General features: G+C 38.3%; 1 protein-coding gene across 2 annotated transcripts; it reads left to right on the forward strand.

Annotated features, from left to right (window-relative positions):
- The first annotated feature begins 25,779 nt into the window (after nt 1-25,779).
- Nucleotides 25,780-98,905, forward strand: BASP1 (brain abundant membrane attached signal protein 1). 2 transcript variants are annotated; one of them, XM_034411910.3, is made up of 2 exons: nt 25,780-26,231; nt 97,230-98,905. In XM_034411910.3, exon 2 carries the CDS (start codon nt 97,239-97,241, stop codon nt 97,953-97,955), a length of 717 nt encoding a protein of 238 aa, XP_034267801.1. In that variant the 5' UTR covers nt 25,780-26,231; nt 97,230-97,238; the 3' UTR covers nt 97,956-98,905. The 2 variants fall into 2 exon arrangements, with proteins under 2 accessions (XP_034267801.1, XP_034267802.1); XM_034411911.3 differs by lacking the exon at nt 25,780-26,231 and adding an exon at nt 26,234-26,356.
- The last annotated feature ends 45,274 nt before the right edge of the window (nt 98,906-144,179 follow it).

A 144,179-nucleotide genomic window follows, 5' to 3' on the forward strand; every position in this document is an offset into this window, starting at 1 on the left:
GAGTCTACAGAGTAAATTCTTGGATTGCAAAGCAAAGGCAACTGCCTAGAGATGTGATGATTTATTTTACAGACAAAGAAATAAGAAATAATATTGTGCAAAAATCTTTTAATTCTACTTTACAACAGTATGGAAGAAAGATTTGGATATATAAAGAACTACCGCCTAAGATGTTAGTAGATAGAAAGAAATTTGGATTCCTGGTGACTGAGCTTAAAAAACAAAATATTTTATTTAGGTGGGATGTTCCAGTTGGTATAATATTGAGATATCAAGGAGAAAGATATCAATTAAATACTGTTGAAAAAGCGGAAGAATTTTATCATAAGATTTTGAAAATGAGTTCAACATCTTCATGCACAACACAAGATAAGCAGAAGGAGTTGGAAATAATGGAAAAACATCGAGCTACAGAGGTCTTTGTAGATGAATCGCCTTTGGATCCTTTAGATGTCTCAGTTGGACTACCTATAAATAAGAGAGAAGCGGCGTTGGATTCTAATGTGATGACTCATCAAGTCACAGACAAGCATGGAAATCAATCAGTTGATACACAATTTATAGAAAAGAAACATGAATGGCGATCTAAGCCACAAAAGCAAAACCAACAAGATCAAGTTATAGATCAGAACGAAAACCGAACAGTTGATATACAACTCATAGAAAGGAAATCAGGATGGAGATCAAACCCACAAAAAGTCAAGAAAAAAAGAAATAGGTCTCACAAAAACAAAAATTTTTAAACTAGGCAACAGCGAAGCCAGTTATCTAAAAGATGATTGAATATATGAAAAGACAGTTGAGGCGAAGTATTGGTTAATATTATCCTGAGGAGAGTGACAGACCTCTGCAATGCCGTATTTTTGGGATGTGAAAAGGGCCTTAAACTGTTGGATTGGAATTATCTATTTTGGATTCTTTGATAAATGTATTACATTTATGCTGAGTTATATGGCAAGAGAGCTACGTTGGGGCACGCAGAAGATCTGGTTGTTACCCCATTATGATGGTTGGAATTAATAATCTTGAAGAAAGCCACTATTACAGATGCTATATGGAATACAATTATAATGTCACTCAGGTGGTTGTTTTCTTTTTTTTATATACATGAAGATATTTATTATTGATGGGGGCAGATGATAACTGAAGATTACGAACATTCTGTTGGAATTAGGATGTCATGTTACCCTAATATGGGTGATGGAGTTATCAATCCAGTGGAAAGACATTAAAGAAGATATTATATGGATTACAAGTTTAAAGTCATTGATTTTATCTATATAAGGGAATATTTTTTTTAGTAGGGTGGGCAGAAGAATAAAGATATTAAGAATTGTTATGTATGGAATTTTTGTAGGGAAGTGGGTGGAGACAGGCTAGTTTATTGACTGTTTAGTTTAAGAAAAGGGATGTTTAAGAAATATATTTATGGGAGTGGAGGAAATGGACAGACTATGAGTTGAATAAATGTTAAATTAGGATTTATTATATAGTTTTATAGTGGAAGGTTGCTTTGAAATGTTATATTAATATACACATAAGATTAAACGTTAAATTAGGATTTATCATATAGTCTTAAAGTGGAAGGTTGTTTTGAAATGTTATATTAATATACATAAAACGTTTGATTTAAGAGATATATGTATGGGGAGGAGAAAAAGGGCAGATTATTGTTAAATTGGGAGTTATAATAATATTACTATGCTAAACCAGAAGTTATTACACAATGTTATAGTAGAATGTTATTTTGAAATGTATAGTAAAAGGGGGATATAATAATATTATTAGAAAGAAAGGGTCAGTATTTGGGGGATGGAGTAAGGGGATGGTAAAGTATTATATAATCTGTTATGAATTTGGATCTTACTTTGAAGAAGTCACAGGGGGAGGGGTGGCGAGGGGGGGGTTAGGGAGGAGGGGGGAGAAAAAAGGGGGAAAAAATCTGTATTTGAAAAACTTTTTCAATTAAAAAAAAAAAAGAGAGAGAGAATTATTTTACCACTGCAGCCGCTGCTGGAAATATAGTCATGAATTAGGCACAGTTTAGGGATAGGGCTACAAGGGGAGTCTGGCTTAATTTCATTATCTAAATTCATTTATCCCATTGCATTGCATGTAGTTGTGATTAATTTATCTTTCCCAGATTGTGTTGCTGATTACAGTATTAATTCAGATGGCAATTTAATCAATCCCAAATCAGGAAGCACTTGGTCTCAGCAATGAAACCTGCTTTAGGCTATTATAATACAGATAAATTCTTTCTGAATCTTTATCTGTTTAATTAGATATCATTTACATATACTGTATATACACAAACACATATACACTTACATATTACACTTCAAAAATCAAGATACGTGTCTGTGTATACGTACCTCCTGGCAAGTGTCTGAACGTGTCCCTGCAATTTTTTTAGCAAGATTTTGGAAGTGGTTTGCCATTGCCTATTTTCTAGAGTTGAGAGAGAGTGACTGGCCCAAGGTCACTCAGCTGGCTTTCTGCTTAAAGTGAGACTAAAACTCATTAGTGGGCGTTCCTAGCCTGGTGTCTTAGCCACTGCACCACCCTTGCTCTCCGATATCTTTATTAGGATCAAACAAAATGATGCCAAAGTGCATGCAAGCTTTAAGTTGATTTTAATAAAGAGTATTGTAGAGTATGGATCTTTTAATGGGTGACTATGATCATTTTAAAACAAAGATATTAAAGCAATTCAAGTCGACAGGCTAGAAAAATAAGATGGGGAAAAAATCCTGTATCCAGGGATTTCTTATGATGTAAGGTAACTGGGAAATTCCCTTCAGCAGTAGCTCTCAGAAAGATTATAATCAGTTTTCATAGTCCTCGTCATTTCCATATAAATGTAATATTAAGCAACAATAGTACTGTGACTTTTGAAATAGATGCCTATCAAGACAGCAGTACATGTGATACGACAAGCAAGTGGGGATCATGTTCCATACTGGCATAAGAAAATGAGAGAGAGTTGTGCCAACATATTTAGTAACACAAGATCAGAGCTTGGCTGAGTTATATGTGTCAGGAATCTGTGACTGATCCAGGGATAAACATGGAATCTTTAATAACTGTAGCTTCTCAAAATTAGATGATAAGGTTTATTTCTCTAGGACACACATACATTTGTTAATTTTTTCCTGAGTCAGGGAATGTGGGTGATGGCTGAGAAGTCATTTGCTCATTGATCATCAACATTTCAAAAATGGGTTCCAGATCATGGGACTGCTTAAGTGGAATACCCTAGGCTTCTCATCCAAGCTGACAATGAACCTTGTAGGTAGGGACCTCTTGACATGCCTGCTGTCAATCACCAAGCTTTTTATTCTTTTCTGAACCACTTTCTTTGAAGATTTGAAGTCCCAAAAAAGTTTGTCATGTGGGTTCCTTGGTGCTCTCTGAGCTTGGTTGGTTTCTTGCAGATGTTTCATTATCCAAAATAGGTAACATTATCAATGCTAGTAAGGAGTGGGGTTTGCTCTCATTTTATATTCTAGTGGCTTACCCTGTCAGTGTTGGTGGGAGAGGTCTTGGTAATTCTTTGGTTGGGCTGTTTACTGCTAGCTTGTTTGGCAGTTCCTTGATTGGGGTAGTGTTTGCTTCTTGATTGTTGGTCTAATGTTAATCTTGGTGTGAATCTCTGCTCTTTTGGGTGAGGTTTGCGAGTTTGCAATAAATGATCCTTTCAGTAGTTAAACATCTAGTAGGAAGTGATTTTCAGTTAAGGCAAAATGAGAGCAGCCATGGTACTGACAGGTAGTTTGGTGTTAAGAGATTGGACTGGAAAATGGGAGGCTATGAGTTCTAATTCTGCCTTAGGCACAAAGAATGACCTTGGGCCATTCACTCTATCTCAGTCCAAGGAAGAAAAGCAATGGCAAACAACTTCTGAAATTGCCAGGAGTCAAGATTGACTTGAAGGTTGAAAAATGCAAATTCATTTTTTACTGTCTTTGGTGGATGGAAAATTATAATTATTGTACTCCACCAATATTTTTATTTCTATATCAATATTCTGGAAACTGCTTTGTTTAAAAAAAAATAATAATCAGATTTTAAATATTATGATTGAGATTAAACTAACAAGAGTTTTTCTACATTACAGTGAAACGTACACTGTAGCAGAGCAATATAGAATTCAAAATTTGCCCAATGTTATTTTAGCAAGATAAACTTAGAGGAATGCTGAGAACACAAAATTCAGTTGTGTTCTTCATCACTTGGATTTAAAAGATTGCCTAGTCTGTAAGAATTGCTCCTTGTTCTCTACTTCCTGTTGAAAGGATGCTTTACTAATCCTATAACATTCCTAGATTAAGGGTGTGTAAATACCAGGCTTCTTATAGCGTATTTCCATGTACTGGAATTTAGACATCTAATGTTCCTTTGTCTAATTACAAATAGAAGGGATGGATACTTAAAATAATTGTATTTTACCCTGGATATTGGTCACACATTTTCTTTCTACTCTAATAGCTACAAATTGCAGTGACAACCCACATATTGAATATCTATGGATAATTCTTTTAATAAGAAAAAAAAATTGATTTCTCAGGATGAATAGACAACAAACCTCCAAACAAGAATTACAAGTATTTCCAACTGTGACTCATTGAACCAGGCTTCATATGGTAAAGGTTACAATTTACCCGTAACTAATTAAATTATCATCCAAAGGCTAATGATTGCATACATTCTCCTGCCTTAAGAAAAGTGGTGTTTCCAGTGATGGATGGATAAACCCAATGCCCAATCATTATTGCTCAGCACAGGCCTGCTGCAGATGTCGGTTGGTATTTTAATCACTTTTGGAGTAGTCTTTGTCTAAAGCCACTGTGCAATTCATTTGCTTCCAGCCACACTATCATTATCTACCCCAAAGAATTCTCTTCACTTGGTGGAATTGGTCAAATTGCATAAACATTCAACACACACACACACAAAAACCCAAGTAATTCAAAAGGCCTCTTGACCTGAAATTGTACCCCCTTTAATTTTGCTAATTATCTTAGTTTAGAATGTTTATCATCTTGGAGTTTGTAATGATTTAACAGGCAAAATAAATAAATAAATAAAAATCTTCAGGGTATGTTTCAGCACTCCGGTTTACAAGGGGAATGTTATATTCTTGTCCAAAATCCTAGAAGACTGAAGGAACAATTTTGCCATTTATCTTTTGTTCAGTCAGTGAACAAAATTTCCTTCTTACTCATGGAATCCGATAAGGACTTTTTAACAGTCTAATTAACTCATTGGATACCAATATACTGTATATGAATGGGTCATACTTAAAAAAAAACTTTAATTGAATTGACTTTGGCTCCTTGCTGAGGCCTTCTCAGTTGTGATCCGACTTGAGAAACACTTTACTCATAAAAGTATAGATGGCCCCAACCTTCCTTTTTAATTGAGAATAATTGAGAGTAATTGATACTATTTCAGCAAGCTTTGGCTTATAATTTTGGTTTGGGGATCATCGTGATCAGTTGAGTGACATTATTTAATGTTTTTTTTTAAGACAAAAGTTTCATTTTTTTTATATTCAAACAACCAAACACTACAAAATCAATTATCATGTGTCATTTTATCCCCACCCAACCCCCCCTCCCCAATTCCCCCCCCCGACTTCCCAGAGCAAAAACAGGATATAGCATTTAACGAACATAAGCTAAAATATGCTAACTATTACAGAATTCAAAACTCTCTCACACTTGTTAACTCCCCTTTTAAAAATTATACTTCAACCTTCCTTTTATAAATTCTCTTATCACATTTCACATTTATAAAAAAAAACATAATCTTATTTTAAACATTTTAAAATCTCTTAATACATTAGCAGAACATTCTCCAAAATATAAGTTTCAAAACTTTCAGAAAGTTGTCCATTAAATTTTAAGTTATCCACCTTTAAACTTCAATATTTTAAAACTACAATAAAATTCAAAAAGTTATCCAACTTTAATTAAATCTTTTAACATCATGAGACAATCTCCAAAATATGACTAGTCTTTCTTTCTTTCTATATTTTTTCCAGTCCTTCTTCAATAATACTTTCTTCTTCGGCATTGCTCCTCCCCCTGCTTTTATTTTCAAAAATTTTTGGGTTTGAAATTGTAGTTGGTGTGTCTTTGGAATTTGTTCTCTTCTTGGGGTTGTTTCCTTTAATTTGAAGCCCCCATTTCGACTCTTCCTGCATTTGTAGTCCATCAGTTCATTCCTTAAATATTGATTCTGTCTGTAGAGCCAAAACTTGTCAAAATATTTATCAACCTGCAGTAAAGAGTCTTCTTGCTGTTTCTCAATTAGTTGAATGGAAGCCTCTTCTAGAACCTCTATTTTCAGTATAATAACCTGAATTTTAGCCCCAACCGTGTCTCTTTTATCCTCCAAAGTCACATTATCCTGATTAGTTTCTTCCTCTTTTCCAGCCAGCAAGTCATTATTATTCTCCAATTTAAAACCTTGAATAGTTCTTTTAATTATCTATCTTATCTCAACAGTAAAAGATTTTAAAAAATCTTTTAAGTCCTTCGCAGTCACCACTTGTAAATTTGCTGACTCATATAATCCATCTTTAATTTCAGCCATTTTTCAATTGTCTCTTTATATTTGTATTAATTTGGCTATCAGGTCATTAAATCCAATTATTTGACACACAAATTAAGGATGTAAGTTAGTTAAAATCAATACCACAGTCTTTTCCATTCCACTTCCACTTTAAATCTTTTTCTTGAATAACCTGATAGCTTTAACAATGTTAACAAGGACTTTCACTTATAAGTTTCGTTTTCACGCCCTAAGGCGCCATCTTTCCCTTTTTAAACGGAGTTAACATACAATACTTGCATTTTTAGTCTCCTGGATTAACTCTGCCAGCATCCAAAATCCAAAATCCAAATTCTTTATAATCTTTCTAGTTGCTTTGCTGGATTATTTAATGTTTTTAATGCATCAAATTTTGAGCTGTTGTCTGCCACCCAAAGTCTGCATGGATTGGTGGCTTATAAATATTGCCAAATAAAACAAACAGACACAGCTTTTCAAGCAGTCGAACTTGGCTGCAGCTGTGCAAAGATCTGTTTTCATCTTCTGCTTCCTTGATATTTTTTTTCCTTGCTGTGACTTGACTTTGATTGATCTACCTGCTTTGATCTGTATCAGATGCTCCTTGCTTCTGTGAGATTCAGATATTCACAGGCATAGAGGCAACTAATACCTCAAAAATGATGCTCACTGGAACCTTGGAACTAAATTTGTCATGCTTGTGGCAAGGGTGATTTATATTTTTAAGTGTTCATCTAATGAAGAATCATCAGTCAGGAAAACCTTTACACTTGTGGTTTCTTGCTCTTCTTTTGCTGAAACCTAAAATAGCAAAATTGTTAAAAACAAGTTTGATACTTTTATAACTCAGTCTCCAGCAGTATGTCTATTAGGTCTCACAGGACTTACTTTCAATTAAGCAAGAATAGAATTATAATGGGGGGAGGCATGATGGCTCAGTGGTTAGGGACACCAAGCTTGTCATCTGGAAAGCTGAAAGCCTGGGTTCAAGATCTGAGCATCTCACAGTAGGGTGAGGTGTTACTTGCTCTAGCTTCTGCCCACCTAATAGCTTGAAAGCATGCAAATGTGAGTAGATAAATAGGTACTACTTCAGTGGGAAGGTAACAACATTCTGTGTGCCTTAGCATATAGTCATGCCAGCCACATGACCTCGGAAAGTGTCTTTGGATAACACTCGCTCCCTCAGATGAGCACCACTCCCAAGAATTGGACATGACTGAACAGGGGAAATCTTTACCTTTAGAATTATAATTAATATATCCATATTTTGTGTAGTTTTTTTCTGGAAATTTTTAAAAAAACTTTGGAATATGATAAAATATAAAAAATAAAAATGGCAGGTTAAAAACTTTTTCTAAACATAAACTTGTTCATGAAAGCAAATTTTAATTTATAATTTATGGATGTGGTTTAATCTTATTTTTCTCCAACCTTAAAAAAGAAATGAATTGTGTAATGACATGAATGAATTAGTGTAAATAAGACTAAGTGTTAGCTATTTTCCTATGACACAAATATTTATGTGGCTAAAACATTTCTGCAGTGTCACATAAAAGTGAGATGGGCAGATAATAAATTGAATAAATAAATTTGACAGAGATCTTGCTTTTTCATGAGCATATGAATTCTTAAAACATCTTGATGGATTGTAATCTAAGAATTTCCTTTGGGTATATATATATGTAAAATGCTGACTATTCATGAAAGTGGAGTATAACTCATAAATGCATTTTAGTTGCACGATAACTGAATGTTGGAATTGAGTAGCTGCTTATCTTCTGGAAGGAATTTCCTGTTTAATATATTTTCCAACCTCATTCTTCTCAAGCAAGTAAGAAAGACAACAAGTTTTGTCAATGTTATATGGTCTGATGTTAAAGCTACCGGATCTGGGTTGCAAAAACATAGACTATAACTAACATTTTTTGTATCTCTTTATTGTCATCTTGCAGTTGGCTGGTGTTTTGCAATTCATCTGGTAGTCCTGATCAGGCGGATTTTGCTCCTCAAATAATAGTATTAATTCCTACCTAATTTTCTAAGGAACATAAAGAGTGGTGGGTTGCCCCCGGTTCGCCCAGTGACCCGGACGTCATCATAGGTGATCTGCGCACACTATGCAAACTGGTAGTAAAGGTAAGTAGAACCCACCCCTAGACATAAGCAACATGTATTTATAGAAAATGCACACTTCCAAGCTAAATTTTCTCTCTCTCTCTCTCTCTCTCTCTCTCTCTCTCTCTCTCTCTCTCTCTCTCTCTCTCTCTCTCTCACACACACACACACACACACTTTTAAATTTCTTACAATAACTAAAGTACTGATCTCAACACAGATTAACTAGTTATTATACTTTTCTTCTAAATAAAAAGGGTCTTATACCTTATAAATGGCTATTCAATATACAAATTAACTTTTTATTTATAGTAATAAGTGGGTAATAAGTAATAAGTAGACAGCATACTAAAAAGCAGAGACATCACCCTGCCAACAAAAGTGCATATAGTCAAGGCTATGGTTTTCCCAGTTGCAATGTATGGTTGTGAAAGTTGGACCATAAGAAAGGCTGTCAAAGAATTGAAGCCTTTGAACTATGATGCTGGAGAAGCCTCCTGCAAGTCCCTTGGACTGCCAGGCAATCAAACCAGTCAGTCCTAGAGGAGATCAACCCTGACTGCTCTTTAGAAGGCCAGATCCTGAAGATGAAACTGAAATACTTTGGCCACAATGAGAAGTAAGGACTCACTGGAGCAGAGCTTAATGCTGGGAACGATTGAGGGCAAAAGAAGAAGGGGACGGCAGAGAATGAGGTGGCTGGATGGAGTCACTGAAGCAGTCGGTGTGAGCTTAAATGGTTTCCGGGGGATGGTAGAGGATCGGAAGGCCTGGAGGAAAGTTGTCCATGGGGTCACGATGGGTTCGACACAACTTCACAACTAACAACAACAATAAGTGGGTAGAAGTAACCAGGAGGTACAAATGCAATATGCTTTGTTATAGGAATCAGATAGGGAGAGGAAGAGAACAATACCCAAGTTGTTAGTAAATATCCAGTTCAACAGATAAGTCTTACAATTAACATGCAAGTTCTACGGATAGCATAATTAAATGGACACACCTGAGACAGTTCACAGAGATGAGTTCACTATCTAGGAATCGTTTTCTTTCCTATATTCTACCAAATTCTCAGTTAAGACTTGGGTTTCACTGGAATTTGTTTCCTGTCTCTGCTGCTATCTAGTGATTGCCCAGATTTTTGCAGCCAAGATAGCCTTGATAAAAGTTCTCCCCACCCTTTTAATTCTGAGAACTAGATGTTCTCTGGCACATTTCAGCTGCAATCCTTTGGGCTCACAGTTAAAATTAATGTATTCTTTCAATGAAGAATCCTTTCCAGGCATTTGTGGTGATGCAAATTTTGCAAAACATGTCACTTAAACAAGGGTCTGGCAACATCTTCAATGCGCTTGCAATACATCTTGTTGCAACAGTGAACAGTCACAAGTTGACATCTTGTGACTTCAACTAGCAGGTAGCAAAAGAAAACCTCCTGACTTGTGTATCCCCTTTGATCTATCTGGCTCTAAGTCAACACGAATGACTAAATGAGATCCAAGCGTTTGTAGAGCTCAAAACCTCTTATCCTATTACTGATCTGAACTGGAAGGAATAAGCACACCTATTGGTTTTGCTGGTAGAATGACTGCAAAGGGCTCTTAAAGGAACATTGGCAGTTCTTGATTTTAAGGATAAGCAATTGAAACATTTGGTCAGGGGATGGATTTACGTCTTACGGACTTTGCTGCAACAATAGCAACCAATCAACCTTTGAACTGTTTACTCCATAGAGGGAAAAAAATTAATCCCATCCTGAGCCTTTTTAGGAACCCCGTTCTCTAAGCATCTTTTTTTACTTTTATTTGTACTTAGCACCGTGGCTTCTAAGAAGACAATAGTGGGCAAAGTTATTTATTGATTTGGTTTGAACAGCAGTCTGTGTTATATAAAATAACTGGGCAATAGTAACTAAAAGACGAATAACAAAATTCCTTTTATATTCAAGTAATGCTGTCCCAGTTCCCAGAGTCTGTAAGAACCTGGAGGTGGAGAGGAATGTCATGGTTCCGAGCAATGAACCCAATTGAATCAAGACTCAGAAGCTCCATTCGGGCTTGAAAGACCTTTTATTGAGTACATCGTATCTGCACTTTGATAGGTGAAGCTAGTTGTGGGTAATTCCCATGCTTCAGAGCAATAAAAAGAATAGAAACTTCCCACCCCCCCTCAGGTGTCTTGGGCAGTGGTGAAATGTAAAATTTGTTATTACCGATTCTGTGGGCATGGCTTGGTGTGTGGGGGGTGGTAATTTGACTGGGTGGGCATGGCCAACTTTTTTTTTTTTTACTTTTAAAGGCATTTTTTCTACAAGCTTAAGAGGTTGCAGAAAAAAATGCTTTTAAAAACCTCTGATGATCAGGCAACTCAGCTGGGATCGTCAGAGGCTTTAAAGGCATTTTTTTTTCTACAACCTCTTTGGCCGAAGAGGTTGCAGAAAAAAATGCTTTTAAAAGCCTCTGATGATCCCAGCTGAGCCGCGCGATCGTCAGAGGCTTTTTTTTTACTTTTAAAAGCATTTTTTCGGCCGAAGAGGTTGTAGAAAAAATGCTTTTAAAAGTGAAAAAAAAGCCTCTGATGATCGCATAGCTCAGCTGGGCATGGGGGGGGGGCAGGGATTTTTGCTACCGGTTCTCCGAACCACCCGCCACCATCACTACTGGATCGGGCGATCTGATCCGAACTGGAAGCATTTCACCCCTGGTCTTGGGTCATGTTAACCAATCAATCCAGTGGTAGCTCCCCCTCAGTCTCAGCAGATGTTCGTTGCCATGGCCTTGGTTCACACGCTGCATGTGGTGGATGTTTTGTCTAGTGGACTCAGGCACCGCACTCTAGTCCTTTCTAACTCCCTCCTCCCCCCAAGAGTGGCAATTAAGAAACAAAGCGAAAGTAAATATGGTTTTGGCCGAAGTCCTTTCAAAGCTGACAAGGAAGCAATTTTGACTGGCAAGATGGAATTCTTCGGGGTTTTTGCCCCTCCCCCCTCTTAGTTTTGGTGAGAAGACACCTCTGACTTTGGCTGATGTAGCACTGCAACTGTGGCCAGGGGAGAGGGGCTGTACAGATTCATTTTGTACACCAATTGCATCACTTTTGGACCTGGAGGCCTTGCCCACAATCACTCATGCCCTAGTCACTTCCTGGTAATAAAAAGATCTATGTTCAAATACCAGTGTCTAGACCATGTAACCACTGATGCGCAGCATCGTTTGTATTAAAAAAAGTCAGATACTGGATCAGTAGATGCCCTCAGATTACAACCGATCATGATGTTTGGTTTGGGACCCCACAGTCACACTGAGGGGAATCCTCCCCTCAGTGTGACTGTGGGGTCCCAAACCAAACATCATGATCGGTTGTAATCCTAGGCCCCATTTATATAGAGAGTTCCGGCAGAAGCCATGTGAGGTGTGAATCCTATTCAAGATTGTCCCTTGCTGACATGGTAGTTCAAAGCCTGGAACCATTTTTGTGGGGTCATTTGTATGTCTTCCTATATCTGGGTGTTCAGTGACCCATTTGGCATTCCATTGGGAATTGGTGTTAAAATTATTGGGCAGATGTTGTGCAAGTGTCAATGGGGGCTTCCTGGATTTGAGTCTTCCAGCTGATAAATACAATCTGAAAGCACAATTCTTCCACTATTACTTTTACAGCCCAAACTGCTCAGGGAGGGTCCCTTCTGAGCCTCTTGCTCTGCCCACTATGCAGCTACAGGCTTTTATCTGACTGTTCCCTAGGCAGCATCCCTTCACCCTGTCTCCCAAGGTTTTCCCCACATACCATTACACCATGGGTCTACCTTGTCCAAAAATTGCAGCTGGTCCAGAATGCAGCAGCATGCACAGTTCTGGGCATTCCACAGTTTGCTAGTATTATACCACTGCTGTGTCAGCGGCATTGGTTTCCAGTTTATTTGCAGATGCAATTTAAAGTGGTGGTTATTACCTTTAAAGTCCCATATGCCATATTTGTAGAATGACCTCTCCTTGAGGGAACCTGCCCATTTCACCTGGTCAAATAGGTTGGCATGCTCCAGGTATCTTCCCTGAAATGCTGTTGTGTCATGCTTTGTATGATACAAAGGGAAGTAGATGAGCCAAAAACTAAAAAGGTGAGATATAAATTCATAAAGATACCCTAATAGCTTTGGCCAGCAATATGCTTTCAAGAGGACCAGAACAAGGATAAACAAAGTAAATTCATATATACAGTATGCCTGCCAGCATTAGTCAATGGTGTGTTTCTGTCCATGTTTATGTGTGCATAAAATTTATAGCCCTTGTGTTACCAAGTGGGGCATTTGGAAAATGCAAAATTTAAAATGAAAAGAAATAAATTGCCTAATAGCTTTGAAAAATGAATAGAAAATCCACTCATAAGTTTTAATTTCATACTTCCCTAGATTATTTTATACAACAGCTTGTTTTCTATGTCATGTTACATACAACATAACCCTTTCTAACTGCTAAATTGGTACCAAGCAGTTTTCTTCCGATTTTGCATGCCAAATGAAATGGCTTTTAGAATTGCATGTAACCTGAAGACTGCTTACGCGAGTTTATCAAATATATTCTGGCTATTTCTGTTTCCTTCCTTTCTAATGATGTGTGCATTAACAAACAAAATAAGAAAGTGTAAGAATGCATGCATTTATGTTTATTAATGTAATATTATAAATAGCTTGGTAGTTTGATGTGTTTAAGACCTCTCTGTATGAGTCTTAATTAGTATCAGGTCTGCCCTCTGCCTTATATAGGCATGAGCTGTAGTTATTAGATGTTCCTTTCTTTCATAGAAACAGACAGCTGGTGCCATGCATGACATTCATTGTAAAAGGCTGAGGTACTTTCTCTAGATCCAATTATCAAACTTTGCACCTAAAAATATAGGATGAAAATAAATCTCTCTGGAAAAATGGGATAAGATTTCAAAGCAAGACTTAGGAATTAAGCAGCATCTCCCATTTCAAGAGTCCTCTGGGTAAGAATTTGATCTCATATGTCACTCTGAGTTTATCTTTCCAGGATCTGGCTTTTCAGCTGCTATGCCACTCCCTGACAAATGCATCCACCCATGGAAATTTAAGTATCAATGGGAAAAGTTTCAGATAGCTGTTGCATTATTGCATTGATTGCATGGGCATCTCTACTTGGTTTTCAGTGGGCACGTCTGCTGCTTGGAAGGATCTTGGTGACTTTTCAGCATGACTGGCTGGGGAATTCTGGGAATTGAAATCCACAAGACTTAAAGTTGCCAAGGTTGGACACCCCTGATAATCTAGGGGAAAGATATGAATTAAGGAAACTATATGAAAAAGTCTCCAATAATTTGATTCCAAATTTTACCAGATGGGTATTTAGACTATCGTTAGTTCAGATATTTTAGAATCAACAAATTCAAGAGCCAGAGCTGAGAAAGTGCTGGAACCAGGAATGATGAGACCCAGCTGGGGTTGCTTGGGCCAATCATTCCCTCTCAGCCCAAATTGGTTTCAGAGTCTATGAGAAGCCAGCTGATAAATAAAACCTCCCTTGTCACTTCATACACTGGTAGTTTCTTTTTAAAGATTGGGCAAATACAGTGCAAAATTAACCAAATCCTGAAACCATGGGACAAACACTAAAAGTAAAAACAATGACCAACAACAGAATCCGTATGGATAATAAAAAGGGCTTGTATAACAAATAGCATTTAAATTACTAGAGCTGTGGGATTAGATTGCATGATCAGAATATGCAAATTGTAAAGTGAGAACTCTATTTTGATATTCATGATTGAGGAGAACCCAAGGAAACTGACTTTAAATGGGCTCCTCCCTCATATAATGGTAGTTTAAAATAATTTTGATTACCTGAGAGCTCCACCTTGTGGCTTGTTATTTGCAAAAAAAAAGTAATTCAGAAAGGATGATGTTGCAGGTCTCTTGTTATGTGAAATGAATAGAGGAAAGCATTTATAGATAAAAGTTCATTTATACATTAATAAAACCTGAGTTTGGAAAGTGAACTTGGAGTCATAGTGGACAAGTCAATGGAAATAACTGTAGCTACTATTAAAAAAATAAGCAAATTCTATACCTTGCATTATTTGGAAGGGAATTGAAAATAGAAATAATGCCCTTATTTAAAAAAATCAGTGTAAATTTCTTATATTGATATGAAAGCAATTTATATAGCTTTAAAATGGGATTGGATAGGTTCATGGAGGATCAGGCTACCAATAGGTGCTAATATTGATGGCTATTTGCAAGTTTTTTTGACTGATAAGGCAGCAGACCTCCAGTATAATAGCTGATCTGAAATGTAACCCACAAGGCAACAGTGATATATTTTCATCAGAAATATTCTCTGCTTCCATGGGGGCGGGGGTGGTGGTGTCACAATTACCTGTCTTTTAATGCTTTCCCAGGTCATACTCTGCCAGATGGCATTTTAACCTCCTCCTAATATTGATGTCACAATTAGTAGCTATTTATTTAAAGATTTAAGAAGTATAATATTAGTTTTGGTGAGCTCAAGAATATTTGCTAGGGGGTCAGAAAAGTCATGGTGGTGGATGCCACTGTATTATGAAGTCCCACCCCCTTTTTATATGTAGTGTTAATATATTTATTAAAAAAGGCAAGGGACTGCACTGTTCCCGGATTGCAAAATGTAAGTGCTGATATCATAGGATATGGGGCCTATGTTTTCTGGTAGTCTAAACTGAAAAGATTATTCTTTATACTATTATCACCCTTAATTCTATGAATAGTCTTTTACCCCAATGTTAAGTAACCAAGGCAATATTGTCATTTTCTACATGAAGAAATACCATTTGATTTTTCTACTGGCATATTTTCCCTGGAATGCATAAAAGCTGATTACAGGTAATCCTTGGCTTACTACCCACAATTGAGCCAAAAGTTTCTATTGCTAAGCAAGACAGTTGTTAATTGAGTTTTGCTTAATTTTGCAACCTTTCTTGCCACAGTTGTTAAATGAATTGGTGCAATTGTTGAGTTAGAAACATGGTTATTAAGTCAATCTGGCTTTCCTGTTGACTTTCCTTATCAGAAAGCTGCAAAATGTGGTCACATAACTCTGAGTGCAATTGTCATAAATACATGCCAGTTATTCAAATTTTAATAACGTTGCAAAGGTCGTAAGTGTGAAAAAAGGTCATAAGTCATCTTTTTCAGTGCTGTTGTGACTTTGAATGATTACTAAATGAACTGCCGTAAGTTGAGGACTACCTATATGAGAAAGTTCAAACTGGAGTAAGTATTTCTTCAAAAACCCAGAAAGACTTCATCCAACTATGTGTCTTGTTTGTTTCAGAAAAATCCTTAGATGAGGTGAAGTGAAGCTATTCCAAGATTACAAGTCAGAAAAATCCAACATACAGTAGATGGCTGACTGTATGGAGGCCTGAAAATGATTATAATCACTGAAAAAGATGGCTTGCAGAATGATTATCTGGTAAATTTAGCAACAATTGCTTCCCAGCTTTTTGGTTAAGATCAAGAGTAAGAAAAAAAAAAATCCAAGAAGGCTCCAATGTTGGCATCTAAATATGTTGCTGGCAACTGCAGTTTCTTGTTTGCTGTTAAGTATTTTCACTGATGCTACCACAGTCCGAGTCAGACTGTGTAGTAATTTATCTCTGTGATGTTATTAATTGCTTTTCTTGTTTCCTTGGCTTCTGACCTGGCTTTTGGTTGACAAATATTTTAAGCTTCCATGGTTTCTCTATGGAGTTGTTGCTTATTTCAGACTAAACAGTGTAGTTTTTGAAGGTTTATGTTTATGTTTATTACTTGTCAAGCATATATAAGATAACAGGTAAAAGTATAAACATAATTTGAATACATGAAAATAGTAAGAGTAAAAAATAAAAAGGAAAAAAAGCTCTATCACTCTGAATGGTGCTTGGAAGTGGACCATAAATCAGTGAAGCTCTTTAAGACCCCTCAAGATAATATTTCTTTTCTTGGAGCTGTTTAGCAGTGTGATGCCTGTATTTTGAATTGACTGTAATCTAAAGACACACATAATGCACTTCCTCGGTGTGTCCTGAAAGCTGCAAGTTCAGGTTATCTCTATTCTTGTATTGTCATAAGAGATATTAGTAATAGATCAAGAAGAGAAAATATCTTCTTTAAAACTTTAATGAGATTTGATTTGGAGGGTTAGTTCAGGGAGTAAAGTTGATAGAAACCACAAATGCACATTCACATTTCTTGCTTGGATGTTCCATCTTATTTGAATTTGTATTTCATTTTACAAGAACTTTCAGAAAAGAGTCTCCCACCCTATATAAGAGCCTTTAAGTATCTGATGTCTGAAAGTCATCAGACATCAAATAATTAGGTTTTCACTCCTTGCAAATTTCTATGAGTTTTTATCTTAAGATGGAGCAATAAATGATGCTCATTCTGAGATCTAATATCAATAACTAGACAAATTATTTTGGAACCTTTGATACATATGTCACAAACACCTTTCCCATTCTGGAGAAAATTGTAATATCAGATGTTGCCAAGATTATCACTTAATCTAATGGTAGGTTGGCCTTTACATATAAAACTCTAGATTGTATTTCTGCATACTTTACACCTCACCATTTATGAACATTAAATCTTCATATGCCTTTGAGGCAACTGAGAGAAGGAGTCAGGTATAACAGCAAGCACAAGCAAGGTCACAAAGAGGAAAAAAAGCAATGACACACACTATAGTTGAACTTACTTGATTCAGTAAGTTAATATTTTTGAGCCTGGAAAAAATGGACTGCTTTAATGAATATTAGAGAGATGATACATTCACATGAGATCAGAGCACTTCTTACAAATTTTATGAAATGTAAAACATGTTCAAATATGCCCACATGCACAATATAGGGTAGGATGTTATTCTATCAGCCATAATTCTGCATCCCTGTATGATATGTGGAAATGGCCTTGGGTGACAGGAGGAAGAATGTCTGCTAAGGTCATTCCAACATAAAGTCACAATCCCTGTCCAAGAGGATACCAAGCTAATGTTCATCCTCTTCCATTTTTCACTGTGAAAAAACAATCCCTGCAACAATTAAATTTTTACCCTCAGGTGCTGATAATCTTGCACAAGATAAATGTGAGTGACCATCTTACTGCATGAATAGAACTTCAATTGTTTTTGTGGCAGAGACAGTGAAAATGTGTCTTCTGGTGGTTGTTGTTGTTGCTGACCAAATTCACATACACCTTACTGTCTGGTGAACATCTTGTAAGTGTATGTATGTAGTCATATATATATTCTGTCTCCCTGCTTATACACCACCCCCACCCACTCACATACAGAGAGAGAAAGAGAGAGAGAGATTGCTCATATATAGTATATAGTATTTGTATTTAGTAGATATTTTTAGATAGCACTCTTCCAAGCAAGGAACCAAGTCTCCTTAGAACCCAGAAAATGAGAAGTAATAAGCATATCATTAACTTTCAGAGAAAAAAATGCAGTTGCTCAGTGAAAACAAAGAGCTGCAGTATGTTGTAGACAACTTTTTAAAAATAATAATTTTATAAGCATTATTCATGCTTATATGTTTTTGGAGCACATTTACAAGATGGAGAGCTTAGCTAAATAAGATAAGTTAGCCGTAGGTCAGTGACAAGTAGAAGCAAATAAATCCCAAGAAGCATTAATTTGTTGTTGGCTCAGCTTGCAGCTTACTTGGCACAAAAATCATTCTGAGAGGGAAAACTAAGATTCAACACTTTATTTCTGGGCATAATTAAAGGGAGGCATACTTGGGACCCAAATTCAAATCAGGCAACCCTGATTTGGGCATTCAACAAGCTGTTTATATACCAAAGGCACTGTTTATATACCATAAAGGTAGTGATGAAATTTCCCCTACTGGTTCTGTGGCCGTGGCTTGTTGGGGGGGAAGTCATGTGCCTGGCTGGGCATGGCCAACTCAATATCACTCACATCGAGGGGCTCCTCACTGGCCCCTCCCAGCCACTCCTTGTCGCGAATGGCAGAAAAATGGGGAGGGGAATATTCCTGCCTACCATCCTTCCCTCAGTCTGTGCTGAGATTGAGGAATGGATGACAGGCAGGAAAATCCCCTTCCCCATTTTTCTGCCTTTCACGAAAAAGGCTCCATTCCAGCTGCTCCCCCTCCATCTCTCTCCCTCCTGGGGACTACCTTAAAGGGACAGGCTGCAGCAGCTCCAGTCTGAATGGAGGGAGAAAAGTTAGCATTCTCTCTGCTGCGTTTAACATTGAATTCTGTGGAATACTGAGCGGCCGGAAGAGGTGAGCAGTGACCGGCCACGCGTGGGTGGGGCTGAGGGGTGATTACTACCGGTTTGGCGAACTGATGCCAATAATCCCTAGAGGTTCACCCGAACTGGTCTGAACAGGGATTTCACCCCTGCATAAAGGCCATGTACACATCAGATGACATCAGTGCAGTTTAGGCTAACATCCCATAATAACCATGGAGGACGCACTTATTTAGCTAAGCTCGCCACCTCTGGGTGTGTGGTTTTTTAAAAATTTGATTAAATTCCATTATAAAAATAGTTAGAAAACTAAAAGAAAGAGAGAACTGCAAAGAGAGAAAATGTGGGGACATCCGACTCTTTTTAGTATGATAAAAATATAAATATATATTAAAAAAACCCAACCTCAGCTTTTTGCTTTACATTGCATGACATTTCAAATCATTTTTATAATAACAAAATCATACTACACATCAAAACCTAAGTTATTTTTTAATTTCAAGTAAAAACTCCAGAAGCAGTTTCAAAGTAGAAAGAATAGTAGATAATTTCTTCTCTAATTAAGCCAATCAGTTTTGCCATCTCCGCTAACTCCATCACTTTTATCACCTACTTTTTCATTGTGGGAATTAATGTGTCTTTCCATCTTTGTGCATATAGGATTCTTATCACTGTCAAAATATTTCATAATAAAGTCCCAAATTTTCTTTCACGTTCTTTACCATCAAACCTAATGTCAGCGTTCCAAATTATGATCTCTTTCAGCGCTGACATGAAATCATGAAGGACACAGAAAGACTTGCTTTAATGCTGGGATGAACTTTCACCTAGTTCCTGGCTCTTCAGCAGATAGCGTTACTTGGGAAACAGAGGGAGGGGGGAAATTCCTGTGAAAAGAAAGTGCATGGGATGAAGAGATGGATCTGCATGGTGGCCAATGAGACATTGGGGTTGAAGGACGGAAAGGGAGGGGTTTGGAAGGAGGTGCCAATCTTGGCTGCAACAGAGTTCAGGCATGTCGTTTTTTCTATCCTTAAATAAAAGAGATTCATTACAGACTTTGCGTTTGAGAATGAAGTTTATTTAAGATAGCAACGAAACCTGACACCTAAAAGGAAAACTTCTGGTTTCAGTTTTATTTTTATTTTAAGAATCTTCTATATTAAAATAGAAATCTGATCCCAATATTCCTTTGCTTTATCACAGGGGTGTCAAATTCAATGACGAATCACAGTGGCCGGGTGGGCATGGCTGGGAGGGCATGGCTGGTTCGACACCACTCACTGGTGTGGCTGACTCGGGAGGCTGGGTCGGACTTGACGTAGGGACAATTTGGTATCCCACAAGCTCCTTGCCTCTCCAAAGTGTTAGCAGCCAAATGCATGTGCACACGTGCACGCGCACACACCACACTCCAAGTTTTGGGACTTTTGTCCATAGAGGAAGGAGAGGGCCTTCTCCCCACACCCAGGCATGATTGGCAGTTTGCAAGCTCAGTTATGGATAAGTCTCCAAGCTTGGAATGATGTGTGTGTGTGTGTGTGTGTGTGTGCGCACGCACACAGCATGCTAAAGGAGACATTCTTCCCAGATCAATCCCAGACATCATTGGTGTTTCTCCCTCCCAGCAAAGCAGGGGGCGGAGGACAACGCTGCTGCCTGTGGAAGCAGCTATCTCCTTCGGAGCCTTCCATCGGGGTCAGGAAGTCTCCAAGGGAGCTAGCTGTGGATGGGTGGGTGGGGAGCTGGAGCCTTTCCAGCAAGTGCAGCTAATGCCTACAAACGCGGTGCTGCCCCCTCCACTTTCCAACCCCGAAATTCCAGAGTAAAGTTGGGGCGCCTGACAAAAGCAAGAGGTATGTAATCCAGGCTCACTGGGGGAGGGCAGAGTGTCACCCAATGAACCTCAACTGGTGAGACACAGTTTAGCCTTGGCTGCTGCACCCTTCCTTGGCAAGGCGAGGCTAGAACGCTTGGCCTTTAGTCGGGGCTCCAGGAATGATGGCAGACAAGGGCGCTGGGTGAGCCCTGCTTTGCAGGATAAAGCGGGTGGACGTAATTGCAAGTCCAGCCACGGCTATGGCGAGGAGCAGTGACTGTGTCTGGATTCAGTGGCTGAGAAGGAAAGGGAGGGTCGTAGTGGCTTGGCTGTCTTCTGGCCCACTGGATTCAGATTTATCCTTTAGTTGCGGGTGGGGGTAGGCTGGGGCCAAGGTGGCAGGGGCCGGCCTCTCACCATCTCCAGGGTGGCCCTGCGGGCCAGATCTAAACTCTAGTGGGCCTGATCTGGCCCATGGGCCTTGCATTTGACATATCTGCTTTATCACAAGTCCACCAGAGATGATAAAAAGTATCTTCTTTGCATTTCCAACATACAACTGAAACTTCTTTATACGTTTCTGACAATTTCTCAGGTGTTAAATACCAACAAGTACCTTATAGAATTTTTCTTTCAAAGTATAATTCAGTGTAAATTTCAACTCATTAGTTCATGTGTTTCCTATTTAGAAATCATTATAGCCCATTGGATCATTCAGTTCTTACCATGTTCTTTTTTCAAATTCAATTTCAACAATTTATAAATCTTAGCAATAACATGTTTATCACTGACACACAATGCAATTTCAAACCACATTTTGTATACTCAAAAACATGACCTCATATTTAATTTTTTCTTTTAATTGTTAAATATTTGAACTAATGGCAAATACGCCCAGCCAACTTTAATTCTTCTAATTATATTCATATTAGGTTTACATTGAATAAAACATATCTTACCATAAATCCACCAGATTGGTCTTGCATCATTGCTTTTCTAAAAAAAAGGTTCTTGGGATAACAACCTGAGACATATTTTAGGAAAAAGCTTTGTTTTATTTTTAATCCAAACCTTTGATGGCACGCTTAATAAAACGATTCTTAAAATCTGTGTTCACTTAAGATACAAGTAGACATGACATTCAAATCTCAAATCATAATCTCTTATTTTTCAAGATTATCCACTCCTTTATCCAAAAACAGTTTTAAAAACTGTTTTAGAAAACTAAAATGTAATTTCAAATCTGCTAGCCTCAAACCTCCTCTCGCTTTAGCATCCTGCAATAATTTATATCTAATTATCATTTTTCCTTTCCGTATAAATTTAGAAATATCTTTCCTATTGCTTAAATGGCGTGCCTGTCATCAACATTATTTACATCTGAAAACAAAACAAAACAAAACAAAATCTCAGGTAAAATATTCATCTTGATTACAGAAATTCTTCCCAGCTTGTAATTTATCCCTCCTCAATAAATTCTTTTTAATATTATTCCAGTCATATAGTTGTTCTGAAACAATTTAGAATTTGTATTAATCATTGCAACTCCAAGGTACTTAATCTTAATCATTATGTTTTGTGGGTTTTATAAAAACCAAAACAAAGCCATCAGCAAAAGCTCTCTATACATTTCTTTTTTAATCTTCAAGCCCAATATTTTTTCAACCCGTCTTATGTCTCTAATTAAAACTTCCAAAACTAAAATAAAAAGAAAGGAGTGGATAATCTTGAAAATCCTTGTCTTGTAGCTTTTTAAATCTAACACGGTTTCTGTGTGAGTTTTTTAACATGCTAGTGATGAACTTTTTACCTCTGGACTTTTGCATGGACATTTTTTACCACAACTTAAGCCAAATTCTATGTGTCCTTTCCTTATTCCAGTAATGGGGCCCCTTGCAAAATTCAGCAGTTACGAAGCCACAGCCAGCCAGCTAGAGTAACACTTCCTATAACAGAAGCATTTGTGGTCAGCCTCTTTACGTTCTTATAGTAAATGTTAATGTAGGTTTTAGCTAGCTTGAGCAAAAGTATAGACAAAGATGGACGACTCTGGTTAGAGCTAATTCACGGCTCCCTTAAAAAAGCCTCTTAATAGTTTGCTAATAAATTAGTTAGGCCAGGCCTTCGTTACAATAATTTCAATACCAGATATAATGTTCCATAGAAGTAACCTAAACATATTAGGACTCTTGTAATACAGTAACATAGGCAAGGATAGCTTAATGGGAATGCATGTTTTGTCTCATTTTTTTAACAATTAGTAGATCTATAGTCCAATCCCCCCACCTCCTCTGGGATCCTTGTTGCCAACAGATGAGCCATAATGAAGTACATGTGAATCAGGGGTGGGTTCTAAATTTTTTTACTACTGGTTCTGTGGGCGTGGCTTATTTTGTGGGCATGACTTGGTGGGGGAAAATAATGTGACTGTGTGGGTGTGGCCAATTTTTTTTTTACTTTTAAAAGCATTTTTTCTACAACCTTAAGAGGTTGCAGAAAAAAATTCAGCTTTTAAAAGCCTCTGACGATCAGGCAACTCAGCTGGGATCGCTAGAGGATTTTAAAAGCATTTTTTTTCCTACAACCTCTTCGGCCAATGAGGTCTGATGAGGTGGGTGGTGTAAGCGAGCGGTGACTGGGATGGGGACCGGTTCGGGGGCGTGGCCAGCCAATGTTATTACCGGTTCTCCGAACTACTACAAATTTTTACTACCAGTTCTTGTGAACCAGTGCAAACTGGGAGCAACCCACCGATGTGAATATTAAGGAATTTATGTAACATGATGGATTCAAAAGTAAAAATGATACATTAATCTAAGTGCAAGGTTAGATATGAATGAGAATCTTCCCATTTCACAAACCGTTTCTATTAATTTATTCAGAATAGTGGCTCTTCATCACAGAATAAATTATTAGATATCCACTTAGCCTGAACTGCTGTACTTATCCATCATGCTAATTGTAGATATGAATACTCCACATATTTTTCCCCTAGGAAAACCAAACTGACCTCTCTTGGCTGTAATCTATTTTGCCTTCTCTACAATAGGAACTATTTTCTTTATTGTATTTAGATGCAATTTAAAAGCACTGGAAAAGAGATACCAAAAAATGTTGGTTTCCATGGGAACCAATGCACTGTGGCAGCAGCATTGGATTCTGTACTACTAACCTTTGGAAGGTATTGCAGTCACATGTATTTTAACTTTGTTCTCCATTTTTTCTATTTACCAAAATTTCAGTAAAGGTTTGCAGAACACTTCAAGCTTTTACATGCTTGTGTAGCAAATTGAATACATTTTGAGCAAATTTTTGTTTATGTATGCAAAATGAATGATTTGGTTCAGCTTAGTCTTTTCCCCCCTTTTCCCAGTCCTTTTTGAACCTGCTAAATGACAGGAAAATTGCCACCTTAAACATGTCTTTCAAGTAAACCTACTGAATAAACAAAGCCAGCTTGTGTCTTTCTTGCTATTTGTTTGCACATTGGTAAACAATGTTAACGCAGCACAGAAAAAATTAAAAAAGTGCACAGGAAAATCCAAATCCGAACTCATTTTAACTTTACAGTACATTACAGCAACAGTAAATCCTTGGTATTATCAGGATTACTGGACATAATCCAGTTATTTGCCATCAGCACCCTTAAACCCAATTCATACAAGTGTATCGAGTTTTAATTCAAGAAGTTTGCATATTAACGCTGCATTAGGATTTCATAACTTAAAACATCTTCAGTAGCATAAACTGTACAGGAGCACACGTCAAAGAAACATTTCGACTGTTTATAATTCATATATAAAAGACAAGCTGCTGTTCAGCAGGGTAGCTAACAGAGGGCGCCACAGAACCACAAATAAAACTCCACCAAAGCAGCATCCTCGCCATGCAGTCCCGTGCTAAACACACGCAGCGGCTCGGTCTTAAGATGACTGGCGGTGTCTTGCCTCTTCCGGAAGGAGCCAGGCGGTTGTAGATAACGGAAGCCTTTTACTAGATTGTGAAATAAGGTGAAAAAGAGCGCAGGAGAGTTGTTGTGTCGGACGGGGCTATTCCAAGTCCCATGGAGGGTGCTGCTACCAACGTCCGCGAACCCCTCCACAGAAAGAGACTCAGCGCCCCGTTCGCTCGCCACCTTTTTCCATTGTCTTTGCAAACCCCTTGATATATATATTTTTTACGACGAAGCTCTCTGCGCGCCTTTCAACGCCTCGAAGAAGCTCCGAGACGGAGCACGCCTCCCGTAGCGACGAAAGGTAAAAAAAGGCAAGAGAGGCCAGCCAGCCGGCTTGTGAACCGAGAGCTCGACCGTCCCTTCCAGCGCGAAGACGTCGCCGTCGACCTTTTGGGGGAATCCGTCTTTTCTAACATCTCTCTCTCTATAGATATATATATATATATATAGATCAGTGTCGCGCCTCCAGAGAAAGCAGACAAGACCGCGTGTTGTTGTTCCCTCACGCGCGCGCGCTCTCTCTCTTTCACGCCCATTCCCGTTTCGAGGATGGTGCCGGAATTCGCCCGCGCGCACCTTGAGGGAGGCTCTCAAAAAAAAAAAAGGAGGGGGAGGGAGGGGAAAAAATAAAATAAAAACACGAATTACCTCTGGAGATTAGGGGAAAAAAAATCCTTGTGAGAGATAAAGAAATCCGCCCGAAGAAATGCTGAATTCTATTTTATTCCTTCCCGCCCCCCCCCGAACCGCCTTAAGAGCCCTTTTCGTGGGAAATTGGCAGCTCTGGCTCAAGCTACGTTTTTAGACCTTTCCAAACCACGTCTCCAACCTAATAAACTATACATACACACACACACACACATAGGCTTTGTTTGTCTTAAGTAGAGATGTAGTTGGAAGGTGTCCTAAACGTTAGCTTTGAACCCGAGCTGTCAATATTAGAGATCTATATTGGCAGCTCGGGCTCAACGCTACGTTTAAGACACCTTCCAAACCACGTCTCTTCTTTTATATATATATAAAAACCTGGGCTCAGGACGCCCCCTAAGGGCGAGCCCGAGCGAGCCTCTCTTGAAGCGCAAGAGCTTGCGTGGAGCGGGGGAGGGAGAATAATTAAAAAAAAAAAAAAAGAGGAAGGGGAGAAAAAACCCTCAGTAAACCGGGGGTGGGGTGGGGGGAAGTGAGTGAGTGAGTGAGAGAGAGTGGTGTGCGCGCGCGTGCATGTGTGGCTTTTGAACTGCCCACACAGACTGTCACAGAGAGAAGCGGGCGGGAGAGCGAAATGCAGAGGCAGTAGCGGCGGCGCCGGCGTTGCTCCAATCAGCCAGCTCCAGCCACTCCACTCCCAGCAACCGAGCGAGGGAGATCTCCGGCGTCTCAGTCAGTGGGCGCGGGGTTTAGCCGGGCCTCTCTCTCTCTCTCTCTCTCTCTTTGTGACCCCCCACCCCACCCACCCAATCCGCACAAAAGGGGACAGAGGAGCCGAGGAAAAGAAGGTAAGGCTTGCCGCGCCTCTTCGTCGCCATCTGAGAGCTTGATTTTCCGCGCCTGGCCAATTGATTTTGATTCTTTCCTCCAGGCGGTCGGCTTTGCACGCTTGTCTCGAAACGATTTCGGGCAGGTATTACATGTATGAAGGGTGTGTGTGTTCGCGTGTGTGCATGAGATTGAAGAATCTGCCTGTGGGGGGGGGGAAGAAACCCTACGGTATAGGGGAAGGAATGGATCCATTTTTGGGAGTTGCCTTATGGAGCGCACATGCCTGGACGGCGGCTTTTACTACTACGAAAGAGAACGATCGCGGTGGGGTGGGGTTTTTTTTTTTTTTTTTTGGCGTTACGAGAAGAAGATGTAAAAGAAGTGAAATCTCTGCCATGCACGAAACATCCGCGGGATGGTCGCCCTGATGGAGAACATGCGTGGGAAGATCGGGGCGGAGGGCTTTTCAAGGAAGCTTTTTAGAAAGCCATTCACTCGCCTTGCAGGAGAAAGGCTCGATTCGAAGAACGCGCGCGGGAGGGGTGGGGTGGGGTGACAGTCATCCCTGCTAAGACCCTGCAGAAGATTTGGGTGGGGGGGGGAGAGAAATGGGGGCGGGGGAGGGAAGGCAGGGAGCGCTTATAGAGAGAACGCTGCGAAGGATTCTCGGAGCTTGAGCTTCCGAAGAGGCTTTTCACAGTATTACCTGTGGAACGTTTTGAGAAAACTCCGAACATTTTTGGGAGTGCCCGGTGACCAAACGTTAAAAAGTAACCGTGCAGATTCTTTACCGAAGAACTGACGGGGCGGCGTGGGGAGGAGGGAGGTAATAATACTTCCTTTGTAAATGGACATCTGCCAATTTGAACCATTCGGGCATGTGTTGATTTGGTTTTCTTTTTTCTTTGCTTTGCTTTGACGGCCCTAAAGAAAAGAGCTTATGGTTTTGTTAGTACTCACGGATGTGACTTGAAGGGGAAAAAAAAAAGACGCTGCCACAGTTTTAATCCCCCACCCCGGTTAATACAAAAGCTGCAAGACGAGCTTTTAAAAATCGGCGATCCATCTTTATTAAGATCAGAATTACTGCACAGATGCTCCCCGCTCCATGAATATTCATAGGAAAGACCCTTCCTCCACCTTCCCCCCACCCCCCCAGCAAATCTGTGTATCTTGCAAATCCTAAATCCTGGCGTTTTCCTTCCTTCTCCACCCTTGCGGACTGCCTTTTTAGGATGTGTATTTAAATTGTAACCCTGAAAATGTTAAACCCGGCCACCCCTGTTTAATTAAGGGATGCTTTTAAAGGAGCCGTCAGTGGTGTGCCTGCTTGCACAGAATTTTTGCCACATCATGTACATAGGTGAGAAAACCCTCCAGTTTGGCTTCTCTTTTGCAGTACTGCAGGGGAAATGAATGAAAGTCTTCTGTAATTACCTATTCCTTTGTCTTCTCGTGGCGCATGCGTAGGAGAGCAGGGTGTGGAAGAGAGATGAGACTAGTCGTTCCATCCTTAGACAGGCTCATATCAGAATTATTGGAACAAAGACTGGCATCTTGAGAGAGTAATCACTCAGGATCTGTAGGACAGCATTTTAGGAAATCTGTTCATCAACAGACCCCACTTAAATAATAATTGCATTGGAGAATATTGTATTGGCTTTAAACCCAGTGTTTAAAATCTCAGCATGTGCAATCCCACATGGATGAAATTACTTCTGTTATTAAAGAGGAAAATCCTTGTTCATGATAGAATGGATAAGATTGTCATTAGTGTGATATTACGACTCAATAGTTTTACTTTTATGGCAGGAAAAAAAAGATACCTTCCCTGCCATTTAAATTAATGAAAAATCAAGGTAAATAAATGAAAATGGTGGGTGTAGGCTGTGGTTTTTTTTCCTCTCACTCGCATGTCTTGCAAAATGGCTCTCAAGCAACTGCTGAGAACTGGGGCAACCATTTCATTGCGTTTTTCTACTCCTCAACTAGTATCTGCTAAGCTGGCCATCTTGTCTGCAAACATTAGAAGGGTAGTTGAAATGCACTAATTAGGCTGATCCTTTGGAAGATGACAATTAGGGAACGTCAGTGTGTGTAATGCAATTAAATTCCACATTTCATGATACTTAGAAGAAGCTGTTGCCATAGCAGACACTCAAGCTGCCACCGTTATTCAGATTTTTCCACCTTAGTGGGATGCTTTCTTTTCTGTAATGGTTTCCTGTGAGGACAGAAATGGATGAAGGTATTCAGACTCCCACCTTTTAGTCTGTCTCCTGAAACTCCACTTATTGCTTCTCTTGTTTTTCTCAGTCGTTTATTAAGAGCATGATAACCATTTCCCCACTCCTCTGTATTAACATGTAGCAAAAGCTGGCTACTTGTTAGGAACATAACTGGGTTTATTTTAGTGAAGCTTAGTGACTGCATCAATACACTTTAGTGAAAATGTTGCTATTATAGCAGATTCTGGAAATGAACAAATTCTTTTTTTCAATTGGTAAAATCTAACCAGTAAGATGTGTGCAATTAACATTTGTTTAGATTCAACAATTTAAGACAACTGAAAAATTCTACATTTGTCCAGTAGAGCTGTAAAATTGTAATGTTCCCTTATTTTTAATATGAATGTTATGTTTCTTATTATGTGGGTGGTTGATGCAAATGATCAAACTCATCTCAGAAGATATTGGTTGCCTGGCATATTTATAATAGAGGAAATCACTTAAATTGTCAAGCTTCTCTCAGATAGAGATCTACTGAGAGATTTGTCGTATCAAAAACTGCCACATTAAAAATGAATAACCAGTGGTAGGCCCAAGTGTATGTATTGTCTGTATCTCTGACTATCTTATCTATCAATCTAGCAAAACAATAATAATTCAGCCAATTAAATACTATCTTGAATGCTGATTGGTTATCTTCCATTTACAGGCCTCAAAATCAATTTATTGCTTTACCCACAGATTTTCCAAAATAGTAACATAAGCTGTGTTAATACCACCCAGGTTTAACCTGGGTAAGGAGGATATTTTACCAAAGATGGGCAAGTTTTTCAACAAATTTGAAAAGTCATAATTGGAAGTATTCAATTGCTAAATAAAATAAGATATAAATTGGAAGTATTGGTTGTTAACATTGTAATAACTACAGCAATTGTCTCAATCTGTTGTTCAGCATTCATTTAATTACAAAAAAGACACAAAGCAGACAGATTTTGCCATAATAAATTAACCCAGCAATTGCTTAACTCTTAAGACAAAAGTTGGGCCAATGCCAGACTTTCTGAGAAACAACCACATGGAGGCATGGAAATGAGGCTATTAAAAGTAGCAGCTTTGGTTTAGATATGAGAAGAGAAAACAGAAACTAGAAATTTGGGAGGAGAATAAGGCTTTCTATTAAAGAATCTGTTTATTACTGAGTATTTCCAAATTATGGAATAAATACTCCAATTGTCATTTGTATGATTTTAGTTTATGAGTTATACATCCCAGGGCTATTCTCTATCCTGAAATAATACTTATGGCAAACAACTCCAAAGACTTTTCTGTATCTCTTTGTTGCCCTCTAATGGTCATCCAGATTTTTGCAGCCTACACTGACTCCTTTTCCCCTTCTTTGCTTTGGTGTCTGGTAAGTTGTTAAACATTCTGATTGAGTAATTCAGGAAATTTATTAGTAAACTAACTGTTGAGGAAATCTATCACATGCAGCTGCTCTGCAACTGAGAAAAACTTCTAACTGAATATTCTTAAAATCTTGCTCAAGTGATCTAACATTGCTTAAGTTCTGTTTGAGATAATATTTATAGTCTTGTCTGCTCTCTTTATCCCTTCAAACATATGTTATAATACAAATAGATGGTAAGGAAAAAAAATTAGTGTCAAGTTGTCCTAGAAAACTGCAAATAAAACATATTTTCTAATGTGTCTTTTTATTTTCCTGTCATTGTTGCTGACTAACTAAACATACTATGTAAGTGTAGTTATACTTAGAAAACCATCTTTCATAAGAAAAGCAGAAGTTGTTGAAGTCTTTGCTGAAATTTGCAACATAGAATGGAACTTTGTTCTAACACCCTAAGTTCTTTTTATCTTTTTTTTTGCAAGGTCTCTTGAGTAAATGATTGACATTCATATTTGTAATACAGCAACCAGAGGTACATTTGTTAGAGTTAGTAGGTGTTGCTTCCATGTGACATATTTATAACAAGATTAAATGATCTGATGAAGCTGCTTTGTCATTAATGATCAGCCAGTAACAATTAAATGTTTGTTTAGAAGTATCTTCTAAATTCATTGGAAGACAGTTCCTGGTAAGTATGATACAATGTGTTTTTACTTGGAAGAAAGTATCATTGTGTTTAAAGGAACAAATTTTCAGTATAGCATGTACTTGAGAAGACTATCTGGGCAGTAAGTCCCTTCTCCAAAAAAAAAAATGGAACTTCTTTTTAAATATATTTGACTGGATTTATTGCTTGTTGGTTATGTAACACAACTTTAATTTTGCCTATTATCACTTGCAAAATTTAATCTTTCATGGAAGCTTTTGCTTTTGTTTGAAAATGCCAGTTCACATGTTTTCAAGAAGATTTGTGCAAATGATGTGTCTTGAAAGTGAGAAAATCAAAATCCTGTGAAGTGGGTTTTATTTTAAGTAAAAGAAGCGGAATTTCTATGGTTCCTGTTTCCATCTTTGCTCTTTTTCCTTGTTCTTCTTTGCCCCTCTTTATTCCAGAAAAAACAGTTTGAAATTCTCAAGTTTATAATATGCCACAAACAGAATATAGTATAACTCAAGTGAAGGCCTGTCAGCTGAAAGATGTATAATTTAGATTGAATTTGAGGTTTCTTCTGGAGATCACCACTATGATTATGGCGTAGTACTACCCTTGGTTGCTAGCTAGGGAGTCTTGATTAACTGATATCCTTAATGTATTGTACAACTATTGTTTTGCTAGGTCTTGGCCTAATTAGTGAATTAAATATCTGGAAGTGATGTAGCTTAAAAGGAAACCATTTTCAAAATGATGTGCCCTTCCTCCATCCCCAGTTAGTTTTTGTCTCATCTTTAACAAAAACACACATGCAAACAAAAATTCTTAGGATGCAATGCATTATCTCCCTCGGATTGAGTGACTACTGAAAATGCAAATATTATGTTATTTAATTTACAAACAGACCTCCTTGATCAATATTTCAAACTCTGTAATCATGTATAATAGAATTACTCTGAATTCCATTCTGAAAATATGTCTTAAAATTAAGAAACTGGAACTTTCCTATCCTACCTCAGTTTGCCATTATATACCATTTGTACCCCTTTTTACATTTCCCCCTGCCATCACTGTTCTATCATACTCTGTTGCAAATCTTTTAGTATACGTGTTGGACACACCCGCTTTTCAGAAAAAGCTATTTAATTTTTCCATACAGGTCATAGACTGAATTGGAGTTCCCCCTTATTTTTTTTTCAGTTCAATTTTTAAATTAGATGAACACTTTAAACAGATTAAACAGGTGCTGAATTGAAATTTTTTTTTTTGTCTGCTTGCTGGATACTATAACCAGTCTTCATATATATGAAATTTCAGAAGTGATTGGCCCTTTTAACTTTTAAGTCTGGTCATTAATAGGTTGTGTAACACTCTGAATTTAGTTTAAGGAGCTGTAGACCGGTGCTATTTTGCACACCTGTTATACTCTGAATTACCCTTTTGTTTCAAATTCAAAGGACTGTATAGATCTAGCTTCTTTGTTAAAAAAAAGTACCATACACCATGATTCTACATTACATAATCTCTACCATGATCTTAAGTCAGTCTAAGAACTCCATATAACAGAGCAACCAGTTTGTAGTGGAAAACCTAGGGCCAGAATGCACTGGAGAAAGTGTCCAAATCAATATTCTGTAATGTCTTGTTCTATTCTGTAACATTTATAACAACATATACACAGCACCTTTTGTATGTGGTGTGTGTGAGGGAGAGTAAAACCTTCCAGAAAGTTTCAAATGGTGGGGAAAAAATTGAAACCTACTGATATAGAATCTCTCTCTCTCTCCTTGTATATTTTGTGTGTGTGTGTGTGTGTGTGTGTGTGTGTGTGTGTGTGTGTATATATTTATATATATAGTGTGTATGTGTATATATATATATATATATATATATATATATATATAGTGTATGTATATATATACACACACACTATAGATTAATAAATCAGCCACAGTTAGAGTCTACAGAAATTGCATTGGAAAAGGAGCTAACAGAAAAAGAGTAAAAGAATATCTCCATTAAGGAAAAAATACTGCTTGTCATCTGATAAAACTGAATACTTCAACAGGTTATCTATGTCAGATAATTTAAAAAACCCTCAATACTTCCCCCACACATAGAAACACCTTAAGTATTAGTATTTTTTCTACTTTAATCTCCATTTTATGAGAAAGTAAGTATGTAGAATAGGGCAAGCTTAGAGAAAATGTCTTCCTCCCAAACACCAACCCTTTTGATGGGTTAAAGGATGAATGTTTTAGATTAAATAGCTGAGTTGATTCAGGAAATAACTTGTGGGGAATGGGCTGAAGGGTGTGAACTGGTTGGCCTTTCGCTTGTCAATCAGTTCATATTGCAGCTAAACATCAGTAAATGAAGTCAAGGTACAAATTCCTAAAAGCATCAGAGACTTGAAAATAGAAACCATATGCTGTATAATAGATGGTCCATGCATTAAGCTGTGTACCAAAGAAAACACCTATGGAGAATGGAATATACTGTAAGAATATCCTTTCTGCAGTATTCTTAGTATCATATACTACCATTTTCTTTTTTCTAAATAGTTATAACATCTAAATATACTGTTTCAAAATATTTGAAAATAATAGCTTAATCTGAGTAGGTTTGCAGAATGAATGGCGCTAAGAAAAAAAAAAAAGAAAACTATCCCAGTTCAAACAATGTTTCAGGTTGTAGTTTTGCCATTTTTTAAAAAAAATCTTCCTTTCAGGAAAAGTATATTTGTTTTATTCAATCTTCAAAGACATACAAAAGTGAAAAATTAATCCAATACAGACAATATGTTGCATCTCTCCTATTTTATTTTTCAAAATCTTACAGTAAAATTACAGTATTATACAATAGCAATAGCGCTTAGACTTATCTACCACTTCACAGTGCTTTCCAGCCCTCTCTAAGCAGTTTACAGAGTCAGCATATTGCCCCCAACAGTCTGGGTCCTCATTTTACCCATCTCTCAAGGATGAAAGGCTGAGTCAACCTTGAGCCTGGTGAGATTAGAATTGCCAAATTGCAGTCAGCCGGCAGTCAGCAGAAGTAGCCTGCAGTACTGCATTCTAACCACTGCGCCACCATGGCTCTTATTACAACCAATAATTCAATGCTATTTATTTGTTGTTATATTGTTTATTAAAAGTTTTTGAGATTTGTTTAGCTTCTAAGAAAATATAATTATTGGTGACATGGGCAGCATATAAATTTAATAAATAATAAAAACAACCCTCCTTCCCTTTCTTCCTCCCCTCCCTCCCTTCAATCATTTTCAGGTTTATTATTTTGCCTTTTCTGATTTTGTAAGGGTAAACAAGAAGAGAAATCAAAACTGGAAAAGAAAAAAGATGACATTTTAACAAAAGAAAGATGAAATAACAAACAGCATGATAGTGATAGAACAGTGGAGAAAATAATGCAAAAAAAAAAAAAAGATAAAGTGGCTTAGTGTATATGAGTTAGAAGTGTTGCCTAATGACTGTTTCCCCCCTTTTCATGTAAAACATATGCTGATTTTTAGAGGTCTGTCACCTACTCATTGTTTCCCTTTTATGATAGCTAAACTCTGCTGTTTGAAATAAGTGCCTTACATTGCCTGATGATTAAGCCCACTTTGCTATATTTGTGAAACCAAGTGAAAAATGAAAGATCAGTAGCATTTTTCAGGTCCCTAAGCAACAATTTAGGTGCAGAGGACTGAGGAAATGAGCACTTCCCCAGTTGGTATCTCGACAGTTTGCATAGATATCTTTATGATGGGAGAACATTTCACAAGGATTTGCTTCCTTCTGGTAAACATTATGCAGACTCATATTGTCAAAGATTTTCTAATTTCTTGAGTGGAAACTTTATACAGCCATATAATTAAGTGTCTCCACCCACATAAGTATGTAACCCAAATGGGACCCAAGTTTTAGCTGTCCTTGTTAGAAAACTACAAAAATTCACTCGCTAGTCTCAGTTATTTTTCACCGTCATAGCAAGTGAAAGGAGTAGGAGGTTTGCTGGGAATCTCTGGACTCATGGTTTATGGTCCTATATAATGGTGCAAATTCCCATAATCATTTAAAAATGCACCCTAGAGAAAATTAAAAATTGGGAGGGGGGATAGAGCAGAAGCAAGTCATAACATGATAATTATTTTTTTTAATATAAAGACTCATAACATTTCCTTAATTAGCATTCATTAGAAATATTGCAAGGATCCTTTTTTTTCTTTTTAATAAACATTTAAAGACTTTTCAGAATGTTTCTCTTGACCCTCCAGCAGAGCAAATGCTGTTTATTGTAATTCCCCAGTTTTGCTTTGCCTACTATCCTTTGTTTCAGGCAAACTGACAACTCCTTGATTTTGATTTCTTCTTAAATTTTGTTGACAGAGGTCTCTAATTAAGAGACATGGACCATAGATGGCCCTGAGATAAGACTTAACAGGGAGGAAAGGAGGGGGAGGGAAAGAAACTTGCTGAACAGAGCCCCATTAAGTGATAAACGTGCTACGCCATTTTTAATCATTGATTTGATGACTAAGCCATGGTAGCCTCCTATGCTGTACCAAGCCATCAAAGTTAGTTTGAAGACTGTAGTATTTAATTTGACACAGCATGCCAAATTGTGACTGTAAGAAATTGCTCCTTCAGTATTAACATTGGATTCTAAAATACAAAAGTAGTATCTATTCACGTAAGAGTTATTATTTTCAGGGAATGTTAGTTTTAGCTGTTGCTAAATAGGGCCATCAGCTAACGTTATTTCATTTTCAAGTAATTTGAAAATGAAGCAGTTTTAAGTCATCTGGATTGGCTTTGGGTTGGATGCAAGGATGTGATAAAATTGGAAATATATATAATCTTGGAAATCCAGCTATGTTTAATTTTTTTCTATGAAAAACCCCAACTTGGCCATATTCCAATGGTTCAACTTTGAAACAAAATAACAGTCTGTTTTTCTGAGTATTATTTTTCCTGGGTTTTGTAGCCATACAAAATAATGAGAATAGCCTTTCTTCACCATAGGACCATAAAAATAGGTAATCATCCCTTTAGCCATTTTTTTCCTGCAGGTTGAATGGCAGAAAGCAGCCAATATGGGTTCCCACCCTGACTCATTTAGGAAACAAGTTCATGCCGCAGGATTTTAGAGTTTCGTTTTGTTTTTCTTTTGGGGTCAGCCTGCTCTCAGTAGAGGCCTAATAAAAAAACATCTGCTATGGTTAATATGCACCGGACTTGTCTGCAGCCATTTACTTTTACACAAATAAACAGCATTACTATTCCTATTGTACACACCCTAACAAACACTAATGCACTAAATTTTGCAAACTAGCTCATATGCCCTGAAGACCAAAATCAACAAGGCACATGCACGTAACATGGAATGCGAGCACATGCACACAAAATTCAGTAAATTGATCAAATCAACCCAGAAGCCTTTGCAATTTTAAATACATTTAAAACTAGGCTTCAAACTTACAAAAAAGAACATACACAGAGTGTAAACACAAACATACCAAAGCTTAGCAGACTGACCAAGACATTCAACGCAGTGCTAGGTAATAATCTTTATATTTACATCTTACAATTTCAGCAGTACTAACAATAGTTTTCAGTGAAGCAGAATATATAACACCCCCACCCGTAGCTATTTGCATTTACCTGCTTTATTTAAGGACTCTACAAGGCAGCAAAGGAAAGTAGCACGTGAAGCCCACATGCAGCCCACTCATATGAAGTCAACATTTCCCTCTAATAAAAAATGAAATGCATTAGTGATAACTTACCTGCCAGATAAGCTGTCCTTTCTAGTTTGTGCAAAGGGAATAGCAAAATCCCACAACCTCTTCAAGTCCTGACCTTACTAATTAACTCCTGCTGTACTGCAGAATTCCACTCCATGTATCCTGTCTGAGCTGATAGCAATAGGATCATCATTTATCTCTGTGGCTGTGCTGGCTAAATTGGAAACGAAATTACCAGATTAACCTAATCATAAACTACAAAGGTCCAGTGTAGTGTGTGCACAGTATGTTCAATAGCCACTTTGGAATAAGTTTCAGCTCGAAGCATTTTGTGCATCCATACTTAGATTTCCTGCTTAGAACCACCTATTGGTTTTGCACACCTCTTCTTTTAACTCAGCACAGGCACTGAGCTAAGTGCTCTCCATTGAGCCTCATCTTACATAATGTATCTCCTCAGGCACAAATTATAAATCAATAAAAAAATAACTGATAGCGGTGGTGGGAGAAACAGCAATGCTGCAAGAGTGACTGGAATTAACAGTACAAATGTCATTCCTGGGTACTCTGGAAATGTTATATTTTACATATGAATTTTTGACATTGGGCAGCAAGGGCAAGATACTCATCACTCTTGGGAGAGGTTCAGTGAATCTTTGATAACTACCCTGTTTCCCCCAAAATAAGACATCCCCTGATGGCAATAAGGCCAAGCACTTATTTCAGGGTTCAAAAAAATATAAGACAGGGTCTTATTTTCGGGGAAATACAGTATGCTTGGATGCTAGGTATAGGCCACTAACATTTCTCCCTACACATCCTTTCTAAAAGTAATGCATTTTACTATTACAGTATCCAATAATAGTTAAATAATAGTAGGACTGGGAAGAGAAATATCTGTAAAATTATTGTTGTTGTAATGTTATTGTTTGCTTCTGCTGAGCAAGTAGAAGTGTCTACCAAAGTGAATAAGTGTCTACCAAATAAAAATATTATAGCATTACTTATGTAAATCAAAGATGACACACTTGGTGACTTTACAATCATATGCCCATATGATTTTCTTGGAAATAGTTTGCCACTGTCTTTTTCCGAAATGTAATTTCTACTACAACTCTAATATTCCCTGAGATCTCCCATCCAAGGACTAAGTGGGCCTAACCCTGCTTAGCTTCCAAGCCCAGACAAGTTGAACCAGCTGCTGTTCCTTGCTGAAATGCAGCCTTCTTTAATTTGTTTCTTTTAATTCTAAGGAAGATGTTTCTGCCACTTTAGTACTTTAAGCTTATTTTTTTTGCCTGATTAACTTATTGATTGTTATTTAGAGTCTGAGATGCATGCCAAGAGGTAGGAAATACAAACAATCCTCAATTTAGTTCATTTAGTAACCATTCAAAGTTACAGCAGCACTGAAAGAAGTGGCTTATGACTGTTTTTTCACACTTTATGACCATTGCAGCATCCCGGTGGTCACATGATCAAAATTCAGATGCTTGGCAACTGACTCATATTTATGATGGTTGCAGTATCCCAGGATCATATGATCATCTTTTACGATTTTCTGACAAGCAAAGTCAATGGGGAAGCCAGATTCACTTATCAATAGTGGCAAGAAAGGTTGCAAAACTCACTTAACAAATGTCTCACTTAACAATATAAATTTGGGGCTCAATTGTGGCAGTAAGTCGAGGACTACCTGTACAGCTTGTGGGTATAAGAAAAAGAGGGGAAAAAATTGGCAGGCTGCATTGTTCCCAGGGAAACCTAATAGGTAAGAGCCTTGGTGATGGCCTTTACAGGCTGCGAGGGGGATGTTTAGATGTACATTATGTAACAAATAAATCTAAACTTTTTATTAACAAAAGTGTAGAAAAAAATAAGATTGCAAATTAAGACAATTAGCTTATATCTATGGGCTTACCATATTTTTCGGAATATAAGATGGTCTGGTCTATAAGATGCACCTACCTTTTTTGGGGAGGAAAACAAGAAAAAAAAATCTGCCTCTGCCTCTCAGCAATTTGCCTCCTTGCAGCAAACAGCCTACTTTAGTTTTATTTTAAGCACATCCTGATTAGTACAAGAAAAAAAATCTGCCTCCCAGCAGTTTGCCTCCTTGCAGCAAACAGCGGAGGCCCCTGAAAGAGCTCAGGGTCAGGAGGCTGATCCAACTGGCAATCAACTGCTTGTGCTAATCAGGCTGTGCTGAAGCTGAAACGGGCTGTTTGCTGCTTGCTGCAAGGAGGTAAATTGCTGGGAGGCAGAGGCCAAAGAGTGGGGGCCAGTGGGTGGGCGGGGCTACATTCAGTGTATAAGACACACCCAAATTTTCACCCTCTTTTAGGGGGGAAAACTGTGTCTTATACTCCACTAAGGGGCCTGGTGGCTCAGCAGACTGATAACATTGTGAGTAACACCAGCTGTCTGCAATTACTGTAAGTTCGAATCTCCCCAGGCTCAAGGTTGACTCAGCCTTCCATCCTTTCTAAGATAGGTAAATTGAGGATCCAGTTTGTGGGGGCAATAAACTGACTTTGTATAAATATACAAAAGTATGAAGGCTATTGCTTAACGCATTGTAAGCCGCCCTGAGTCTCCGGAGAAGGGCGGCATATAAATCAAATTAAAAAAAAAAAGATAATTCATTGCAAGATATTTTGACAGCATTGCTCTTGTCACAAATTGCTTGGGGAGGAAATCCCTAATATGGTGGAATGCAAAGAGAAAGCAGTAAGACAAAGAGAAGCAGCAATGGAAAAATCAATGGGTCCTTTTACATTCAACAGGATTCAACCACCTTTCTAGAGTGGTTCTGTGTTGAAAATAAGTATGATGAATTGTCAGGTGAATGCTTACACACAATTTTATGAACACCAGTACAACTATATGACACACACACACAAACACAATGTATGCTGTGACGTTGGATAATGCCATGTCATGCAACAATGTTCTGCCTGAAATATTTGGTGCTTATGGGACCATTTGCCTGTTTTTGTTTCTTTACCTGTTTCAAGAATCAGAAGATCTGAAAACAAGGGGGAAAATGATTCTCCACAATTTTTGTTTTCTTCATCAGATGCCAGATTCCCCTGCTGCCCTCTTGGCTAAACTACATACAAATTCTCAATATGTGTATACACTATAGGTTTTCCCAGGCTTTCATGCAAAAAACGTGGTTATATAAATACACTGAAACCATAGGGCATTTTCATTCCATGCCACTTTTCCCAATTCTTAAGTCTCTCCTGATGTCTAAAAGCAAAATAGATTTTGATAATGAGCCAGGATTGGGGGCGGCAGGGGGGGGGAGTGCTGACCAAATGTACAAGGCAATTTGATGGGTGTGGATTGTGGGTTTAAGCTAAGTGCTGTAAAGTCTCTTCAGATGAATCCTATTTTTGAAGGGAACAACATGTAGTGTCAACGTAATTGAAAGAAGGATGCTTCTTTCGTGTCACAGTAGAACATTTGGTATCTCATCTGCCATGCTTCTTTGTTGAGTGCCAAATAAACAAAAGACACCAAGCCTTGAAACCAAGGCTCAGAGAAATTAGCTTATCTGACTTTATCTAGTAAATCCATAGCCACCATGACATTTTAATTAAGAACTTAAGGCTTCATAACTCTTACTGTCGTGTTTCTAAACATATTTTATTGCTTTAATATAACTACAAAATGAAAAAAAAATGTGAATCCAAATACAGTAGAACAAAACAAGATAAAACTACAAAACAAATTAACAAAAAGAAAAAAAACTACAAAAATATAACAATTATGTTTATTATATAAGAATTGCTACAGCTCACTTTTTAAGAGCAAATTGAATCTTGATCACAGAGAAACATAGTCTGCTGTCTTCTTTACACCAATAAAGTGCAATTACAAACAGTGAGAGTTGTCGTATTTCATAAAAATCAGCTCTTGGTATCTGGTACAAAAGTGTCTTTCCAGGAACTGCTGATCTTTTTTGGGAACGATCAAGTTCTTAATAAACAGATTATTCCAATATTTGTTACGTAATTTAAGATTTTCAGATCTTAACTTTCTTCTAAGAACGTCAATCAGTGTAGTAAATTTGGCTGATTTTAAATAAGGATTATTCAAAATGGTCAGTTTATCACTAGAACGTTGATCAATTGTTAATTTCTAACAAATTATTTAAATCGGTACATTTCAGCTCTCAGTGCAGGAAATATAATGGAGTTTCTACTATATTTAGGACCAAGCAATAAGATTGGTCTTGATAATTGAAAGATGTTTTTGGAAGTGTTTTCATCTTTAATATGTGTAGACCTCAGGTCCCAGAATTCTTTAGCAGTTGGACTCATAGTGGTATATAATCAGTCATTTTCATTACACTTTAATTCAATATAGATGTTAACAAAATATGCCGAAAATATTATTAAAAATCAGAAAATTAAAAAGGCTATTTTCATATTAAAATGTAACCTTGAAGGGGAAAATCTTGGAACTTGACCATTGTTTAAACATTTAATTACTGATGTTTAAAACATCTAATTAGAATTAGAATTAACATGGACATTCTTCTTGGAATATATATCAGTTTTAATTTTCATTTCACAATATTCCCCCCCCCAAACGTATGGATAACTCCATTAATCTGTGCTAAATTATTTGAAATATTCATATTTACCAAATAGGATATTTTCCTAGGTGCAAGTATGTTAATAGAATGTGAACAAAAGACAAAAGCCATTCATATATTTCCATAAAAACCTTATTGCTTTCTGGAAAAATATTTGATCTATTTCAGTTTATTTTATATCCAGAATATTGTTTATATTGCCATAGATTTTTGACAGTTCTTAGACATATGGTAGATACCATCCATATATAATAACAGTTCCTGCCATCTATATACGGTAATTTGAGGATCACAGAATTTTCTAATAAAACAAACGAAAGTAAATTAAATGGAAGAGGAGATAAGGGATATCCTTGACAGGTACTACAATAATAGGGAGGAAAGTAATCTCATTTGTAATTACTCAAGTAGAACTGGAATAATAAATTTTAATCTAAGAAATAAAATTTGATGGAGATCCATTTTAATGACTTGTTCCTGTTCCAGAGCTTAGCTTCTATATTACACTAAGAAGACCCTATCTAATAAGTCTTAAACTGCTTGACTTCTATAATTAACTAAAGCCCTCTTAGCTTATTTTTGACATTATGTCTTCACATCATAATTATATTAAAGCCTGTCCTTAACAGTTGTATTTATCCTGGCTTCATTGGCAGTCAAAATAATTCTGTCTAGGGTAAGTAATTTTCCGGTTCACTACGCCATTTTTCCCCTTTCCCATAGGATTTTTTTAGGGGGAAGGGATGCCTTGTTTCCAAAAGTTGAGCCTGGTGGTCAGGAACTATTTCCCTTTAATTTAATCTTGTAGTCAACTTCCTCTTTTCTTCCTCTTTCTTCAGAACTTTGATGGTATACTATATGCAGTTCCTCCAAGCACTTTGGCCCTTAACAAGTTTTGCTCTGCTGCTTCTGTTTCAACTTCTCAAAATATCTTCCCCTTTGCTTTCTCTGGAGTTGCTAAATTTCTTGCTTAAGACTTGTTGTGCCAATTTCTTCTTTGTTGACACTCCTCAATCTTTATGCAATCTATAATGCCTCTGTTAAATTATGTGTTCAAATCTCTGCACTACTACATTTGCTCCAAATCCTCTTTTTTTGATCAGCTTGTATTGCTTTAATCCTAATTTTTCAATTCAAAGAATTCTGGAAATAGTGGGCTTTATGAATCATTTTTACCTGGGATTTTTATTGTTGTTGAAGGAAATCATAATGAACTGGTATAAAATGAATATTGGAGGGTATCTTCTCAAAAGATTTCATCAGTTTCACTTCAGCTATCTTTTCCCCTTATTCTGAGGTAGGGGTGTCAAACTGGCGGCCTGCAGGCTGGATGCATCACACACAGGCCATGCCCACCCCAGCTCCGCGAAGGGGGAAAAGGTCATGAAACGTCATGTGACAGCAATGTGATGCAGTGAGCTTGACATCCTTGTTCTAAGGAGATCCTGTGCAAAGGCCAGGATGGAATCAAGTGGTTGTTTTCCACTGTAGTTTCAAATGCAGGTGGTCTTTAGTAACAACCACTCGTTTAGTGACTATTTGAACTTGTAATGGCACTGAGTGGGACTTACAACTGACCATTGTGACTGGCCATCACAATGTCCCATGCTGATAAATTCTTTGTTCACGACCTTCCTCCAACACAGGAAGTCAATGAGGAAATTGCATACAGTAGTGAGGTGACATCCTTGCTTAAGTGTCATGAGATTCACTTAATAGTGGCAGCCAGAATTGCTGGAATTGCCATCTATAAGTGGCATGACAACTGACATTGCATTTTATGACCACATCATTTAGTGATAGTCGTCCATCATTAATTGATGACTACCTCTGTCAATCAGTAATTTATATGTAATTAAGTTGACAACTGATTCTTTATATATAATCTACAGTAATGGAATAGGACAGTTATCTACAACAATGGCACCCATCCAGTATAATGGAAAGCTGAAGGCCAAATTGGTGAGGAATTCTGGGGATTGATGTTCCATGAAATCATCAAGTTGGAAAGAGTCATTTTGGCATCAAGCCCAACCTCTTGCTGAATGCAGAAATCCAAATTAAAGTATCTTAGTCAAGTGACTTTCTAGCTGCTGCTTCCACATCTGAAGGGTGCCAGATTGGTGAGGGCAGCTAAAAATCTTATAAAAGTGTCATACATAATCACAGTGGAATTTCCTAGCAAGTCTAAATAATGATATACTGATCACAATTACTAATATTGGGTCTGATGAAGAATGATATAACTTAGTATAATATATTACCTGAAGAACCATCTTTTCCCAGGAATGTTTATCTGTCTAATCTGATCCAACAGAGTGGGCATACTGCAGATCCCATCAGTCAAAGAGTGTTGATTGGCGGGAACTAGAATATAGGCCTTTTTTGTTGTAGCACCTGCCTTATAAAATATTCTCCCCTCCGAGATTACAATGGCCTCAACCCTGTTGGCTTTTTGCAAAGCCTTAAAAACCTGACTATGTACCCAACTTGGGGCTCAGAATGTGTTAAAAGCCCTGTTTCTTGGCTTACTTACTAAAAATAAACCCCTTTTTACAACCCTATTGTCCCTATTTGGGGTATAGTTGGGGGTGACTGGATGGAGCTGAGCATTTACTGGCTGGATGCCCTTCCTGATGTCTACCTGAAGTTTACAGCAGATTTTTTTTCTTTGTGACCCAAGAGGGACATCAACTACTACCTAGGATTGAACTCTCAATCTTCTGAGTGGGAGGCCACCACACTCTTCTTTGTTGCTTTGCTATTAGTTGATTAATCACTATGGCTGTTCTTTATACTTATTTATTTTGTGGGTTTTTATTGTTTTAATGTTTTATAAATTGTTTTAATTGTTCTATAATTTTAGAATTGTAAGATGCCCAGAGTCAGGTGGCTATAGAAATTGAATGAAGGAATGAGTAAATAAATATTATTTTAAATTTTCATCCCTTTGAGAAAGCTACAAAGCTTTGGATATTCTTTCCTTTCATTAGTGGAACAGAGTTCAGATTCATAAAATAAGAATCTTTGAAGTCTCATTGTGTAGAGCCTGGACATTCTCAGCTAAGAGATGATATACTGTATGGAAGGATAAGGGAGGATTCAAGATGAAAATTCCAAAAGGTTAACTATCCCTTAAATAAATGGAGGGATCTCTTCATGTTAAATTCAATAAGTAAAGTATGAGAACAAAATAATGCACAAATCAGTTAAACAGAAGTTATACCTAGGAAGCTTGACGGATTGGCAAGAGCAAATCATATGAATGCCCTACAAGAATCAATTTTGGAATGTAGTAAAAACCTGAATACATGTCAAATCTAGGTGGACCAGAGGCCAGAATAAGCAAACCAGCTTCCAGGAGCAATTTCCCATTAATGGCTGTGGCATTGTCCAGACATGGGTTGCTTCAGTCGGATCTGCTGTTGGCTGAGTCATAGTTTTTTGACAATGCCCCTTGCTCCTCCCTTTCAGGCCCAGTTTCGACACAGTCAGCCTGAGAGAAACATCTCCTGCAGATCTGGCTCTCAGCCCAGGTCTGTTCGATTCCATTTAATAATTGTAAGTTTTTTGACCTTTATTTTTATTTTTATTTTTCTAAATTTATTTTTCCAAGGGTACTGGTCTACCAGGCTATTTAGCTATTGCAGCCTACCAGTCTACCCAGTCTTTTGGAGCGGCTTGGTCTACCAGGCTCCTTCTTCGCTCCTGGCGTCCGCCATTTTGGAAGCTCCCTTCACGCGATTTTTCTTTCTTTTTGGTGAGGCTTTTTGAAGCCCTATACCACCAATGAAGGCGCAGGGGCTGAGATGCTGTGCCACCAACTTTAATCAGCGAAAACCTGGTAACATCTCCAGGATTGCTGTTTTTTTTCGGCCGCCGCCACCCTCAGCTCCTGAAGCCGACAATCAGCTGTAGGGCAGCCCTTTGAAGCACCGCGGCATTTTTACAGTCAAATTTTTGCCGCTTTGCCACCAATGAGCTCAGAGGAGAGGTTTGCAAGTCTTTTTGCCTCAATCCTCCTATACCACCAACAGAGCTTTCTTCAGATGGAGAGTTGCAAGGACACTCATTGCACTCTCCATGTGGCAATTTTTCCAGCCATCGGTTCCTTGAATCGTGGTTGTGGGAGCGCTTGATAGGGACTGTTTCTAGGTGCTACCTGGACAGGATGAACAGAGTTCATCCTGCTCACGTGTGTGCTGGCTGTCATCGGTCTTCTCCGACATAGCCGCCACTGTTTTTTCTTACTCCATGTTGCGAAAGAAACTAATTCTTCTCCAGTCAACATCTTGGTTGCAGTGAGTACAAAAGCAAAATGGCAGATCGCTCTTCCCAAGGGGAGGGAGCTGGCAAGCCAATGGAAAGAAAGCCACATGCAAACGCAAGCACCTTTCTAAAGCGGAGGAGAAGGATTTGGAAAGGAGGCACAACACCTTAGAGAAGCAGATTACCAAGGCTGTTGCAAATGTGCCTGATAAAGTGATTTCTCCTCTTCCCTCTACTCCCTCCCTCCCTCCCTGTTACTGCAGTTAACCAGGCTTGGTCATCAGAAGGGGAGGGAGGGGTTCTTCTTCATGAAGACCAAGGCACAATTCAAAATCCTTTTGCATGCCAATTTACTCCTGCAACTCCTGAATCTGGTAGGATTTTTACCACAACAGCTTCTGCAGGGGAATCTCCCTTACCAGAAAACACTCCAGATGACCCATTTAAAAATTTACCAGAAGGATTAAAAATTCTAATTGATCAGGCCATTGCCTCTCGCATGGCTGCTGCCTTACAGGGTCATCACTCTGGTTCAATAATTTCAGAACGTTCTGCTCAAATAAGAGGTTCTCCTTCAGCTAGCCTTACTGCCTCTCATTCTCCTGCAACTTCCAGAGCAAGTGAGGCATTTGCCTTTGACGAAGAATGTCACTCTGACATATCAGATGATGAAGGGGTGATTCAAGACACACCTGCCTTTACAGGTTTATTTCCCCCAAATAGATTCAAGTCCTTATTGCATAAGGCACGAATCACTGCTGCGTTGAAAGAGGATGATTACCTCTTTCAATGCAGGAAGCTCAACAGGGACAACCACAGGGCCTTTTCTCTGAGCCTCCTCCTGAACAGTGTTTTATTCCAACCCTACAACTGTTCATAGACGTGGTTAAAAAGCAATGGTCTAGTCCTGCAACCCTGTCTTCCGCACATGGTTCAGATAGAAAATATTACACTGTAGCACCTATGTTTGCTCAATTATTACAGGTTCCCCCAGTGGACAGTCCTGTAGCAGCTCTTTCCTCTTCCTATGTGGCAGGGGATACATCTGAAGGTCTACGACCGGAAGATAAGAAATTTGAATTTCTTTTTAAAAAGAACCATCAAGATACTTGAATTCCTGCAGAATGGCTTAGACCGCGGTCTGGTCCATAGCACCCTTCAGAGGCACGTGGCTGCCATATTTACAGCATTGTCCGGTGCCACTGAGGTGCCACTCACTCATTACCCAGTTATTAAAAAATGTCAAAGAGGAGCCAGTCTTTTACGGCCCTCTTCAATTCATAGATACCCCACTTGGGATTTGTCCAAAGTACTTAAGGCATTAACTAGGGTTCCCTTTGAGCCTCCACACTATCCACCTCCGTTTCCTCGCTCTCAAAGTAGCCTTCCTAGTGGCCATAACATCAGCTCACCACATATCTGAGCTGGCAGCCCTTTCTGTTAGAGAAGATCTCTGTTTTCAGACCAGACACTGTTGTCTTGTGCCTGGACCCCTCCTTTATCCCTAAAGTAAATTCCCTCTTTCACAGAGCTCAGGAGGTTGTTCTTCCTAATTTTTGTCCAAGGCCTTCTCATGACTTGGAGCAGAGGTGGCACACTTTAGATGTGTGGAGGAGTCTCAAAATTTACATTAAAGAACTGTCCCTTTCAGAAAATCTGAGGCCTTATTTGTATCATTTTTACCAAATTCTTTAGGGTATAAGGTCTCTTCCGCGACAATTGGTTGCTGGATCAGAGCTTGCATTGCCTTGGCATATCAAGCCCAGGTGTTTCCTGTTCCCAGTCACATTACTGCTCACTTCACGTGGAGTGCTGTTACCTCAGCGGCCTGGGCAACTCAGGCCTCCCTTAAAGAGGTCTGCAGGGCGGCCACCTGGTTCATTCCCTCACCATTTATTCGCCATTATAAATTAGATGTTTTCGCTTCAGCTGAAGCGTCATTTGGCATGAGGGTATTACAACAAGTGCATCAAGCTGGGGTCTCTCCAGCCCTTCAGCATCCCGCCCTTAGGACTGCCAAAACTTTGGTATGTCCCATGTCTGGACGATGCCACAGCCATCAATGGAAAATGGGCATTAGTCTTACCTTGAATGTCAGTTTTCATTGAAGCTGTGGCATTGTCCAGCCCCTCCCTCTGTCTCAGGGCCTGTACCCGACTTTACTAATGTCCAAGGAGCTTTTTTTCCAGTTGCAGTGTTGGACTGGTTCCTATCTCTAATGGTGTTGGTTCCTGTTGGAGATCTTTCTTGTGGCCCTTCTTCACCGAAACTGAGCCTGAAAGGGAGGAGCAAGGGGCGTGGTCAAAAAACTATGACTCAGCCAACAGCCAATCCGACTGAAGCAACCCATGTCTGGACGATCCACAGCTTCAATGAAAACTGGTATTCAAGGTAAGACTAATGTCCATTCTAAGTCAAGTTACTGAGTCTTTTTTCCCCTTTCAGTCCAAGTCTTTTCTACCCTGACAGAAAAACTGTTGGTAAACTGATGATGCTCTCAAAGTTTATTATTTCATATTAATACTGATTGGATAGAAATATTGAGTTTCATTTTGGACACCAGTTTGGGTCTTTATTTGATTTATACATATGTAGTACAGAGTATCCCAAATTGTCCTATTATGGTTGTTTGGTCAATGTTGATAAAAGTTTTTTTCAAAGTAGTAACAAAATATACTCGTTAGTTACACTATCCTTCTCACTTTTTATATAGCATGTATAGGGAAAAAGAAAAAGACATGTGGGCCAAATAATCAGTGCTGGCCAGTGCTGAAAGTAGAACACTACTTTCAAAACACCCTATCAGATTAGTTTATATAATAGAAAAAATGGATCCCATAATCATACCACTGGCAATGACCAAGAAGGATCCCATATGGAGATTAGAGAGCAGGTATTCCCCAAATTAAGAAGGTTTTGAGAGAACTATTTGCTATCTTTCTGTTTTAAAGAAAAACAGTGTAACTCTTGAACATTGATAGGTGGTCTTAATCTAAGTGAACAAGAAAGGATTTCTTTTCAAATTATGCTCGTTCGTTCTTTTCTTCAAATGTGGTTGTCCTTTCCCCTATCACTAAATGTTTCGTGAATTCATTAATATTTGGCTTGGTAGGTCAAAAATTGTATTCATGAACTGTAGCTTTTTTTGTGTGTTTAAAAAATGCTGCATTTCAGCATTTTTATTTCTCAGCTTTCTTGATCACACTTATATCCAATTGCATGTTAAAGTTCATCACAATTCATCCAATGTATTCCATGCCAGAATGTTAATATCTGAGATACGTTTGTCAATCACAATCACTGTTGCTTCTGTGATTAGATTATATATTCATGTAATATTGCAAAAGGAAAGCCAGCAATTGAAAACTATTCAAAGCTCTCAGTTGAGCTGCTTAATGGCCCTTCAGATTGAAGTGAGGGATAAATCACATACACATATGAATGAATGAGTAAATAAATAAGTCCTGTAGTAACTATTGGGCAGGTCTGATGCTATTGTATTTTAAAGCATACTCTGACAATTTATTAGGCAACTTACTCCTTGTAGCAAACACGCTACCTATCTATGATGTACAAGTGTATTTGATATATATTTACTGTAGTTTGTGACCAATGCTATAAAATTTTGAAAGGTAAACATTTGCATGCAAATCTGCAGAGGACTCTGAAAATAGATTCCAGTGACAGTGCTAACATAATGATTTGAATAATTCCATAAATTATAGCAGTAAAATGATTATACGACTTTCATAGTGATATTTGTGACACTTTGCTTCTGAGGCTGTCCTAGCATATAAATTGTCTGTTCATGAATATACTCAGATAAAATGGAGGAGACTTTGAAACTATCATGGTGAACCTTCCAGAGAATCTGATTCTCCAAAAAACTGGCCAGCAAGTTTGGAGGAATATTTTCCAAAGCATTGATCTTAATAGTTTTTGACAGCAAACTATGTTCTGTTTTCATACAACAGGTCATCAAAAACGTGCATTCTGGGGCTTCATATGCTTTCACTAGATGTGAGGGGCAAGGGAACATGTGGCATGCTGTGAAAACAGAATAGGCATTGCATTGGGTGATGCCTGTCTGCCTTTTTTATCTTGAGCTGTCTGTTAAATATATCCCAAGTTATCAGAAGCTGCATTTATACTACAAAATTCATGATAGTCACATTGTCTTTTCCTGAGGTTATGTCTTCTTGATGTATCTTCTGGACACCACTGGAATATTAATGGTACATAATTTTCCCAAAACATTATGTTAATTTTTCTTTTGGAAAAGTCCAGTCTGTGAATGCTTAGCTTCTGGGTCACTCTACATCATTCTTTGTTCGTTTTATCCATGGAATCTTGACAAGCTCTCCACTATTTAAATAACCAAAAAAAGAGAGTAACATTTCTAATATTATTCATTTTAGATTACAACATGACAGATTTTGTATCTCTAACCTAAATGTCGAAAAGGTAAAATTCTTTAAAATTCTGGTTAATATACCACAAATATAATATTAAACTTCTCCATAGGGATTTGATTCATTAAATTTTGAGCCAATGATTCTCCATATGGTGAGCAGCTTTCATAGATATAGGCAATATCAGATAAACTGATAGTTAAACACATGACAATATTCATAGCAATCGCAGCCAAACAGCAGGGTTGCTTATAGCAATTCATAACTTGGCCCAATAACACCTCATACTGGATCTTTTAATGTGTACTGTTCTCCCAGTGTTATCTTGAAGTTGGCATGTGGAAGACCATTCTTTGATAGGCAAATATAGTCTTAAATAATTGAACGTGACTACATGGTATTACTATATTTTTAGGGTTGTGTTTTTGGGTTTTTTTTGAAGCATTGTTGTGTAGATGTCATAACCAAGAAAAATAATCTAAACCTATCTGTTCTTTTTGGTTGGCAATTTTTTTGATGCTTTGTATTCCTAATTGCATAGATTGTGTACAACACCACACACACAAAAAAAAAACCTGTTCTCCAGCTTCAGAAGCAGTGCCAACATACAAAATATATGCAGACATTGAGATATTGATTTCTGGCTTATGAACATTTACAACTGCGGTGATTTCAATGCCCTCAGTTGTCTTAGGAATGTGTGAGACTGCAACTAATGTGATAATCACTTTTTTAGATTCCATCTTGGTGATATTGGTACTTCCTATGAACCTTTTACTACAGTATTAGACTTTTAAAAAAAAGTCAGCAGAAGCAGGTCAATTTTAATAGTTCTGAAATGCCTCAATCAGAGGAATAAAAAGGAATGTTGCGTTGCACAATGAACTTCATATAAGCATCTCATGGTTTCTAGCCTCCAGTAATGGTTATATCTGGGTTTTTGCTGTATTGTTGTGAATATAAGTCTGCTCCTCTAAAAAAACATATAAAAGTATTTGGTTTTTGGGGAAAAATCCATTCCTCTGAAACTAGTTACTTGTAAAATTGATGTAATATACCAAATATGAAATCGAGTGATTGTATCTAAGTAGTTTTTCTTTTAAAAAAGTCAATTTGGAAGGAGGGAAAATTAAACTTTTGATTGGAAACTTGATCATTTCAGCTCATTGTATGCTGAGTTAGGAGTCACAGTATCTGCAGTATTATTAACAACTACATATGCCTGTTATCACTTAAAAAATTCTTACAAGTGGAACACTAGGAAACTGAGGTGTGAGTAATCTGTCCAAGAACATGACTCAGAAGGAAGGAAGCCAATCTGCAGTTCCAAAACTAGCCTGTTTGCAACTACTTGTTCTGGATGAGAATATCAAATACAGAAGATTAGGTTCAGGAAGTTGCAAACTAGAGTGACAAAACAATCTGGCATTTTGAATGATAACATCTACCTTGCCTAATTTCCATCACAGAGGTAACAGAGCTGAAAAACAGTACAATGGATTGCTTTAAATGTACAATGGATTTATTATTTGCAAAATAAACATTGTTAGACTGTTTGGAAACAAGATCAGTGGAGAAAACATTATTAAAGGCAACAGAATCATAAGTGGAATTAGTGGCAACCACAGCAATGGAGACTATGCATTGAAAATTCTTGAAGCAACCTATTCCAGAGATACAGAAACCAGAATTCAAGCTCACTTATGTACAGTAAATTGGAGGCCCAAGTAATCAACAAACTGAGAATATCTCTTAATCCTGTCAAACAGAGCTGACCAGAGTACTCCCTAAGGACAGAAGTGGCTTTAAGACATACTGATGTGGATCCAACTTCTTTTAGGTCTCTTACACAGGTCAAGTTGTACCGACATAATCTTTCAGCACTGTAAAGTTGTTCTTTCAGCTCTTAAATTAATTTAGCTGTCAGGATAGCTTGAATAAAGAATAGGACTGGCCTTGAAACACGGAAGATCCATTCCGTGCAGAATTTACATCTCAGTCATTCTTAGCATGTGTAACTTTTAAAAGTTAGCTTCAATGGTTTGTAGATATGAAAATCAATCCAATCAGAATCACTTTTAATTCTCAGTCATTTCAGTTGTCCCTATTGTCTCAATATTTGTTCCATTCAAATTTTTTTGCATGTATGTACCTTGCTTATCTTATATAAAATAAAGGAATTATAGCCATGCAGGTTTATAAAAATTATATTCCTATTAGACACGACCCACATTTAAATCTCCCTGAATTGAATTGGTGAATGTCTATTTCTTTATTTTAAATATTACTTTTAGAGTCCTGGCCTCCCAAAGTTATTTACAAAAAGATTGGGACAGGAAGTTGAAGGCTTCAAGTGGGTTTAGGCCAAACCACATGTGGTCATGGCTAGCTTTGTGATAGCATACCCTACAGTTTCTATCTGAGATGGCAAGGAACTGTTGTCTGCTTTCAACAGTTATGATCACAGATGTTACAAGATGGGGGAAGTTTTCTAAGTACAATATAAAAATAATAAAAAAAATAGTAGAAATATAACTGAATTGGATTATTCCTATGAAACAAAATTTCCCCTTTTAAGACAATAGGTCTAAAGGGTAGGACAGCTTTTCTTGTCATGTAAACATGGATATATTTGATTACATACCTATATGAGTTTTGTGGGGTGTTAAGTCATTTGGATAAAATTGGCAAATTAACTATGTTACAGTGGCTGTCAAAATAGTTCCTAAATGGCCTCTAGCTGAAACAGCCCTCACATTAGAGTCACATTTTTCCCCCTTTGCCAAGTAGAAAAGCTTTGCAAGACTGCACATTCATTCAAGTTCTTTTTGGAAGTTTACTGATTTGGCTCTTAATAGAACAAGTTCAGACAAAGCATGCTTACTTCAGGAGTTCTTGGACTGCTTGATACATTTATTGTGCACAATTAGGATGTAGGCTCTGGACTCAGCTTTTTACAGTGAAGGTTTTCCTTTCAATTTCTGAAGAGTGAAAGAAGCAAACCAAAGGAGGAAGGGATAAAACTTGTCTCCAGTTAAGGTCATGGACATGATCACAATTTTTTCCCCACCTGGAACATCACCTAGAAGCAGAACATGGGGTAGTTGTAGAAATGTCAAGTGCCAGGGAAGTCAGGAAATTCAGGCAGTTCAAATGAATATAAAGATTTATTGCAAGCTTAAGCTCTCTACAAGAATCTACTGTATTTGGTCAAAGCAAATTGGTGGTAGATAAGAATGAAAGGAATTCAAGGTGAACTGGACTTAGATCTCTTGTGGGCAAGAAGGGACTCATGACCGATGATGCCTTTGACACCCCCTCCCTTGGGCTCAGCCTGGTCATCTCTTACATGCATAGTGACAAGAAAATAATAGATTTCAAAGTTAAATAAATACACGAATGAAGGCAAATAAGTATTAAATAAATACTTACATTGATTTTATGGTGATGGTTGTACTGGAGAATAAAATTTTATGAAATGTAAATTTGACAGCTTTTTAAAGGAAAATTATGGTGCATGAGGCTCTTTCTTAAAAGTATTCACTAATACGATGTTTGAACGCTCCCTCACACGGACACCACAGTCCTCTAGTGTAATTGAGAAGGCTAGGACTTTGCATTGGGAGCTGCCCAATGTATTAAATAAATAAGTAGATAAATGCCAGAGTAAAGGAGGTGCTTTGTCTGCCATATGCACTGTTTGCCACCTATAACTGTCAAATTTCCAGATTTAATTCTGCAGTTTTTGATCAATGTTATCAAATTTCATGAATTTATTGATCTCTCCCACATCTTTATTTTTTCTTGCTAAAAGGTTTTTTTTCCTCAAATAACAGAGTTATCTGCACTTCTTTTATGTGATGTCCCAAGAATCCCAAGGAAAATAGGAATTTTTAGTGACTCTTATTCTAAATAGAAGGCTATATATATAGCTATTCTTTTCCATTTAATACATTCAATTTTGCCCATTCTGGAGATATCACTCCATCACAACCATGACTTCTAGCCACTCTGCCCACAAGAATCACCTGGGGCAGTGATGGTTAACCTTTTTGGTGCTGAGTGCCCAAAGCGCACATGCGTGTGAGTGCACACGTGTGTGCCAAAAACCCCAAAATGCAATGTGAGCACACATGTGCCCCCCATGCATGCATCCTCCTGTTTTGGCTTCCAGGTTAGTGCAGGAGGCTTTCCAGGCCCAAAACAGGGCCTGGGGGGCCTGGGCCCCCCCGCCCCATTTTAGGCCTGGAAATCCTCCTGCACCAATCTGGAAGCCAAAATGGGGGGGGGGCATGTGAGGCCCTCCACACCCCATTTTGGGCCTGGAAAGCCACCTGCACCCCCACACATGCATCCCGCCTCCCTGCATATGTGTGCACTCATCCACCATGCTCCCCACCCCCATGCATGCACAGCAGAGACCCGAATACCAGCTGGCCGGCGGGAGGTGCGCGCGCATGCATGGTGGAGCTGAGTTGGGGCGACGGCTGGCATGACCGCAGAGAGGGCTCTGCGTGCCACAGGTTCACCATCGTGGACCTAGGGAATTGAAGGGAAGCCCATCTCCATTACAGAGGTTGTAGCTGTTGCTGCCACCAATATGCTCATAAATACCACTACTGGCAAACAATGTTGTGCTGCTTGTAATTGTTTTTTAGTACACAAATGTGACAAACCAGATGCTGACTTAAACATTTGTTCTGATCCAGTAGCTTGTTTTGCTTAGATAAACTAGCAAGTACTAAAAATGGTTAGCTTCAATTATTTTGAAGGAAACACCCTCTCTTGTTACTACTAGCACAACATTATTTTGTATAGCACCTGTTTCTAACTCACATGAGTTTCAGAGCTGAACTGTTTTTGATAGGCATAACCTATCAGTGCTAAATGAATCTGAGTGTGTTCTTCGCTGAATTTACTTCAGAAAGAAATCTTCCTCTGACATTGTCATTCACAGTGTTTTATAAAACCTTACACTGGTTCATCATTAGGATGTTTAGATATATTTATTTATCCCAAGCCTTATTGCTTATTACCAGTCTCTGAAATACAATCAAAATACAATTGAAATATACTCAGAAGCTTCATTTGATCCAGAATGTAGTGGGGATTCTTATAAGATTCTATTTTTGTAACTGTTAAAGTAAAAATAATTCTGCCATATATAGCTCCAGTTTCTTTGTCTGGTCTACCTTGTTGACATGATATTATATAACCTTGGTTACATACCTTCTTGGTAGTGGCACCTGGATGTTGGAATTTGTCTTGGGAAAAGCACAGTTCTAAATCAGATGAGTCAAAGTATATTTTTGGTCTGGTTGCTGTTTTATTATTTTAGTTCACTTTTAATGCTGTGTGTGTGTTTTGTTTTGCATTCATTTTTGATTAGCTTTGTATGCCATTCAGAGACACATTGTTTGAACTGGGCATCCATGTAAATGCAATAACTAAATGTATCATTTAATCCAATGGTGGGATTCAATCGGTGTAACAACCAGTTTGCTCCGCGCATGTGCAGTGCATTTAAAAAGAGCTCTAAAACGTACCTTCTACTGCAGCCCTGGTGAGTAAAACAGCTAAGGCACAGCAATCTGCTCTGCTGTGCCTATCAGCTGGGCTTCAAACAAAAGAACTATAGATCGGTATAGCGCAGGGGTGGGCAGGCGGGCCCAGCTGATCATCGGAGTGAACTGGTTCACTCTCAGCTGATCGCCTGAGCTGCCGGTTTACCCGAACCGGCTGAATCCCACCCCTGATTTGATCTCTTTGTTAAAACCTAATTGTTCATCCCTTTTCCTTTTCTGCCTGTTTTATACTGATAACAATGGGACATCGTTTTCCTTAATGGTTGACTGAAAAATGTACCAAAGTAAGAAATCTGGGAAGTAGCAAGGTTACTACAGGTAGTCCTCGACTTATGACTATTCACTTAGTGATCATTCAAAGTTGCGATGTTGCTGAAAAGTGACTTATGAACACTCCTCACAATTCCGACCATCACAACATCCCTGTGATTTGTGTGCATGGCAACCGGCAGGTATTTATGAAGGGGTCATGTGATCACCATTTGAAGGCTTCCCACCTGGTTCCACTAAACAAAGTCAAGGGGGAAGCCAACAGGATGTCACAAATCACAGTCACATTATGTCTCACTTAATGAATGTGGCAAAAAAGGAAGTAAAATTGGGTGTGGTCATGTGATGCCTCATTTAATGATCCACATCACTTAATGGTTTTTCCAGTCCCAGTTGTGGTTATAAGTTAAGGACTACCTGTGAAAGCACTGCAGTGTGCAGAGCTGGTCAAACTGAAAGAGATTATAATTGCTGTGAAAGCTGAAGTTGATAGAAGAAATTGCTTCTCTGCATTCATAAGCAATTTGTCCAAACATCCGCATTACAAATTCTTTTGCCTGGTCTATTGCTGTAAAAGTGGACAATTCCAGTTATCTTTCCTGAGAAAGAAACATTTTCAGAGAAATGTTTTTGAAGCCATTCATTATTAAACAGACAGTTTAACATGTACTCTTTGGCACTGAAGTAGACATAGCATTTACTAAAACTTTAATCCTGTCTCAGTTGCATGTTAGCAATATGCTCTTTAGATACTGTATAAAACATAGCTGTATTCTACGAAATAAATCAGTGTAATCTATTATGACCACATATGTTTCTATATGCTTGAAATTAATTATGCCTGCCCTGAATATTCCCCTGTACTGGTTATCCGATACAAACTAGCAATTCAACAACACTGAATATTTATTTTCCAATATTTAAACCCTGTGAGTGTGACCCTGTTTTTGATCCGAGAATGTTGCTTTCTGGCTGCTGTTGCTTCTTAGAATAATCACAAGGAAGAATATTCACTCACACTGAGAAAGAGTTTATGTCAAAATATACCCAATCAGTAATATCTGGCTATTTGATGTCATCATTGGAATCAAGACAGGGCCATGTAAAAATATCGCAAAATCATCTTAATGTCTTTATTGTGGGAATACAATATTTTCAGTGTCTCTGTTGGATGAAACATGGGGAAGATGTAGAGCAGCACAGCCAGAAGCAACTAGTTGATGTTGAAACAAGGAATCAAATTAATCTTTCTTAAATAACTTAAAATGAATTGCAAGCTTGTTCACTTAATATTACAACGTATCTATAATCTGTCAATCCTTGTGTTCCTGGGCTCTCAGTATACATTAATAAACCCAACACCCTGATGGGTGGAGGTTTTCCCAGAGCCAGGATTCAGAGCTTCCTGCAAGCACAACCTCTCTCTCAACCACTCAAATTCCTCTCTTGGTTTTCTGCTTTCTCCAGAAAATAAACTGCGAGGGAGGTACCTTGTGCTACTATACTTGGATTGGCAGTTCTTATTCCCAATCAAGTAACCCATCTTTTCCTAAAATTGCCAACTTATTATGGTTGAGTAGGTATTGGGTTTTATCCATTCCCAGTGCTTTTTTAAAAAAATCCCATCCATTGACCCCAATGGAGAATAAAATAAGTATGCCAGGTTTAGCTTGGGTGCTGGTCCATGATCATTTGATAAATAAAGCAGATACCTCCCTGGAGTCCTAATTTCAAGACATGTTGGAGGTTTCTGAGGCAAACTAGGGTACTGGGGTAACCTCTGGAGTGTACTACCTTATTGCCAGATGAATTGTACCCCCAACACTTCCAATATAATTTGAAGGGGTTTGGGTTGCTCTGTTGATGGCTCCCCCCCCAAAAAACCCTTTGAAAAGTAATGAATGCACTGCCTTTCATACTGTTGGGAGGCATTGATCTACTGTACATCTGCTTTAAAGATTGTAAAGATGTATGACTTTACATTATTATTTGATTTAAGGAAGTTTTAGATAGTCCCAAAATGAAGATTTATGAATTCTGAAAACATGGGGGATAGGTTAGGAGTTTCTTCTTGATTCAAATGTTTGTGAATATGTTTTTTAAATGGTTAAAAGGAATGACAAAAACATTGTTGGTCATAGGCATTATGATATATGGCACCTAATAAACTTGTTATCTGTCTAAATTCTGCGTTCTTCTATTTATATCAATCTAGAAGGTGCCTCATTAATGATAAATACCACTTCTGTAGTTCATTTTCATCTGCAAAATATTCTGTAAAGTTTGTAAACAGTGAGTTACTGGATACAGTAACTTTACTATGTAGATCTAATCTTTCTTCATGATACCTCAAATTTCATCCTGCCCCTTTACTTGTCAAGTTTTATAAATTAAGTAGAGTAATTTCAATGAAGTATGACAACTAGCTGATATGCACCAAATCTTTTTTATAGAACTATTGATGTTTACTGTCAACTGCATATTGTCTCTGGTTATTAGAATAAGTATATGCATTCATTCAGTGGTGAAATGTAAAATTTGTTGCTACCGGTTCTGTGGGCATGGCTTGGTAAGTGTGGCTTGGGGGTGGGTGGGTCATGTGACTGGGTGGGTGTGGCCAACTTAAAAAAAAACTTTTTAAAGCATTTTTTACTACCTATTTGCCCAAAATGGGAGTAAAAAAATGCTTTAAAAAAGTAAGAAAAAGGTTCCGACGATTACGCGGCACAGCTGTGATCATCGGAACTTTTTTTTTTTTTACTTTTTAAAGCATTTTTTTACTACCGGTTTGCCCGAACCAGAACGAACTGGTAGTATTTCACCCCTGCATTCATTGTGTCTACTGGATCTCTAGAAAGCTAGTTGCGGAATGACTGTCATCTGTCATTGTGATCCCTTCCCTCATGAAAGGTAATTTCACAGTATTAAACATCAACCAACCACATTCATAATTCTCTGTAAGCAACGAAACTCCATTTTACATCATAATATTTTTTGGGGGTAATCCTGGCTTCAATGAAAAACATTTCATATCCATGCAAATGTAATCAAATCCAGTGATTGAGATGGAAGTCCACAAATTCTCTTAATTTGTTCTTATAGTCCAATTGAAATAAGAGAACTACAAACGATAAACTTGATTTTGGGGGGAAATAATTGTATTTGTATTAAATTTTGGAGCAGTTTCAGTTTTTATATGAATTGAATGTGTGTATACAAACTGCCAATGATATTTGGGTACAAGGAATCTATGTGATTTCAGAGAAGCAACTAGTAAAAAACGAAGTATTTTTCATTGTTTGCTGGCTTATTTGAAATGTTTAGCTTTATCTTTGAGAAATGTATCATTTTTTCATTATATGTAAAAAAATCCTACTGAAAAACTAATTTTGTACTCTCTGAGGTCATGACTAAGTGTTCACTAGCAGGTTGAACATTGCAGCATGCAAATGATTGTTAAGATAACCAGTTCTTGATTTCACAAATTTTGGTATGCAGACAAAACCCAGGAAATAAAATGCAGAATTAGTAAATTCTGGTGGATTATGTTATTAAATAACTTAGAAAGCTTTTTCATGATGGATCAGATTCCATATATTCTATACCAAGAATACACAAATTGCAGAGGATGAAGTAGTGTTTGTATGGCTAGTGGATGGCTAGTACAGACATTCTTTTTCATTTTAATATTGTTGCTCCTGAGATGGGCTGAAAATATGTCAAATTGAAAGCCGCTGCTCTTGAGATGTTTGTTTTGTCACTTCCCAAAAATGAAGCCCTTTTTTTTTTTAATCAGGCAGTGTTTTTTGCCAAATGTTGCTGTTTCCTGAAGTATCCTGCACCTTGGGGGCATCCTGCTAAAAGGGATCTTGGCTTCCATGAGAGACATAAGAGCTGGCAACACCTCTGTCATGCAACACCTCTGCTTTGGGAGTTTCGTTGGTTGCCAGTTTGCTTCTTGATGTGATTCAAGATGCTGGTCATTTAAGATGCCTGGTTCCGAGAGACTGCCTGTCTTCCATAGTATCTGCCCAGATGATCCAATCTAGCAGAGTTGGCATGCCAATAGAATATTTGTAGCTCAAGGTTGAACTGTCTGGTCCCTGATGTTTTCTGAACTTAGTTGTTCTCTTGCAGATGTTTCATTATCAAAGCAGGTAACACCATTAGTGAGGTACTGCAGTGGTCATGTGAAAAGCAGTCATAAGTCACTTTCTTCAGTGCTTTTGTAACTTCGAATGGCCACTAAATGAACTGTTGTAAGTTGAGGACTAGCTGTATTCCCTCAGATAAACAAACAAAAACAGGTGCTGGATGGAGGAACAGAACCCCTTGGCCAGTTAGGAGGGATGGTCCTGCAGTGGTCTGGCCAGAGCCTTTCTGGCTGCCAGTCTCCCTCATACTCATTCTCCATGCAACATAGACTATTTACATAGGAGGTGTTACTGCTTTTCCAATGGAAGACATCACTTTTCTGCTAGTATACTTTGAGCAAATGTCTTAAAAATCTCTGAGATTTATATTGTTCTCAAAATAACATTTGTAACCTGCAAATTAAACTGTAATGCAAAATAAATATATTTAAAAATCACATTGCACTCATGTTAGAAGCAGCATGAGTGTGGGTTGAAAGGATTAGCTGGTGACATCACTGTTGCCCAGGGGACGCCCAGTTGGGGGCTCCTATAATGTCCCCGGCAGGAGCTGGAGCGAAGGACAGAAGCTTACTCCGCCCCACAGCACTCGAGTCTCGAATGCAGGCTTGTTGCTTGTTAACCTAGCATCCTAACCACGCAAGCCTATTAAAAAAGAGTAAAACTGTTGACATCTTGCAAGATTGTCAGATTTTCTAAGACACTGGCAATTTCACCAGAGCCTTGGATTAGAGTACTGTACAAAATCTCTTGTAATCTTTTGAAGGAATGCAGAAATCTTAATGTAAAACCTTAGGAATTTTGGCATCATCATGAGAGATCTCAGCTAAACAACACAGAAATTTTCAGTTAGTGTTTTGTATGAGAAGTCCATTGAATAATAGTGTGCAATGGTGTCATATTGAAAAGATAGTGATTCCTATGTCTTAACAAGCTGTTGTTTGGAAGCGACTTCACTTCCATTTTCATTTTTTTTCTTTATTTAAAAAAAACGGTCACTATTTATTCCAGCTCCGTAGAGTTTATGGAACAGAGGTACATCTGAATTATGCAGAGATACATCAATATAGAGTCTGCTGTTTTTGAGCTTCTTAATGAGCATATGCACATGATAGTCAAGCATGTTCACTATGACCTTGTAAATATCTATTCAAAATATTCTGGGGATTAATCCAAATTTTTAACCTTTATACATCACTAATCTGGCACACTCAATACCTGGTCTTGTATCCCCCCTCCTTCACAATGATTGACAACTGTAATCACATAGAGTATTTCTTCACAACCTGCTAGAAACTGATAACAATAGTCCTAAGAAGTACTTTCTCTGTTTGATTCAGGACCTGTAATAAGAATCACATTCTGAAAACATTTCAAAAGACAGGATTGTATGGGCAGAACTTCTGCCTGCCAAAATCCGCAGTTCAGCTGCCATTAAAGACCCATTTAAAAGAAAAAGAAAAAGCAGCCTAAAATAAACTGAATTGAAATATATTTCTGGAGTAAATAAGAAATGGGCAGATATTATTTTAATCTTGAATTTTCTAGAAGGAAAAACAAACTATCCTCAGTTAAACAGACATCTAAAATGGATTCGTAATATTCCTCAACTCCGCCGCCCCACCCAAATAAATTTGTTAAAAGCAGCTTCGTTCTTGATTTCAGTGGGAAAAGGGGCTTTAGAAACCATAGTGGTATAGAAAACACATATTTTTGTGTGCTGCTCAGTCAGCTATATAAATTAGTTATAAACTAATTTATATAGTTATAAAACTAGTGAAATCTTCCAATGAAAACATATGATTCAGTGAGGTGCTTTAATGCTGATGAATCTACCAGTTCCTTCCAGGAAATTTATTTCAATCATTGAGGTTGGCTGGCTGCTCTTTTTAAAAAGAAAAAAGAAAAAAAACCTCTTGCAATATTAATAATCAACTCTCAAGAATAGGAGAAGAGATTATGCCTGTGGAAAATAGTGTTGCAACATCACCTCGTCTGACCAGTTTTCAGCATTAGCAGTGATGTGTTTGGATAAAATATTACGGTGGAATTAAGCCAGATGCTGCCTTAACCAATGGATGAATGATGAAGCCACTTTTCTTAAATCTTGTATCACAAATGCAGCTGTGGAATCTCTTTTCTTATAATGAATAATTCTGAGGGCTAGTGGACTTACAATTAGCAATTCTGATCTGGAATGTGCTACAAGTTCAAATATGTTTGTTTCCAGCCTCTGCCATCTCATTATTTTCATCAGCCTTAATTGTGGTTTTGTTGGCACCTTGAACAATGGTGAAATTTTTCAAGCCTTGTTTTTTTTTTTTAAACCAAAATCTGTGGGATTATTTTTAAGATAAAAGTGCAAATACATACATGTCCAACCAGTTCAGGCATTTTCAAAGTGGATAGTTTAGCTAAAGCTATGTGACACTTCATATGGATCATTTAGTTCTAACAGTTGCAGGGCATTATCCTGTTCTGCAAATGTAGTAATACGCAACCCATATTTTTCAAACAGTAGAGATCTGTTTTATGTTACATACCGCCTTGTGCATTTTTAAATGTATCAGCTGCTGTCTACCATTTTTATGGTGGCCAAGTATATCCGCATGCCAGGATCTGAAACTCAGTATATTTATATCAAAAGGTCAATGTTTTTTCAAAAAATTATTTACTTGCTTTCCAATAATCCTTTTGTCACAAGAAAAAGAAGGAATTGAAGCTGTCATTCAATATACAAAATAATATATTTGGTAATATAATATACATCAATATACATTAGTGAAAGGTAAATCCGTAGGCTTGGGTTTCCCATGCTCAAAATATGCTAGATAGCTTTTGACTAACTATGTTGAACATAGTTCATCTTACCTAGCAAATCATCTTGTATGCTATAAATTGCCCAGAGACATTCTGAGAGTGAGGTGGGTTGTACCTTAATTTGGGGGGGAGGGGGAACCCAATCCTCACTGGTATCTTCTTAGTGTTGTGACCTAGGCCCAAGTAGTTATTATCTGACACAATCAGTCCTAAACAAACATATTTTATTAGAACAGCTGAGAAGTGCTTCATTCTCAGCTTAGTCCAAATTCTTCGTAAATAGTCCTTCGGCCTTATCGCCAACCTTTGTCTACTTTGGCACCCTGCCAAAGGCTTTTCTTGGCAAAAGTTCAGAAGCAAGAGACTCTGACAAGAATAAATGTAGCAACGTTGCTTTCCTACAAAGATCCCAAGAGCCGTTGTTACACTTTTAAGCATTCTGGGAGGAGCCAATCATCTCCTGGCCTTACTCCCAAGTCGTCCTTTTTGCTTTAGCTGCTCTTGCCTTCTGGCAGCTCTTCGCATGCGTGCACTAGGAGCAGGCTCCTCCTGTTCCTCTGCCTCTCTGCTAGCCACCTCTGGAGGCTCCAGAGTCTGCACATCGCTCCCAGATGGCCCTGGCCCCATCTCTGCCTCCAATGCAGAGCCCTTGTCCGGGCTTTCCCATGACTCCAGGACTGGCCCATTGTCCTCCCCAGCCTCCTCACTGTCCGACTCTGCTGCCAGCTCCGCAGGCTGCTGGTGGACCACAACACTTAGCATCCAAGGGTTCTGCCATAAAACTGTGTCTTATGAACAGTCCATGTACTTACTCAGAGAGCTCCCACATGCTATTTTCATAATTTTTTCTTCAGGAGCTATTATATCTCATATTGGTTGCATAGTATTAGCTTTCATCCCATTCACTGGCATTTCTGGGAGAGAGGAGTGAGAGTGGGGGAAAGTGACATTGCATGTATCATTTATTACACAGACAATACAAATTATGTACTTAGGTTATTTTACATAGTGCAAGTAATAATTCAGGTCGCTGGCACTTTGAACTTATGACTTGCACATTTTAATGGCATGACTTGTACCACATGCCTATGATCCCATTCACTATTGTTTTGGGTATTTTAAGTTGGTTACCAAGTAGCACATTACGGGGAGAAATGTTTCGAAATGTTCCAGGAAAGGACAGGGCTGGTCCTAAACAGAGTGTGCTGTCCTACAAGATTATTTATGACAATTCTATGTATGGCAAGCTTACTATGTTTTAGATCAGTATTCACACCGCAACATACTGTATTGCCTTTGGAAGAGTTGGAATATCTTTTAAAGTTTCCATTTTTTTTATTTCTGAAAAATTAGATTCAGTTATCTGCCTAGTAGTCTATAAGAAATATAGACTAGAAAAGGGGTAGGCTTGCTTTGGTTACTCACTGTCTTGGCCTCAAAGTCTTTCAAGCAATTGTAGACATCTGGATATGGGGGGGGGGGGTTATCTGTGAGAAAGAGAGGAGGGGGGAGAAAAGGGAAGGGAAGGGAAGGAAAGGAAGTTCTCAAGTATCCTGACACTTCTATTACTTTGTAAATGCTCAGGTTTGGGGATGGGACAGTCTTGCCTTGCCTCTGGCAAGCATTTCCATTTATTCTTTATAGTCAAAATTGCAACCAGGTTAAATTACAGTTTACATCAAACAAAACTTTAATATGGAAAACAATACTTAGCTCATAATTGTATCAATAAATTATGTTTGCGGGGAAGAGCAACCAGAATGATTAAAGGCTTGGAGATTAAAACATGAAGAATGGTTGCAGGAACCTGGGTATGGCGAGTCTAGAGAAAAGAAGAGCTAGGGGGTGACATGATAAGAGTATTCCAGTATTTGAGGGGTTGCCACAAAGAAGAGGTGGTCAACTTATTTTCCAAAGCACCAGAAGACAAGGCAAGAAACAGTGGATGGAAACTAATCAAGGAGAGAAGCAACCTGGAATTAAGAAGAAACTTCCTAACAGTGAGGACAATTAAGAGTGGAATGGCTTTCCTTCAGAAGTTGTGAGTGCTTCATCACTGGAGATTTTTAAGAAGAGACTGGACAGCCACTTGCCTCAAATTGTATAGGATTTCCTCTTTGAAGAGGTTGGACTAGAAGACTTTCCAGCTCTCTTCTGATTGACTTGATATATAGGATTTGTGAAAATGGACTTGGTAGATACACACAGACAGACAGACACACACAGCTGCTTCTGTGGGCTTGAGAGAAACGGTGGTACCAAAAATATCTATACATGCATAAAATCATATAGTACAGTCATTTTTGTATTATACAAATAAAGTTTATTTGGATGAAGATGGAAGATTCTTACACATTTTTGCAATGAAGTCCTTTATACAACCCTGGATATAAGACAAACCGTGGAGAACGGGCTCAATTTCAGACACCCAGTCTGTTTTATAAAAAGAGACAACCCCCCTGCCCGGCCGTGCCTCCCAAACCCTAAATGTTATACCATTGGGTCTCTTTTAATTACTGCCAGATGTTCTATTCCAAAATCTCTGACCATGTTCCTGCTGTTACCCGTAGACTAGGTTCCCAGAATTCCCACAGTGCATTTGAAATGCATTTTCTCTCAGACAGCTCAGAAAACCACCAGCAGCTGCAATATGGTTTGTCAGCTTTTGTTTTCAAATGTTTAAACATTTGGGTGAGACTAGGGCATGGAAGGTCAGGGGGCCAGATGGCTAATGTCTGTTCTTCTGTAAGCAGGTACAGCGAATAGTTGGATCAGCCCTTTGTTCAGTAGAAGTATAAGAACTGCCACATACACTGCAGTTACTTGTTTTAGCTATATGAATTAATGAGCTAGGGTCAAATTTGTGCAGGCAGGCAAGTGGTGACCAAATTCCCTTTTATGGACACTTTCATTTTTTTTTTAAGTTCCTCTTTTTCTGTCAAGTGTAAGCTTCAGCTGCAGTTTTGTTTGGTAGTTGCAGTTTCATGATCTTAAATCAGTATAGTCGAAACTTTAGATGCTTAATTTTAGTTCACTGGCATCCTGTCTTGCTTAAACCAATTAACCAATGCTAATACGCAGAACAATGTTCAGCGTTGAATTCTAAGAGACGGCAATATATACATAAATGTTTGTGGAGTGAAGGATTAGGGGTTTAAATAATCCTGCACCACAATGTGAACAAGAATATGGTGGAAGGAAAAAAAAAATAACTAGTGGAGGGTTTTTTTGTATGAGTCTTGATTCTAATTGGGACCTGACTTGGAATAAAGATTTAACGGCCCCCTTTTCCTGTGATCTGAATGACATGTTGTCTTTCCTCTATCCCTTAACCGTTATTTGTTTAATAATGTTTATTTAACACCAAGCAAAATGGCATGTATCACATCAGATTTGGAACAAAGATAGCATTTTGTGATATGGGCTTCATATGGCTGTCATTTTAGTCATAGCTTTGGTGTGAGGTTCACTTTGCTATCTTGTTTCTCTAGCCAGACTCCTTTTCAAGAGAAATAAAAGACTTTCAAAGTGGTCAAATGCAATTAGAAGAAGCGGGGAATGGAGTCAGTTTACTCTCCTCTCTACTTGATTCACTTTTCGATGCAAAACATAAATCTCATCCCTGCTTTATAAATTAATCAGGCTATCATTTTTAAGTGGGTTGTGCCTTTGCACCATTTAAAAGTAAAATGGAAAATGAATGTTGTTGTTCCAGAAGTCTTTTTTGCTTAGACACCCCCACCCCCACCCCCAGAAAAAAGTAAAACCAAGAAGAGATTTGAGCAAATTATTTAGTTTGTATGCCAGGAAATTTATTTATTTATTTATTTATTCAATTTATATGCCGCCTTTCTCTGGAGACTCAGGGCGGCTGAAATGGCCTGAAAAAACTTACGATGATCAAGCTGAAATAATTTAGTAATATTTCATTGTGAAGATGTTTTGCTTTGATCTGTAGCATTGTATGGACGTAACACCCAATCAGTACAGATCAAAAGAAAATTGGTGCAAACTGGAATTGATTCACAAAGCAGGAACCCAACTCATTCAAAGCTCGGATAAGCTCTTTATGGAGGGATATTTAATTCAAAGAAGCTTATGCTCAAAAGCACAGCTCCTGTAAAAGATTTTCTGACTGAGCTTATTGTAGCTCAAAAGGTGTAGAGTTTTACTTTATTGTCAATAAATCCCATTTTGCACTTATCACTCTTTTTAAAATCTCTTTTCTCCCTCCTATTAAATTTTCCATTTAAAAGGCCCTTGGCCTTAGGCTGATCCTGTGTCAGCTAATGTGGCAATCAATTAATGTTCTGGCATCAGAATGCTTGGAATGTAGGTAAGGCTACTCTTTGCTCCCAGCTATCCACTAGCAGTAATAGTTACATTTAGGATTTCTCCTTAGGGTGCTCTACTTTAGAATGCATTCCACACATTCCAGTCCTCTGGCCATAATTTTATGACCAGAACAGGAAAACTGTGATTGTCCTCATGATATAATTTCCGAATTAAGGTGAAAGGTCAGCATTCGAGAAATGTTCCTTTTCTTCCAAAGCTATTCACAGCAAACCATGCCATAAGAAAAGAGCCTATCAGATTGTGTCTTACCAGTCTTCTTCTGCCCTGAGGCAGCTCAAATCTCTTGATTGCTGTGTTGTTGTTGTTCCAAAATATGCCTTTATCTTACACCATCGATATACTGAAACTGTTGATGGTTTTTTCCCTTCCCTGGTGGGGGCTCAAAATATGGACAAGGAGATGGGATGGCAGTCCCCTTAAGCAAGGAAGCTGCCTGTGTTGATGATTACCAAGGAGCCATTCGTCTCCAAAGAGGAAAAATACAAGCTGTTTGTAGTTGGAACCGATGCTGAAAAACTGACCTGGTTGCTGCTTAAGACCAGATATAAAATAGAACTACAGTAGCTTTTCATGTTAGCTGATTTTGTCAAGTCTGATGTTACATGTTCCTCTTTTTTCCCCTGTTCAGGCTTATATTTGTATGATTTAATTTCTCCATCTGCTTGCAATTTGGAAGGTGCTTAAATCTAATGAGCAAAACTTTTTACACACACAATTGTTCTCACAATTTGGCTATGAATTTTTACAGTTGTGATACACTTTGTGCATATCTGCCCCATATACACATTTTTGTTTCTTTTTTAATAGCGATCTGTATTGCAAAATAAATACAAGCGTAGACATCTGCATGCAGTTGCCTTCCAGTGTGCACGTAAAGCAGGGAGTCTGGATTAGCACAGTTCCTTTTTTATTTTGACAATACAAAAAGGATGTCTCAGCAGGTATTGTTTGTCTTCGTTTTTTGTTAAAATGATCCTATTAATCTTTGGACAACCCTATTAGTTCACCTTTGTTTCCACTAAGACAAATTTTGAATTGATTCCATTTCATCGCAGTGACAACCAGAGTACAGGCCTGGACTTTTCAGATAGGAATTCAGAGTTCTTCTCCTTAAATGGACTACAGACTTAAGCTTCCTGCCTTTGTATCAGAGTACAAAAGCTTTATAAAAATTGGCCAATAAGCAGACATTTAACAATTAGATATTTCTTGGGTTACTATGCTATGAAATTACTTTAAAGGGGATAATGATAGGCAACTAGGATTACTTTTCTCTTGTAGCACCTGTGAAATTTTGTTTGTTTTGTGTGGATGATTCCATGAACATGCCTGGCACCTTGCATGACAATTGAAGTTTCTCCAAGCAAGTCAGATAGGAATGCTTCCTATTGTATTGGCCAACAGGTCCTATTCAGGAAGATCTGGCAATGCTTGATCTGCATGGAGGGGTTTTTCTCCATGCAGGATGACACAGAAAGTGATAGCTTCTTATCTCCTCCATGGCATGGATGATTAACTTTTACTTGGATTGGGGTTGGAGGCTGGGGAGAGCCTCTCCCAATGTCATGCCACTTATCCAAACAGATGTTAAACAGGACCATCCCATATGGCTTCCACGCTGCAGCAGTTCCAAAAGCCTCTAGTTTTGCTGCCACAGCTGGGCTTAAGGAACCTTGTCCACCATCTGTTGCCTTTTTTTCTGGTGATGTGCTGGTTTTGCTTTTTACTAGATACACAATATGCATTTTTTCTTCTTTTCACTTTATTATTTCTACTTTTAAAATGTAACCCTCCCAGAGTCCAGGTGGCGTGTGTGTGTGTGTGTGTGTGTGTGTGTGTAAGCATTTAATAAAAAAAGATTGGAAAAGTTAGCACTTGTCAGATAATCAGTAGAAGAAAGTGGCAAGGCAGAAAACAAAGGCGTAAAATAGAAAAGGAGAAAAATATTGATTTAGACTAAACGGAATATAAAAGAACACACTTACTGACAGACATGAAAATTCAGACATTTGCCACAAATAGAGCCTACCCTATAATTTCTCAATTTTTAGTCATGTTTTTCAAAGAGTAGAAAAAAAGGCCTCCAGACATTTAGATAACCTGGAGAATACTGTTGTACAGAGTCTTTGGCTGAACATATCCATGTGCCGTACTGACACTAAAGGTATTTGCATAGAGTTGGAAGATTTGACTGAAGACTCATTGGGGTTTCCAACAGATTGGTTTAAACAGACTTGGAGGTTGCTAAAGGGCTGTAGTTGCTGAAGAGTCCTTGATAGCACTTTTCTGAGGTGCTCTAAATATCCTGCACGATCTCTGCAATTTTTTGTTCAGGATTAGATTTAAGTCCCTCCAGAGCACTAGAATTAAAAGCAGGCAACCTCCATCACATTATGCATGGAACTGGATTTTGTGCCAAAAGGCAGAGCTTTATGTTTGTGTATTAGTGGATCTCTATATGCAAACCATGCAGAAAAGTCAGGATAAAAAAGGTGGGCCATTGCACTGGAAATATGAGAAAAGCACACAGAGCTTTTCTCTGTATAAAATAGGGGTCAACAGAATTATTTTGAAGACCAAGCAATATTGAAGCCGAATAAAATTCACAAAGATGCTGGTGCCAAGAAGAAAAACAGAACAACTAGTACCTTGCCTCAAGGGTTGTTATAGGATTCAAAACGAAGAGTACAAAGGATAGTGTAGCTTTGAAGCTGTGACCAGACAAAAGAAATTGCCATTTAATTTCAAGATATGAAGAGAAACATCAAGGATGTTAAGAGAGGTACCAAGATCTCTGTACCAAGTAGAGATAAAATAGACAATCTCGCAGATACTAGAGGTGCTCACATGGTTTGTGCTAGAAGAAGGTATTCTTTGGTATATGCCAGGGATATCAAACTCCCAGCCTCTGAGCTGGGTGTGTCATGCATTGGCCATGCCCATGTCCGCTTTAGCGAAGGGGAAAAAATCCATACATCACATGATGCTGCCGTGACGACGTGAGTTTGACACTCCTGGTGCAGTGGTGAAATCTAAAATTTGTTACTCCCGGTTCTGTTGGCGTGGCTTGGTGTGTGTGTGTGTGGGGTAATCTGACTGGGTGGGCGTGGCCATTTTTTTTTTACTTTTAAAACCATTTTTTCTACAACCTATTCGGCGAAGAGGTTGTAAAAAATGCTTTCAAAAGGCTCTGACAATCCCAGCTGAGTTGCCTGATCGGCAGAGGCTTTTTTTCTTTTAAAAGCCTCTGCCGATCAGGCAACTCAGCTTGGATCGTCAAAGGCATTTAAAAGAAAAAAAGCCTCTGCTGATTAGGCAACTCAGCTTGGATCGTCAGAGGCTTTAAAAGAAAAAAAGCCTCTGCCAATCAGACAACTCAGCTTGGATCATCAGAGGCATTTAAAAGAAAAAAAGTCTCTGCTGATCAGGCAACTCAGCTGGGATCATCAGAGGCTTTTAAAAGCATTTGATGATCCCAGCTGAGCCGCACGATCATCAGAGGCTTTTTTTTTTTACTTTTAAAAGCATTTTTTCGGCTGAAGAGTTTGTAGAAAAAATGCTTTTAAAATTTAAAAAAAAAAAGCCTCTGATGATTGTGTGGCTCAGCTGGGCATGGTGGGGGTGGGGGCAGGGATTTTTGCTACCGGTTCTGCGAACCACCCACCTCAATCGCTACCGGATCAGGCGATCCGGTCCGAACCGGGAGCATTTCACCCCTGTCCTGATGTATGCTATAGGTCCACCAATGCTTTAAATTAGCCAATGTTCAGGTAATTATGTAAGGCAGGTAATGATTTGAAAATCAAGTACTGTAGATATTGGCAGGGGTTTGGGAGCAGTTTTCTTTAATTTAACCAACATATATAAATTGCACAAGTCATACTCATAGAATCATAGAGATGTAATTGACATAAGAGGTTTTCAAGACTAAACCCCCTGCACACTGTAGGATTCATTGCATCATCTCTGGTAGATGACTATCCATCCTCTCTTTGAAAGTCTCCAATGAAGGGGAAGAAGCCACTTCATATAGTAGCCTATTTCACTGATTGACAGCTCTTAAGTCTTTCCTAATGTCTCATATGTATCTTCATCCTTAGAGTGTCATCTTCTATATTGTGCTAGGCATTATAGTTGTTTCGACTTCTGGCTCAGCCACTTGTTGTGGAATATAATTGATTCTTGAACCAAAGTGTCCATAGCCAAATGAAGCCACATGAATAGAGAGCATATGCTGTTCAGCTAAGGTATAACCATCTTGTTTTGCCTAGCTCTTGGCACCTTTCCCTCCACATTAAAAACAGCTTTCCGAAATCACTGAAAGCACTTTCCTGTGGTAAATTAACCAGCAGAACCCATATCTCTACTTTTTCCTCTTGCATCCTGAGTTGGAGGAGAAGATGGAGATAGGAAAGAAATGAACCAATCAAAATCTCATTCCATCCCAGCCTTCCTCTTCCTCTGAAGTAGGCCAACACTATGCTCCAATCTATCATGTTCAGAAACCACAAGAATGTCATTCCACTCTTAGTGCTTCCCTTCCCACTTCCTTATCTGATCTTCGTGGGCTTACTTTAATGCAGTTTACTGCCATTTGTGAAAGGGAAATATAAATCTTGGATTGGTATTAGTACAGTTTTTCTATAGACTTTGAAAAATGCAGTCCATGGTGCCTTTGCAAGATTAGAAAGTTCATGCAGTCCTACTTTTTTTTCTTTTTCTTTTTTTTTAAAAAATACTTTGTTTGAAAGAGGATTAACTTTAAATTTAGAAACTCAGAACAGATTTAAGCATACAGAAGAAATTGTTAGAAGACTTACTTTTTGGCCTAATTCTGCTTTCATTTCATTCTCTCAGAGACTTCAACAAATTCATAACTGGAGTTCATGAGATGCAGAGTTGAGCAGTGTTTCAGACTACAAAGAAATTATGATGTATATTTCCTGTGTCTTTTCAATTTATAATCCTTAATCTCATTCATCTCCTCAGCAAAACTATGAGGCAGGTCCATATGTTTCTCGTTTTCAGATTCAGAATGGAATCAATAGTATTAATTAGCCCAAGGCCATCCTATGAATCTAGTAGAGGGTAGAGTAAGCGATGTCTCCTTCTGTTTAGGGCTTCGGTGTCCTTAATGGCATGCAAAGAATAAGGAAAGAAAGATTTCTAAACCAGGTCAGATACTAGTGAGGAGTTCTCTGCATATAGAAGGACCTAGAAGATATAGTACTTTTATTTAAATGCCACTCAGATAACAAGACTGGAAGTGGATTCTTTGCTCAAGATCTTCGGAAGCTGACAAAGCATTAAAAGGTGATTACATAAATTATGAAAAAGCAGACTTATCAACATTCAATTACCAACAATGACTGCTCATCAACACTGGCTTGTGGCATGTTCTAGTTACGAGCTGCTCGTCTCATGTCCTACGTGTGGCCTCTCCATGGTCATCTTCCTACAGCATATCTTTAATATATGTTGCTAAACATGCAGCTGCTGGAGGAATGTAACCAAAATGCACATCAGCAGTGAGACGCAAAACTATACATGCGATCGTGTGTTCTTTTTTGTAAAAGTGTGGGAGTGTTAGTTTCCTGCCTTCTATAAAATGCAGGAAACTAAATCGAAATATTATGTCATAAGTAGGAAAAATATTCTAGTCCACAGTTGGAGAATACAGCGTTCAAAATCCTGTTCCACATGATACAGATTGAAGGGAATTTATTTATTTATTTCTTGGCTAGTAAATGATCAAATCACAGGCTTGAAAGAATTCAGCAGAGCCATTTTTTAAATTCCTAATATGAGTCAGTGTATGGTTACTTTAGATGATCTCTTTTCATAAGGATCTCAGCTCAGAGGATAACTGAAAAATACAAGAATCCATTGTATACTTTGCTTTGTGGTTAAGTACACATAATCATTTGTTTCTATTTCTGTATTTTTGTAATTATTATCCAGATGTTTCATGGTATCCAAGCTCAATGGAATTAGTTCTTCAAGCACATCAGACTTAAAGTGCCTTAAGGAAATTGTAACCCACTGAAAAATCAAGGAAACCTGAACCACTGAAAACCTCACAATATCATATCCCCTCCAGCTGGTATTCACATTTGATTTTTTATGATTCATGAACTGCTGATAATGCCAATTGAAAACTAAGCAGAAATGAATACATGAGATTCAGGTGACCTGAAAAGTGAAATATGAGCTGTGTCTAATAAGTTAATTTCAGTTTAAAAAAGCATACATTTAAAATTATGAGTGAGTTTTTAGGCATTACTAGTAGGGGAGTTGTATTTGCATCAGTAATACTCATACCATTCCATGCTCTGGAAGGATGTATCAATTGCCCACGCTCTGATACTTAACTTTATTCCACCAGATTTATTCACTATGTGATTATTACATTTCATATCCTTTTATTATTGTCAGCTCTGATAAAACAGATGCAGTCAGAATCACTTTATTTTTACAGTTCATATCATTGTTGGATTCTCACAAAGACTCTTTTTTAAAAGGCAACTGGACTTTTTTCCTTCAGAAAGACTTAAGAATCTCTATAGACATTGCTGGATTCCCTATATGACTTGGCTGAAATTTTAATATTCCATCTAATTACTTCCCATATAGAGAAGGTAACATTTGAAACACATGTTTTCAGGATAAATACCTCTGAGCATTTGGAGTTTCAGAAGAAAAAAAAATGTAAATGTATACTCATACTTTTTATACTGTTGTTTAATGCTGCTGGAACTCCTTCTCACTGACTGCTTGTCCTGTGCCAGATTCTGAGTTTAGATATGCCATTGTTTTAATTAGAGACACATACTACCCAGCTATACCCCATGATGGTTTTATAACAACAAAATTAAGAATAGTGCATGAATGGTATTTTCACTTCCATGCTATGGAAGTGAAAGTTGGACTTTGAGGAAGCAGGATAAAATGAGTATTGACGCTTTTGAAATTTGGTGTTGGAGAAAGCACTTGAGAATAAAAGGACAGCCAAGGAAACAAACAATGGATCATCAAACAAACCAAACCAATGTTCTCACTTGAGACAAAATGACCAGATTGAAATTATCTTATTTGGTGCGCATTATGAGAAGATCTAGCTGTTTAGAGAATGCCCTCATGCTGGGAAAGATGGAAGGAAAGAGGAAAAGGAGAAGACCAGAATCAGTTCCACTAATGATGGGTGTACCAATGGAAGAAGGACTGATTTAGGGCTAGATGATCATGGACAAAATCTCTGTGTGTGGTTGCTAAGAGTTGATATTACTGGCATATAATACTTGTTAGAATCTTCAGTTTGCCTGTTACAAGCTTCCCTGGGATCTTTATACCTCGGCTATTGAAAATCTGCTTTCTATTGGTCTAGAACAGGCCAGACTCCTTTGTTTAATCATCATTTCACCCCTTGGCAACGTTACACCATAGACAAGCAATAATATAGTATCTGTGTGTCACAAATGGATGTGTAGCAAACCATCTTCTGATTTAATCTGATCTATCTCCCTTTTCTTCCACTCTCATTCAGCCTGCCTTGTCAGACTATTAGTGCCCCAAATAAGTAGAGATTTATCAAATATTAGTCTATATTTAGCTTGGTTAGAATACTATTTGGTCTGTTACCCATTTTACTATTCCAGGCCCTCTCATTCCTGGCTAGTCCATGATTTATTATATCACTGTAACCACAGGTATTTGTTAATATGTAATAATATTTTTATTCCTCCAAGAGACTTATTAAGCACAGCATTTTAGAAGAGCATTATAATAATAAGGTAGAATGAAGACATCTCCGTGGTCATGTGACCAGCATGACTGAATGCCAAAAGCGCACAGAACACTGTTACCTTCCCACCAAAGGTGGTCCCTATTTTTCTACTTGTATTTTTTACATGCTTTCGAACTGCTAGGTTGGCAGAAGCTGGGACAAGTAACGGGAGCTCACCCCGTTATGCACCACTAGGGATTCAAACCACTGAATTGCCAAACTTTCGATCAACAAGCACAGTATCTTAGCCACTGAGCCACCGCGTTCCTTCGGCATTCAATACCTAGTGCTTAAAATAACAAAGACTGAGCCAATGTCTAATAGAATAGAATAGACTAGACTAGACTAGACTAGACTAGACTAGACTAGACTAGACTAGACTAGACTAGACTAGACTAGACTAGACTAGACTAGAATAGAATAGAATAGAATAGAATTTATATTCAATTGGTTGCAGTTGAATACCCAACTCTCAAATTAACTCATTTCAAAACAAGCAAGAAACTCTGGCTGGGTTTCTTAGCCTTAAGAGGAGTGTGTTCTTTTCTTCTGTTGATGTAAGCAAACTTCATGGTTTCAATCATAGCCTAGAAGAAAATCTGGCATTAAAAATTTAGCTATAATGGGATATCATGCATAAGTGAATCCTTGAATGCAAAAGAAAGCTGTGGATTATGTTGGTTTCCAGTATATACAAGAACTCAGCATGAATGGCAAACCTCCAGAAATAGACTTGTTACAGATTTGAAGAGAGGAGTAGTTTCCTCCATGACAGATCCCCTTCTTCCCAGAGATCCTCTGAAAATGAATTAGGAATGGCTGCTGTTAGTTTATTGGCTTCCTGACAGATTCTAGCCTGCTCGCCTGCTAAAGTACCTTCTAAGCTCTTCTATCAAGGAATTACTCTTTTTACTCATCTCTAAGAAAAAATAACAAAGAAGAGTATTTGGGATTCATTTATTCTAAGTGAAAAGAGCAAGAATATAACAAAATATTGTGAAACTTCATCTATGGAGCGTTGTAAGAAGAGACTGGGCAACCATTTGTCTGAAATAGTATAGGGCTGTAATGGCGAACCTATGGCATGCATGCCACAGGTGGCACGCGGAGCCCTCTCTGTGGGCATGCCAGCCTTCACCCAGCTCAGCTTCACTGCGCATGCATGCACGTTTCCTGCTGGCCAGCTGATTTTTGAGTCTGCCTTGCAAGCAGGAGACGCATGCGGTTGGGGGAGACCTACCTTTCTCCTCACTTTCTGCTGCCTGTGCCTTCCCAGATCTGCGGAGATTCCCCTCCCAGCACTGTTTTGGGAGGCGAGGCTTTTTTCCCTCCCATACAGCCATTTTGGGAGGCAAAGGCTTCCCCGCCCCCTTCCCAGCCATTATGAAACCTCCCCCCTCAGCCGTTTTGGGAGGCAAAGGCTTCTACCCCCCAGTGCTGTTTTGGGGTGTGAGGCCAAAAGGGGGGTCGTGCGCGCATGCGCGGTGGGAGCAGGGGTCGTGCACGTATGGGGGCGCATGTGCATGGGGGGGGTTGCACACACATGCAGAGGGGAAGGGCATGTGGGATGGGCATTGCATTATGGGTGTGGGCACGTGCGTGCGCGCACGCTTTTGGCACCCGACGAAAAAAAGGTTAGCCATCACTGGTATAGGGCCTTCTGCTTCAGCAGGTGATTGAATTAGAAGACCACCAAGGTCCCTTCCAACCCTGTTATTTTTGTTATTCTTAAAGCAATGGGTTAACAATTTATACTGTTTTGTATGTGAGGAAGATTATTTTAAAATGGGTTATTTTAATGAGGGAGAACGCAAAGCAAGCAAACTAAACAGATGGACCAGAAACATGAATAAAAATGTTGGCTGTGAATGATGGAAGCTCTAGTCCCAGTACATCTGGAAATGATTCCCCATTTGAGGAAAAGTGGCTTAAATGTATAAAGAGGATTCTTCTCACCAATTGTAAAAATGTTTGATTTTTGAGTATTAGTGATTTTAGTTTTATTTTTTTAAAAAATGTTTTTTGTAACGGGGGAAAAAACCCCACTTCTATTTGACTGCCTAAGTGTATATATTCTTTTAATTGGTTTTTGCTCTGAAAAAAATGTAAAGAAAATGGTTAAGAGTGCTTTTGGCTGTCATGGGTTATGGATTTGGGTTGTCTGAGCTGTTGCGTGCTGTGTCCCAAGAGCTCTGCTGCATTAAATCAAACTACAGTCTTCCCAGCATTCTCTTTGTCTGGCTTGGCAACTAGTTGCAGGCTAGTGGCTAAATCTGAAAGTAACAAATACAGGTAGTCTTCGACTTACGACCATAATTGAGCCCAAATTTTATGTTGCTAAGTGAGACATTTATTAAGCGAGTTTTGCCCCATTTTCTTGCCACAGTTGTTAAGTGAACCATTGCAGTTGTTAAATTGATAGCATGGTTGTTAAATGAATCTGGCTTCCCCCATTGACTTTGCTTGTTGGAAGATTGCAAAAGCGGATCAGCTGATCCTGGGATGCTGCACTCACCATAAATATGAACCAGTTGTCAAGCATCTGAATTTTGATCACGTGGCCCTGGGGAATGCTGCAATGGTCGTAAGTAGGGAAAACGGTCGTAAGTCACAAGTGCCGTTGTAACTTTGAACGGTCACTAAATGAATTGTTGTAAGTCGAGGACTACCTGTAGTCATTAATACCCATATCCTTCATATTTTTGGAACAAAAGGACCTCCAGGATCATCTTTTGTGACTAATTCTATCCTTTGCATGCATCCCAGGTAGAAATGTATAGGCTGTATGGGAGGTTCATGAGGTAGGGGCTCTGCCTAGAGTTATTTTGGCGATTGAGGTGGCATAAAGAAAGCTAGCTAGCATGACTGATTCAGATGGTGTTCTGGGCAGCCTTTATAGTTTGTTTTGAATGTTAACTGGTTTTAGTAGGCGATGGATTTTATGGCTTGGGTTTGTGGGATGAATTTATGTCTTATCGAATTGTATTGCTGTAAACTGCTCAGTGCCTGATGATTTGATGGTATACCAATTTGGGTAAGGAATAAAGAAAACTGGCACAACAACGAAATTTAACTGTAGGTACACTTCGTTTGCATTCTCCCCCCCCCCGACACACAAATGAGACAGGTATCCACAGTTTTTCCAGTATGATAGTTAATCTCTCAACTAGAAGTTAACATCAGAGTGGGAAACTGTGACAATGCTCAGCATCCTCACCAAATTGTAATTCTCACGGATTTTGTAAGAGGGCATGAAGGCGCAAAAGTATAATAAGATAACCCTTAATGATGCTGTAAAAATTGTCCATTCAGTAGCTTAATTTAATCAATAAAAAACCTATTAGTAGATGGTGAGTTATAATAAGAGCAGGTACCCAAAGATTATCTCTAGGTGATCCTGGAGATGTATATGAAACAAAGTGACAACACTGGTAAAGTGTCAGCTTTATCGTTATGCCATTCATTTTGCTAAAGATTCCTTAGCTCTATGGCCTGCTCTCCAGCATGGCTAAATTTTTTTACTTTCCCTCCATGGTGATTCATTGTGGGGTGGCCCATACCACACTGCTGATGTCTTGGATGAAGGGAAGTATTGTAATGAACTCATCCTTTTATCAAAGTGATGTACCATTCCTGGAAAGTTAGTTGTGATGAATGTGATTACAGTGATTTCGAGAATGTAGAAACCTTATCATCAGTTCTGTCCTGGAAGGAGCTTTTGATCTGTAAAGTATAGGGATCCTATCTCACACTATGCAAGCTATGAGATAAAACATCAGTCAGAGACAGATGTTATGCCTTGTTTGACATAGGCAGACAGCCAGTGTATGTGATTCATTCTGAGTTTGAAATGTAAATTTTTCTTTTCCCTCCTGCTTAGTTCTTAGGAATCTATTACACTCTTGTTTTACTGTTAATGAGAAGTTACCATAAGCAAATGTAAACACATTCTGCCAATCAGAACATGTCTGGTCCTAGAATTTGTGAAGCTGCCACAGATCTATAATAAGCAATTCTCCCATAAAACATTTACAGTAATGGACAGTATTTTTTTCTTTGAGAAGAAATATCTGTCCTTAAGAATCTATTGTATATTGTGGAAGGATTATGTGAGATTGTACATTCTTAGTTAACTTATAAAATTTGTCCTGTTAGTAACATACGTTTTAGATAATACACGCCTACAAATATGAATTAAGTACTTTTTTACCCAGTGTTTTCTGCCATGGGGAAAAGAAGATGATCATTTCTCAGCTCATTCTAGGCTACAGAATGAGTCCTACAGCACAAAGGGTTTATGAAGTAATAAATCTATGCAATCATTCTGTTTCCAATCTCTGTTCCAATATTCCAGTTTTATAGAATCTTATATGAATTCCTGAGAATAAGAGGCTTCAGTCCTAGAAGATTTAATAACCTACCTTGTGTGCATCCAAGACTGTCTCTTGGAAAGCTGGTAATATCTCACAGTCTCAAGCCAGGGAAAGTAACATCTAATAAAAATAGATAAGGTTATGTTACAGCTGGCAAAGTCGGATGAAGTAGGTCAAATCTAGACAAGATAAACAAGATCTCATAAAAATTTCTGTTGCACAGACAGCAGAATGAAGCGGATCTAAATGCAGCTGTAAGATGTTGTTTCAGCAAAGACAAGGATGGTCCTTCAGATATTGCTGCATTGTGGGGTTAATGCACCACACACAGTTGGACTAAGCATATTCAATTAGAAAAAAAAATACTTAACTTAAAAGAAGTTTGGAATACATTTGCTGGTACAAGTAATAAGCTTAATTTTTTATTTTGATTGGGAAGGTTGATCATTAAATAATTGTTGTGATATTTGGCTAAACCCCATAGTCCATACAGGAGATGTCCTATAACAGGGGTGTCAAACTCGCAGCCCGCGGTTGTGTCACATGCTGGCCATGCCCACTCCCAGTTTAGCAAAGGGGGGAAAGTTGCAATACGTCACGGAACAACATGTTGTTGCAAGTTTGACACTCCTGCCCTATAAGATTAATTCAGTATATTTCAATAGAGTGCAAAAGCTTCACATAGCAGAACACCAAGTTGGATTCAGGGGTGAAATGCTCCCGGTTCAGACCAGATTGGGCGATCTGGTAGTGATTGTGGCAGGTGGTTTGGAGAACCGGTAGCGATGGCGGCGCAAGGCTCTGCTCATCCACCTGGCTGTCATTACTTCCTGCTTTTAAAAGGTAAAAAAAGGCTCTGACGATTGCGCGCCACAGCTGTGATTGTCAGAGCCTTTTTTTAACCTTTTAAAAGCATTTTTTTTTGCAATCTATTCGAATAGGTTGTAAAAAAATGCTTTAAAATGCTTTTAAAAAGTTTTTTTTAAAAGTTGGCCACACCCACCCAGTCACATTACCCTCCCAAGCCACGCCCACAGAACTGGTAGTAACAAATTGTATATTTCACCACTGGTTGGATTCCTGGCTTTAGTGTCCCCGGGAAAAATGGAGATTTGATGTCTGTGAAACAGTGCCATAACCAAACTGAATTGTCAAGAGCCTTCACCTGGTAAATAAATGCTAATTTTGCCCAATGCTTCATATTTTGGGAAGGCTCTACTTAGGCCACTGCTTCCATGTTCTTTTTTTCTCAGAAGGCCTTCCATTGATCTCTGCATACCATTTGTATGGCATGAAGTAAGGACAGCTTCCTTGCCTCTGTATGTGGAAATCAGTATAGCGATTTAATTTAATTATAATTTAATTAGGTCACCTGGATTCTACATTTAATTCATTAATGAAGCTCACTTGGTTACCTGTAAAATTGTTATGCAGATGAAATGGGGCACGGGAACTGTATACACTAGCTATGAACGCTGGAATACAATGTAGTAAATTGGTGAATATTTTTGTATCAGTGGCTGTTGACTAGGTAGCAAAAATACAAGAGTGATTATTAATAATGGAGAGCATCAGCAAGAAATAGTTTTAGCAGTGGTGGTTCAGTTTAACTCTGGCAGATTAAACAGTAATGCAGACTATAGAGAAGCAGGATCAGGTCTAGAAATATGAAGTAATATTTACCTCATAAAGGCATTGCAATATGTTTAAAAAAAACCTTTTGCATTGATGGGAATCCAACATGTGGGGAACTGTTTTCTTCTATCTAGTGCAGTTATTTTTTGCTGCCTGTTTTGCCTTTTGAATACAAGGGAATGTAAAAGCAATTATTGTCTGCCCATGGATTGAATCAGAAGACAGGATAAAGTTGATAGAGCCCATTTCTGTGTACTTATATATGCATATGAGCGTTTATCAACTTGCTGATGAATAAACATGTATAGGATACAATTGTACCAAAATTACACTTCTGGGCTTAATCCTGAAAGTCATGTTTCCACAGCTTCACTAGGGAGTCATAAGCCATTTCAAGTCATCGAAAAATAAATTGAAATAAATAAAAACATCAGTATGAATCACTCCAAATATCAGGGATCAATACATGGATTGTGGATAAGAATGGCCAAAAAAATAAAAAATCATATAATGGAAAGTGTGTGAAATTGTGCATGGGTATTATCCAGTAATCCTTAAATCTACAGAGGAAAACTCTTGTTTTGAAACTGTGGTGGAATGGAACATTAAACAAAGCTAAATCCCTCATGGCATGTTTACAACAGCCTTGCTTTGATGTATTGAGAATCCAGTAACTCAGACTGTGAAGTTGAAACTTTAACTCTCTATTGCTTTGGATAGCAAACACTTTAAAACAAGTATGCCATGTAGGGAAAGATGTGATATTGCATCTCCATGCAATCTATATAATGTGCCTATTTACTATGGAACTTGAGTTGTGAATTTACTAACTTGGGTTTTGCACTAACTCTGGTTTCAACTTTTTTTTGCTCAACCCCTTCCATTCAAATGCTTCAGCAAATATTAGTCTTTTAGGTACAGTAGTTTTTAAACTGATCATAAGCCTTAGAGGCAACTGGACTTTCTGGTTTTTATTTGAAGACATTTTGCTTCTCATCCAGTCTACAACACAATCCTTTCAATAGTTCCAAGAAGGCCCCTCACCCATTTGCACTACTCAGGTGACTCTGACGACACAGAGAAACCTCCAGCTGACCTCAAGGACTCTCTAAAAGAGTGCAAATGACCAGCTGTCTGCAAGGAGTATAAATCCTTCCATTCCCCACCATCCAGCCAGAGCTGAAGATGCTTCTTGGATGAGAAGCGAAATGTCTTCAAAGAAAAACCAGAAAGTCCAGTTGCCCCTTGAAAAAGCATCTTTGGGACAATCATGACCTGAAATACTGAGAATCCTGAAACCTAAAAATCCATTAAGCCTTAGATGAATTAATCTGGAAGTGAGATTCTAGTAGCAGTCCAATCTGTTTCTATATGTGGAGTGATGGTACCACATTATCCTTCAGTTACCATGGAATAACCTTTGAACTAATAATGTTGAGGTAATAATATCCACTCTGCGAAGTGATCTGTACTCCTTATATGTACAACTTCCACTAGCTTGACGTCAAAATTGTACAACTTCCAACAGCTTGATGTCAAGACGTCAACATTTGTGCCATGTGTCAAGGTCCCCAAAATAGACAAGACTCAAACTATTTGGGGTACAGATTTTTCAGAAGTTTTAAGCCACAAGATTGGTTTTTTAAAGCATGGGCAAATCTTAAACCATGCAGATGGTTTAAAAAAAAACAAAGCAAAGCAAAACTTCTCGAGGTCACAAAATGATTACTTGCAGGCTTCATGTAGTTTCTGAATGCCACCTGTCAAGACTCTAGATGATTTAAGATGCACTGGAGGATGCATTTCATCTCTACCATTGAAACAGGTTTAGCTTCCCGTTCTATACATAGAAGAGTCTGTGGGTGGAATATGTTCTGCCTCAACGTTGGAGCAAAGTGTGATGTGTTGGCATGCATGCAATAGTAGCTTCACTCCAAACCATGCTTGTTACTTTTGCTAGGGTTTCATTGTAGAGCATTCTAGTCTCTTTTGAATATGATAATGAAAGGATAAGGTATATATATTTTAAAAAGGGGGACCTTCAACAAAAGCGTTCAGTGATAAAATGTATTTTTGTCTAGAAACATTTGCAGTATTGTTTAAAATCTGTCATTGTTAGCAATGATGAAATAATGGCATAGATCTGAAGAAAAGCCAGACTCAGCTTACTTGAGAATTGTGTTTTTGGAAATAGTATTGATGTACTAAGACATCCTGGAAGTACTACATTTTATGCCCCTAATTCTGCATGGACATCTTTCTTCTGGTATATGGTTTTGAGACTAAGACAAGTTGTACTCTAAAAAAGTAAATGGAAGAAAAGTTTCTTTCTGCTTATTGCCCCTACAGTCCCCTTGCCTTTTTGAAAAGAGTTTTGGAGAATCTCCTGAACAATGTCTAATGGGATAGGTATAGACTGGGGCTGGAGGCAAGCTCAGATTGACAATATAAAGAACCTTCCCATCTTCTCTTCCTTTTTATAGCTCCTACCTGGCACTTCACAATATTCAAGAAAACACACACACAGATACAAGCTTGGGTGGAGGGCACACATAGTAGAGGGATATATATATGTGAGGAGAGGTTGAGGGGCATTTTTTTTATTTACTTTCTTAAACAAAACTAAATTGTAATTTTCATTCATCTCTCAATATGGATATTATTCCCAACTGTACATTCACATTTTTAAAGGTAAAACAGGAAGTAGTAAATGAGGCATGTATAATAGGAAATAAGTGTCACAGAGCAACAAAGAATATCTAAATAAAAGTCTAGCCAAAAGTCAAGTTTTGAAGCCAATTAATGTAATCCTAGATTGTGTAATTGTGTCTAATCGTGTTCATACTGTGTTACCTTGTCCCTCATCCTTTGCCTTCCCTCTTTAATCTCCTTCTTCCTCATTTAAATAGTGTTTGCAAATTCTTTGAGGAGAGATTGTTTATCTTGTTCATCTCTGATACTCTGTAATACAGAGATTAATTGTGTTGTGCTTGATGTTCTTTACAAATCTGCAAGATGATTTTGCCTAGACCATTTCTTTCTTTTTTTTTTAAATGTTCTTTTTTTTTTAATTTTTATTAATTTAAGAAACCACATAATACATTTATAAATGCAAGTAAAACAATTTACAACAAACATCATCTTTATAACATCTACCTATAATATCTGAATTGTTACAATATCAATATCCTATATTCTTCAATATACAATATTTCTAGACCATTTCTATTCCCACCTTTTTAAATTTGCAAGGTTTTTAGATGGCAGTTTGCTAATATGCTTATTCTGTATATATGCAAGGATAACTGATAGGTATGCAGGATAATTCATTAGATCTTCCTCTTTGTCCCATTGTTAATTCACTAACGTCATTGGTCACTGTTCCATTACCTTGCACTTCTCATTGAGTCATAATTTTGCCATTTAGCATGAATATGGTGTGTGTGCGTGTGAAATGATATCATAAATTTTCTCGGCAAATGACTTAAATGACATAGGTAAAGGTTTCCCTCGCACATATGTGCTAGTCGTTCCCGACTCTAGGGGGCGGTGCTCATCTCCGTTTCAAAGCTGAAGAGCCAGCGCTGTCCGAAGATGTCCCTGTGGTCATGTGGCTGGCATGACTAAATGCCAAAGGCACACGGAATGCTGTTACTTTCCCACTGAAGGTGGTCCCTATTTTTTCTACTTGCATTTTTTATGTACTTTTGAACTGCTAGGTTGGCAGAAGCTAGTGCTCACCCCGTTACATGGCACTAGGGATTCAAACCGCTGAACTGCCGACCTTTCGATCGACAAGCTCAGTATCTTAGCCACTGAGCCATCATGTCTCTTTTATGAATGACATACTGTAAATCATTTGCATGATGTCATGAGAACATGACACAAGTAATATAATTCCCATAATAAGAAAAGTTATTATGGCTTCTACTGGATGGCAAAGCATTAGAGATCCACCATTTTTAAAAATATCCCAATGATAATATTCAAAAATTATGTATAAAGACATTAATAGAAAGCATTGAACAGTGTCCTTATAAGGCTGCATTAGATTGTGGTTAAAATCAATTATTTCCATTACCTAATAGTAACACTACTATAAGCTGTTTGTAAGTAAGTTAGTAAGTTCCAAGGTGATCCAATTTCCACAGTGAGTAATTTATCCTCACACATATGTACTTGATTCCATGGGAAACTATAAGGGTCTTAAATATATTGCACAATTGTCATCCTCTGGAAATCCTGCTCTTCCTTAAATTTCATTTGGGTATTGCTCATTTAGCACATTCGAGACCGACATATGCAAAGTTAAGGATGGAAGCCTACTTTTACTTAAAAAAAGAAGATGTTGAAAGATAGGATTTAGTCCCAGTCATGATTTATACACTTGCAAGATAAAATTTCAGGTAATCCTTGAATTACAAGTAATAGAACTCAGAATTTCTGTCATAAATAACGAAAGTCATAAATTGAAGCATCCTTGCGACCAGATTTGATTTTATTATTTTTATTTTTATTTTGCATTGGATACTGTGGCCATCAAGTGAATGAATTAATATATTCCTATAGTCATTTTTTGCTGGGAAAGGAAGGCTGGAAATCAGCAAAAAAACATTGTAAATTGCAGTCATGTGACCATTAAATGTTGCAACCAGCTGCAAAGGTGAGGCAGTTGCCAAGCATATGGGATAGTGTGACTATGGGATAGTGTGTAGGTGTCAGAACTATGGAATTAGGTCACAAGTAGTTTTGGGGGTTCTGTCCTAACTTGGAATAGTTCCTAAGTGACTTTTTCTTGTAAGTCAAGGACTACCTGTACATTTAGCAATAGCAGTAAACTTATATACCACTTCATAGTGCTTTATAGCCCTTTCTAATTTACAGAGTCACCATATTGCCCCCAACAATCTCATTTTACTCACCTTGAAAGTATGGGAGGCTGAGTCAACCTTGACCCTGTCAGGATCGAACTGCTGGCAGTCGGCAGAATTAGCCTACAGGGCTTTAGGCCTTCAGGCAGGTGGCCCAATAGGATGTATAAAACTCCTATGCTTATCAACTTTTTAAAGTTAGAAGTAGTTTTTTTCTATTTATTAATTACTAATAAATTATTAATTATAATAATCTGATTAATAATTATAATTATTAATCTGAGAATACATAAAAAGACATGTGTTTATTCCATTTTGTCTTTTTTACCAGTTACATGTAATCATCTTGTTTTTAAATCATCTGCAAATTACAACAAGAACTATTTTTAAAACATATGAAGACCCAATCAGTATAAATTGACGTGAGGTTTTATAGCACCCAGCATCTGGAATATGAAATGTAACCTATGTTTTAGTCAGTTAACAGAAAACAATCCCTTATCTTGTTAGGAAATCACTGGGGACATCCTGTCATTGTAAACTTCCTCTGTTAAAAGTCCAGACTCTTGGCATAATTTTCTGTAAAAGTTAAGCATTATTGTAGTACAGTTTGAAGGAGCCTTTATTTCAGATTCTTCCTCGATAACGTTAGCATGAAGTCTTGATACCAGCATGATTATATTAAGAAAAGGTGATTAAAAGATAAAATATCTTGATAGTGACATTTGAAGCAACCAATTTGTATCTCAGATAGGACAAAATTACCCAAATGGATGGGTAATTTTGATTTTATTCAACAAACTAGATTAAGATATGATTATAACTCTGTGTTTTAGTATGTTCTGTGGACTTTTCCAGTCTCTCCACTTCAATGTTTTCCTCGTCCTCCTCGTCCTCGTCCTCGTCCTCCTCCTCCTCGTCCTCCTCCTCGTCCTCCTCCTCCTCCTCCTCCTCCTCCTCCTCCTCCTCCTCCTCCTCCAAACTCTTATTACAAAAGTACTTAGAAATATTGGGCTTTTTTCTTCTTTTCTTTTCTTGTAATAACCTATATTTCCCTGTTGCATTTCAAGAACATCAGTGGTTTGTTCTAGATGAGCTGGCTTTTAGAGCAGAAATCAGAAATGATTGAAAAATACATTTACAATCATGACATGATTTTAACATGCAACAGGACAGACTCCTTTCTGTGTCACATATTTGCTGTTATTGCTTAATTACCATTGAACCATCAACATCCTGGGAAGCAAAACTTACCTTGATGATAATGGAGAAGATTCTTCTAACGCTAATTCCAGGATGTAGGAATTGTGTGGGTTTTTTTTTTTTTACAGCCATTATGAAAGTGAGAAGGCATAAATAGTGATGTAATTCCTTGTATTGCTTTCTCCTTTTTGTTCATGTCAGGGAAACAGATTGGAAGCTTCTATTTCTACTTTAGTGGCAAACCATATTTGGTTGTTGAAAATTATGCAGCAAACTGTCATTTGTCAGAAATGTGGATTAGACATATAAGTAGCACAATATAATTAGTTCTTTTGCACAATGATGTGTTGATATAATCTGTAAGAGGTAGTACCCTCTTACCCTACCCTATTCTTACCCTGGAAGAATACCCTTCCAGCCATTTTCCATTCTATGGGTCAGTTTGAATGGAACAATTTATGAAGGATGGCAGATGATAAGAGCAGCATCACATAATGACCTCTCACTCTTTTATGTTTGTTGTGATATTGCATGGATATACAAAAGGGTTGGAGTTTGCATTGTGACAGCACAAAAATCCTTCTATCTTTTGCTCCTATGAATTCTGTTGTGAGCTGGTCAACTTCTGATAAAAGCAGGAGGGACAGTGGTCTGAGCTGAAGACAAGTGTGGGTTCAAGGATGATGGAAAATGGAATGCTTTGCCTATAAAGGCTACACAACTAGATCTCAGTATTTTTAAATCTGGAACTCAGATTTAATTATAGATAGTGGAACAACTCCCTCTTTGTATCCAGAGAATATTGAACATTCCAATAAAGGATTCTGCTTCCGGGGGTTGTATTTATCTGTTGAACTCCATAGTTAACAAGTAATATTTGAGAGGAATGAAACTTTCTATTGAGTAAAATTTATAAAATTAATGGAATACACTGTAGTTTCCAAAGCAAGGTAAAATGTGGGCAGAAAATAATTCACCCAAGAAATTAAGGGTTAAGGTTTTTGTAGAAACTATTGTCAGCTTAGTTTTTGCAGCCACTTCCCATCCTGGGTTCAATTATTTAAGAACAGATAGTCTCTGCCAAAACTAGGTTGCAGAAAGGGTGTTTAAAGAACAGTTTGTTTGCTTGCATCCTTTCCTAGAGTAACATGACTAAAAGCCATATGATTTTGAGGTGATCAGCTGTCAGTCAGGGAGAAAAAGATTTCCTAATAATGGAGTCCTATGGACTTTAAAATAATGTTATTTTCTTGGTGCGTTTCTCTAGTAAGCTAAGAATTGCAGATCACACAGCTTGGGCTGCAAAATGCTTTTCACAAAAGAAGATTGTGAATGCTTAAAGTGAAGATTTCCTGAGTCTTTACTTCAGTCATTGATATAGACAAATAATACATTCACCTGTTGGCAACAATAATTTTTCAGGACAGTATAAGTACATTGAATTATTAAAGTAATAATTACTTTAATCATTTACATTGAATTATTAAAGTAATCTTTCATTAAATAAACAGTGAAGTCAACCGAGTTATAACAAGTGTATGAAGGCACTGGAGATTGGTACATTGTGGTTAGCGAGAAAAGCAAAAATCCAGGTTACACTGTGTGCACTAAGCTTATACTATGGTCTGCTTAGTTTGATGTATGAATTGAAGCATTACTGATTAATTGAGATTTATGTGTAGACAACGTTTTGCAACTGGTTGCTTTCAGTATTCTTTTTTTTTTGTTTCAATTGCTGAGAGTCAGAAAAGATGTGATCCCAGTGATATGATGAAAACACCAAAAGGGGCAGGAACAGAGTTTCCTAACCTAACTTTTGATGTGTAAATATGTGCATATGTTCATATGCCCATATAAAAAAGATCACAGGCATCTCTTTTACTGCTTGTTTTTAAAATGCATGAAAAAGTATCGCTATAATTTAGTATTTTGTGACATAACATGGGAAATCACAAAATAGCCGATAACATGGGGGATGACAAAATAGCCATGGGTATTAATGCAGCTTCCATGCATGAACTGGACACCAGTTCAATAAGCTGGTGTTGAAAAAAGTAATGGTGTAATAGTGAGTGCAAAGTAAAAAAAGTGATACTTTCAGTCACACTGATTTTATAGTTATCATTTGGTCTAATGCAATGTGGGCCCATATACAGAACTTTGTCAACAAATCAACAAATCTTGATATTTGTTGCCCTGTTGCATTAGCTCTCTTCACTGTGATAGCTGGTGAAGCATCCATGTTTTCTGTTCAGGCAATGATAATTGTATAAATCCCCAACAAGCCTTCCACTAGACCTTATAGCTCTGGAAGCTAATGTAAGAACACAGCAGAGTGATCCTTTGCTCACTCTTCAGAGTGATCCTCTAATTGAATAACTTGAATGTTGACCAGAGATCTGCAGTTAATAATTAAAAATATATTCTTTGGTAGGAAGTGCCTGCCTCTGTGCATGTAACAACACGCAGAGGATCTTCTGTTGGCTCGTGACAGATGTAGTAAACCCTCTTCCCTTTGTCAAAAGTTTTGCATCAGCAGTTGCTGAAATTAGACTTTAACAAAGTTGGAGTTTCAAGCTGATTTTGTTCTCTGAAGGACAGGAAGCACAAGTGAAAAGACCGGAAAATAAGGAAGGCTTGGTGTGTGGAAAGGAGCCTCTGTGACAAGTTAGGACATTAAATGTGGTGGTGGGGATAGGAATATGTGAAAAGAGTAGGTCTCTCAAGCCACAAGTGAAAGCAAACCAGAAGAAGAAGAAACGAAGTCAGGAAATTGCCACAGGAAAGGAACCGTTTCTTAACTTTCATGTTTCAGATAGGATTACTAGCTGGCCCGAAGCTTAGATGACTGCTCAGTTTTATTGGCAGGATCTATAATTTCCCCCAGTAGCCCTGTATTCTGTTCTCCTTGCTTATCATAAGGGATTTGAAAAGGCAAAACAGCAAAAATGCAGAAAACATTTTTTCTTCTCCAGCACACTGGTCCAAAGTCCAGAAAAACGTAGTGCCAAGAGCCTCAGCAGTTCTTTCCTAGATAGGCATGCCTGTAATTTGAACGACTTCCCTGCCTTCCTCGCTTGTCACTTTGGCTGTGGATTCTGACTCCAGCAACTTTTTGCAGTAAATTCTGACCCCATCATTGATCTATAGCTGCTCTTCTGCCATTACCGAATCTGCTGAAGCTGGTCTAAAATCCTACAAATATATTTTTTGAAGCCTCCCTTCCCATTAATTGTCTGATGTATTGAGTGTATGTGAGTGTCCCACCCTAAATCCTAAGCACAGAATTACTTTTAGGAGTGGGTTTCCAAGAGCTGCCTCTTGTCCTCTTAGTACAGCACTATGATGGGAGAAGCTGCCATGTGGACATTGTTGAAGCTCTTAGCAGGATTTGCAGGATAAGCTCCCTTTGTTTAAAAGGAATGTTTCAGTGATTTTTCTAGACCAGGGATGTCAAACTCAAGGCCCGCAGGGTCTGGCCCGCGGGGCTGCCCTGGAAATAGCGAAGGACTGGCCCATGGTGCCTCTGCCAGCGAAAGTGGAACTCGGGAGGGCCACGTGTGGCCCTCTTGTGCTCCATTTTTGGAAGGGACAGCCTTGGGCCACCACAAGCGCCCCTGACATGAGTGATGTCGAGCTGGCCATGCCCACCTGTCCCCCTGAGGTCAAATACAAACCCTGATGCAGCCCTCGATGAAATTGACTTTGATACCCCTGTTCTAAACATTTCAACCACAAAGATGATACATGCCAAAGTGGGAGGAATGACCATCCAATTAGCTTACCAAATTACTTTTACTTACTGTATTTTTTGCTCCATAAGACGCACCTAGGTTTTGAGGAGGAAATGAAGAAAAAAAAATGAATCTGGAGCACCGTCTCACTGTGCATATGGAGCGCTGAATATGGAGCAGCAGTGAAGTGAGGGCAGGAGGCGGAACCTGAGAGGACCACAAATAGGTGTTGTCTCATGTGCCAGCTCTGCCTATTGACTCCTGCACTCCGGTAGGTTTCAGCACTCTAAAAGGACCCCGCCGCTGCAGCCCAGCTACAATATTCGCTCCATAAAATGCACAGACATTTCCACCCAGTTTTTTTGGGGGGGGAGTGTGTCTTATGGGGTGAAAAATACGGTATATACTTAGGCTAGTTTATCTATCCCAATTGAGCTCACAATTTATTGAAATGTGGTGGAGGGTTGGAGCTGTGAGTTTCTCAAAAGCTTAGTCAATAGTGTATGGATATAATCATGCTTCGCTTTTTAATAGCAGTGTTTTTCTTGCCTTTCAGTTCCAAGAGGTTAAGCAGTAAATGAGGAAAAGGGAAAATGGAAAAGGGCTTTTTAGATCTGGTGATTTTTAAGTAGTAGCCCCAGGACCTTAAATCAAGATTAGGATTGTGGTCTGGACACGAGACAGATTTAACTTTTTCTGTCCCTATTGTGCTCTTGATTAAAATAGTGACTATTAGCCTTTGCCAAGATGTTGCCTTTACCAGTCTATTAGAAATAGAAAAGACTTATTTGTTTGTATCTGTGCACTTAACTGTATGTTGTCAGGTTTGTCTCAGTGAGTGTCAGGGTGGATTAGATTTAAATCGAGTTGATTTAAATCACAATTTAAATCATGATTTAAATCACTAGTAAAAAGGCTTGATTTAAATCAACTCGATTTAAATCATAATTTTTAAAGAGCAACTGTCATCTCTGCTACTCCTTTGACCCACTGTTGACTCACCGATAGTCCCAGTGTTGCAGAATATACAGCCTCATGCTACATAACTAAGCTCTATTTCATGCTGAATAAACTAAATTATTTATATATCTTAAATAGAAAACTATCTTACAATAGATTTTTACCCCAAAAGTTTTTTATTAAAATAAATTCGATAAGAATCAAAAAAAGTCCGATTTAAATAAAAAAAATCTGATTTTTTTGATTTTTTAAAAAAAATCATTGATTTTTATCCACCCTGGTGAGTGTGAATCGGTGGTGGTAGTGAAGATGGTAGTATTGCAGAAAATTTGCTAGTTCATATTCTTAAATGATTGAAGACAATTTTGAAACACAGTTTGGGCTATGGATTTTATTTTTCATAACACTTGATATAAGGAAGTGAGTGGCATAGCCATCTCTAACCTGTTGCCTTTTGAATGTCAAGACATTACAACTTTTCTGATCCTCATCAGCATGAGCAAAAATACTGCTGACTAGGGATTATTGCAATTATTCTTCCACAGAAAGAAGACCATCTGTTGACATATTGGACTAGTTTGTTATGTATCTATTCCTACAGGTGTTGAAGGTAATATATCTCATAAATGAGTTAATACTACCCTGGTTGATTTCCTGCATTTAACGCACAAACAAAACAGCAATATTCATTTTTGCTTTACACTTTTTAATGGCAATTATGGGATATATTTTTAAACAGTAAATTAAAAGGCACTTAAAAGATAATCTGTTCTGCATCCTTCATTGGATGCCTATAGACTGATTAGTGCTATATAGAAATCTGAGTTTATATGAGCTGGCATTCATATTTTTTAAAGTTCTGCAGTCATTTTTTCCTTAATAGTGTTTTTTAAACACCTAGTACATAATGTAATGCAACATCTATTAAAAACCTCACTTCAATAATTCACATACATAAAAATGCATTTTAAGGAATTAATACAACCATGGCACTCCTAATTCAGGCTGGTATGATGGCCAGGTTGAAAGGATTTAACTCTTCCCTCATGCCATTTTGCCATGGAACAAAGACCAAATAACTGTCCTTATATTTTGTTGGAAATTTTTATGGAGTAAGATTATGGTATAAATCCTCATATCTTCCTTAACTCCTCCTAATAATTAACTGGGAATACTAAAACTAAAAGGCTCAGTGAGATAGCCTCAATCCACAGAAGAACTGGCTGCAAACATTAAAGAGAGAAAAGGGGTCAACCCCTCTTTTCAGTGATCACAGTGTTATAAAACCAGAAGACTCCATCTTTCCCCAGAATACTCATCCTTTCCTGTTATGCTTCCCCACCCCCTCATATCTACCTGTAACAAAGGAATACTTCTGAACTGGGGGTTTGTTTGTTTTTTTGCTTGATTAGCTTAACACATAAGCTAATTAATTGCTGCATATGCAGAAAAAAGGGACAAATAAATAAATCCTAGCATTAATTTTTATATATTAAACAAAAACAGGCATTATCCATGCTGCAGCCATTTGCCTCCCTCGATAAATCAGCTGGGGGGGAAAAGTATAAGGAATCCTTCCTAGATTTCAAACCCTTCCTTTGCTTTAGTCTCAGTCGGTGACAGTCATTTGTTTCAACATGGTGAGTGTGACTGGTTTCAACATAGTGAATGTGACTGGTTTCAACATGTGAGTGTGACTGGTTTCAACATAGTGAGTGTGACTGGTTTCAACATGGTGAGTGAGACTAGAAGATCAAAGCCCCAACCCTGTTGAATGTGCACTAAAAGGTAAAGGTAAAGGTTCCCCTTGCACATACTGTATGTGATAGTCGTTCCCGACTCTAGGGGGCGGTGCTCATCTCTGTTTCAAAGCTGAAGAGCCAGCGCTGTCCGAAGACGTCTCCATGGTCATGTGGCCGGTGTGACTAAATGCCAAAGGCACACAGAACGCTGTTAACTTCCCACCGAAGGTGCTCCCTATTTTTTCTACTTGCATTTTTTATGTGCTTTCAAACTGCTAGATTGGCAGAAGCTGGGACAAGTAACAGGAGCTCACTCCATTACGCGGCACTAGAGATTCGAACTGCTGAACTACCAAACTTTCGATCGATAAGCTCAGCATCTTAGCCACTGAGCCACTACGTCCCTTTGAATGTGCACTACATACCCATAAAGGGGAGACTTCAATTGTCTGTACACAGTGGCCATTTTGAAATCTGTATCCACCTCTGCCTCAGTGAGAGGTTGGTGTTCTTGGTGTTTATACAGCTTGATTAATGGATTGCCCTGTTTGTTTACTCTTCCTGGATCAATTTGTTTGTTTTAAAAGGAAAAAAAAAGTACCACACTTCTACCATGCTTGCTTTCACTAGGGCTAGAAAGAAAATTAACGACATTCCTGTTAATTCAGCTTGTTAAATAAAATTAAGTCAGGTCCATTGTTTCACTGTTTCCTCAAAGAACTTTCCCCCTCTTCCTCATCCCAAATGAAACAAAAAAGTTATTTTGTAAGAAAAAAGGCAGGGCAGCAATGAGGGGCTGGAAAGGGGAGAGTATTCATGCCATAGATGCAGTAGCCGAATGGAGTGGAGTGGAATGGTTGCTTACAAGGCATTAAAGTGTGGCATGCAAACCAGAGCTTGTAAATCAACATAAGATGAAAAGGTCTTTCATTTAAAAGAACGAAAAAAAAAATTGGAATTTGGCTGGTTGGTGGTGAGTTGACAACAATTCAATGACAACAATTGATGACAAGATAAAAATTCAATGACAACAATCCTGCACACGCACACACACACAATTGTTCATTTCTTGTGCTTGCATTGAGATATGCTGAAAGTGTGGTACCACCCTTAGTTTTGCATGTATGTATACATGGGTATTATCACTACCTTCTTCCAGATTTTTTTTTTATTCTCCATCTTCCTAATATTTCTCAGTGGAAGTTTGCAATCCACATTTGGTGAAAATGTATTTGTTCAAGTACAGAAGGAAGTGAATTCTCTTCAGAGCATTGTATAATTATTAGAGAACTGGTGTTATACTGCCATATTATTCCATTTTCTATTTCGACTCAATATCTCCCCCCACCCCATTCAAATGCATCTTACATGCAGCCATTGGATTTTCTCTGCTAGAAACATTGAGTTCATTGTAGCTTGGCACAAGAAGGACATTTGAGCTCATTGAACAGGACCTAATTAGCAGAATCAATAGATGAAATCAAAATGTCAATGGACTAGAAATGAAATATATTTTGGGTGAGGACAAAAATGATCCTGTCTAATCCAATGGTCATTCAAAAACAAAAAATAAAAAAAACCCAAACAGGTAGATGTTCAGTGCCCCTCTCATCAGCAGCCATCCCCCATGGCTGATTGTTTTTATCTCAGTTAAATGTGTGATTGCCCTTCATTCTTGTGAAGAAATACTAGCATTCAAATATAATGGCATAACTTATGGTCAGGTTGCAGAGTATCTTCTGGCAGCTCGCACTCTACCTGCTTCTATTGTCCATCCTGTTTTGGGGAGAGAAACTGCAGAGGGGGGAAGAAATAGGCACCTTGCACAAAAGCTGGTTTGTGTTATCTAGCCATTACCAGGCAAACAAATAGAGGCTTAATTGGGGATTGACTATCTGGAAGCAAATATAACTCTCGCTTTTGTTTAATATATTGCTCTTGCTGATTTGCAAAAACTCCGGTGAAGTGAAATGTGACTGGATGGGCGTGAACATGTTTTCTTTATGCAATAAACTCACAGTGACCTACATGGATGAAATGGAGTGACATTAATGTTGTTAGGTTTTAGCGACTGTTTTCCTGACCAAAGTGGGCTCGGTGTCTTTTTGGAAGGGTTGATGTGAGATCCATTTTAAATTCAGTGCATTATTTAAAATCTTTCCTAGCAAGCTGTTACCTTTTAATTCTTTTTCTAAAGCAGCTATATTATAGTCATGAATGCTTGTGAGTATACAAGTGGCTAGAAAATATTTATTTTCTAAAACATGGGTAGACACGCAAGGGGAAACCACAAGCAAATCTTTCCTCTTCTAAATTACAGAAAATATAGGGAAGAATAAACACGCATGAACTAATGTGCCCAGAAGTTATGATCCGACAATCATCCAAAGCTTATAGCTACAACATGTTCCCTAATTCTCTCTGCTGTGCTCCAACTTATCTTCCTGGTTTATTAACCGAGATCATATCAGAATGGAGGTTAGAGGTTAGATGGGAGGTTAGGATTAGTATCCTGGAGGAGCAAGGCAAAGGAGCATGTTACACATGGCATGTGGCCGCAACTTAATAAAATGTAGAGAATTGCATGAAGCTTTGGGAAATTATCCAACATTTTTCAGATGAAAAACAGTCCATCTAAAGCAAGAGAATGAAATTCATTTGCCTGGAATGCAGTTTGCAATGCATGGAAATTTTCACTCCAGTAAACATCTGTAGGAAGGCTGAGGGAAAATTAAATGAAGATAAATTAAGCAGGATTTTTTTTCAGGATTTGGGTAAGATTGCCCATTCCTATTTGGATGTCGTTGTATATGTTTATACATAGAAAATGTAAACAATTGCTCTTTTTTATACAATGCATGGAATTTTCCTTTGTTATATTAAGGTGAAATAGCGTGAATGGTATATGAAAGAAGGTAACATAGGAAATGTGTATATCGGCATTTGAAGAGGGAGACGATCAGTGGTGGAATTCAGGTTTTTTTTACTATTGGTTTTGTGGGCGTGGTGTGGCTTGGTGGGCGTGGCAGGGGAAGGATACTGCAAAATTTCCATTCCCACCCCACTCCAAGGGAAGGATATTGCAAAATCCCCATTCCCTCCCCACTCCTGGGGGAAGGATACTGTAAAATCTCCATTCCCTCCCCACTCCAGGGGAAGGTTACTGCAAAATCCCATTATCTTCCTGATCAGCTGGGACTCAGGAGGCAGAGAATGGATGGGGGCAGGGCCAGTCAGAATTTTTACTACTGGTTCTCTGAACTACTCATAATTTCCACTACTGGTTCTCCAGAACCTGTCAGAACCTACTGAATAGCACCCCTGGACAGGATCCCGAATTGGTGTTTATTTCTTCAATAATAAACTAGACCAGGTTTATTATGGAGAGGAAGAGAGGTGTATAAGAGATAGTCTTCTAACCCCACTGCTATCTGGATTTAAGACTTATAGAAAGGAAAAAAAATTGAGGAAGACTAGTGTAGCTCTACTCCAAACATTCTTAGAAATTGCCATTCTGCATTGGGCAGTAAATATTTAATGGAACTTAATATACCTTATTATGGCCAAAGCCCAGAGACAAATCTTTAATGGAGACTTTTGTTAAACTAGAAACAATTTTAAAGAACGCCATGACAATGTAACTCTAGAGAATGGAGATTTACAATATTTTGGGCCCAGGGATCTGCATTTATTTACTCTATGAAATTATGGTTTTAATAATCACAAATAGATGTAATAATTTCCCCTTTCTGGCAAAATTAAATCCACTAGCAACTCAAGTGGTACAGCATAAGATCATAGTGAAAATGTTACTTTAGTTTGCAGTTATAAAATGCCTGGATTGCATTCAAATACAATCTGAGTTTGCATATCCTACTGAGCATGCTGTGCTTTGGGTTCAGCTTTATGGGTGAACACAGCCACTTACAGTTTAGCAGGTTACATTGATAGGACAACATGACTGAAACTGTCTTGTTTACTCCTGTTTTATGAGATGGGATTGAATTATTGACAACTAGTTCACTTCATTTATTTCAATGAGATCAAAAACACGATTGAGAAATTTAGTCTGGATGCAGCCCACTCTTCTCTATTTATTCTAGTATTATTGCTTGCATATTGTGTGAGAACAACAAAGCAATTTAGTGTTCATTTTATTGGTAACCTTATTTGGAGGATGACCTTCTTCTTTTTCTCATTTCCAGAGCTCCACCATGGGAGGTAAACTGAGCAAGAAGAAGAAGGGATATAATGTGAATGATGAAAAGACCAAAGATAAAGACAAGAAGGCTGAGGGGACAACAGCTGAGGAAGGGGAGGCTCCAAAAGAGAATGAGTCAAGCCAGCAGACCACCACGGAGACTGCAGAAGTGAAGGAGAATAACAAAGAGGAGATGGGAGACAAGGATGCCCAGGTAGCTGCCAACAAGACAGAAGAGAAGGAAGGGGAGAAAGGTGTAAGCCCAGAAGAACCGAAGAAGCCAGAACCAGAGAAGCCGGACACTCCGGGTGACACAAAAGCAGAGCCTCCGAAGAGCACTGAAACCTCTAAGGAGGAGCCAAGCTCAGATGCTCCTCCAGCCAGCAGTGACACCCCGAAATCCTCAGAGCCCAGTGGTGATGCAAAAGCTTCCCAGCCTTCAGAGGTCACAGCTACTAGTAAAGGAGATGACAAGGGCAAGGAGGAAGGGGAAGCCAAAAAGACTGAGGCTCCTGCAGTCCCAGAAACTAAAAGTGATGTGGCCCAAGCTTCAGACTCAAAACCCAGCAGCAGCAACGAGGCTGCACCTTCTTCCAAGGAGACCCCAGCAACAACAGAAGCACCTAGTTCTACTCCTAAGGCCTCAGAGCCTGCAGCCCCACCAGAGGAAGCGAAACCATCTGAAGCTCCCGCAGCAAACTCGGATCAAACCATAGCAGTGAAGGATTAAATTGGACAGCCTGTTGCGAAACAAAACAAAATTAACCACTTAAAACAACCTGTGTCTTTTTTTTTAATTATCTTTTTTTCCCCAGCTCTACTAACTTGTTACGTAGCTGAACTGTATTGCCCAAGAAAACAAGCAAGCAAGCAAGCAAGAAGTGTCCCATTAAGTTAAGGGGGATGGGGGAATGGTCGACATGGGGTAATCTAAATAGTATTTTTGTGGGGGAAATATCTAATATAGTTTCTGCCAACTTTCCAAAAAATCTCTGCATTTCATTAAGAAGACAACTCAGTTTGTCTGAAAGTGCAGTATGCCTCTTTCTCTTCTCCTACTCCTTTTCTTCCTTTTCCTCCTGACCTGCTCTAAATGCACTCCACTTATTCTTTTCCTTCCTTTTTCCTAGGAGGGATGGAGGAGCAATGATAGGATTAATTCTGCCTTCTGGGCCAGTGCCACACCAATCAAACCTTTATAAAAGCAGTATTTCTTGTGGGTTCTTTAAAAATTTTATTTACAGGCTTTATCATTTTGTATTTTTTATGCAGTGGATGAATGGCAACTTTCAGACAAAACTCACATAGCTGTCAACATTTTTTCTCAATGCCAATCCTGCAATTCTTCTTCTTCTTCCCCAAATATTTTTGGGAGTTTAAAAAAAATAGTTAAAAAAAGCATTCTCATCCTACTTAGCCTACCTAGATTTCTCATGACGAGTTTAATGCATGTCTGTGGTTGAGTGCACCTGTAGTTCTGTTTATTGGTCAGTGAAAATGAAAAAAAAATCTGCGTTCATTGCAGTTCCAGTTTCTCTTCCATTCTGTGTCACAGACACCAAGTCACCTCTCATTGGAAATAAACAAAAGAAAAAGCAAAATGTACAATGGATGCATTGAAATTATATGTAATTGTATAAATGGTGCAACAGTAATAAAAGTTAAATAATTTAAAAAACATTTCAGGTGTTAGCGGCTGCAATTTTATTTAGATTAACTTCTCTCACTAAAAGCGAGCCAGTGTGGTATAGTGCTGGACTAAAAGCAGGGAGGCCCAGATTAGGAACAGAAACCAACTGGGTGATATTTGTCCAGTCATTTTTTTTCTGTGCCCAAATCAATATTAGGTTCTGTCACAAGCCAGCAGAAAAACAAAACCTTCTCACTCCATAATACATCAATAACTTCACCAAACTAAAGAGTACATAGTATAAAACTGTTAGTGGACATGGTATGGACCCCTGCCTTCTTTCTGGTTATCAAATTCTGGTACCTTCCTCTAAAAGGAGACCTTGTGTCTCTTTTCCAAATCAAAATTTAGCAAAGTCAAAGATACTGAGAATGTTGACCAGATTGAGACAGATCCCCAAGAAAGAGAGATAAGCTGAGATCAAGACGAAGCAAAGCAGGAGAGAAAAGGATTGAAAATTGATTTGGGTAGTTGGGAATCAGAAAACACATGTACAGTCAGAATTGAAAATTATAGGAGGGACTGCTTTAGGAGTTGTTTATGATCCATTGCACAGATAAAACTAAGAAAGAAGTTTCCTATAGAAGCAGGGATGTGCAGTAGCTAGTTTGTCCCAGTACTCTTGGACTCTGAAATATTTTATTTCTTTAGTGATACCAAGCAGTAGGACTGCAAGACTGGTCACAAAGGTACTGCTTTAACCCTGCATGGGCATTGCACGAGAGCAAATGTGACCATTATCATTAGTGAGTATTATGACTCAGTAGCATCATTTGCTAGTCCATCTGTTCATCGCATGGAAAATTATGTCGCAGTGTATCTATATCTATATGTACCTATATTTGGAGATTGCTGTCTATGGCTTTTCCAAAGTTGATGTTTTGAAGTTATAGTGGACCTATTTCTCTTGGTCCCTAAAGAATTAGGGAGTCAAAATCTAACACACCTGAAGGGCACCAAATTGAGAAAGAGCCACTAATTCTGAAGACATAGTGCATAACAAAGACAAAACTATTTAAGTACAACCTGCTTCATGCTCTGGGTAGACATTTTATGAACTAAAAGAAAAACCACATATTGTAATAAAATGTGGATGCCTTCAGAGGAGAACTAGCAAGAAGGTGATGGGACTTAAACTTCTGTGAGGAATTATTAAAGCAGTGTTTTTCAATTTTGGCCACTTGAAGGTGTATGGACTTCAAAACTCCCAGAATTCCCCAGTCGGGGAATTCTGGGAGTTAAAAATCCACATATCTCCAAGTAGTCAGGGCTGAGATACTGGATAAAAGTGGGTACGTTTAGTCTGTGGAAGATAAATCTGGGAGAAACATGAAAGTAATCTTCAAATATCTAAATGATTGGCATATAGAACACAAGGGATTTGGTTTCTGTTGTCTTAGTTGGCAGGCCCAGAATCAAAGGACTGAAACTATAGAGAAGTAGATTCCAGTAGATACAGGAATTTCCTGATGGTAAACCTGTGAAACAGGCAGCCTCATGAAGTATGTTCCTTCTAAATAAAGGTATTTAAACAGAGACTAGATAAATTCTCCAAATTGTTTCAGGGGTTCAAACCCTGAGCAGGAGGTTGGACTAGGTGGCCTCTGAGGTTTCCAGGTCTCTCATTCTATGTTCAGGAAGTATCTATAAATGTTTAGATCTGGGCTACAGAACTCCAGAGGGCCACTAGAATGCAAAGAGATATAGACAGGTCTTTCTTCTACTGGTTGTCTGAAGTTATGTGGCCCAGGTATGATAATTCGAATAAATAAGATAAAGGAGAATTGCATCTAAATGGCATTTAGTCAAGGATATACAACATACTCAACATTCCTTGCACGTGTTAACTATTTCCATAGTTTAACACCAGTGTTCCCTACCTAATGTTTCAATAAATTACAGGAGGTATTAGTATAGTTTAAAGCAGGGGTGTCAAACTGGCGGCCCGTGGGCTGAATGCGTCACACGCAGGGCATGCCCACCCCAGTTCCGTGAAGGGAAAAAACCACGAAACAGCAACATGACACCGTGAGTTTGACACCCATGGTTTAAAGGCAAGAGGAGTAAAAGCACACTTCTATTTACACCCCATCTTTAGTAAAATGAGGCTGTATTTGCCATCCAAATGAGATCAGTGAAAAGCAGACTCTCTTAAAAGAATCCTATTTCACTTTTCAAGACCTATCCTTAGGAAAAGCTGAACCTGGTTTTCAGAAACCCAACAGTTATTACAGCCTTTGTCAACAAAATTGAAACTCCTGAAGACTATACAGGAGAGATAACTTTCTAAGGCAACATCCAAGCCATGTAGCCAAGCCTTTAAATATCACAACCAGCAAGTTCCAACAATCTCTGAAAATGTAAACGTGCCAGTATTTCAGCATGGATGGGAATATGTTTCTTACCTCATTGGCATTCTATGCCTACTGAAAGGTCTGGATCATTTTCAAAGAAATTTCCATGAGATTGCATTATAGTTGCTAGATGTTACATGGGTGTAACTGGTAGAAGCCAGGTATCTATTTGCATTGGCAGCAGGTGGCAAATCGGCTGAAACCCATACATCATTCTGGGTTGCAATTGCCATTCAGCAGCTAAGAATTACAGTGAAATCCAAGACAAGCTTGTTTCATATGGCAAAATATTTCAATTCCAAATGGATATCTGCCCAATTAATCAGTCCAGTGAGTACCCAGGTATCATAATACAGGACATTGGGTTCACACTCCCTGTGTTTTTATCCTCTTGAATGCATCTCCAATTCTATATGTTCTACAGAAAACTGATAAACGTAGTCCTTGACTTACAACAGCTTGTTTAGTGACCATTCAAAGTTACAACGGCACTGAGAAAAGAGACTTGTAATTGTTTTTCACATGACCATTGCAACCTCCCCATGGTCATGTGATCAAAATTCAGACGCTTGGCAACTGACTCATTTATGACAGATGCAGTGTTCCAGGGTCATGTGATCACCTTTTGTGACCTTCTGACAAGTAAAGTCAATGGGGAATCCAGATTCACTTAACTGTGTCACTAACTCAACTGCAGCAAATCATTTAACAACTGTAGCAAGAAAGGTCATAAAATGGGGCAAAACTCACTTAACCGTATGGAAATTTTGGCCTCAATTGTGGTCATAAATCAAGAACTACCTGTACTAATTACCATATCAATGATATATAGTTTTATGCCAACAGATGACCTTGCCCAATAATTAAATGTAGATTTTAAAACATTAAAAAGAGAAAGCTGGATTTTGTAGATCTCATGGTAATTATGGACAGTATAAAAAAAAAAAGAATTGTGGCATGTCAACAATGACTAGGACCTGAACCAATGCATCAAGAAAGGACCTGGCGTTGATCAATGATGCCCATTCTTGATCTAGAATGAGACCAAGAAAAAAATTATGTTAATATTATTAAGGCAGGTATAAAAATGAAGAGTGTCAGCCTCTCAATTTTTCCCAGGGAAATTAATCCCAATTAACCAGCCTTATGGAAAAACACTCTGTTCTTAAAGCAGACCTACTGTAAAACTAGTCTTAAATATATGCTATTAATATAATAACATATGGAATCATTGGGACTAGCTTATGATTATTGAGAGTGGTAGAATGTGATGAGCATTGACTTTACTATTGGCCAATTAGGCTAACCTTGCCAGACCAGGAAAGCTGATAGTAAATGCCATAGTTCAAGTATCTCAAGATCCCTATTAGCTATTGTGTCCCTATCATTCATCCAAGTTAACAGCTATGTGTGGCAGAAAACTAACTTTAACATGCCGTGAGTCCTTCACCTGAGATTAAATATATGAAGCCTGGACAAACAGAGAGTCCAAGACAGCAAGGACTAGGAGATAATTTGACATTCCAGGTTTTTAGCAGGAAGAATTACTCAAGGCATGAAATACACTTAAGTTATTCATATCAGGGCTCTACTTATCTGCTCTGCTTCAAAAGAGCATGAAGTGACTTTATGGCAAAGAGCAATGGCCAGTTGCATGATCAGTGACTATGCAGCTCAAAACCTGAACATACAGAAGAGATTTGGTCAAAATGGAAGAAGAGGTTACTTACTACATGTTGAACTCTCTTTGTTGCCCACAGCTGGCACATGGCAGAAGAAACCCAACTGCCTTAACCACACCACAGTGTGAAAAACAGAATTCATACATCAAATATGCCCCAGCCCAAATAGAAAAGCCCTCCAGATCAGAAAAATAATGAAAATATAGGCAAGAAAAGCTTGTGGTAATTTCATTCCAGACCAATCTGGATCTCTGGCAACCAGGTACTTTCTCTCTGATCACCCTTTCAATTTCTGCATAGACATTTCTTCTTATTATTCAAAAATAAGATTTTTTTTGAAATTTATTTCAAAATAAAAAATATATAGGGAAGCCTCAATTTAACAGATGAGTTGGGAGGAAGGGTGTCTCTTGTTTCCTAAATCTGTTGAATCAAAAACAATACCACCGTGCAGCACAAATATACTAATTATGTCCTTTGTGTTCTCTTATAAAGTGCATTCAGCTGAAGTCCATAAAAACCAAAGTTTTCACCATGTTTCAGGAAAGAGAAACAGATAAAAATGAATCAAGCTAAAAATAGTTTCATAGAATAATTACGTTTTAGTTATTCACTTCATAATCCTGGAGATTCTCGTTCAAAGATAGAGACCGGATCTTGGAAAAGTTAGCTTTGTCAGAGTCTTATTGAAATTAATGAATTATTAGGTTGTGAAATGATTGTACAACTTTGGTAAAGAAATGATTTGTATGTAGTGACACCTTTTGATCTACAGTATCACCTCCTACAAAATCTGGATTTCAAAACTATTCAAGTGCTAGTTACTGAGATCTATGCAACAGTACAATCATCCTTTCTTAAAAAACAACATGGGAGGCAGCTGATTGATCTTCATAATTCTGTACTGAAATTAAGATAAGGTTAAAAAAAAAAACTAGAATCGGGCGGAATTTTTCATCAAGGTGACTGTGAGCTAATTTCTAGCACCGAAAGCTAATATAAGGCTCTGTGATTATTTAGAGGTAAGTTGTTCATTAATTCTCAATATGTGCTTGCTGCTCAACACTATTCTGTACTTCACTTTACTTGATAGGCCTTGCTTACTTGACATTTGTCCACCACTGATGTGGTGATGGAAAATTCACAAATATCTCAAAAGAAGATGTTATTCTTTCCACTCCACCTACCATCATAGGGGGAAAGTGCCTACTTGCAAAATTGATGATGTGCTGCTTCCACTGGTCTTGAATTTATAATTTATAATAACATTAAGTATAACAACAGAGCAGACACCTTCCACAGGATTTTGGTTTAATTATATATGGAAAAAGAACAAGAAAAAGGGGAAAGTCTGGTATCCTTTATTTATATATAAAGTAAGGTGTATTTGTTTGTGTATGTGTGCACCTTGTTATGAAATAATTAACTTTTAAGTCATTTTATTTAAGAGTGTGAAACAAATCAAAACATTATCACATAAACTAATAAAATGCAATCCAAAATTCTGAAACAGTACTAGGCTTCACCAACCAATTGTACAACTGACAAAGAATGGGTATTTTTCCCAGTCTTGCAGCACTGAGCTTTTTACAATTGGTAAAGCAATGTTTGCTGAGCTCCTGTAATTTCTAAATTATTGGCATATAATTCAAATGAATGTGGGCATTTACAAAAGCCAATTGGTCTTCCTGAATATGCATGAAATAACTTTTGTCCAAAAACAAGCCACTATAAATATAAACTAGGGATTTACAAAATTGACTAGTCCAGCAATGGAACATTCTGGAGAACTCTGGAACAGTCTGTTCTCCTATCTGATAATGCTGGATTGTGACATTCTAGTTTCCAGAAGTAAATCCTCTGAACTGGAAACATGAAACACTGAAACATCTTAACACTAAAATATTTTGCCCCAGCCATGTTGAGATGATTTGAGTTCTCAGCATTTGCTTCTGGAAACCATTGAATGGAAAGATCTGGTAAAGGTTGGCATGGTCTGGCGGAGAACAGAATGTTCCGGATTTCAATGGAATCTTGAACCAGTGAGTTGCCCATCCCTATACAACATATCAAGTGAATAAATATTTCATTTTGGGCACCCCATCTGAACAATAACCTGTGCCTATCAAATTCTTCTTCAAAATAAACAATGTCCGAAAGATACAAAATAATAAATTTGTTGATTAATTACAATTTAAAATGTATAAAAATGTGCCATAATGGCCATATGGCTTCTGGGAGAGTCACAAAACTAAGTTACATTGATCATCATTTCAGCTCCTACTACAGAAGAAACAGTAAAACCGCAGTTTACGAACACTTTAAATGGATATTATGGAAATGCTGCGAGCTTCTCACTGATAGGTATTTCTATCTCAATCCATCTTTCCCTTTGTGTTTTCCCACTACCTCCCACCCTTGACAGTCACATTGAGTAGGTTCATTATTGCTGCTGCCATAGTGGTTGGTTGCGATTTTTACTTTTATTTTTCCTTGCTAGAGAAAGAAACCATAGGGTGGAAAAAGGAATGAAGGTAGAGAGATCTTGGCTTGCCAGTGTTGTTTAGCAACATGGGAAAATGGAATAACTGGAATTAATCTGGGAAGACCACCTCCATAAAATTGTATGGAAATGTATGGAAATGCTAAGTGGTGCCGATATAATTTCTCATTGACATTCATGTATCTGTTAGCTCTCCTGGGTAAACTAGACAGGAGATATGACTAGATGAGCTAAATCTTCTTTATTTATAAATCTTCTTTATTTACATTAACAGAATTTTGCAACTCTGGAAGTACAAACTTCCCACTGCCATTTTTAATTGCTTGATCCATTCGGGTTAGTCCCTTCTAAGTCCCTTTCTCTAACTATTAAGCCACTGGGGCCTCTTTTGTCTAATTGTTTCCTAGGCAGCACTTCCGTCCTTTCCCTCCTCATTTCCACATTCCATTACAGTATCAGACCCACTGATTTTACATTCCATGCTTCTCTATAAATCTGAACATCTCATTTAGTGTTTGTCTTACAAACAATTATAAATTGGTATAATAGGTTTATTATTTAACATGCGAACCCTTCTAATTTTACAGGGAGTTTTGAAGATGTTAAAAAGTTTGAGCACGGGTAGTCTTTTCTTAACAACATTAATTGGGACTGGAACTTCTGTTGCTGTGTGATATGGTTGTAAAATGCATCACATGGCCACACCACCTAGCAAAAGCAGTTCCACTAGTCTCCAGTAACCATTGTTAAGTGAATCATGGTGGGTCATTAAGCGAGGACACCATGTGTTCGTCATTTGCATCCTCCTGTTGCTTTCCCCCTGAATTTTGCTTGTATGAAGCTGATAGGGAAGATTGAAAACAGGATCATGTGACTATGCGATACTGCAATATTTTACAGCTTCAAGTATCGATCATAAGTATCACTTGTTCTTCGTCATTGTAACAGTTGCTGAATGACTAGTCATTAACTGAGGACTATTTGGTAATTGCTATTCTGAACATTTTGGCAAATGGCATCAGTGCTGTAGCTCTACAAGTTAACAGTTATAATTAAATTCAATTACTTAAGCTATGAATCACAGTCTTCACTCTTATTAGATAAAAAGATTACTTTGGCATTTTCAAGTTTGCATTTCCCCATAATATCAATTTAGCACGATCACAAAAATTAAACCATAATGTAATGACTACTGCATGTGATGCTCTCCCAGGGAGCCAATAGAAAAGGATAGAAAATTCTGTAGTTTCTAAGGTATTTAGATTAGAGCAGTAAGTGGATTTTTTTGGCAGACTTCTATTTGTCGCCTGAGACAGAACAGTGACGAGTACCTGAGCTTCCATAACAAGCCAACATTTTGCCAAAATGACAAAACATGTATCTTGATATTTACAATGTGAGCTCCACTCCTTACCTACTCGCCTGCACTGCTGCATCACAAATACAAATGGGGTGGAATTTGTGTTGCAATGTCATGATGCAGTCTTCATTGTTTGCCCCTCCCCCCATGGATGGCCAAGATCGATATTCTCAATATATTCTTTGGATCCAGGTTATTAAACATCTTTATACACAGGCACCCAAACCTCTCAATTCTAAATGCTGGGGATAAGTCCCAGGAGAAAGTCATGATATTTTTATTCTATTACTGCACAGGTTTTATTGCAATGTGATTTAAATTTAGCACGTATCTATAGTAAATTATTCTGAGCTTCCGAAAAGATGGAAGCTTCTCTTTTATTGCTATGATTTCTAAAATTAGATTAAAGAGGGAAGAACCCAAAACACTGGCAAGAGAATAAAAATATCCATTTCCCCCCTCCCCCAAAATGTAAATAGACTAATATGTATAGAAAATAGAACCATTTTTTAATAGACTGGTTAGTGGTTAAACTGTACCAAGAATTTGAACCAAGCAGATGGTTTTCAAGTGTATTTCCAGAAAACTATCTTGCTAAGATGCTAATCAGTTCTTTCCCAATAATAATAATAATAATCATGATTAACGAACTTCTTTGAAAGTTTGCTCAACATTAGTTTTTCTTAAAATGGTTTGTTGATGGATACTTTTAGCTTCTGAACTCACATGTGTATAAACCAAGGGTTCTTTAACCATGGTTTGAGCAAATCACATTAAGCCACATTAAGTCTTAGCACATGTAAATTCAACAAATGTCTGTGAGTTCCAATAGTCTTTCCAGTTCTGAACAGGACATTTCCAACTAGAAAAACTACTCCTACACCTGTGCTTTCTAAAAATTGGGTTGGGACAAATCTCAGAATTCCTAGGAAGCCTGTCTATTGGTTATGCTATCTGAAATTTTGGAGCTGAATTCCAAAATATCTGACAGATGACCCAGTTATATAAGCTTTCTCTAGCTACTCTGTTTTCCCCAAAATAAAACATCCCCTGATAATAAGCCCAATTGGACTTTTGAGCACATGGCAATAAGGCCAAGTGCTTACTTCAGGGTTCAAAAAAAATATAAGACAAGGTCTTATTTTTGGGAAAACATGGTACTAATTGTGGAAAGATATTTTCTATTACATTTGTTTTACTTTCTACCTTTAAAAGGTCTAAACTTCCAAGCTGTTAGGGAGAGGACCCAGACCGAATGAATTTCCCTACTATTAACTTACAGTGACTGCACAGCGTTCCTCAAACTCCACTGGGAGATATAAAACCTGTCCCCACTTTGCAGTTATTTTGGCACAATGATGGTCATATGATACAAGTTGCACCCAGGCTACTCAAATGTTGCTATAATACATGTAAGCAGAAGTCAAAGACCCAGATACTAACAAGAAGCAGTAGGAGCTTCGGATAATTATCAGTTTTTTAAAAATTCTTATAACCTTAGGTTCTGAAGCAACATATAACAACTGACAAATCCCTAAAGAGATTTCAAAATGTATCACATGTCTATGAGTTAAACACATTGTTGTTTCAAGCCCTATTGCAATATCTGATTTATTATCCAAACTTTGTCAGCTGCACCACTTCTTTCTTTCTGAAATAAAAGCTCATATCCCCGAGTCAGCATTTTCCAGGTTGAAAAAGAAACAAACCAATGTAGCTGCCAATCATGTTGGTAAAAAGTGGGAAATGTAAGCATATGTTAAACCCAAACAATCTTCCCTGGGCTCTGTCTTCCAAAGTTATTATTTCAGGGTTTTGATTGAAATTATACATATACAATATACATGGGGAAAGACACATTTTATAAACATAGATAAGAAACGTTTTAAAGATTTACATTTCTCTGTCTTTGAATAAAATTTTGAACAGATGTTAAATAACCAGAATCCCTTGATACCCTGCTTTCTGAAACTTCGGGCCATTTTCCACTTGAAGAAACAGCAGAAGAAATTACTGTTCCTATCCTAACTAGACAATAAATCAGTTGAACACACTAAGAGTTCCTTCTGACTAAATATGGGAAGATTGCTTTACTGAAAAATGACAGTAACATCTTCATTGCCAACAGGCAAGCTCTCAGATAGTGCTAATTCATTCTTCTCAAGCCCAGTGAATTCCAGGTGTGCAGACATGCTGCCTGGGAATTGTGGAAGCTGTAATTCAACACACTTGAAAGGTAAGGCAAAACTTGCTTGTTTATAAAGAAGTATCGGTGTTTTCAATATGCATTTAGCATTCCTACTCACTTACAATCATCCTTTCCCATTAAATGAAACATTCAGATTACAGTTTGATAGAGACTGACTGGGAATAAGTCCCATTGAACTCATGGGCCTTACAATATTTAGCTGTGTCAGTTTCCTTTAAGGCTATATTTAACCTGCCAATTCCAAACCCAACCCAATTAAATGTGGTTTGGTAGCTATTATGTGGTTTTGTATCTATGATGACCTAAAGTTATAGCTGGTAGTTATAGTTACAGCTGCAATGCCATGTCATAGCTAGAAAAGGGGCTTATAAAGCCAACAAGTTAAGCACAATGTTTGCTTTTATTAAACTGCTCTCAAGTTACTACTATTCAGAAACTAGACTTCTAATCTTATATAGTTGCCTTCTATAATAGTCAAATCCCATGGGAAAAATTGTAAGAGTATCTTGATTCCCAATTGCAATTTTATTTATCAGATGACTATTCTTGTTCCTTAAATTTCCCTATCACTTATTTTTCACACATGACTTAAAATACCAAGTCATGAAAATACCCTGACAACTTTCACTCAAATTAATTTATGGATTTTACTTAGAGGAAATCTGATGCAACAAAAGGGACTTGCGGACCAAGCAGCTTTGGGTTGAGTCTGAGTCTATTTTTCCCTGGCAGACTACAGATATCAAATCACGGCTTCCACCACATCTCACAATAGGACTGATGTATGGATGTACCACTGGAAATTATTTTTATATTGATTTTTTGATGTTGAAAGATCAATCTTTGGTGCAGGAAAGCTACATGAGACACTTTGTCCCTTTCTTAGTAATGAAGTCTTTCCTAAAATCTTTTTTTCCCAATTACGGTATTACTAGGGTTGGGTTTTTTTCCTATTTTCATTATATTAAATCAAAAACTCTGGTTTGGGTGTTTTTGTTTTGTTTGGCACAGTCTATTGATCATGCCCTATAAGAAACCTGTGCTGTTGGAGTTAACTTTCAAGTCTTTCTAAAATAATTACTGTTTCAAATTAGTTTAGAATTTTTAACTCAGTCATTACAAGTTGCTAGGGAAAAAGCAACTGTTAGGATAATGCATACTGGCAGGGAGCTGTGATCATCACAAAGCAAGTCTGTGCAATAATGGCTAAAACTCTTTTTAAAGAAGTAGCTATGCTGATTAGGCAGATCTAGTGCAGACACTTGGCAACTTGCTATGATGAACAGTGCAAAAATGCCATGGAAAATCCCTTCTTTCTGGACACCACTGACTGCTGAGCAATCTGTGCTACGTGTGCTTTTTGTTTCATGCACTTCTGGGCAAAGCAGTTGGTGTATATATAAAAAAAATACTCTGCACAATTCAAATTTCAATGTTTAAAGACATCGTGCCTCTAATGATTTTTCAAAACTAAGCAACCACTTCTTTCTGCATAGCAAAAGGACATTATGTGCAGAAGCATTTAACACATTTATGTTCAAAACATCTGAATAAACTTCTTCTAAGAAGCCTGTAATGGGTTGGTTAGTAAATTCAAATCAATGATGTATGTTGTTTTTTTAGATTGTATTTTGAAGATTTCCCCCTGACATTTAAGACTGGGGAGTGGATTTGTGGTCACAAACTTCTGTAGTCCCTGGAAATTGTGCCACTAATTTCAAAGTACCACAATTTTCACTACTTTCTGCAGAAATATTCATATTAGGTTTGATTTAATACTGAACACAACAGGTTACTTCAATCATCCACTGAACAATTTTAGTAAAAATGCGGGACTCATTCACCTATGGATCTGTTCATTGTATTATTTCTATCCCATTATTAAAAGGAAGTGTAGGCTCCCTTATTTAAATTCACTCCCAAGCTTGGAAATTCCTTTGATTTACCATTTTCTTTCCTCAATAATTCCTCTGATCTGGTTTTCCTACCCAGAGTTTCCTCTCAAACCTGTTCTGTTCCTATATGAAAATTTAATCCCAGACTGATAGGTTTTCTTTCTTTCACAAAAAGTTGGCAACTGTAAATACAGATTCTACACCAAGACACCAGCTGTTTCACCATGCTAGCACAATATACTATGACCTTAACAATCTACAGCACTGTATATCAGACAAAACTAGTGACACAGCATTTAAACCTTATAATATTAACAACATAATAGAAATGTTATTTTGCGTAGAATGTTTGCAGGAGGAGAAGCAAAATATCCATCTAAAGCCCATCAACCTTATTAAACTATCGATGCCCATGTTGTATGTGTTTCAATTGTTTAACTGAGAACAGCAGGTCCCAATGCATATTAAGATGCACATAATGAAGGCATATGTAAATGAAGATGGGCTATTTGTGCATGTTTCAATGAATACATCAGTCCAGGTTCATGCAGAACAAATCACCCGTTGCAAGTGCTTAGATGTCAGTTGGAGCCAACACTTCCAATTTACAGAGTGTGGTATCACAAGCTGGTTATAAAAGGCTGGAATAAAGTTCATTTGGACAATGTTCATAATCCCAAATTTTGGTCAGCAAGTGGGAAATCAGATGCAGAGCAAGAAAGCAGACATATTTTGCCAGCAAAAATTCCTAATTCAATTCTTTGCATCTCCTAATAAGAGTTCAGAAAGACCTCTTTCTGAACCCCAGGAAATAACTACCATTTGGCAGCTCAGCCTGATGCCTTCAAACCAGTGGTGGGATTCAAGTAATTTAACAACTGGTTCTCTGCCCTAATGATTTCTTCCAACAACCAGTTTGCCAAACTGCTCAGAAAGTTAACAACCGGTTCTCCCGAAGTGGTGCGAACTGGCTGAATCCCACCACTGCTTCAAACCCATAATCCCAAATAGGCCTGCTAGAACAAGGTAGTTTTAATGTCTTTGGATAGATTGGGTGGATACCAATGAAATTTTGGGGATATGTGAATCCATAACATGGGGACTAACACCAAGAAATCTACCTTTGGGACCCCTCCATTTAACCTCATGTAAGAAGGGGACCTTCAGCATTGCCTCCCAGGATAAATGCATAGAATGGTTGGTTCAGCTCAGAGATTCACAGCAGTGATGGGATTCAAATCCCAGCGCTACCAGTTCACTATCGGTAATGTGCGGGTGTGCGGTGCTCCTGTGCATGTGCAGAGCATTTTTGATGACATCTGGGCAGGTGGGTGGAGCCTCCCACCACCCCTACCAGTTTCTGCGAACTGGGGCGAACCGGTAGAAACCCACCTCTGATTCAGATACCAAACCACTCACTGCTTTATTAAAGACAGTCCTTTAATCAATCCTAGAAACCTACTGGTAACAAATGTTGCAAACAAGCAGGTAAGTATTATGCTACTGAAGCAGTTCACCTCTCCACTAATGAAGCATTGACCATCTCCCAAATCCAGTTGCACCTGTCTTTCCTTGAAGCTCAAAGAAGCCAGACAGGGCATAGATCAGCCTGCATACAGCTGACCCTATATTGCAGAAAAACTAAAGCCACTTCCTAAACCTCTGCAAGCTGAAAAAAGCCTCAGACAGTTTTGTAAAATATTACCCAGACAATTCACTAGATTTTGTCAGAGTGGTTTCTAACTTGGAGTGGATGTGCATGACTATATCAGCAAACAATCTCACCATCTTGTCAGAGCAACTTCCAGGGGAATTTTTTTCTCCATCATAACAATGAAACAAAAGACAAGAAACTGCTTGGTGAAAAAAAGGAGTGTTGGCAATGAGTTGTCATAGCTACACTGCCTGGTAGTTGCAAATGTTGTTAGTAATGTCAGCAGACAGATTAGGAGATATGATATGTACTGTATGTTGACATCAAGGGCTTCTGTTGTACATATCTGCCAGTGCCACTTCAGAAAGAGAGACATAGTTATTTCAATACAACAGACATAGCTATTTCAATACAACTTGTATCAAGGAGCCATTTTTTTCTTTCCCCTTCTGTTCTCAGGTACACATTCTGCCTCTCAAAATTTAAATGTATTTGTACAGGTCCAACCAAACAAGACATCTACATAATCATTTCTTTATGCCAGCAGTAGAGAAGCGTTTCTAGTCCATTTATGTGAAAGATGTCAAGGAACATCTTCTATTTGATGGGGCCATAATTAAAAGTAGACAGCATCTCTGCAAATTCCTTTTCAAATAAGCAAACCTCATCCATGCTCATTTAGAAGCAAGCAGGACATGTATTCAAAATCTCCTACTTGGCAGGAGTATGCTTATTCAGAAGTTTCCCTAAATTCAATGCTGGTAATTCCCAGTTAGAGGCTCAGGGAAAAAAAAATCAACTATCAACAGGCACATAGAGATAAACAACATCTACATACCATTCAAAAGAGATGATCAAAAAGCCAAAAAGAAAATAAAAAAGACCAAAAAATCCTCCTCACCAGCAATCAACACCCAGATGAGCAAAGATCAACACCAAGATTAACATTAGACCAATAATCTAGAAATACAATACCCCAATCTGGAAACTATCAATTTAGACAAACAAGCTAACAGTAAACAACAGTGCAGTCAAGGAACTACCAAGACCACTCCCACCAACACTGCCAGGGCAAGCCACTATACTGTATAAAATGAGAGCAAAACCCACTCCCTTCTAACATGATGATGATGTTATCTAGTTTGGTAATGAAATGTTTGCAAGAAAATTATCAAGCTCTGAGAGAACCAAAGACCTTGTAGTTCAATTCTTAGCTATAAATATTCTCTTCTGTTTTTCCGGCAATAGAAACCCATGTAGAGAAGCATCTTTTCCGTTACACAAGATTCAGATTGAAATCTGTTTTTATCGCGCAATATTATATATGCCTATGAACAGTTCAGGAATTCCTGAAAAACAGGGAATAGGATTGCAACCTTCTCAAGTAACATTGAGCAAAATTGGCAGGATGACCATCCCTGACACCTTGCAATTTTGAAACTGATTCTGAAGAAAAAAAAAATTCCTTCACCTTTGCATTGTCTGACTATCTGCTTATGATATACTAACTGAATACCCGTGCTCTGCTATGAGTGATAAATCGACAGAGTTTGAAAATTAATAAGTAGTTATGATTGGCCTCTCCTCTCCCCTTCTCTCCCTCAGGCTGGCCCCACAGAAGCCTTTCGTCTCCCCTTCTCTTCCTCAGCCTTGCCTCACAGAAACGTCTCCTATCCTATGCCCTTCTCTCCCTCAGGCTTTCTAGCCTCTTCTCTCCATGAGGCTTGCCCCACAGAAGCCTGTCCTATGCTATCCCATTCTCTCAAGAGCTATTTTCAAGTTGGGAGGGGGAGTAGAATGTCTAACTAATTAGCATCAGAGTGTGTTATAATTATATAGGAAATACTAATGCTCTGAAGGTCATTTCGAAAAATCCTTTCTTAGTGAGCACCTAGAAGCCAAGAGGAACATACATGGCAAATTTCAAGTTTATAGGCTTCACGGTTCTGGAGATTTCATGATTAATCCATGAGTGGTTTTCGCTTATATATATATATAGATAAGCAATTTTTTAAAAAGAAAACTGCATTTGTATTGTCTGGCTCCTGTTGCATATTGCAGAATTTTCTCAGGTATCATTTGTCTCATTCCTCTGCTCCCAGCTTATATTTAGGTAAAGAAGAAACTCTTAAAGTTCCAGATACAAAGATGATAGGTCTCCTTAAACAGCTGTTTGGAAGCAGTTGGCTCAGGATTACCACTTTTAACTTTATAAAGTTACATTTGGCAAATAATAATAAAAGCATAATAAGAATAATGGACAGTTTGGACCAAAACTAAACTGGGCAATTTGATCCAAAAGCCAATAAAATTAATGAATATTCACTATGCATTACCTCTCCATTGCAATGTTGATAGATATGCAGGTAGTCCTTGACCTACAATTGTTAACTGAGCCCAGTATTATCGTAAATCAGGTGGGTCATTAAGTGAGTCATCAATTTTACATTTTTGCAGCAGTCTGTAAGCAAATCACCATGGTTGTTAAACAACTCCATTGTCCACAATGGGCTGGTTTTGCCAGAAACCAGAAATAAACACTGGTTTCTGGCAAAAATGTCATAAATCATGGTTATACAACTGTGCGATGCTGCCAATTACTATAAATGAAGGTTGCTTGCTGAGTGCAGAGGTGGTGGGTGGATGGGGTCTTAAGTACCTTTGGCATCCATCGTAACTTTGAATGGCTGCTACCAGTTGTAAATTGAGGACTATTTGTACTTGCCCCACAGAAATGGAAGCAAACTTCCACAGCATGGATTGGCTGATTACGTGAAAGACAGCCAAGAACAAGCATTGGTGCAAATTAAAACTTGGAATTTAATCAATGTACAGGAAATAAAATATGAATATTGAAATAATGTAATAAAAACACAAAGAGAATGCTGGCAAGGAATAGCATTACATTGTCAATTTCTACAAAAGATGGAGGGGCAAAGTAAATAAAGATAAAACCTGGCAATGGCTTACAACTGGAACATTATAAAATGAAACTGAAGACTTGATTTTGGCTGCTCAAGAGCAAGCTCTTTGAACTAATGAAATCACGACCAGAATTATCAAATGATTCAAAGTGCAGATTGTTGCAAAGAAGTAGAAGGAATAGTAGCTCATATACTCATGTAAGAAGATTGCACAAATTGATTATAACGAACAACATAATATAGTCACCAAAATGATTCACTGGAACATCTGCCAAAATTATCACCAATAATGAAAAATTGGTGAAAACATGTAGTTGAAAAAGTAGTAAAAAAAATTAGCAGGTTAAAATATTATGGGATTCCTGAACACAAAATCTTGGCACAAAACACACCAGATTTAACGGTGATTGAAAAGAAGAAAGTAATTGATGGGGCAAAATCAGGGATTGTAAAATAGGAAACAAAGAATTGGAGTAGATCACAATATGTCAAGATCTGAAAATCAGAACTAAATGGTGATGGCATAAACTGGCTGTGGTGGTTCCAGGGATTATCACCATACCAAAAATCTTGGATGGCACTTTTGAAAATCTGCACATTGACAAAATGTCCACCTGTCATTTTACAAAAGCCACATTGCTTTGTCTGCATATCCACATACGTACAATGCCAATACATTGCAACATCCTAGGTTGCAAATCCTGGGAAGGATTTGATGCATATGAAAGCTAACACCATCTGAAGAACTGGCAGCTGTGATTTCACAGTATTATGTACCTAGTAATAATAATGCTTCTTCCAGAAATCAGAGGAAAATAAATTTATTATTGAAAAAAAATAGACAAAACCAAACTGCTTAGAGAGATTTAAAAAAAAAAAAGGGGGGGGGGAATCACAAACGAAGTCTGGGTTATTTCCATAGAATGGTCCAGTTGAGATGACTTCTGGATTTCTATGCTCCTACAGCATCAGCACAGTGGGAAAACTGTGCTTGTTTATTTCTGGCTCAGCTGCAGACACTCAAAATTGCTGTCGATAGGGGTTTTGTTTTGTTTTTTCCCTTAGAGGGAAGGGGAAAAGATGCCACGGTTTTGCTTCCTCATTAAAGAGAACTGAGACTTCCTCCTCCATTCTTAGACTGCATGTCCCAGAAGGCAAATATTCTCTTGAGGACTTTGCAATACCACTTCAGTAAGTCAGACGGAAGGTTCAGTGCTGAACATTTGGAGACAAAGGGTCTGGTCACTTTCACTTTCTCTGAAGAAAGATCAGCCTGTGAGAAGTGAGATGCTGCTGGCTGTTTTCCTTGTTTTGCCTTCCTTTCCCACGTGTGGAGCAGAGATGAGGGGATTTTTTTTTATTGCTGCAGAATTCGCCACAGCTCAGGGTGGAGCAGGGAGTTTTGCTCCTTGTTCTCAGCATTTTGCTTTAGTAGAATAGAGATAATTACAGCTTGGCTTTTAAACTGCTTCTCAAGGTTTGGGGAATGAGAATAGCAATGGGACGGAACAAAATGAAGCTGTTCACAGTGCATGTTTTTAAGAGAAGCTTTTCATACAAGTTGATTGATGTTAGCTCTTGGGGAGCTAATATCTTACCGGAGCAAGAATTTGTTATATTGCACTTTGAAAAATACGTGGTCCCAAATGCTTGGTGGCAATATTAATGGCTTAGTGAAAGTCTAGTTGTTGTTTTTTTAAATGCTTTGCTCCTGATTTTTTTAACCAGTTAGAGGTGGTTTACTGTAAAAGTAGGACAAACTCTTTTGCTGGTAAGAACATCAGCACTTATAACTGCAAATCTTGTTCTGTGTTGATTTGAAGTAGGTTCTAAGGAGAGCCATTGGGAATGGAAAGTGGACTTGCAATGCCTTAAGGCTATTGTAATCAAAGCTGATGGGAGCAGAGAGAGGAGGAAATTTCCACCCTCGAGTGAGAATTAAAAAAAAGAGGGGATTGCCAACATGTTGTTCTTGGCTGAGGTGAAGTATCATACATTATTCTGAAGGAAAAGAGGAAGAGTTTAGCATGAAACAAGGTTCAGAGTTTCTATAGAGATCCAGGAATGCCACAAGTAAAATCCAAACTTGATAATCTAACAACAGTGAAGGTAGAATGTCTTCATCTGACAATTCAACTGCCTTCACTAGAAAACTTCCTTATTCTCAAAATATCATGCTGAAAAAGTTTACTAACTCACTAGGAAAGAGTGGTGATTTTTTTTAAAAAAACATCTTCCATGTTTTAAAACCATCTTGGGGTTTTATGAGATCTTGATGAGGATCTGTGAGAGACTAAGGCAAAACAACAAAAAAGGAACTCAAATGCCGTCAATTTTCTGTTACTAGAGTTCTGTGTCTTGATCAGTTGTTGTTTTTTTAAGCAACAGTTTGGATGGCCTGAAAAAGTTTGAAGACCCCTATCCTAGGGCATATTTTACATTCTTTAGCTATTATTGGCATATTTTATATTTCTTAGCCAACTGGCTTTACTGCACACTAAAATATATGAAATGAATAGATCTCTGGATATGAAGTTAATGCTATGTAGGATGGGTATTAAATATGAAGTTAATGCTGTGTAGGATGGGTATCAAATATGAAGTTAATGCTCTGTAGGATGGGTATCAAAGAAAGAAAAAAGAAAGCACAAGAAGCAGAAGCCCATAAGAAGAAGATGCAAATCTCTGGAATTGCTTTCAGATTAGGAATGGACAGTAACTGCTAGAAGCTACATTTAGTTATAAATCAGATTTAATATTCTACTTGCTTTGCTGAAACTTGAAAGATAATGGAGAACCTTTGGCAAGAGTTAGACTGAATGAGTTTTGAATCCTCATTCTTCCCAAGAAACTAGGGTACTTTGCATTCTAAAATAGGGGTGGATACTGACCAGATTTTAGGCATGTAGAACTATTTTATATTTTGCTAGAATACCAATATCCCTGGAGGTCAGAAAATTTCTTCAAAGTATTAGACCAGAGCTCCCAGTTATTTCTACATAAATTCAGTCCTGTTTACCTCAAGTTTTTTTAAAATTTAATTTAGGGCAGACGGAGAAGCCAAGTTATTTTATTGCTGTTATTGTTGCAGATTTAATATTGCTTCCAGAACTTCCTTCTGCCTGTCCTTCTCAGCTTCATTTTTTTTTTTTTTTTACAGAGTTAGAATTTGGATTTTTGTCATAGTGATAGAGTCCCTTTCTAAAGTTTTTCCTGCCACACTCAAATCTCATTTTTTAGGACAGCCATTTGATACAAAAATAAAATAAAATATATCTAGAACCCTATAGCTTGCTTATATATGTTAACTACAGAGAGCTTCTTATTCATACCTTCTTGGTAGATGGTTTTTCTGGTCAGGCAGTGTTTTGTAAGCCTTTATTTTGCTCCTGCTGGTGGCATAGTGGTTAGAATGCACTATTGCAGGCTAACTCTACCTGCAGCCAGGAATTTGATCCTGACCAGCTCAAGGTTGACTCAGCCTTCCAGCCTTCCAAGGTTAGTAAAATGGGGACCCAGATTGTTGGGGGCAATAAACTGACATTGTAAACCCCTCAGAGAGTGCTGTAAAACACTATGGAGCACTATTGTTCTGCCCCAGCTCCAGATTCCCGAGGATATTGACACACACCAATGGTCCTTATCAAGTTTATTAAGTAGCAAGAATAAACCAAAGTCCGGCAAAGGTTGGCAACCAGCCCAGAAAGCAAGATACGATAAGACTTTTCCAAAAAATGCTCTGATGGTAATTACAAGTTGTTTCTAGCAAGAAACTTACTAACAGCGTGTGATTTAAATAGGCTAAGGGATGGTCAATTATCCTCAAGCCTTATTGTCGAGGAGACCTCCTGAGTAGCCACTCCTGCCTTGTGTGCTTGAGCATTGAGGAGAGGCTCCTCCTCGCTCTCTTCACTGGAAGGAGCCTCTGGACCCTGGCTGAATCTCTGCCTCTGGCACCACATCCTCTTCAGCCTCCTCGCTGTCCGACGCGAGCACTGGCTGTGCAGGCTGCTGGCGTGACACCACACCAGCCTCCTCATCATCAGGATCAGCCACGATCCATGCAGGCCGCTGGCAGGCCACAACAACTATATAAGTCTAAGTGCTATTGCTATTGCTTTGTGTCTGACTAGAATATGGAGTGATGATTGTGCTTCACAAAATGTAGATGCTCTAATGAGGATTCTCCTGACCTATTTGGCTTCCTAAAATATGCAAGGAAAAGGAAAAATGTATCTCATCTAGAAGGAAGAATCTCAGTTATATCATAAAGTCACCATCCCACAGTTTTCCAAACTGTTTAAAGAAGCCGCAAAAGAAGAAACAAAACACAGATGATGGTGATGATGATAAGGATGAAAGGATTGTATTTTTCAGAAAAAGGTCTCTTGTCTTACTTTGATCTGATCTACATATCTGAATATTGTCTATTGGGCAATTGGTGTTTGAAACCATCCATCTCAACCATGCTGGGTGATTCCCCCCCCCCCCGCCCCCAGATAGCAATATAAACAAGGGCTTGGTCCATTGAAGTCTACTTTGTAAATGAGTTGCAGTTTTTGACCAAAAATCAGATTTCTTCATTATTTTAAATGATTGTAACTTTGGTCAACATATATATGGTCAAACTATAGCTGAAACTCACATTACAAGGATTTTCCAATTCAAAAAACAGTTTAAAGACCCTGCAAGAATTGCTTAATGAAGACGGGAATTTACCATGGTTAATGTATTGACAAAGAGCTGAAGAATTAAAAGAAGACCTTAAGAAAGAAGGAGGGATCTTGAAAAACATGACAAATAGTTTTATTTGGAACAATTTGAGGAAGCATAAATGAAAAGTATCACAATGTATTAAGATATATGCTGACAATGATAAGAATGAATGTGACACAATATTGGATACAAAATGCTTTTTTCTTCCTTTCAATTGTGTCTGATTATTAGAGTTTCTGGATAAGCCCCTGCAGTTTTTCAGAAGTGATTTGCCATTACCTGCTTCTGAGGGCTGAGTGAGAGTGACTGGCTCAAGGTCACCCAGCTGTTCTTCTACCCCAGATGGGACTAGATTTCATGATGTCCTTATATCGAGCCTGATGCTTAATCACTACACCAAACTAGCTGTTGATAAAAGATTGGGGGAGACCCAAACTGGAGAATATACAATAATGGCCAAAGTAACTGTATATATTCATAATAGAAATTTAACCAAATTTAAGCAGGAATGCTCTTTTATATACGAGATATCATATGGCAAGACAATTTATATATTTATAATACAGTTTCAAGGAAAAGTTTACAGGTGAATTAAAAACAACAGATGAAATGAGTCAAATAGATATATAACAAGCAGAAATCTCTATTTTAAAATGAATGTTTAATGTTCAAAGCATAGCACAAATATGTAAGTAGTGGTTAGTGGCTGGAAAAAGGAAGGGAAGAATTTGCTACCAAGAATTCCTCTTCATAATGTTTTTACTTATGTCTTGTTTTTTCACTCTACTTTTAATTTTTTTCTTATTATTCCTTAAGTTTATGCAATTAAAAAAATAGAGTTGCAAGGGTTATCTGGATTCTGTTTACTATTTTATTAAGCTGCCATTATAACCCAACTATTACTACTCTGGCTTTTTATTTCACTACCTGGTACCATATGAGTAAGCCAAAACTCTGGGTTTGAAGCATTAAGTAATGTGAAGCACAACATGTTTAAATCTGCTCCAATACATAATTGCAAGGAATACCTTATCTTGTAAATAGCAGAAGTCTTCCTTGGGGAAAAAAAAAGCTTTGTTTAACTAGGGCAAGTCTTCAGGCTACATCTGCTGCCACTGGCAATGCACTATAGAATGCCAGCTTCAGAATGTTTTCATATGGTAGGTAATTATGATGGATGCTTTTGAACAGATTCTGTTTCTGTCAAATTCTTTCCATACTTATTGATCACAGCTACAATCTGGTGCAGAGGAAGCACGAGGTTATTTAAGGGAATCTCCTGAGGTTATTATCTGTACAGTATTACCTAGCTCAATTTTTATTTGAATGCATACCTTTAGAGGTCCCTACTGTATTGTTACTTAACCTGTTATGTAGAAAAGAATTTCTATATGTGTTATAATAAGACAAAAAGGAAATTGCAACAATGTCTTAGACTTGTTAAATAAGCTAGTGGCACCAATAATTAGGTATTGTTTACAATGTTTTGCCTATTGTCCTTCACCTTGTGTAATTTATACATTGCCTCTATCTTATAATACATAAGATAGCCTTTTGAAATGTCAGCTCATGTTGTATTTAGGTAGCAGCCAGATGATTGATATGATACCAGAGATATTGGCTGCCAATCCCACTCCCGCCTATCCCTCCCAGTAGAGTTCAAGTTTAGCTAAAGTTCTAGTATCAAGGTGTCAAACTCACGTTGTCACGACAGCATCACGTGACGTATTGGGACTTTCCCCCCCTTCGCTAAAACGGGCGTGGGCATGGCCAGCACGTGATGCATCCGGCCCATGGGCCTGGAGTTGATAGCCCTGCTGTAGTGACACAGAACTTTTTCAACAGCAGCCTTACATATTTTTGAGCCTTTCCCCCTGTGAACTTTGAGAAGAACGTCTTTGTTTAATTACATGTATTCATTTTTCCAAGCCGGCTGGGTTAGAAGCTGATTTAAAATACTGCTTTTTCAAACTGTTTATGCCTGGCAATGCCGAGGCAAGGTCTGGAAGAATTATTGGGCTGGTCTCTGGAATGCTGATCTGATCACAAATAGACTGAGAAGAAATTTCCTCACCTTTCAGAATGCCTGAAATCACTGTTTATGACCAAGTGATTAGAAGTTTGCTTTGTCACATGGCTCACGTTCCCTTCGTTGTGTGCTGAGGGTGGGTTTTTATACCCATTGGGCCTCATTCATAAATCAATTTTGCAATGGTTGAACAAGATAGTTCTCTTGGTATCAGCAAAAATAGTATCAGCAATGCTAGATATTTGGCTAGGATTGTGGCAAGGACGTAAGAAAGGAGTCATTTCAGCTGCGGCCCTCTGTAGAGCACACAAACGTTATCTTTTTCAAACAAGAAGCATGATTTGGTTGCACAATTTGGACACTGTTGAGTAATATCTGTGGTTGTGTCATTTGAAAACTTACATCCAGAGGCATGTCAAACTCTTCTTGAACATAGCTTTCTTTCTTTCTTTCTTTCTTTCTTTCTTTCTTTCTTTCTTTCTTTCTTTCTTTCTTTCTTTCTTTCTTTCTTTCTTTCTTTCTTTCTTTCTCTTTCTTTCTTTCTCTCTCTCTCCCTCCCTCCCTCCCTCTCTCTCTCCCTCCCTCCCTCCCTCTCTCTCTCCCTCTCTCCCTCCCTCTCTCCCTCCCTCCCTCCCTCCCTCCCTCTCTCTCTCTCTCTCTCTCTCTCTCTCTCTTCCACAAGTTTATTTCATAAAAATTTGAAGGCCAAGCCTGTTTCTAATACAGAGAATGAGTGTATTTCACTATATTTTGGATTGGAGAAAACATTGTCATGCTGCTCAGCATTAAAATATAGCATTTTATTTTGGGTCGGCACAAGGAGCTCAGCTTGGCATTTGAATTGCTTAGACGTCTTACATGTATGAAATTTGTGGATGGTTTATGTTGCTGAATAAATTATACAACCATTTGCTATTGCAAAGTTTATAAATGATATAGACAAAAGTTTAGAATATTTAAGAAAGGATTTTGCTTCTGTACTGTATCTGATGGAAATAGCTGCAGTTCATAAAGTCAGGTAAACATTTGAACGATTATATTTATATTATTATATATTAATCAGTTTATATATTATGTTTTTGGAATTTTTAGATCTCTCTTTCTGGGGACAAAAATAATAGCTGATATTTTGGACAAATTCTGATGTTAAGCATAGTTTGAATAGATTTGAGCGTGTGTATTTTCTTCCTAAAAAAATATAGCAGCAAAGAATAGAGTTTTTAGACTATTCATTTATTCCGATACTTTGTGATGATATTTTAAAATAATTCAGTCATTTAAAAATGGTCATCTCCCACCCATTATCATTATTTGAGCTAATAGACTCCATTGTGCTCTAAATAAAGATTAAAGGAGGGAGCGTCTGGGAGACCATCATAAAAATGTAGAATGTATTAATGCTGTTCATTCATTCATTCATTCATTCGTTCGTTCGTTCGTTCGTTCGTTCAATTTATAAAAGCCATACAGTCATAAAAAGACACATAGTTGAAAACAAAGTTAATTATTAAATTGCTTCCCTCCAGATTTTTATCTAACAGAAATTCCAAAATCAGCTGCATTCAGAGGCAGCCTGGTGCTGTATTAACCCAGCATTGCAGTTTTAAGTGGCTTGAATACAGTACACTCTTTTCACCTATGAAGACAAAGAGAGAGAGAGAGGAAAAATGAATTAGAGTAATCTTTGTTGCAAGCTTTTGTGTATGTGTAAATAGGGCTAGGTCACATTAAAATCCTAAAGTTCAATATGTATTTATTTTTGCAGGCCTGAGAGAAGGTGTTTAAAAATGTTGTGGGAAGAAATTTAGCAAGGTGTGAAGGAAATTTAGCAATTTGTATGACCTCTACATATTCCTTGATTGATGTGGTCAAGAACTCCTTTTATAAATAACAAAAAGTGGCTTAGGCTTGTTTATGTCAGCTAAAACATTTCATCCTTTCTACATGATGTTTGCATTCTTTCATTGACTTAAACAAGCCAATTATATAATCCTTGAATAATGTGGAGCAAGCATGCTCTGTGAATAAAAAGAGATCCCCTCCATGCAGCACATGGAATTAGCAATATTAGCTATTGTCATCTCTTTCATATTTGTATTGTTCTGCATTTCATTTGGGCACAGACTCCACAGATAAATTGGGATTGCTTCTGCTTTTGAAGAAACCCACTTTGGTTTTTAACAAGTTTTATCCATCCATGATTGTCTATCTATCAGGGACATGCTGCAGAAGGTGATTGTTGTACAGGCTATCTGCTCCAATTCCAGGCCATATTATGGGTTTGAAACAGGGGTGAAATCCACCAGGTTCTGGCAGGTTCTGGAGAACTGGTAGCGGAAATTTTGAACAGTTCGGAGAACCAGTAGCGGAAATTTTGAGTAATTCGGAGAACTGGCAAATACCACCTCTGGCTGGCCCCAGAGTGGGGTGGGAATGGAGATTTTGCAATATCCTTTCCTCAGGAGTGGGGAGGGAATGGAGATCTTGCAGTATCCTTCCCCTGGAGTGGGGTGGGAATGGAGATTTTGCAGTATCCTTCCTCTGCCACGCCCACCAAGCCGCACCATGCCCACCAAGCCACACCTACAGAACCGGTAGTAAAAAAAATTGGATTTCACCACTGGTCTGAAAGCTATTCATATCTGGATGATTTTAAAGGCAAAGAAAGGTGATGGTACAGACTGTTTGTAAGATCTAATACAGAGAACTCAATCTATTTCTTCAACTAATGAGAAGCTCCAGGGATTAGCTCTTACTCAAATTAGTCTGGAACAGTGGTTCCCAACCTTTTTTTGGCCATGCCCCACCTAAGCATTTCTAAAATCCTGATGCCCCCCCCCCGGTGACATATAATACTTACTATTCAAAAAGTGAACTCCTACTCATGTGGAGCCTAAAAGGCCATTAACTTGGTTTAAACAAGGTTCCAATTGCCCCCATTAAAAATCAAACTGCCCCCCTGTGGGGCATGGGCCCCACATTGGGAACCACTGCTCTGGAAGAAGGTTTATAGTAGCAAGTAGATGCTCGGTGGTGAAATGTAAAATTTGTTACTAACAATTCTGTGGGTGTGGCTTGGTGGGGGGGTGTTAATGTGACTGGGTAGGTGTGGCCAACTTTTTTTAAAAAAACTTTTAAAACCATTTTTTCTACAACCTCTTCGGCCGAAGAGGTTGTAAAAAATGCTTTTAAAGGGCTCTGCCGATCAGGCAACTCAGCTGGGATCGTCAGAGGCTTTTAAAAGCATTTTTTCTACAACCTCTTCAGCCAGTTGAGTTTGCTGTTTGCATACTGATCTCATGATATGGGAAAAACTGCAACACTGGATATATAAATGGAACAGCGGATGTCTTAATAATTAAAAAGGATAACAAATAACAAACCAAAAGGATGATTTGAATAACTTTCCTATATTGGATTTACAAAAGATATGTCATGGTTCCAAGTAATGAACCCAATCGAATCAGGACTCAGTCAAGCTCAAAAGACCTTTTATTGAGTATATCATATTGGCACATAGAAAGATGAAGCTAGCTCTAAGTAATTCCTGCATTTTAGGGTAGTTAAAAGAATAGAAGCTTCCCAACCACCTCAGGTGTCTGAGGTCATGTTAACCAATCAGTCTGGCAGCAGCTTCTTCCTCGGTCTCAGCAGATGTTCATTGCCATGACCTTGACTCTCATGCTGATTCTTTTTTTTTGCTTTTAATTTATATGCCGCCCTTCTCCGGAGACTCAGGGTGGCTTACAATGCATTAAGCAATAGCCTTCATACTTTTGTATATTTATACAAAGTCAGCTTATTGCCCCCACAATCTGGGTCCTCATTTCACCTACCTTTGAAAGGATGGAAGGCTGAGTCAACCTTGAGCCTGGTGAGATTTGAACTTGCAGTAATTGCAAGCAGCAGATGTTAATAACAGTGCTTTAGTCCACTGTACTACAGGCTCTCTGGTTGATTCTGGTTGATGTTTTGTCTAGCAGTTTAAGGCATCACATTCTAATACTTTCTGATTCCCCCCTCCCCCCAAAAGTGGCACCTGAAAAACAAAATGAAAGTAAACATGGCTGAAGTTGTTTCGAGATATTTGTCAAAGCTTAGAAGAATTTTGTGAGAAAAAACAAAGAAAAAAATGAAATGAAATCAAATTTAAGACATTATTTGAAAGGATGTATGTTCATGCTTGTTAAAAGTAAAAGGAAGGAATGTAAAATTGGTTTATTTGATCAAGTTTAAAATAGACATGTTATCTCAGGTCACCCTTAATAGACTTTTGCTAATTAGGACTGAAATGACTATGCTTTAAGAATCTGTTTATACTGTAGGTAAAAGGTAGCCTACGGGAAGAAGAGAGCATTTGTTGTATTTTAAGATAAGGTGATAAGTTACTAAAATTGTTTTTAATTGTGATGAAGGGGCAGGTATTTCTATATATATTTCTTTTCTTTTTTCCTACTATATTATTTTTCCTATTTCTCTTCTTTTCTTTACCTTTTACCTTTTACTTTTTATTCTTTTATTTTTTAGTTTGCATTAGTTTTCATTTTTTATTATAATGCTTAATAAAATTATTATTAAAAATAAAATATATGAGGCATGTAAAAAGTAAAACAAACTTGGAAATACAAAACAGAAGGTGTTTGGCAGTCTGGCTTACTTTGCAGTATGGCAGTAAAGACACCTTTGTCAAGTTGTCAGAGAAAGCTTGGCACCTTTTCCTCTCCCTTTCATAGAGACTGGTTTTGTTTTGCATTTTCATACAATGATAAATAGCACATCTTATGGACATGAATGTAAGTAAGTTATTGTCAACCATCCCATTGGTAAATGCAGCAAAAGAAACTCCAGGGACATTATTTTACCAAGAGTATAACTTTACTGATAATTCCACATAGGCACAGAAGCAAGTTCTAAAGTTTTTGTGTGAGAAGCAGCATAGGTAAAATTCCTTCTTTCCCCTGGACCTCCCTGCAGTTCGTTGTCCACCAATCAGTTGTATTTGTTTTGTTTTGAGAACATTCTGAGCAGCTTGGAGTTTTCCCATTGTTTGACCTTGGGGTGTTGGGACTGTCCAGTGGTGGGATTCAATTTTTTTTACTACTGGTTCTATGGGTGTGGCTTGGTGGGTGTGGCATGGCTTGGTGGGTGTGGCAGAGGAAGGATACTGTAAAATCCAAAACTAAAATGTTGACTAAAAACATGACCAAAGATCAAAAGAAACTGTTGGAGGAGTCAATGGGGATACAAATTGTAAAGAAAGTAAAATATCTGGGAGTATGGATCTTAACAAAATGTTCGGCCATTAAAGAGGATAATTATGTACCCCTGGTTAAAAATATTAAACAAGACTTAGAAAAGTGGGAGAAGCTCCAGATATCCTTTTTAGGGAGGATTGCGGCAATTAAAATGAGCATCCTACCAAAGCTGTTGTATCTATTCCAAACTGCCCCAGTCAAACTAGATAGGAAATTTTTTCGGGAACTTAATTCTATTATCAGAAAATTTATTTTGGGAAGGAAGAAACCTAGGATTGCAATTAGGAATTTACAAGATAAAAAAGACAGGGGTGGCCTTGGACTACCAATTTGGGAAATTTACCAAAAAGCAGCAAATCTAGTATGGCTAAAAGAATGGGCAACTTTGGGAAACAAAAGAATCCTGACATTGGAGGGGCATGACCTCCAGAAGGGATGGCATGCTCACCTCTGGGAAACAGGGAAAAGAACAAGAACATATTTTCACAAACATAAAATAAGGGATACGCTAATGTTGACATGGGGAGAAATAAGGCGAAAACAATATACTCAAGTTCCCAGATGGCTATCTACAATGGAGGTAATAATATATCCAAACGTACTGGAATTGGGCAAAACAGCGAAATACAAAGAGATATTAGATGGGGCAGGGAACCTCAAAACAATGGAAGAATTAAAAGAACAGGGCACACATATAGATTGGTGGACATATGCACAAATTAAATCACGATATAAAAAAGATAAAGAAGAACAAGGTATAGAAATAGGCATTAATGGTTTTGACAAAGTATGGATGGGCACGGACAATAAAATTCTGGCCAAACTGTATAACTATCTGGTAGAGTATGATTTGATGGAGGAGGTAGTTAAGGACCCAATGATAGCATGGGCCAAAAATTTTGGACAAACCATAAATTTGAACGAGTGGGACCAAATTTGGAATAATAATCTTAAAATGACCAGGGCAACAATTTATAAGGAAAACCAATACAAGATGATATATAGGTGGCACTTAGCACCGGCCAGGATTGCTAAAATTTACCCAAATATGACTCCAAACTGATGGAAGTGCGGCCATCAGCAAGGTACTTATTATCATTGTTGGTGGACTTGTCCACAAGCTAAAGAATTTTGGAGGATGATACGTAAATGGGTGTCAGAAATAATAGGAGATACCATCGAACTAGAACCAAAAATATTTCTCCTGGGAATCTTGAAGACAGAATATGCAAGAAAGAAGAAATACCTCATTACACATATAATAACAGCAGCGAGAATCTCCTTTGCTCAACATTGGAAGGAGAAAAAGTTGCCATCCGAAGAGCACGTAATCAGAAAAGTACTGGAATGTGCCGAAATGAACAAACTGACGTTAGAAATTAATGATAGAGAGGAAACTGACTACTGTAATGTTTGGAATATGTGGTATGAGTGGTTGAAGAAAAGAAAAGCGAAGTGAAACTTGAGAGAGCTAAAAGTTTAAATGGATGATTAATTAAATGAGTATATGGATATGAGTCATACTACCGGTAGTAGGAAATAAAAGGGAGTAAAGATGCAATTTTATGTAAATAAAATGTAATATTATATATTAAGGACTACAAAAGTAAGAAATCCTACGGGCAGTATTCTTAAATTAAGGTAATGAATTAACACCATGTAAATAACAATGTAAATATTATGAAGGTACATCTGTAAGTGTATATTAACACCATGAAACCGGAAACGGTGGAATTGTACTGTAATTCTTAAACAATAAAAACTAATAATAATAAAAAAGAGGATACTGTAAAATCTCCATTCCTTCCCCACTCCAGGGGAAGGTTACTGCAAAATCCCCTTATCCTCCTGATCAGCTGGGACTCAGGAGGCAGAGAATAGATGGGGGCAGGGCCAGTCAGAGGTGGTATTTACCAGTTGTCCAAACTACTCAAAATTGCTACCAGTTCTCCAGACCTGGTCATAACCTGCTGAATACCATCTCTGGGACTGTCTCAGGCTGCTTCAGCTCACTTGAATGCCTCATTTCCCTCCCAAACCTCCCTTGCATCCCAATACTTCCCCACTCCCTGTTTCTGTGGTCTGGTTGTGGGCAGGGGTGTGTGGCGAGTCAGCCATAATAGTTACATTGTTTTTCTTTTGTGTGGAGTAGAGGTGAAAAGGTTTTGCTTGGGGCAGGGCAGTCATTCTTTGTTGTTTGTCCTCAGTTTGAAGATGATGGCAATTTTCTTCCAGGTAAATTTGCGAAACCGAGAAAGGGACGCAGCAGTGCAGTGAAAATGACCTTTGGCGATTAATCTCCTTCATGTGGATTGGTAATAATGATCACCTATGCACTTGGGGCATTTGAAGAAGCTGCTATAGGACTTGACTCAATACTTTTCAGGACAGTACATAGTTTCAGTGGCACATATTACAATACCAAACCTTGTAATTATGTCTAAATAGCTATCTGTCCTGAATACTAATTTTCCTACTGGGCCTCTACTCTGCTGATGATTCTTTCTGTACAGTTTGTATCAAATAAAATTTAAAAGTGCATTATAGGCTCCCCTGAAGTGAACAGGACCTAAAATTGGACCAAACAATGCAATAGATTCATGGAAGCTATATAAAGACAATTTTAATGAACTTAAAAAGCTTCAATTATTTTTAAATACTGTTTTTATCATGGCATAGGATAAGTGACTAAGACACTGAGCTTATCGATCGAAAGGTTGGCAGTTCAGCGGTTTGAATCCCTAGTGCCGCGTAACAGGGTGAGCTCCTGTTACTTGTCTCAGCTTCTGCCAACCTAGCAATTCGAAAGCACGTAAAAAATGCAAATAGAAAAAAAGGGACCACCTTTGGTGGGAAGGTAGCAGCGTTCCATGTGCCTTTGGCGTTTTGTCATGCCGGCCACATGACCACGGAGACGTCTTCGGACAGCGCTGGCTCTTCAGCTTTGAAACGGAAATGAGCACCACCCCCTAGAGTCGGGAACGACTAGCACATATGTGCGAGGGAAACCTTTACCTTTACCTTTAGGATAATGTTTGAATTCTTCAGACAATGGTCTATGTTGGTTCAACTCAAGCTTGTAGAGAATATGTCCTATTTACATTAGCAAGATATGTTCTCGGTGTATGATATATTGAAATCCCTCCATTTGAAAGGTATGATAGTAGATTCTTTGAGACCCAGTTTGGTGTAACTGTCTACACGTACGCCACCTGTATAAGATTAGGCTGGTTTGGAAGAAAGCAAACAAGGCCTCCAAGGTTTTATCGAAGCTTTTTTTCAGGATTATTGCAGCACAGTGCAATTGTGGGGAATTAGTATATAATTCATGTAACAAGTTTTAAAAGCTGTGACCAGCCACAATTTAAACCCGATGGCTTGCTTCTTGATCCCTGGGTCAAAGGGATCGATGCCATTACTTGACACAAGAGCTCAGGCTATGCATAGTCAGATGTGTGTGAGAAAACGATAAGCACCTTTTTATCACTTTGCCAAGGTGTTGAAATACAAAGCGTTAAGGCAAAACTGACTCTCCATTAATATATGGCAGATATTAGATATCTGATATCTGGCCATGGCTGTCCGTGGGTGTTGTTGAAAACAGAGGGAATGTGAAGTTTCCAAAAGATGCCCTAATTAATTCATGAGTTGACAGGGCATGTTGACAGGGAACTTGATTTCTCCAACAAACATTCATCAAATAAAGGCTATCATTTTTCCTGCTTTCTCCCACTAACAGCCAATAATGTTAGCGGTGATCAAATATCACCAAACCTTTTGGGAAGACATCAAAGGAATTAAATGCAGGTAGTCCTCAACTTACGACCACACTTGACCCCAAAATTTATGTTGTTACTTGAGAAATTAGTTAAGTGAGTTTTGCCCCATTTTACGTCTTTTCTTGCCATATTTGTTAAGTGAAGCGCTGCAGCTGTTAAATTAACGTAATAAGATTGTTAAATGAATCTGGTTCCCCCATTGACTTTGCTTGTCAGAATATCTCTATACAATTATTAATATTATATAAATATTAATAAATATTAGTAAACAATAATAGGAACAAGATTTTTAGTAGTATATAGATAAGCTGTTATTTCACACACACACACACACACACACACACACACACACACAATTATATTAGTTAATTCAGAAGGTCACAAAAGGGGATCACATGGCCTCAGGACAATGCAACCGTCATAAATGTGAGTCAGTTGTCAGCATCTGAATATAAATCACATGACCATGGAGATGCTACAATGACCGTAAGTGTGAAAAATGATCATAAGTAACTTTTTAAAGTGCTGTTGTAACTTTGAATGGTCACTAAATGAACTATTGTAAGTCGAGGAAAACCTGTATGAATATGTGCTCTTTATAAAACATGCAAGTAAAGAAAAATAAAGCTCTTCTGCACCAGTTTTTGAACAAGTCAACCAGGGGTGGGTTCTACTTACCTTTACTACTGGTTTGCAGCTGGGCCACGTGCGCGCTCTTCTGCGCATGCGCAGAAGTGTTTTGATGACATCGGGGTCAGTGGGTGGAGCCTCCCGCCTGTTTTACTACCGGTTCTACAGAACCGGTGTGAACCGGGGGCAACCCACCACTGATGTCAGCCCATATGGCCTTGGCTCACTGGGATAGAAGAAAGTGTCTATTTCATCGTAGTTTTTCAGTTATTCACTAAACATATATGATGTGACTAAAGAGAAAGAACAGACTTCCAAAAGTCTCATATAATCCTAAAGCATAAAAATATCATTCGATAAATACGGCCATGGTGGCGCGGTGGTTAGAATGCAGTATTGCTGACTGCCGATTGCCTGCAGTTTGGCAGTTCAATCCTGACTGGCTCAAGATTGATTCAGTCTTCCATCCTTCTGAGGTCGGTAAAATGATGAGCCAGATTATTGGGGGCAATATGCTGACTCTATAAATCACTTAGAGAGGGCCGTAAAGCACTGTGAAGCAGTATATAAGTCTAAGTGCTATTACTAGTGCTATTGCTTGAATTAGCTAATGGTAAAAACAAACCACTCTAAAAATAAATAGTCTAGCTTTACCCATTTGGAAGAAGTCATTCACAATTTATAGAACAATCTCTAAACCACTGAAAAAACATCCCATTAGGATTCTATCTATTCCTTTAAACAGTCTTTCCTTCTGTGCAACGTCTTTCCTGGACAATGAACTATACCAAAGATTTAGATTTCATTTTCGGCCATCCCATTCATTAGTCCTGCAACAAGCCTCAACCCTTTACCTTAATTGTTTAATTCTCTTATTCACATACTTATGATAAAAGACCCAATGCTTTTTTTTACAGAAGAGGATTCAGTAATCTTGTGGTGGTCATAATCTGTACTCAGCACTAGCCTGGCCTGACTGCCAATCCACTGGAAGCCAGAATTGAATTTCTGAAGCTGGTTTAAGAAACAGCTGGAAACGTCATGGGAGCCATGCAGCTTAGGCTACAGTGAAGAATTGCTCCTGCCTGCCTTAGAACAACACTCACTTGGCCTGCAGACAGCGTTCTGTGGAGAAAAAAGATGTTATTTGCTAAATTTACATGGCTGCTGAAATCCATTCTCCTACTGGAAAGCAATAACTTTATAGCAGTCTCTGTGGCAACAAACCAAGTTGTTCTAATTCTAGGAAATGTTGGTGTGGTTTTTATTTCTCCTGTTTTAGCGTTCGCTTGGCTGACCAGAAATTACTCTCTAGCTTTAACATGTTATCAAAAGCTTAGGCAGAGGCAGTTTCAATTGCTAACGTATCAGTGTGAACTCACTGAGCCAAATTTAAACTTGATGCAACTATTCCACTTACTCAGGGAAACAATTACCATATGTTTCACAATATTCCTACTAACAAGTTCCGCTCAAAACGTTTCAATTAAAAATTTGGGTCTGATTGCCCAATGTACATATCGGTATAATTATAATTCCAATGTTAAAGTTGCAAGAGGATTGAATGAAAACTAAAAAAAAACAAAACAAAACTCCTGCTAAGTTATTCTGCTTCATTTGTGCCGGATGCAAAAACTGAACTTTTTTTTTTCCTTTCTGACACAGTCATTTTCTTTTCAGCTGCATTATTATTCTGTCAGCCTCTGCAAGCATTGTCAGAATGCTTAAACAAAAAGACATAACTAACACTTCCAATTAAAGTTGAAACTTCGGCCAACTTCAGAGGCTACATTTACAATACAAAGCCATTGCTCCACTCTAGAATGCTGATACCAAGACAGATTTTTCTTTTCTTTTTTTAAAAAGGAGGAAGACTGACTCATATTTCATTGCAATCTGCTATGAAAAGGTACATTTTTTTCCTTAACTCCCTAAACCTTGTGAAATTCGTTACACTTCAGTTGTGATAATTACCTACAAAAGTAGATTCATTTAGTGTTCAATTCCCACCCATTGGCTATGCTGTAGAATATAACTGCCAAACATATGGTGTATGCATATTGGCCTTCTTAAGGATCATTGCTCTTATGCCATGGAAGGACATGGTTGTTTTCCCAAAATGGTGTATGAAAATTAGGTCAGTTTAAGAGTTAATAAGTTAGGTTTAAATAATACTGGCTCTCTAAGTGGCTAAGCAAAGGTGAAAATTGGAGAGAGAAGAAACAAAATGAGAAACAGATCGAATTGATCTGGGACAAAGGGCATATTGTGCGCTTCGAGCCTGGCATATCAGAGCATTGGGTTAAGTTCAATATTAATTTCTTAAATCTTTTCAGGAAGGGAGATCATCTCCCTATTTAATCCAGTGACCTTTCTACAGCAGATTTCTTTTTTCTTGACTTTTTTTTCAGTTATCAAACCCACCTGCCTAAAACTGGAAGAGACAGGAAAAAATCAGCAGAAGGAAGATGATAGTGTTAGTGAAGACTGCTTGGTTCTAACCATGAAAATAAAACGAAGCTAATCTCATTACAAGGAGAAAACACTAGTAGCTCTCCCAGTGTCCTGTGAATGGATCAAGATTAGATCTGAAACATGGTTTTTCAGTTACAAATACATGTTATAAATCTCAGAAATTGCTTACTGGATGATCTGGCATGTTCCTTTCTAAGGATGTCTTCTCCCAGTGAAACCGCTTTACACTTCTCTGAGTGCCCTGTTTTCTGAGGTGTCACTCAGAGATAGGCCTTCTAAGGAATGACACACAAATTGTGATGCTTCCTTCCTAAGATCTTTCTAGTTTTTTAAGACAAGTAAGGCCCTCCTGATCTCCTAAATATTGCTTGCTGCTATTTTCAAACTCAATTAATGCGCTGGTTGCTTTTGCTATATTTTTGATGATTTTATTATTAAATTCGATAACCCATATTCCACTGTTTCATCTCTAGGGTGGGCAAAAAAGCAGTAGTGTACCCTAACCCTAACCCTAACCAGTGGTGGGGTTGCTCCCGGTTCTGTTTGGTTCTTGCAAACCAGTAGTAAAAGCAGTGGGAGGCTCCGCCCACCTACCCTCCCAGATGCCATAATGGACTATCTGTGTGCGCGCTCCCATTGCGAACCGGTAGTAAAGATAAGTAGAACCCACCCCGACCCTGACCCATTGAGCTTCCCTATGGAAATCTGGTATGGATCACTGAAAATATCCCTTCCCTTCCTTTTCCAAAAGACAGGTAAATAGCTGCTGCTGGATAGGGGATGGAGCAAGTGGTTCTGAAACTTGCTAGGAAACTGTCAAAGAACATTGAAAATGAAGATTATAGGGGCCCAGCGACAACCCACCAGCATAGCAGCAGCAGCAAGTAGCACTGAGACAGCCCCAACTTCCCTAAATTTCATTCCCTTGGGAGACGTGGCTCCTGGATTCTGAACACATTCTGTAAATTAGCCCATTTGAGGTATCTTTGCTCAAGAACCATTCCTGTATGATGCATCGTTTTGCCGACTTAAAGGTCATGACAACACAAGTTTTTGTTGTTTATAGATTACTTGTAATTTTATTAAGTTTCCTTGAGAGTATGTGAACTGAAGATGAAACATAGATCTTTTAATCAGGAAGCCAACTGTCAGGTCCCCAAGAACCAAGAAAGACACATCAAGTTACTTCCAAGCAGTTTCTCATCTTGCCAAACTGTAACTATTACTTACATTATCAAAAATATATTCTGGGAATAGGTAGTGAGGAGCCATCTTAATACTCTTTCTCCTAACCAAACTATCTAAACTTTGCTGTCTCTTAGTGCTCTGGAATGCAGCCCCTGTCTCCTGGGAATCTAGACTACATTCCACCAGACCAACTCAAAAATAAACTTTAGCGTTGCTTACTTTGACTATAAGAACGATAATCAAATAGGTAATGGTTAGCCAGTTATGATGAGTTACTAGCACATGAGCCTTTATTTAGGAGTATAAATTGCCAATGTGCAGTTTTCTAGATATTATTGTGTATAGTTTATCCCATAATTCATTACTGACTATTCTGGCTAGGTTTGAGGGGGTTATGTTGTAATTTCATGAGATCCCACAGCAACCCCACATCTGATGATAAAGATAAAAAAAAATCCAGGTCATCATGACTTCTCAAGGCTTTTGTTCACCAACCGTCTTCCAGGAAGAAGGGAAACTAATGGAACAGTAGTGATATGAGATAGAAAAGTAATCATGTAAGTATGAATCAGCAAGTTTATGTATGGATATAGAACACGAGTGTCAAACTCGCCATGTCACATTGCTGTCATGTGACGTTTCATGACATTTTCCCCCTTCGTGGCACTGGGGTGGATGTGGCCTGTACGGTACACATCCAGCCCACGGGCCACCAGTTTGACACCCCTCATATAAGTGAATGGGTGATGGATATGGGGTGCTTATATGTGTGTCTAACAGAGATACTATGTATGTTCAAAGGGGGATGTGTAGTTCCAAATATCACCATTCTAATTTGCATGCTTCATGAAGTCTGAAACAGACTCATAATCATATTTACTTCTGTCAACTTTAAAATATAGAGAACATTGAGAGAACACCATGACCCATTCATTGTTTATTTTCTTTTCCTCCAGCTAACTAACAAGAAAGTGCAAAGAGCATAATGAAATCAATGTTCTACTCCAGTTACAATGGACAACAGTTCTGTCACCTCACTAGAATCCTGCCACCCTTGTTTTTCAGGAAATATATTTTGTGCATTTCTCTGAAAAAAACCCCAACACTTACAGAAGTTGCTATGGTGGGAAGTTGTAAGAGAGAAGATCAAGATGAAAAAAATAAATCAAAATAAACAAAACCTTTGAAACCTTCCAATGTCTTCTCCGCCACCTGTCAGGATGCCACTCCTCTGCTAATTCCTGTGAGTTGTGAGAGATAGCATGATACAGGTAGTCCTCAATTTACAACAGTTTGTTTAGTGACCGTTCAAAGTTACAACGGCACTGAAAAAAGTGACTTATGACCGTTTTCACACTTACAACGGTTGCAGCATCCCCATGGTTGTGTGATCAAAATTCGTATTTATGACGGTTGCAGTATTACGGGGTCATGTAATCACCTTTTGCGAACCTTTTGACAAGCAGAGACACTGGGGAAGCCAGATTCACTTAACAACTGCACTGATCCACTTAACAACTCTGGCAAGAAAGGTCGTAAAATGGAGCAAAACTCACTTAACAGATGTTTCCGGTAGCAACATAAATGTTGGGCTTAATTGTGGTTGTAAGTCGAAGACTACCTATAGAAGTTTTCCAATGGAGTACTTTCCCCAATAGCTGTGATTAGGATTGCATGTTGCGAGAGCAGCTGCATTTCCTAGTATGACTTGATTGCTTATTGTACTGTATGACTGTCACTGAGTGTTGTGCCTTGTGATTCTTGACGAGTGCATCTTGTCTTTTTATGTACACTGAGAGCATATGCACCAAAGACAAATTCCTTGTGTGTCCAATCACACTTGGCCAATAAAGGATTCTATCTATTGAAGGAGAGGGAAGGTAAGTTCTAATTAGTACATATCAAAAACAGGAAGTTTCATAGACAGGCTATTTACCTTGTATGGGATGGGCGTGGGGAATGAGCCATGGTAGGCTTGAGCTGAGAGCTGGGAAGGACGAAATATGAGGCCAACGTTCTTGTCAATGGGAAAATGTGTTCTGCAGAGTCATAGCAATCCCCCCCTCCCACCGCCCACTTCTAGCTTTGCTGTACTGTCAAATAAACTGGAGCAGAGTCAGAAATAAATCAGCTCAGTTCTCCAAAACAAACATCATGAAATCAGTCAGGAGAAGATCCTGCTGTGGTCAATAACACTGATGCAGAAGTGCTCACTGTCCATGAATAGACACTTTGATATTTCTCTCTCTCTCTCTCCTATAGATGATGCGATGTTTGTGTGTGTGTGTGTGTGTGTGTGTGTGTTTCTAAATGAACGGTTACCCACACAGTGGAAGGTATGCCCTTGAATTCCTTGATGCTGTATATGATATACCCTCAGGGCTCCAAAGGATTCCCTTCCTTCATTCTAGAGAGCTGCTTTCAGAAATGGGTCATATGCAAAAAGCATGCAAATTTCTTCTCTGCCAGGAAGGGCTGGCTGAAATTTGATGTCCAAATAGGTGAAACGCTCTGCTACAAAAGCTGAAATGGAGACATTCTTAGCTGTGATGAATAACTGATGATTCTGCCTTGTTCAGGAAGTGTGGCAAATGCTGGGAAGCTGAGCCACAGAAAAATGTGCCTCATGACTTGGATTGGGCTGCCTTTATGAATCACCTGACCTCAACATGCCTGCCTGCCAAGGTTGGATTAAAACAAAACCGAGAAAAATGAAACCCATGCACACAAAAATGGTGTTGTTCTTCTTTAGATTTTGGACATGGCTGAGCTGCTGTTCTAGAAAAAGATAAAGCTACTGCCAAGCATCCCTTTTTCAAAGATTGCCATGGGATCATCCTGGTTGCTTAGATAACATGGCTTGGATATCTTTAAGGGTTTACAGGCAGGGCACCAACATGGTAACCATTCACAGAGCATTGTAACGCAGTCGTTCCATGGATCAACAGTCATTGTTTTCATACTTAATCCCTAAACCCAGGGGTGCTATTCAGCAGGTTTTGACAGGTTCTGGAGAACCGGTAGCGGAAATTTTGAGTAGTTCAGAGAATCAGCAAATACCACCTATGGCTGGCCCCAGAGTGGGGTGGGAATTAACAATTAATTAACAATTACAGTGATTCACTCACTTAACAATTGTAGCAAGTAAATTGGGCCAAAATTTACTTAATAAATGTATCGCTTAGCCACAGAAACTTTGGGGTCACTTTTGGTCGTACATTGAGGACTACATGTAATGTATCATTTCTGTTAATGGTTGAGTGGTAATTCTGAGAATTTTCCAATCCTTCATGAGTTATGAGGAAGGCAAGCGTGGCTTTCAGAAAAGAGATATACTGACAAATGCCAAAAGTTAAACAGGAGCCAGAAATCTGCCAAAAAATCTTAAAATGGGGACTGGAAGACTTTATTTAAGACAAGTAGGATGAGTTGGACAACCTAGCAACACAGCACGGCAACACATAATATATTTACATTGGCCATTTCCTGTTAAAGATTCCTTTAATTTTAAGCCAAATGTCATGTTGTCTGAACAACCAGCAATGTATTTCTATACCACCGCCACCAAAATTATGCATGCTAAATTTGTGATGAACGTACTACCCTTGTGTTTCTTGGTCTCATATTAGAACCTGTCAAAATTGCTGCACACAGTTTTGAAGTTTGGGAAGCTACCAAATGTAGCTCCTTCTAAATTTTCTTAAAACATTTTCTTCATCTGGTGTGCTAATGTTATGTTGCCACAACATCATTTCTACATTTTTTTTTAAAGTTTAAAATTGCTGAAGCCTAAATAATAGCACTTTTCAGAGAAGAACGCATTTTAACTGGTGAAAGAGCCTAGTGTTTTAATCACTAAATTCAGGCCCTGCAAATTATAACAAACACACTTATCTGCAATGAATTTCAAATCATTTCTGGGAAAAGCTGTTTAATAAATCACAAATATGGATTTTTTTTCCCCGCACAGCCAAGATGTGCTATTTTGCTGGTTGCACAAATGCTATGATATTTAAGAGGTGCTGATTTTATAGGTTATGATAAACACATAGAGCGCCAAATATTATAACTCTTCACCAGCAGTAATTCTGATTCCATTTGAAAATTTCAAGACTATTTACTGGGTCTTTGTATTGTTTTATTTTAAATCTAGCTGTACTTTCCCTGGAAACAAACAATCTAATGAATATCTACTTCAAATACATTGGAACAAGTCAGTCAGGAGGTTACCAGCGTATGGATCACTGTTGCCATAGCATCCCATCTGGAATGACTAAACTAATGAACCAGTTGGAAAATACCATTTGTGTCAGGGAACCTTTTATGTCTGTAGGAATACCCCCAGGTTATACATCGATCTTTCAGGATGAATTTAATGCCAGTCAAAGCAAAAGGCTTTTCTAATTCCTGGATAAGAGAACTGATTATCCCGATGTCTTTGTTTTGTTAGGTTCAGCCTTAAATTATTGACCTTCATCCAATGCGTTATCACATCCATAACCCCAGACAAAGCCTGTTTATACTCTCCTAACTCAGATAATATAGAGAATCAGAAATGAGCATCATCAGCATGCTTCTGAGAAACCTCACTCCACTCTCCTGATAACCACTCCCAGCTGACTTCATTAAGCAGTGAATACCCATTAAAATCAAAATCAAAATGTGCCTTCAAGTCACTCTTGACTCGGGACAAGCCCCTGCAGTTTTCTTGACAACATTTTCAGACATAGCTTCCTCTTGCCTTCTTCTTAGGGCTGAGAGAAAGTGACTGGCCCAAAGTTGGCTTCATACCTGTAAAGCAGCACTAGAACTTCCAACCTCCTAATTGTTAATGTTAATGAAACTTTAAATAATATCAGCATGAAACTCTAAAAATGATTAAGAACAAGGGAACTCGTTGTTATGGTTCAGTTGCTAAGTAATGTCTGACTCTTTGTGATCCCATGAACCATTGCATGCCAGTCCCTACCATCCTCCACTGTCTCTCTGAATCTGCCCCAACTCATGCCCCCTGCGTTGATGACACTCTTTAACCATCTCATTCTCTGCTGTCCCCTTCTCCTTTTTGTCTTCAATCTTTCCCAACATCAGGATCTTTTCCATTGAGTCCTTCTCATTTGGTGGCCAAAGTATTTGAGCAAAGGAACTTGTTGTTGTTAGTTGCAAAGTCATATCCGACCCATCGTGACCCCATGGCAGGGGTGGTTCTACTTACCTTTACTACTGGTTTGCAGTGGGGCTGCGCGCGCTCTTCTGCACATGCGTTCAAGAGCTTCTGCACATGTGCAGAAGAGCTGCTGCACATGTGCAGAAGAGCTGCTGCACATGTGCAGAAGAGCTGCTGCACATGTGTCATTTTGATGATGTTGGGGTCAGTGGGCGGAGCCTCCCACCAGTTTTACTGGGGGCAACCCACCACTGCCCCATGGACAATGTTCCTCCAGGCCTTCCTGTCCTCTACCATCCCCTGGAGTCCACACCTACTGCTTCGGTGACTCCATCCAGCCACTTCATTCTCTGTTGTTCCCTTCTTCTTTTGCCCTCAATCTTTCCCAGCATTAGGCTCTTCTCCAGTGAGTCCTTCCTTCTCATTAGGTGGCCAAAGTATTTGAGTTTCATCTTCAAGATCTGGCTTTCTAAAGAGCAGTCAGGGTTGATCTCCTCTAGGACTGACCGGTTTGATTGCCTTGCAATCCAAGGGACTTACTTGCAGGAGTCTTCTTCAGCACCATAGTTCAAAAGCCTCAATTCTTTGGTGCTCAGCCTTTCTTATGGTTCAACTTTCACAACCATACATTGCAACTGGGAAAACCATGGCCTTGACTATGCACATTTTTGTTGGCAGGGTGATGTCTCTGCTTTTTAGTAAGCTATCTAGATTTGCCATAGCTTTCCTCCTCAGGAGCAAGCGTCTTTTTTGTTTGTTTGTTATTTTGTAACAACATATCAAAACAAAATGCGAATAAGAAACTCCAAACCTAAGTATCAGCATGGGGTATTGTATAGACCAGTGATGGCGAACCTATGGCACGCGTGCCACAGGTGGCACGCGGAGCCATATTAGTGGGCATGCCAGCTCAGCTCTGGGGCGCATGCGCATGCCGGACAGCTGATTTTCGGGCCTTCTGGGCCCACCAGAAGTAGGGAAACAGGCTGTTTCCTGTCTCTGGAGGGCCTGGTGGGGGGGTGGGGAAGGCCCGTTTTTCTTTCTTACCTGGCTCCAGATCCTTTCTATGGATCTGGGAAGGGCGAAAACAGCCTTTCCCACTCCCTCGGAGGCCCTACGGAGGCTGAAAGGGCCCATTTCCCGACTCCCGGTGGGACAGGAAGTGACTTTTTTTCCTGTCCCCAGCCTCCAGAGACTCCTAGAGAGGCTCCTACAGACTCCTAGAGAGGCTACTACAGACTCCTAGAGAGGCTCCTAGGGACTCCTAGAGAGGTTCTGGAGGCTGGGGACAGCAAAAAACATCACTTCCTGTCCCACCAAGAGTTGGGAAATGGGCCCTTTCAGCCTCCATAGGGCCTCCAAGGGAGTGGGAAAGGCTGTTTTCGACCTTCCCAGATGCATAGAAAGGATCTGGAATCAGGTAAGAAAGAAAAATGGGCCTACCAGGCCATCATGTGCCAGGAGCGGGGGTGGGTGGGATTGCGTGCGCATGCGCGTGGGCAGGTGCATGCGCAACCCTCCCCCGCCCCCCCTCTCCTGGCACGGGATGGCAAAAAGGTTAGCCATTACTGGTATAGACAGTAGCACAAAACTTGTCTACTTGAGAGGATATTTTCAAGCCCTTGTCCAAAAGAAGTAATATTAAATAGAAATACCCCGATATTTCTTCAACACCAGATACTACAAGGGTCTGTATAGAATTCTTATATAGGGCACATATGGCTTGGAGTTTCTATTGAGCTACATGGACATAACTAAAACTGTATAGAAGTATCTTTAAAACATCAAAAGAGAACTGCTAAGGGCAAAACGTCCTAGCCAGCTAAAGTAAAGGCCTTATGAAATTTGAAATTTGGAATGAATAATAAATAGGAGGCTGAAACAAAACCCTTGCGAAGAAAATGAAAATACTGAAATGAAACATCTTGTATTGCTTAAGGGCAGTTCTAGCATTATCAATACCTAATCAGAATAGGCTTTCCATAGAGATTGTCAGAAGTATATTACAATCAATATAATAAAAATCAGCCAAGAGATCAAGGAGAATCAACAAGGTCACTTTTTTTTTCTTTTTTGATATCAGCAGAAAGTGACTGTAAAAGCACATAACATACTAAAATGTTTAAAGAATTCTGGGGGAAAAATATGCGACACATGTGTGCCTGGTTTCTTTTGCATAGTGGTATTTTGTCAGATAAAAAGGGCCAAGCTGTTTCTGAGTATTCAAAGCTGTTTCTCTTGTTACAATCAAATCCAGCCTAGGTCTGTTTTATTTCTCTTTGGAATCCAAAACTTTCATGCAAGTTTGCTTTTTGTTTAGCACTGCACACTATGGATATAAACACAATGTTCCATTTAAATCTAAGCAACAATGACTTTAAATTATGAGGAACTTAGTGATAGAAGAGGGCATGATGGCTCAGAGGCTAAAAACACTGAGCTTGTCAGCTGGAAACTGACAGCCCAGGTTCGAGACCCAAGCACTGTGCAATGGGGTGAGTTCCCATTACTTACCCTAGCTTCTGCCCAATTGACATTTCAAAAGCATGCAAATGCAAGTAGATAAATAGGTACCACTTCAGAGTGAAGGTAACAGTATTTTCAGCACATAGTCATGCTGGCCACATGACCATGGAAGCATCTTTGAACACTGCTGCTTCCCTCGGCTAAGAAATGGAGATGAGCACTGCCCCCTAGAATCAGACATGACTGGGGAAATCTTTACCTTTTATGTGATAAAAGTTCACGGAAAACTGCTCATGAGCAATTGCCTACTTCTTTGGTTTTCAAAGTCTCAGAATATATGTAAGAAACTTTGAATAATTACTTTCAGTTCCTTTCTAGATCTGGAATCAACTAAAAAGGAAAAATTCTATTTAAAAATCCTCTAAGTAAAGGGAATTGAGATCAACCAGATGAGTAAGAAAATATCCAACGCTGCTTGATACTAGAATAAGCCATTTAAGGAAGAACGTGTTTAAGGAAAAATGCAACGAGGAATATATTACGAAAGTTACTCCCACTGCAAATGATAGGTATCCATCTTGCCAACAGACACCCATCTTAGTCAGTTATGGCACACTGATAACTTTTAAAAAATGCATTATTTTTGCAAAAGCTTTATTAAAGAGCCACCCAAACAATTAAGCAATTGTAATGTCTTTCCAGCCCTATTCCATCACTCCTCGTTTTCCAACAATAGCAATAGCAATAACAATAGCAATAGCACTTAGACTTATATACCACTTCACAGCTCTCTTTAAGTGGTTTACATATTGCCCCAACAATCTGGGTCCTCATTTTACTGACCTCGGAAGGATGGAAGGCTGAGTCAACCTTGAGCCAGTCAGAATCGAACTCCTGGAGTGAATAGTGAGTTAGCCTGCAGTACTGCATTCCTCCTGTTTCTCTCTACTGAGGAACACTGTGCTAGACTAAGCTGCC

Source organism: Pantherophis guttatus, chromosome 3 (genome assembly GCF_059756535.1).
Source record: "Pantherophis guttatus breed Tessera chromosome 3, ASM5975653v1, whole genome shotgun sequence".
NCBI lineage: Eukaryota > Metazoa > Chordata > Lepidosauria > Squamata > Colubridae > Pantherophis > Pantherophis guttatus.

Bases quoted from the DNA above. Each gene is read 5' to 3' on its own strand.
- BASP1 (XM_034411910.3), top strand. From the start codon at position 97,239: ATGGGAGGTAAACTGAGCAAGAAGAAGAAGGGATATAATGTGAATGAT.